General features: G+C 38.8%; 2 protein-coding genes and 1 long non-coding RNA gene across 4 annotated transcripts; 2 read left to right on the forward strand and 1 right to left on the reverse strand.

The window, feature by feature from the left end:
- The first annotated feature begins 1,799 nt into the window (after positions 1 to 1,799).
- On the forward strand, positions 1,800 to 25,917 carry MSH6 (mutS homolog 6). The gene is given in 12 exon segments (XM_044263895.1): positions 1,800 to 1,971; positions 1,974 to 2,028; positions 2,030 to 2,116; positions 13,602 to 13,801; positions 16,745 to 16,914; positions 18,559 to 21,106; positions 22,759 to 23,024; positions 24,058 to 24,175; positions 24,489 to 24,578; positions 25,164 to 25,318; positions 25,424 to 25,623; positions 25,747 to 25,917. Coding segments are annotated over 12 exon segments (4,080 nt in total). The 5' UTR covers positions 1,800 to 1,862; the 3' UTR covers positions 25,829 to 25,917.
- Positions 25,918 to 26,432: 515 nt separating this feature from the next.
- Positions 26,433 to 116,194, reverse strand: FBXO11 (F-box protein 11). 2 transcript variants are annotated; one of them, XM_044263896.1, is made up of 23 exons: positions 116,101 to 116,194; positions 53,116 to 53,243; positions 52,895 to 52,976; positions 52,343 to 52,487; positions 50,901 to 51,030; positions 50,114 to 50,197; positions 49,903 to 50,035; positions 46,830 to 46,936; positions 46,628 to 46,739; positions 46,434 to 46,540; positions 46,207 to 46,344; positions 36,209 to 36,426; positions 35,190 to 35,275; positions 34,153 to 34,247; positions 33,005 to 33,127; positions 32,834 to 32,919; positions 31,989 to 32,065; positions 31,755 to 31,898; positions 29,133 to 29,243; positions 28,396 to 28,503; positions 27,975 to 28,083; positions 27,288 to 27,386; positions 26,433 to 27,201 (listed from the first exon to the last, which is right to left on the reverse strand). In XM_044263896.1, the coding sequence occupies exons 2-23, from the start codon at positions 53,221 to 53,223 to the stop codon at positions 27,072 to 27,074; spliced, it is 2,532 nt and encodes an 843-aa protein (XP_044119831.1). In that variant the 5' UTR covers positions 53,224 to 53,243; positions 116,101 to 116,194; the 3' UTR covers positions 26,433 to 27,071. The 2 variants fall into 2 exon arrangements, with proteins under 2 accessions (XP_044119831.1, XP_044119832.1); XM_044263897.1 differs by having other exon boundaries at positions 52,343 to 52,484; positions 116,101 to 116,175.
- An 865-nt stretch (positions 116,195 to 117,059) lies between these two features.
- On the forward strand, positions 117,060 to 118,149 carry LOC122916463. The gene is made up of 2 exons (XR_006386201.1): positions 117,060 to 117,106; positions 117,944 to 118,149. It is a non-coding gene; the product is annotated as an uncharacterized LOC122916463 (long non-coding RNA).
- The last annotated feature ends 26,030 nt before the right edge of the window (positions 118,150 to 144,179 follow it).

Consider the following 144,179-nt stretch of genomic DNA (forward strand, 5'->3'; position numbering starts at 1 on the left):
TGGTAAAGCAATAATAATGATAAGTTGAACCAAATGAAACAAGATTTTCATACTTCAAAAAAGGGTTCAGTATTAGGGCACCTGGGTGGCTCAATGGGTTAAGCCTCTGCCTTTGACTCAGGCCATGATCTCAGGGTCCTGGGATGGAGCCCCACATCAGGCTCTCTGCTCAGCAGGGAACTTGCTTTCCCCTCTCTCTGCCTGCCTCTCTGCCTACTTGTGATTTCTCTGTCAAATAAATAAATAAAATCATTTTAAAAAGGGTTCAATATTGGCAATTTCATACAGTTCAACCTAATCCAAGGTTGTGAGGATTAAGTGAAATAACATGATGTTAAATTGAAGGCAGTGTAGCATTTCTGTTAATAACACAAGACTGCAGAAACAGCTTCCCAGGATTAAAATCTCTACTCCATCACTTTCTAGCTGTTTGATTTGGGCACATTACTTGACCCACGTGTACCTTAGTTTTTATAGCTATAGAGATATAATACAGGTCAACAATCCCTTACCTGTAACTCTGAAATGCAAAAATCTCTGAAAACCAAAAGTTTTGTCACAAACTCATTTGGTAGCAAGTTTTGACCTGAGTTTACATGAGGCTATTGATAGTCCATATTTATCCCACTTACTGCGAATAAACAGGTTTTGGTACAGAAATATTGATTGCAGGGTGTTGCCCCAGAATCTCTGGGGGTGTCGCATATTGTACCCATAAAGGGAAGAGAGCACCTCTCAAAATATATTTGAAACAATGCATTTTTTTTTCTTGCCTAGCAAAGGAGAACTTGTGGCAGAACACTGCCTCCCTGAACAAAGCAAAGAGCTGATCTTAAATTTAAGTTTTACCAAAGCACAGCTGTTGGTGATTGGGTCTGGTTTCCAGGATTCTAGATTCCAGTTGCCTATTCCAGTTGGGGATCAACGCCAAAGAACTGCCCGTCTTCCTATTTCTTTTTTGAATATGGAGAATAGGGACTTTAGTCACACCCTGTTCTCCTTCCAAATCTGAAAAACCCTGCATCCTGAGATACACCTGGTCCGCAAGGCTCAGATAAGGAATTGTGAACCTTAAGTACTTCCCTCACAGTTCTTGAGCAGATTTAATTAATCTGTAAAATAAATGGAAAGCTCTGTGAGCAGATTTAATTAATCTATTTAAAATAATTGGAAAGCTCTGTGTAGCTGGCAGGTTTTATTATAAACAGGTAAAGGCTTGCCACTTAGCATCCGTTTAGCAAGTGTGTCAAGTGCCTGCTAAGGGCAACGCTCTGAGAATACAAGATGAACAGGGGACTTGATCCACTGCTGAATAAACCTGAATCGCCCCCCCCCAACCCCCCGCAAGTGCTTTAAACCACAGGATTTTTCATGCTGGCGCGGGAAGGCCTTTCTCCGCAGGGGCTTCTTTCCAACCCCTGCAGCCGGGCCACTCCAGCACGCGGCACGTTATCTCCGTACCGCGCGGCCCCTGCTCGCAGTCCCTGCCCCCTTCCCTTTCAGGGAAAGCCGGCGTCCCGAGGCCGAGGCTCCGCGGCCGGTTTCGCCCGGGTGAGCCCCCCGGAGCGCGCGCGCCAGTCCCCCCCCCCCCCCCCCCCCCCCGCGGCCAGAGCCCCGCGCAGCCGGGCGCCCTGTCCCCTCCCCAAGTCGCCCGGAGGCCCGAGAGGGGGCGGGGCCGGGCGCGCACCGCCCGCGACGCCGTCCGCGCACGCCCGGGCGCCTGCCGATTGGCCGCCGGGGCCAGTGTTCCTCCAGCGCAGCGCGCCTCCCCCCAGATTTCCCGCCAGCAGTCGCCGCGCGTTTTATTCCGTGCGTCTAGCCGCTTGGTCCGACAGAGCGGTTGGTCCTCGCCGGCCGTCGCTATGTCGCGACAGAGCACGCTGTACAGCTTCTTCCCCAAGTCGCCAGCGCTGAATAATGCTAATAAGTCCTCGGTCAGGGCTTCAGGTGAAGGCGGCGGTGCCGCCGCCGCCACCGGGGCCTCCCGTTCTCCCGGCGGGGATGCGGCCTGGAGCGAGGCCGGGCCTGGGCCCTTGGCAGGCTCCGCGTCGCCGCCGGAGACGAGGAACGTCAATGGAGGGCTGCGAAGACCTGCCGCCCCTGCGGTCCCCGCCAGGTAGCGGGGGGCGGGGGGGAATTGGGGGTGGGGGCACAGCGGCTGGGCGAAGGGGACCTGGGGAAGGGAGGCTCGCTTTGGAGGGCTTGTGGGGGTTCGCAGCTAGGCCTTAAGCTCGGAGGACGTGGGGCTGCATACTTGGCTTTAAAAGGGTGCAGGGCCCGAGTTTGTAGCCTTGGCGTTAGGGGGCGTAGATTGTAAACAGGGTAGGAGGAAATGGGCTGCGGGAAGAAAGCGGGGGAAGAGACGCGCAGACTTTGGAGGAAGAGGAGGGTACCACCAGGTGGAAGGCCGGATTAGAGAGGGAGTGCAAACTGCTCGGGGTAGCGAGGAGAAAGGGGAGATGGGAGCGTTGGGGGTGGGGCAGGAAGAGAAAGGAGCAGTGCAAGCTCCGTGCGGGATGCGCACCCGGGGGGGGGGGGGGGGAGGGGTGGTGCCTGTCTGCAGCGGGGGAGGGGTGGCGGGAAAGAGGAATGCCTTCGGGGAGGATGAACACTTGTACCGCAGAGGCTGTGGGGGCGCGGCGTGCATTGAGAGGGGTTCGAGGAGGAGGTTCCTTGTTGAGAGCTGGGATAGGGAATTGAGGGTCAGCAGAGGTTCGGGAAGCACTTGAATGTTTGGCTGGGAGCCTCGGGCGCCTCGACCCTGGGAGCGGTGGGCTCTAGGCCAGCCCGTGTGGGCTGTACAGGAGGTGGGAGTGGGGGTGGGCCGCAAGCTGAGTGCACCGGGGGTGTGTCACGCCGCGGACCGAGGAGTCTGATTGGTCCGCGTGAGGGTTGCAGGGGCGGGGCGGGGCAGGTGGGGGGGAGCAGAAAGTGTTGGGGTCCGCCGGCTCATTCCATAGATAGACCGAGCGTGCAACAAAACAAATGAGGAATTTAGAGGCTGTATTAATTTTGATATACGTGGAAGTATTGTGCGGAGTTGAAAAAGATGCTGTTTTATGATATAGTGTCTCTTTTGTTGACAATTGTTTGGGAGGATGAGGCCCCGCAATCTTTTCCGGAGTCGAGAGTTAGACTATCTAAAGGCTGTGGTCTGGCCCTGGGCAGGGATGGACCGACGCGATTGTGGGGAGGCCTGCCGGGAGGTGTCCTCTCTCTCGGAGCCCTTCGGTACTGTTCCACGGCTTGACCGGCCTTTTGTCGGAGCAGCGGGCGACATTTTGAAAAGCTCGCATTTTCTGTATCCCAGGTATTGTATTAGGCACAAAGGATAATGGTAGCCCTTTGAAAGGATGAAGAAACAGGTTTAGAAAAAGTGAACTCCCTTAAAGATCAGTTGGTTAGTGGTTCTGAGCAGGCTCTTTCGAATGTGTTGTTTTATGTGTCCTACAGATTTTCCAAATTCCTAAGTGTCATTACAGTACTACTTTCCTTTAAGTGACCCTTTCAGGCAGTGAGTTTAACTATATAATTATGTGAAGAGTAGTAGGATATGCCTCTGGCTTACAGATTATTTTGAGTTTGTTTTTTTTTTTTTTTTTAAAGATTTTATTTCATGGAGCACAAGCAGGGGAATCGGGAGGCAGAGGGAGAGGGAGAAGCAGGCTCCTTGCTGAGCAGGGAGCCCGATATGGGGATCCAGACCCTGGGATCATGACCCCAGCGAAAGGCACCTGAGCCACCCAGGCACTCCTGAGCTCTCCCCCCTATCTATTTATCTGTCTATCTATCTATTTCTTTCTTTCCTTTCTTTGATAGCGATCACAAGCAGGCAGAGAGGCAGGCAGAGAGAGAGGAGGAAGCAGGCTCCCCAAAGAGCAGGAAGCCCGATGCGGGGCTTGATCCCAGGACCCTGGGCTGAAGGCAGAGGCTTTAACCCACTGAGCCACCCAGGAGCCCCTGAGCTCACTCTTTTTGAGAAACTGTAGATCGGAGAAGTAACAATGTTACTCTCTAAGGGAGATTTTAGTTTATAAAGGAAACCTCCATTTGTAAGGATGTCTCTTGTTCTGATCCAGGATAAGAAGGACGACTAAATCAGGAGAAACTAACGGAGAGTGCTCTGATTTAAATCTATCTAACAGCCATAATTTTTTAAAGATTTTATTCATTTTATTTGACAGAGATCACAAGTAGGCAGAGAGGCAGGCAGAGAGAGAGGAGGAAGCAGGCTCCCCGCTGAGCAGAGAGCCTGATGTGGGGCTCGATCCCAGGACCCTGAGATCATGACCCGAGCCGAAGGCAGCGGCTTAACCCACTGAGCCACCCAGGCGCCCCTAACAGCCATAATTCTTGTTTGCTGTTCTCTCCTTGGTACCTCCCATACCTGTCCACTCCCCATCCCCCCGCATTTTTCTTTTGTCTTCAGCTGCAGATGGTATTTAAGATGATGACTTGGGCTCTCTCTGTGAGTTAATCAGTTTTCCTTAGTATCTCCTATGTATACGGGGGTATACATAAACTTTTTTTTGGTTTTCTCTCATTAACCTTTTACTCCTAAGGGGGTCTCAGCCAAGAACTCAGAAGGCTGGAAAGAAAATATTTTTCCTCCCCTACATTTGCATCCTCCATAATAGTTTTTCTTTCATCATTCTTCATGGGACATGCAAGATATGTTATGATGTTTATTATATTTATTATATATAATTCATAATATATTTATAATATAAATTATTATATAAAATTTATTATATTTAATTTATTATATATAATTATTATTGTATATTACGTGAACTGATTATTCCTGCATCCATGCTAAAAGGCCTTCATTCAGCAAATGCACATCATGTACCTACTACTGTGCCAGGCACAGAATTAGGCATTATGGTTCTTGGATCCACCCTTGTATTCAAGGACAAGCAAAAAGACAATTCTTGGAACAGAAGCAGAGTGTGTAGGTTCTGTGTGCTTTGGTCAGGGGAAGGGGGATATATATGTCAGGGGAGGTTTTTGGCTCTTCAGGATAAGACCCAAGAGGCAGGCAGGAGTCAACTACAGAGGGAGTAAGGGGGTGTTAGGAAGCTGGTTCAGGAAGAAGGTCCTGCAGATTGTGATAGACAGGAAGAGAAGAGAAGGGACCCTTGAAGAGGGTATGTCAGGATCCAGTCGAACAAACTGATGGGCTGCCAAGACATCTGGACTTTTCTAAGCGTCACTTGAAAGCTTTAAGAAGAAGTTGAGCATCTTTTAATGTTGGACATGTACATTTCCTCTTGTACTTAAGTGTTCCAAGTGTTTTGCCTGTTTTGTTTTTTTTCCCGTAGTTCTTTGCCAGTGGTGTGTGATTCAAAGTCTTTTTCTACCTTGGGTCGTCCTTTTGCCAGCTTATGTTATTTTGAACAGAAATTTGTAATGTCAGATTTGTCAGTCTTTTTCTTTATGGCTAATACTTCAATAGATTTTATTTAAGAAATCCATAGGGGAGATTGAGGATTTAGAAAGCTCAGTCTCTGGGTGCCTGGCTGACTCAGTCTGTAGATGCTGTGACTTGATCTCGTGGTGGTGAGTTCGAACCCCACGTTGGGTGTAGAGATTACATAAAAAAATAATAAATCTTAAAAAAAAAAAATCTCATTGACTTAAGTGTGTTTGGTGGGGAGACCTACTGGTAATGGAGAGAGCATGAGGGTAGTGGCAGTGGGGGTAGGATTTAGAAGAGGAGTTGAGAGACCAAAGTGCTAGAGCACACAGCTCTTGGTGATGATGTAGATAATGGGACATAAAAGCAAGGAGAGAGGCCAGATGACATCAGTTTTGAAGTAAATGGCTATAAGAGGAGTAGAAGGAGGGGTGTGTGGGTGGCCCAGTTGGTTAAGCATCCCGCTCTTGATTTGTCTAAGGTCATGATCTTTGGGTGCTGGGGTTGAGCCTCGCATGGGGCTCCACTTTCAGTGTGGAGTCTGAGTCGTCTGTTACTCCCTCTGCCCCTGCCCACCACATGCACGTGCTTGTGCTCTCAAAATAAACAAATCTTTAAAAAAGGAAAAAAAAAAAAAAGTAGCATGACGTATGTGTACCTTAAGCCTGCTTCTCATACTTTATTTTTTCTGTAGGTTTCTTTTTTCCTTTTTTTCTGTAGTTTAAGATAATAATTGTGACAGCTATAAGGCTTCTGACCACTTATGTCTGGCTTTTTATTATTATTACTACAAATCTTGGCTAGTTTATGTTTTACAGTCTTATTTCAGTGATAATTGTCTCTCCTTGAATTGTATGCCCTGTTCCCATTCACAGACAAGGAATGGTCAGACATGGCAAATCTTTTTTCAGCACCTTTATTTAAAGGTAACTGTCTGCACTAGTTGTGGGTGCTTTCCTAAGAACTTTCGTACAGTTTAGCGTATTTATTTATTTTTAAAAAGATTTTATTTATTTGACGGAGATCATAAGTAGGCAGAGAGGCAGGCAGAGAGAGAGGAAGGGAAGCAGGCTCCCTGATGAGCAGGGAGTCCGACGTGGGGCTCATCCCAGGACCCCTAGATCATGACGTGAACCGAAGGCAGAGGCTTTAACCCATTGAGCCACCCAGTCACCCCAGTTCAGCGTATTTATAGCAGTATGTTTTTCCAATTAATATCATACCCAATATAATAATAATTATTTTAAGAGAAGAGAATTAAAAAAATTCAAGCTCTTTAAAAACATTTTCTGGACTCAGTGTCACAGACCTAACTTGTTTTGATTGACAAAATTAAAGATGTTCAAACTTGGGGTGCCTGGGTGGCTCAGTCGGTTACCCAGCTGTCTTAGACTCAGGTCATGATCCCAGGTCCTGGGATGGAGCCCTATATAGTGGCTCCCTGCTCCCCCTTCCCATTTGTGCTTTCTTGTGTGTACGCACTCACTCTCTCTCAAATAAATACATAAAATCTTTAAAAAAAAAAAAAAGATGCTCAACTTGTCATAATTTGGTCTGTGGGAACCTCTTTTCAGCTGCTTTTTAAAAACATTACTATTATTATTTTTAAGACTTTATTTATTTATTTATTTGACAGAGAGAAAGACAGTGAGAGAGGGAACACAAGCAGGGGAATGGAAGAGGGAGAAGCAAACTCCCCAGCTGAGCAGGGAGCCCATGCAGGACCAGATCCCAGGACCCTGGGATCATGATCTGAGCTGAAGGCAAACAGACGCTTAACAACTGAGCCAACCCCGGTGCCCTTATAAAAAGTAATTTTTAAAAGATTTTAATTAATTTATTTATTTGGCAGAGAGAGACAGACAGACATCGAGAGAGGGAACACAAGCAGGGGAGTGGAAGAGGGAGAAAAAGCCTCCCACCTGAGCAGGGAGCTCCATGTGAGGCCCCATCCCAGGACGCTGAGCCAAAGACAGATGCCTAATGACTGAGCAATACCCAGGCGCCCCTTTTGAGCTGCTTTTATGGCTTAACATTGCCTCAGGGCTTTTGAAAACCTTTATTCTGATGATTTTTACATGCTCTAAGGCATGAAATTAAGCTGCTCCACAAAGAACCTGGTTTCTGGGTGCCTGAGTGGCTCAGTAGGTTAATCATTTGCATTTGGTCCAGGTCATGATCTCGGGGTCCTGGGATTGAGTCATGATCTCGGGGTCCTGAGATTGAGTCCCGCACTGGGCTCCCTGGTTAGCTGCCCCTCACTCCACTTGTATTCTTGCTTGTCTCTCAAATAAAATCTTGAAGAAAAAAAAAAGATCTAAAGAACCTGTTTTCTTTTAACTTCTTTGAGGTTTCTTTTCCAATGCTATTTAGAAAATAATATTAGATGCCAGTTTGGATGGTAGTTTCATATGGTCACCCTAGACCCTCGTGCATAAATGATGAGCCATAGTTAATACAAGCTGAAGGAGAAGGAAAAGGTATATGGGCAGAAGTGTATTGGTAGGTGAGTAGGTATTGTGGGGGCATTGGAATTAATTGTTCTGATTACTTCTTTTTTCTCAGTACTGCATTTAGTTGTTTAAGGGTAGGGGAAGTCTCCTCTAATGGTCCACCTTGAGAGTTAGTTACAAACACCAATAACTGATTTCTAAAGTTGGTTTCAGAGTGTGTTCATGTTATGACTCAATGTTTATATGCACAGGTTTTTGTTAGACAAGCCCAGTTTATTTTTTATTGCTTACAGAAGCAAATTCTAGTAGTGCTTTTGTATCCACTGATTTTTTTTTTTTTTTATAAGTAGATGGCCTAAAAAGTTGATTATGAATTTGGGGGTACAACCAGTAATTGACACCAAGATTATGGACTAAAGCGAAAGCAAAATGTGACTTTAAAGCAAAATTTTAAAAAGTCTGTTCAGTGTATGTTTGGCTTTACTGAGTCATTTCTTATTTTTAGTTGTATGAAGGCTTTATTATTATTTTTAAAGTAAGGTCTACCGCCTACATGGGGCTTGAACTTGTGACTCTGAGATCAAGAGTCATAGGCTGTACCCACTGAGCCAGCCTGGTGCCCCAGTTGTATGACAGCTTTTTTTTTTTTTTTTTTTTTTTTTTTTAAAATAATGTATTCTTTGTTTCAGGGGTACAGGTCTGTAATTCATCAGTCTTACACAATTCACAGCACTCACCATAGCACATACTCTCCCCAGTGTCCATCACCCTGTACGATGGCTTTTACATTTGTTTTTCTGAGCTATCAGCTCCCCCCCCTTTTTTTCATTTATTATTTTTTAAATTAACATATAATGTATTATTAGCCCCAGGGGTACAGGTCTGGGAATCGCTAGGTTTACACACTTCGCAGCAGTGCTCCCCCCATTTTAAAACTGCCTTTGGAGGGGGCGCCTGGGTGGCTCAGTGGGTTAAGCCGCTGCCTTCAGCTCAGGTCATGATCTCAGAGTCCTGGGATCGAGCCCCGCATCGGGCTCTCTGCTCAGCAGGGAGCCTGCTTCCTCCTCTCTCTCCGCCTGCCTCTCTGCCTGCTTGTGATCTATGTCTGTCAAGTAAATAAATAAAATCTTTAAAAAAAAAAAAACAACTGCCTTTGGAATCCCAAGAATATCAAGAATTTAAGATTATATTAACATTTTGGGGAGTCCTGGGGGGCTCGCTCAGAAGAGTGGGTGCTACTGATCTCAGGGTGTTTTTTTTTTTTTTTTAAATATTTTATTTATTTATCTGACAGATTACAAGTCTGCAGAGAGGCAGACAGAGACAGAGGGAGAAGCAGGCTCCCTGCTGAGCAGAGAGCCTGATGCGGGGCTCGATCCCAGGACCCCAAGATCATGACCTGAGCTGAAGGCAGAGGCTTTAACCCACTGAGCCACCCAGGCGCCGCATGATTTCAGGGTTTTGAGTTTGAGCTTTCTGTTGGCTGTGGATACCTAAATAAACTTACATAAAGAATTATATATTAACATTTGGGGCGCCTGGGTGGCTCAGTGGGTTAAGCCGCTGCCTTCGGCTCAGGTCATGATCTCAAGAGTCCTGGGATCGAGCCCCGCATCAGGCTCTCTGCTCAGCGGGGAGCCTGCTTCCTCCTCTCTCTCTGTCTGCCTCTGCCTGCTTGTGATCTCTCTCTGTCAAATAAATAAATAAAATCTTTAAAAAAAAAAAAAAAGAATTATATATTAACATTTAAAAAACACACGTAAATTTGTAATTGGATCTTCTTTATAAGAAGATCCAAGGATCTTCAAGGAAGATCTTACAATATTTTGGCATTTTAGCTTGGGCTTTAGGAAGCAGTGTATTTTACATTGTAATAAAATCTTTAGATGTGAGGTGACTTTTCGGCCTATATATTTTCAAATTGGATTTGCATAGGGCTAATGATCCTTGTTAAGACAGTTATATGAAAAGAGAAAGATGTTAAGATTGTCAGAAAATATAGCCAAATATTAAAATACAGTGAAGTTAATATATTGGGTAAGGCCTTAAGTAGAGCCAGTGGAATAGCTGGATGTGATTTTATAGGATTATTAGGCTCTTGATAAGGACCAGTGTATGACAGATTATAGCACATTCCAGCTGAACCGTAGGCTTGCATTGTATTTCCATGCTTTATTAAAAAAAAAAAAAAAAAAGCAGGGGGGGGCCTGGGTGGCTCAGTGGGATAAAGCCTCTGCCTTCGGCTCAGGTCATGATCCCAGGGTCCTGGGATGGAGCCCAGCATCGGGCTCTCTGCTCAGCAGGGAGCCTGCTTCCCTTCCTCTCTCTCTGCCTGCCTCTCTGCCTACGCGTGATCTCTTGTCTGTCAAATAAATAAATAAAATCTTAAAAAAAAAAAAAGTGGTTTTTTTTGAGAGAGAGCGAGAAAATGAGCATGAGCAGGAAGAGAATCTCAAGCAGATTCTGTGCTAAATGCAGAGCCCAACTCTGGCCTCAATCTCATGACGCTTGAGATCATGACCTTAGCCAAAATCGAGAGATGTTTAACCAACTGTACCACCTAGGTATCCCCTGTATATTTTAAAATACAGTATTTAGTGTTGGTAGGAAAACTTGAGTATTTGCATGGATTATATTTCCTTTTATGTTGGCATTCTTTGGAAACTATACAACTACTAGAAATCAAAGTTTTAAAATTACCTATAGAGAGTTGAAGTCTTCCCACAAAATTAAAAATATTTTATCACAAAATAAGTTAAGGTGTAAAGCTAAAAAGAATTCTCCCCATGACTTCTAGGTCTCAGTCAGAAACTTGAGTTACTTTTAGCTAAGGATAGAGGGGACTTTCAGGAGTCAGGCTTGGCCATTTCATTTTTGCTCGAGAATTTTAATCTAGGTAGGTGTTTGGGTGGCTCATTTAGTTAAGCGTCTGCCTTATTCAGCTCAGGTCGTGATCCCAGTTTCCTGGGATCAAGCCCTGTAGCTGGCTCCTTGCTCAGTGGGGAGTCTGCTTCACCCTCTGCCCCTCCCCATTCATGTTTTTGCTTTCTCTCTCGCAAATAAATCTTAAAAATTTTTTTTTCATCTAGTCATGTAGTTTCTCTGGGAGCCCCCAAGACTGCTGAGATTCCTGCAAGTGCTCCGTTGCCTCATACCAGGCAAAATAGAATTCCATCAGATTTTGAGGCATCCTGTTCCTTGAACTTCAAATGTACCACCAAGATGTACATGCTTGTCAGTCTGGTATCCATTAACTCCAGTCTTGAGAATTTGTAACTTTTGTAAGACATGTATGTTATAAAATAGCTGGTGCCCAGTTCAGCAATTAGTCCTTACCCTCCATAACTCTGTTCACACAGGCAAAAAAAAAACGACCTCTTGAATTTTACAGACCAGGAGCTCTTTGTAAACCTCACTCATACTGGTTGGGCTCAGCACTTACCCACCTGTATTTACTAAACTCAGTACATAGGGAAGAGACTGCCTCAGACTAGCCACACGGGGCTTAGGCCTTGCTATGTACACACCAGAATGTTACCTGAATCTCAACTTTTTAAGGGATTTAGTTGCCTTTAAGAAGGGCAGCCAGGGGACACCTGAATGGCTCAGTCAGTTAAGCACCTGCCGTGGGCTCAGGTCATGATCCCCAGGGATCAAGCCCCGAGTTGGGCTCCCTGCTCAGAGGGCAGTGTCCCTCTGCCCTGCTCAGTGCACATTCTCTTTCTCATAAATAATATCTTTAATAAGAAATAAAGGGCAGCCTGGCTTGACAGATAGGTATCCCTGCTGATACCCTTCAGAAAAATTTGCTTCGATAATGCATTTTGAAGCCTAATATCTCAAAACTATACAGCCAGAAATATGCTTCCTGAGGGGGACATGTTCATTGAATTAACACGTACTTACTATGACCAGTCTTCTAAAAATGATGCTTAGGATTTGGACTCAGAATCGATCAAGTGTCTTTAGGGAGACAAGTTACTTCCCTCCTTTAGCAGCAGAAAGAGTACAGTTTTAGGGTAGTCTCAGGTACTTCCAAACAAAGAAAGCTTACAGTTTTCTGATAACTCGGGATAGGCTTTTTGTGGTTAAGTGGCTACCTGGCCGAAGTTAAGAGAAAGACTGCTTGACAGTAGGGAGTCTTGTAGACCATTCTGCACAGCTCTGAGGGTCTTTGTCTCCTGTTCGTGGGCTCATGGTAGAAACTGGAATTGGATAAGAGCTTCCTTCGTGAAGATGAACTATGTGGTGAGCTTGATGGCAATATTTATGGATTTGTGCTTGTGCTGGTTGCTGTAGATTTCTGTAAGAGTGCACATGCTGCAAAGGCCCTTGAGAAAAGCTAGCCATGCTGTTGTTCTTGTCTCTTTTATAACTGTCTAGCCTACGGGGCTTCCATATTCACATTTTTGAAGAAAGGAATACTTTAACTTTATCCTTAGGTCTGAATAAGGTCACCCCAGTGTACTAATGCAAGCTATTCTAAAATGTTATTGTTTGTAGTCTATTTATTTTACTTCTGCAGTTACTCAGTGAAAACCTTTCAGCAAGTTCAGAAAATCTTGGTGGATGTAGTATCGGAGCAGAATTTATTAGCTGTTGTGGAATTTCCATCACTGAGGGACTCTGCTGTAGTTAAATTTTTACTTTTTTGTTTTTATTTATTTAAGAGAGCATGTGTGCATGAGTAGGGACGGGCCGAGGGAGAGGGAGAGAAGAATCTCAAGCAGGCTCCACACCCAGTGCAGCCACCAATAAGGGGCTCAATTGACTGAGCCACCGAGGTGCCCCTGTCAAGTTTTAATTTTAATTCTGGTTAGCTAACATGCAGTGTTTCATTAGTTTCAGGCGTACATCTGCTGTAGTTTTTCAGCTAGATTCTTCTTCCTCTACCTCTCCTTTCCCTTTCTCAAGAAACCTTCAGGACCAAATTAGTTTTCATGTAGATTGAATCTTTGTTTTAGATTCTGCAGGCATATATACTCATTATTTTTTGGCAAGTCAGGCACTTCCAATCCAAATGGAATTTTTTCATAAGATTTTTAGGGCTGGGGGTTGGTAGTGTGCTAGGTAGCTTGTGGAGTGTTAACTGGAAACATTTCAAATAGAGTCAAATGAGGTAGTATTTATTGTCATTATCAAATCACATATCAATGTTTCATATTTTATTAATGCCCTGGGTCAGGTCCTGTTCCTGATACGTACCATATTGTGGTATACTAGAGTCAAATGAGGTAATATATATTGTCATTATCAAATCACGTATCAGTGTTTTTCATATTTTATTAATGCCCTGGGTCAGGTCCTATTCCTGATAACATACCATATTGTGGTATACAGGTGTGATACATTATAATTTGGAGAGCATGTACAATGAGTCTGTGCCTTTTTCTTTGCATCAGTATTCTGTCATAATTTGGCCATTTTTAATAAACTTTGATTATTCTGAGAAGTAGTTTCTCATCTTAATACCAGAATTCATATTTGTATTTGTCTTAATATTTTAAATAAGCATTGTGATATTTGCTTGTGTTTTTAAAAAGGACTTGAACGTCTCATTTTAAAAAATTAATTCTAGAATTTGGGTGCTTGAATATTAATGCCAGAAGACTTCAAAGGCTTCAATATTAATGCCAGATGCCTTCCTTGGAATTGCTTATTTGTAGGTAATTGCCTATAATGCAACTTAACCAGATATTAACCAAGTTATGTATTTCCTTTGGCAACAGTTCTTGTGACTTCTCACCAGGTGATTTGGTTTGGGCCAAGATGGAGGGTTACCCCTGGTGGCCTTGCCTGGTATACAACCACCCTTTTGATGGAACATTCATCCGTGAGAAAGGAAAGTCTGTCCGAGTTCATGTACAGTTTTTTGATGACAGCCCAACAAGGGGCTGGGTTAGCAGAAGGCTATTAAAGCCATATACAGGTAAGAGTCTACTCCTCAGTGTGTGTGAGAGTGAGTAAGAGAGCAAGCACACAGCACATGAGCATTAAGTGTCTTTGACTGCCATACAGTGAGATTAAGTGTGTTTTATGCCAATAAATTTCAGGAGTGGTAGGCTGAATGCTTCCATCATGGGAAAAAGATACAACTGGCCTGGTTGGTTGTGGAGTGGAATTTTTATTTCTTTATTTTCAGTTGACTTATGGCAGAATCATGCCCTTAAGGGGACAGTGTTTTCATGATTAGATCTCCTTTGGACCATACCAAATTCAGGCATGAAAAGGCTAAGTTAACAGTGTCCCGTCTTCAGAGATCTAAGAGAAAGGCAATGCAGTCAGGATATATAGCAAATCGATTAGTGACATTGTCTAGGGCAGATGGAGATGCATATTTACCTGGCCTTTAAAACCCTCACTTACGAGCATATCTACGTTGAGTTTCACATCATAATTTTGGACCCATAATGTTCTTTTTCCAGGCCCACCTTTTTAAAGTCCTAGACTGCAGCAGTCCCGCCTATGTAGTGTCACTTGGGGCAGGTGCACCCTGTCAGTTTGTTGAGTTATACCGTGTGTGCACATTGTGTTTGCAGGGTTCAGTGCTTGTTTACACTTGAGCATGAATGAGTCCTTGCTCATTATCCTCAGGTTCTTCAGGCTAGGGTGCTGCTGGACTCGGTGTTTAGGAATTACAATATGGGTCAATTTGCTAGGAGTCTCTGGGAATTCTGACTTTTGGTCATAGTCAGGAGAAAGTTAAGTCTGCATGGAAGTCTGACCTGCAGGATGGAAAGAGAATCTGGACATTTTGGTTCTGTCTTCAGCACTAATTTGCTATATAATCTTGGCCAACTAAGTAACTCAAATACTGTTTACTTATAAAGTGAGAGAGCTGAACCAGGTAACAGGGTCTTTTTCTAGGACTAATTTTGAGATGATGATATTTTTTTTTAATGAGAGCATGCTAGTGAGTATGGGTCAGGGAGGGGAAGAATCTCAAGCACAGGGCTCTGTCTCTCTCCGCTCCTCTGAGATCTTAACCTTAGCTGAAATCAAGAGTTAGATGCTTAACTGATTGAGCCACCCAGGTACTCCTAATTTCGAGATTCTAAACAAAGCTTTGGCAACATGACTTTAATTTAAAAAGACCCCCCAAATTTTACATATATATTGTCATTATTTTGTAAATGCAACCCTGTTGAATATTGCCTTTGCCATTTAAATTTCCATATTGTTGCAACAGCATGGATGAGGAAAAAGTAGGTTTTTAATTCTTTTTTTGGTGGGGGGGGGTCCTTAAAATTGTAAATGCAGTTTGCATTGGTGTTTTTGGGTAACGATGAGGTAGGCCATTAGATATGTGGGGGTGAGTGCAGCTGCAAACAGGCACTTGAGGAAGTTAGGCCACCCTCCAGTGGATTTTGATTGTTACAGTTTGTAGTACTGGTGCAGCTCTTTAGAAAGATGGGAAATTACACCTTTATTTTAGCCAGTCCATTAAGTTGCTAATGTAATGGCACTTTAGGATATCCTGTTAGTTTCAGCATACAGTAGAAAAAAGGAAATAATATAATGTTTGGATCTGTTAAATTTAGACAAGTTCAGGTTTGTTTTCTAATTTGGTCAGAAGAAAACAAAGACCTTGCTAGTTAGGCCTCTTAGGAAAAAACTAAATAATTTTGTGCCATTAGACTTGTGATTATTTGCATCTAATCTTTTGGTCAGAGGACAGGAGTGTCATTTAAAATTATAATTTTTGGAGCACCTGGATGGCTCAGTCGGTTGAGTGATTCTTGGTTTTGGCTCAGGTCATGATCTTGGGGTCCTGAGATGGAGCCCCACATCCCACTCAGTGGGGAGTCTGAGATTCTCTTTCTCCTCACCCTCTGCCTCTCCCCCGACTCATGGGTGTGCTCTCCCTGAGTGAATTGGACCCTTCACTTAGGTTCCAATTCTTTTTTTTTTTTTTTTAATTTTATTTATTTGACAGAGATACCAAAAGTAGGCAGAGAGAGAGGGGGAAGCAGCCTCCCCACTGAGCAGGGAGCCTGATGTGGGGCTCCATCCCAGGACCCCAGGATCATGACCTGAGCCGAAGGCAGAGGCTTAACCCACTGAGCCCCCCAGGTGCCCCTCAAATAAATAAAATCTTGAAGAAAATTTAAGGGGTGCCTGGGTGACTCAGTCATTAGGCACCTGCCTTTAGCTGGGGTCCTGGGATGGAGCCCCACATTGGGCTCTCTGCTCAGCAGGGAGCCGCCTCCTCCCTCACAACTCCCCCCTGCTTGTGTTTGCTCTCTCCCTGTCCCTGTCTCTCTCTCTCTGTCAAATAAATAGTGTCTTGGGGAAAAAATAAAGGGATAAAGGAAGAGTTTGACCTGAAAACAAACAACTTGATTTAACCTAGACAACAACAACAAATCAGTTTGAACTAGGTTACCTTTCCAGAATGTTAGTATCCTTACCAGTAGGGTTTTGTTTTTAGTATACCCTATTTAATTACCTTGGGAATAAACTTAGTATCATAGCTTCATTTAACTGTCAGTGTAGTTTTTGCCTTCGAAGTAATTTTTTTGTACAAAGGGTCTCAAACCCGTTGAACATCTCGTGCTTCATCTGAAGAGGTGTGCTTTATATTTAGGGCCACAGTCAGGAGAGATGAAATAGCCCTGGGTGACCCAACAGTTAAGGCAACTTCAAGGAGGTCAGATAGGTAATTTAAGTTTCACTAGTAGTTTTTCCCTGGTAATTTCTTCTATGTAGGCTTTATTGATCTATTATCAATCAAAAGTAATGGGGCATTAAAAACTATTCTTGATTCTTGTCCATTACAACAGATATTATACATTGAGCCTATTCCCTAGCTAATGGTTCTTATTTATAAATAAGATTTGCTTAATAAGAAATATAAATCTAAATTTTTTAGGTTCAAAATCGAAGGAAGTGCAAAAAGGAGGTCATTTTTACAGTTCAAAGCCTGAAATACTCAGAGCAATGCAACGTGCAGATGAAGCCTTGAATAAAGACAAGATTGAGAGGCTTGAATTAGCAGTGTGTGATGAACCCTCAGAACCAGAGGAAGAAGAAGAGATGGAGGTAGGCTACTGTTAAACAAGTCAGTTGCTAATTCTTTTGGGAAAGTGATGGAAAAGGGGGGGGTATTAAAGTGATATTCTCTTGTTTTATTTATATGATTTGCATATACACACACACTTTAATACTCATACATACCTTCTTTTGTCTTTTTTTTTTGTGAGAGTGTGTGAGCATGAGGAGGGGCATGGGAAGTGGGGGAGAGAATCTTAAGCAGGCTCCGTGCACAGCGGGGAGCCCAATGAGGGGTTTGATTTCACAAACGAGATCACCTGAGCCAAAATCAGGAGTCTGGATGCTTAACCGACTGTGCACCCATGTACCCCAAATACTTGTACCCATAATTCTGTATTTCTGTAGGACTGTAGGTTATTTTAGATTAGAATCTCAGCAGCCATTTTGCTTGAGTTCTCAAGCTTCAAGCCTGGTGGAAGATAAGAGGTAGTACCATTTTGGTAACAGGTTAACAAGACAGTAAGAATATGGTGATAAAATTGGTTATGATGTCTGGCAGTAAGCCTCTATTTGAGGGTGTGGTTAAGCCCTGGAAATGGATTCCCTAATGCTCTCAATACTTTTTTTTGTATTTCGGATGGGTAAGAGAGGTTAAATAACCTTGAAATACAATCTGGGTTTTAAACTTTAATAATCACTATTTGAGTGAATTGATCATTCTTCTCTAATTTAACAAATTAATGAACTGTGTGCTTAAGAGATTAATTTATGACTGAGCCTGATTTTATATTATTATAGATAGGGAATAACAAACTAATCTAACGAGTATTTTAAGAGAAATGAAAGAAAGTATTTTTTTTTTTTTTTTTTTTTTTAAAGATTTTATTTATTTATTTGAGAGAGAGAGAGAGTGTGAGAGAGAGCATGAGCGAGGAGAAGGTCAGAGAGCAAAGCAGACTCCCCATGGAGCTGGGAGCCTGATGTGGGACTCGATCCCGGGACTCCAGGATCACGCCCTGAGCCAAAGGCAGTCGTCCAACCAACTGAGCCACCCAGGCGTCCCGAAAGAAAGTATTTTTAATCTTACTTTCGAGGCCAGGGGTCTTAACATTAATGAAAGGTTTAGAACTAGATGGTAATAAAAGATCACTGAACCTCATATAACTTCACATGTGTGGGAGATCCATGATAACTGAATTATGCCTTGCCCAAGAAGCTACAGCTGGTTTGTGGAAGAGCAAGGACTAGAAATCCATACAGATTGCACTGCTTTCTTAAACTAAAATTTATAAAATGGCAAAGTTCATAATACATCCCTCTGGAAGAGGAGAGATGACCCTGGAAGAAAGGTAATGGGGATTTAAAGTTATTTCCACAGCTGATTGTTAATGAGGGTATCAACTGTAGGTATTTGGGATATATGGTCATGCTAATGGCTTCATCACTACTGTACAGGATAAAACTCAGGAGAGAATCACTTAACCCTCTAGTATGATGCTACTGAAATTGATAGTTTTGTGTGTGTGTGTGTGTGTGTGTGTTTAATTCTTGGAGAAAGAAAGTAGTTTCTCATTTCTGGAGCTGGGTTCTTCTCTTGATCAGGATACTGCAGCATATTGAGAGATACTCCACAGCAGTACTATAATTTTCCAGATTTTTTTTTATTTAAATAACTCTTTCTTTGCCTGTCAGGTTGGTGCAACTTACTCATCAGATAAGAGTGAAGATGATGATCATGAAATTGAAAGTGAAGAGGAAATACGGCCAAAGGTCCAAGGATCTAGGCGAAGCAGCCGCCAAATAAAGAAAAGAAGGGTCATATCAGACTCGGAGAGTGACATTGGTGGTTCTGACGTGGAATTCAAGCCAGATGGGAAGGAGGAAGGAAGTAGTGATGAAATAAGCAGTGGAGTGGGGGACAGTGATAGTGAAGGCCTGGACAGTCCTGTCAAAGTTGCTTCAAAGCGGAAGAAAATGGTGACTGGAAATGGCTCTCTCAAAAGGAAAAGTTCAAGGAAGGAAATGCCCTTGGCCACCAAACGATCAACTGGCATTTTATCAGAAACCAAGAGTGCTTTGAATGCTTTCTCTGCCCCTCAAAATTCTGAATCTCAAGCCCATGTTAGTGGAGGATGTGATGATAATAGTCGCCCCACTATCTGGTATCATGAAACCCTAGAGTGGCTTAAGGAGGACAAGAGAAGAGATCTACAGAGGAGGCGACCTGATCACCCTGATTTTGATGCATCCACCCTCTATGTTCCTGAGGATTTCCTTAATTCCTGTACTCCTGGGATGAGGAAGTGGTGGCAGATTAAGTCTCAGAACTTTGATCTTGTTATATTTTATAAGGTGGGCAAGTTTTATGAACTATACCACATGGATGCTCTTATTGGAGTCAACGAACTAGGACTAGTGTTCATGAAAGGCAACTGGGCTCATTCTGGTTTCCCTGAAATTGCCTTTGGCCGATATTCTGATTCTCTGGTTCAAAAGGGCTATAAAGTAGCACGAGTGGAACAGACAGAGACCCCGGAGATGATGGAGGCACGATGCCGTAAGATGGCACATATATCTAAGTATGATAGAGTGGTGAGGAGGGAGATCTGTAGAGTCATTACTAAGGGTACACAGACCTACAGTGTATTGGAAGGTGATCCCTCTGAGAACTATAGTAAGTATCTTCTTAGCCTCAAAGAAAAAGAGGAGGATTCTTCTGGCCACACTCGGGTGTATGGAGTATGCTTTGTTGATACCTCACTGGGAAAGTTTTTCATAGGTCAGTTTTCAGATGATCGCCATTGTTCCAGATTTAGGACTCTAGTGGCACACTATCCTCCAGTACAAGTCCTGTTTGAGAAGGGAAATCTCTCAACAGAAACTAAGATGATTCTAAAGGGTTCATTATCCTCCTCACTTCAGGAAGGTCTGATACCAGGCTCCCAATTTTGGGACGCAGCCAAAACATTGAGAACGCTCCTTGAAGAAGGATATTTTAAGGAAAAGTTAAATGAGGACAGTGGGGTAGTATTACCCCAGGTGCTTAAAGGTATGACCTCAGAGTCTGATTCTCTTGGGTTGACACCAGGAGAAAAGAGTGAATTGGCCCTCTCTGCTCTAGGTGGTTGTGTCTTCTACCTCAAAAAATGCCTTATTGATCAAGAGCTTTTATCAATGGCAAATTTTGAAGAATACATTCCCTTGGATTCTGACATGGTCAGTGCTACAAGACCTGGTGCTGTTTTTGCTAAAGGCAACCAGCGAATGGTGCTAGATGCTGTGACATTAAGCAACTTGGAGATTTTCATGAATGGAACAAATGGTTCTACTGAAGGGACCCTTCTAGAAAAGATTGATAGTTGCCATACTCCCTTTGGTAAGCGGCTTCTCAAGCAGTGGCTTTGTGCTCCACTCTGTAGCCCTTACGCTATCAACGATCGTCTAGATGCTATAGAAGACCTCATGGCTGTGCCTGACAAAATCTCTGATGTGGTAGACCTTCTGAAGAAGCTTCCAGACCTTGAAAGGCTGCTGAGTAAAATTCATAATGTTGGGTCTCCCCTGAAGAGCCAGAACCACCCAGATAGCAGGGCTATCATGTATGAAGAAACCACATACAGCAAAAAAAAGATTATTGATTTTCTTTCTGCTCTAGAAGGATTCAAAGTAATATGCAAAATTATAGAGATTATGGAAGAAATCGTCGACAACTTTAAGTCTAAAATCCTTAAGCAGGTCGTTACTCTACAGACAAAAACTCCTCAGGGCCGTTTCCCAGATTTGACTATAGAACTGAACCGATGGGATACAGCCTTTGACCATGAGAAGGCTAGAAAGACGGGACTAATTACTCCCAAAGCAGGATTTGACTCTGATTATGACCAAGCTCTTGCTGACATAAGAGAAAATGAACAGAGCCTCCTGGAATACTTGGAGAAACAGCGCAGTCGAATTGGCTGTAGGACCATTGTCTACTGGGGGATTGGTAGGAACCGTTACCAGTTGGAAATTCCAGAGAATTTCATCACTCGTAATTTGCCAGAAGAGTACGAGTTGAAATCTACCAAGAAGGGCTGTAAGCGATACTGGACCAAAACTATTGAGAAGAAGTTGGCTAATCTGATAAATGCTGAAGAACGGAGAGACATATCATTGAAGGACTGCATGCGGCGACTGTTCTATAACTTTGATAAAAATTATAAGGACTGGCAGTCTGCTGTTGAGTGCATCGCAGTATTGGGTAAGACTTTGAACAAGCTTATTCCTAAGGGTTTGGTTAGTCATGTCTTATGTCCCAGTTATGCATTAAGATTTAAGTCCATTGGACATTTGCCATTGAGGTATATTTCTGAATACAGTTATGTATTTTGATGTGTATATACTTGTGCCCTCACTAGACAAAATGGCTTAGTTTGCCCGTAGCAATTCAAGTTCATTTTTTGGTCTTGTTCAGTCTTGAATAATTGAAAGATTGATAGGTTTTTAGTTTTTTGTTTTTTAAAAAGCAGGGAATTTTGTTTTGTTTTCAGGGCTTGAACTAGGGCCCTGAGATTAGGGACCTAAGCGGAGGCGAGTCCTATGTTCTGGATGCTCCATTGACTGAGCCACCCTGGCACCTCAGATTATAGTACCTTTAGTATCATGATCCTGATTTTTTGGTTTTTTAAAGATTTTATTTATTTGACAGCACTGGGAGAGGGAGAAGCAGGCTCCCTGCCAAGCAGGGAACCGATGTGGGGCTCTAGATCATGACCTGAGCCGAAGGCAGAAGCTTAACTACTGAGCCACCCAGGTGCCCCTGGGGTTTTTTTTAAGCTTCTCATTTTTGTTAGAATAAGTTAAAACTGTATCTTGGCCCATCACCACTTATATTTTCAGTCGATCTCTTTACATGCATATATTTCAAGATTTTATTCTTTTTGCTGTTAGCCCAGATCATCACATTTTCTTTCAGCTGATTTATAAGAGCCCTGATTTATAGATTTATAATTTGGCAACCTTTTCAATTTCATAAATACTTTTTTTTCCCCTTAAATTTCCAACATACTTGGAGCCTTTGGTGTTTCAGTTTAGGTTTTTTTTTTTCCTTGTGTTTTAAGAATACAGTAACCAGGGGCACCTGGGTGGCTCAGTGGGTGAAGCCTCTGCCTTTGGCTCAGGTCATGGTCTCAGGGTCTTGGGATCGAGCCCCCACATCAGGCTCTCTGCTCAGCAGGGAGCCTGCTTCCTTTCCTCTCTGCCTGCTGCTCTGCCTACTTGTGATCTCTCTCTTAAATAAATAAATAAAATCTTTAAAACAAAACAAAACGAAACAGTAACTACCCAAATTTGTAAAAGAACTTTTTTTGATCTGAATATAACTGTCCAGAAGTATCCTTTGGTTTGTACCACATTCATTCCTTAAACCAATACAACTTGGAGCAGTTTGGCGGGTAAAGTGTCCCTCAGGACAGGTGTTCAAAAAGATGCTTTTGTATCAGTGTGCCTGTTGTGTTAATATTTCACTTCTAAGAAGTGTCAGCTCCAGGATTAGGTCAAGTAAAAGCGGTTCAGTCTAGCCTTTCCCAGTATCTCTTAGCTTACCCTTGGCATTCCTCTGGTCCAGATGTTAGGGGGTCTGTTTTGAGGGGAGAGATTTGGGGATGAAAATGAGTTCTCATTTCACTACAAGTGCTCCCATGAAGACACACAGAAACATTTAGGCTGGTGGCTCATTTTCTGTGTTCTAGAGTGCCTGTTAGAAAAAAAATGTATAAAAAGCAACTAGAACATACCATCCTCTGCTGGAAAAGTGTTTTTTTGAATGACTTTTTATATTAATTAGTTGGATCTTTGTGCTTCTTAAGCAGCTTCTAAAATGATGAAGCTTCACTTTTACATTCTCTTTAACAGATGTCTTACTGTGCCTGGCTAACTACAGTCGAGGGGGTGACGGCCCTATGTGTCGTCCAGTAATTCTGTTGCCAGAAGAAGGTACTCCTCCCTTCTTAGACCTTAGAGGATCACGTCATCCCTGCATCACGAAGACTTTTTTTGGAGATGACTTTATACCTAATGACATTCTAATAGGCTGTGAGGAAGAGGAGGAAAATGGCAAAGCTTATTGTGTGCTTGTTACTGGACCTAATATGGGGGGCAAGTCTACGCTCATGAGACAGGTAAACTGAACCTTAAGGTACACAAAGTCATTTGTATACTTTGGGAATATATTACATATTTACGCCACCCTTTTCCAAATAGCACATAAATTATATAGAATTCAGTCACCAGCATACTAGGAAGCAAAGGAAAAATGCTTTGTATTGTAAAATTGAGAATTGTATTTACCTTTATCAAGTATCTGCTCATGTTAATGGGAAGCATACATTAAAAATTTGGGAGATTTCAGCTTATGACTTTACGAACTCTGACTTGATTGGATTCCTCTCCTCTGAAGGTAGATGTATCCATAATGAATGAAAATGTTAGAGGTGTGTTACTCAGACTCATTTGTGGGAATCCTTATAAAAGAACCATGACAGACTTGTTCAAGTAGGTGAGCAAATAGAATTCATGACCTTTAATAACCTTGGGAAACTGCTTTTAGGAAAGACAATAAATATATCTGTCTTTTTATACCAGGGGTTGGCCAGCCACTAAGCTAAAAATGATTTACATTTTTTAAAGGGTTAGAAAAAAAATGTGACAGTGACTGCCCTTGATTAAAAATATTTGCCAACACCCCTGCTCTCCTGTATTTATACTTAGGTTCGCCAAATTTGCTAACTAGCAAGAGGCAGTATATAGTCCAGTGGTCTTCAATCCCATTTTCATTTTTTTGTATCACTTAGGAAAGAACTTGACAAAGAAAGTACAGATAGGGTTCCATTGTCCCAGATTGATAAATTTGGTCTGGAATTGGTTCTAGGCATCAGTAATTTTAAAGAGCTCCCAAGTGATTCTACTGTGTAGTCAGCCAATGGTGAGACCACTAATGCAGTGGGTTAAAATCTCACAGGCTTTGCGGTTTTAAGGCCAGTTAGGTTCTAAGCCTCTTGCTTTTCTAGGCTTCACTTTACCTGCTTTGGATTGTGAACGGTTTTTAAGAGTGCCTGACTACTACATAAATGATGTGTATCTATGTTTTTCTCTTTTTTTCGATGTTTTTCTTTAATACCAATTAGTAAAGACCTTTCCCTCCTTCCTCCAAAGGCTGGCCTGTTAGCTGTAATGGCCCAAATGGGTTGTTACATACCTGCTGAAGTATGTAGGCTCACACCAATTGATAGAGTATTTACTAGACTTGGTGCCTCCGACAGAATAATGTCAGGTGAGTTTTCTTTTTTCACCTAAGGCTTTATTACTGGCCTGTTCATTTCTACATTTTGTACAATAAATACATCTGCCTTGAAATGTGTACCAGCCATTAAACTTGATGTTTGGTTTTTCTTGTTACACAGAGTGGAGTACTTTGAGGCACTTGAAAATATTCTTTCTTCAAGCAAGAATTGCATTATCTCTTAATGAGATGTAACCTTTAGTACTGGGTAGCTCATGATATGAACCAAAAAGATGAACAGACTAATTCAGTATTCTAGTTCTATTTAGTAGTACGTTGTGTGTGTTTGGGTTTTTTTTTTTAGGTGAAAGTACGTTCTTTGTTGAATTGAGTGAAACTGCCAGCATACTTAAACATGCAACGGCACATTCTTTGGTCCTTGTGGATGAATTGGGTAAGACATTCCAATTTCCATTTGAAGGCTATTTATAAAATTAAAAAAAAAATTTTTTAAACTCTAATTTTTCTTGAAGATGATTGGCCCTTTCTTTTTAAAAAGTCTGAAAGCATTTACCTCTAATGCCATAGACCCACCTCTAGTGCCATTCAGACCTATACTGGGAAGATAATAGATAATGTTAAAAATGGTCTTTGATTACAAGGCTCTAAATTTTGTCCTATTAAAATAGTTAACATTTAATGAGAAACTAATAGGACATTTCTGAAGATCAGTGGTACCTGAAGAGTACTTTTTAAAAAAAGAAATGCAGGGGTGTCTGGCTGGCTCAGCTGGTAGAATGTGGGACTCTTCACCTCAGTATTAAGTTGGAGCCCCATGTTGGGTTGTAGAGATTAATTAAAAATGAAATCTTTAAAAATAGAATGTACCCTACTCCCAGGGCTGGTAAGTGGATGTTTAGCTAAATGGGGTCTATTATTTGGATGCAATAATTGATGTTACTATTTTACCCCCCCCCACTTTTTCATTCCTTTGTGGTATAAGGCAGATACATAATTTATGCATATTTTACCTTCATAGGGAGAGGTACTGCAACATTTGATGGAACAGCAATAGCAAATGCAGTTGTTAAAGAACTTGCTGAGAACATAAAGTGTCGTACATTGTTTTCCACCCACTACCATTCATTAGTAGAAGATTATTCTCAAAATGTTGCAGTGCGCCTGGGCCACATGGTATGTATAAACTACTTTCAGAAGTTTAGATTTTTGAGAGAATCAAGGCAGGTATGTCCACTGCTAGCACATGAACACAGCATAATAAAATATTTTCCTTTTTAGGCATGCATGGTAGAAAATGAATGTGAGGATCCCAGCCAGGAGACTATTACCTTTCTCTATAAATTCATTAAGGGAGCTTGTCCTAAAAGCTATGGCTTTAATGCAGCAAGGCTTGCTAATCTTCCAGAGGAGATTATTCAAAAGGGACATAGAAAAGCAAGAGAATTTGAGAAGATGACTCAATCACTGCGATTATTTCGGTAATTATACTTGCATATATAATTTTGCTATGGAGCTGACCTTCACCATCCCCCTTTGCGGTTTATTCATGCACTATGGAAAACATGAACTGATACCTTTTTTTTTTTTTTTTTAATTTTAAGGGAAGTCTGCCTGGCTAGTGAAAGGTCGACTCTAGATGCTGAAGCTGTCCCTAAATTGCTGACTTTGATTAAGGAATTATAGACTACATTGGAAGCTCTGAGTTGGCTTTTGACAAAGGTGGTAAATTCAGACAACATTATGATCTAATAAACTTTATTTTTTAAAAATGACCATTTTTCCATTTTCTTTCTAGGAAATTAAACCCTTTTAATTCTTATCTACCTTCTACATAATGGTTATTGAATACTCCACAATATATTAAGTCTAGATGTTATGGTACATGCATACACTTTCAGGCTGTTTATACCCACTGTCACCAATACACATAAATGGGGGGGGCTATGAAACTGTATAGGGCTGTATATATACTTGTCTCAGCTTAATGCAGGAAATTGTTTTTAATTTCCAGCGGTTTGTCTAAACTGTTCAAAAAAAAACTATGAACAGAGTTCAAATACAGGACTGTTTTGAAGAGACTTTCTAAAGTGTACTTTAAAACATAGTAGTTTTTACCTTTCACAAAACTGAGTTACAAGAATACTTTTTGTTTTACAGTGCATCCCTTCCTAGGAAGTCTCATTAAAACACTCACTTTCTCTAGGGGTGATTTTGAATGCTGCACAGGGAAGGGAAGGAAATAATAGTCTTAACTTTTCTTAAAGGATACCAGAAACATTGCTGGATATAATTTAAGATTAGTGTTTTCTCTTTCATAGAAAGAACGTACATACTGGGACATGAGTACAGTTACAGCAAGTCTAGGTGTGCTAACAAAACAGGGCACATTCAAGTACAAGAAGATTTGCTTGAAATTAAAAACAAACTACATGAGATTAAAGCATTAAAATCATATTTCTCAATCTGAATACATGTTAAAAAAATCAAAAGAAACGCAGAAGTGCTAGCTCACATTTTTACCATATTACAAAAGCAATTGGTACCCATGTCCATAAAGGCAGCAACAAAGCTGCTTGTCTATTGAAGAGTACTACTGCAAATTGGACTGCATTCAATGCTAGTTGTAAAAACACCAGCTTTTTTTCAGAAGTTGGTATCTGTACAAAATTGCAGCTTATTTCTTCACTTCTGTCCCTTCAAAAGTCTTTACACAGTAATGCTAAAACACCCAGCTTTGAGATCCTGAGTCAATATATTGCCACTTTCTTTTTGGTAGCTTGAGCTTCATAGTGTCAACTGACCTCGTGTATCCATTTTTAATACAGTCTCTTCCTGTAGCATGGGCAAATATTTTAAATCTTCTTCCGAAAAAAATGTTTTAAGTTATGATGTTAGAATGGCAGGACTTTTTCTTTAGGGAAGGAATTCAGTTGTGCTGCAATGTATTAGATTCTATAGGTGGAGCAGAGTCATATAGTGTATCTGTATCATGTGTAGGCTCACCAGCTAATGTACAAGGATTAGACAGTGTTCCAGCACCACAGTCACAGAAAAACCTAAAGCAAAATGAAAACCCAAAAATTAGGAAAGTGAGGGGGGGTGGAAATAAGTGGGTAACAGAGCAAGCAAGTGTGCTACATACCTATCATGTCTAATAAATTCTACATCATGTCCCTGATGGCACTTCTTAATGCAGTTCACACATATGGCATTTCGATCTGTGGTGTTACAAGTGTGACATCTAAAAAGCAAAAGCTTACATTATTTTCTTGAAATGTTACTTCCTCAAAATAACTGCGTTTTACCCGACGACCTATGCCTTACAAGAAGAACAAGACCAAAATTTTTGTAGCTCTAGGCCAGGTTAATTTCTGCAAAAGGACTTTAACAAGTCAATCTCCTGGTCTGTGTCTTCTGAGAAAAACACCTGATTTGCAAATTGTAGAAAGGCAGCTGAAACTTTCATTTAAAAAATACTTAATCTGGGGGCAGGGCATCAAGAACCACTCAGTGACTGGGGTACATGGAACAATCAATTAGACCTTTTCTTTGAAACTCCCAAACAAAAGCATTGTGTTCCACCTTTCCAGTGATAGCAACAGTTGCTGTTGCTCTTCCATATTTGTGGTCTCAAGCAGATTCATCCCAGAGAACTTACTATGGACAAATAAAAAATTCTCAATTATAATCTCTTTCCTTGGTAATTTTTCCAATACCCAATTTTCTCTAGCTTACATTTAAGAGAAAAATGTAAAAATATTATGTCTTGCCAGTTTAGAAAATCACTATCTCCCCTTTTTCAAGACTCGCAAGTAATTTAGAAATATACCTGTAGAAATCATGCATGGGATAGCTGGTATAACTTGATATTTTATATAAACATTGGCCTCTACTAACAGCCTTTTCTATGGCGTCTTGATTGTTCATTATTTTGTTATCTGTAATAAAAAAAAATAAGTAAAATTCTAGAGGACAAAGACTTAAGATAAAAATAGAGATAACAGGATTATTCCAATAGTCACTTTTTAAAGACTAGAAGAGGCTAACCAATTAAGTAAAAAACATCAGCTTAAAACAGAAAAATGGATTTTCCTGGTGTAAGATACTTCCAACTGTTTAGAACAAGTCAAAGCTTTCAAAATAGTTCGGAGTTGTAGTTAACTTGGCAGAGGGACAGCAATGGCTTCTGATACCATTATCTTTTAATGGCATATTTTGTATATTTATAGGCAGAGCAGACTCCAACATACCTTTCATTGTCACATTAACACCAGATGCTAAAAATAAGCCTCCAAACCGGTTGTTAAAAATCTGATTGCCTTCTAGTGTTGCAGTTGCATGATTTGTAATTTCAATACCTGAAGTAAAATTTATAAACAGTAGATGCATCATCACATTATAGTTTCTTAACATCTAAAGAATAAGATGCAAATGTTTGAGTCACTGAGAATAACATTTATTTTCCACTGTTAACAGTCCACTATCCTTGCTAAAGAAAGGAATATTACTTACTACAGATGGTTCATAACTTACTACTTATTTTCATGGCAAGCAGATGATGATAATGCCTGCCCAGAAATTTGTTTAGGTAGCCACTAGTTGTACATATGAAGAAAAAAAAAAGTGTCATCTTCCCTGGCAAAAAGTGGAAATACATGCACAATACTTGGAAAGTTTGAGAGGCCAGAGGGCTTGAATTTATTTGTATTCCAAATGGTAGTACAAGCTTGCATTCTATCCGAATTAAGGTTTCATAATTATTACTGAACCCAAGAGAGATTTCTTAAAAGTCTGGCTTAGAACATTACAATCCAGAACTTGGATTATGTGCTCTTATAAGCCATTGTTAACTGCAAGGCATTCAGCCACTTTTGCAACACATTTAGCACACCCCTTCAGTTATCAAGCAAAAGAGAATTAATACTCTAAAGATCGAACATTCTAATGTATAGAAAACAAGCTACAGGTAACAAAAGAAAATACAAACCTGCAGCAAAGCCATCAAATATTCTGTTTTTCCTTAAGACTGGATGACTATTAGTGCTGATGAGAACACCTGCTTGAGCATTCCTGAAAATATCATTTTCTTCAAGGAGACCTATAATAAAATATTTCCTCAGATTAAGGCTTATGCACAAAACAAATTTTAATAGTTTTGGTGGTATTCAGGTTTTTAGTTTCTTACTATGTTGTATAAAAAAAGGACTAATTTCTCAGCTGAAAAGTTTATTAGTAATTCAGAGGGGTTTAAGGTAGGAATAACCAAGAACTGCTTAAAATGGCAGGTAACCATTCTAACAGATAAATGGAAATTCCATGGTACCGGGAACCACGTCTAGTTCACTCACAAATTCCTGGTGGCTTCCTGGCACCTATTTCTCACACTGAATTAAAATGAGGTCCTTTGAAGTATTTTTAGAGTCATTACAGCCTCAATGCTTTCATGCAAACCCTATTTCTGGTCATTATTCTTATAAGATTATAAGAATATAATTTCCCGTAGTCTCTCTTCTGCTATTTTTCCCAGTTTCCTACAACTGTCATGTTCTTTCTCTGCTTAAAAACTTTTCAGAATAAAGTTTTAAAATTAAGTTGCCATTTAAAACCTTTAAAGATATTCCCCTAACCTACTCCATTGTCTTACTACATTATCTATGCTCTGAATATGATACACATTTTTATCTCTAATGCCTTTGGTTTATATTATTTCTTCATCCTGGAATGTCCTGCCTTCTTTCTTCCTAATGTCACTTCCTCTGGAAGATTTCAGTTTCCCTCCATCGAATTTATTACTCTCTCTTCTGAGAGTATAACATGATTTAAAAATGAGCTGAGGAGGGCGCCTGGGTGGCTCAGTGGGTTAAGCCGCTGCCTTCGGCTCAGGTCATGATCTCAGGGTCCTGGGATCGAGTCCCGCATCGGGCTCTCTGCTCTGCAGGGAGCCTGCTTCCTCCTCTCTCTCTCTCTGCCTGCCTCTCTGCCTACTTGTAATCTCTCTCTTCAAATAAATAAATAAAATCTTTAAAAAAAAAAAATGAGCTGAGGAATCAGACTTTTCAGATCTTCAAATACAGATTCCACCACCTCCCTGAGTTCCTTATCTAATCTGGCCATAATGGCACCTACATACAGGGTTTTAATGAGGATTAAATGAATTAATACATGTAAACATACACTGCATTAAAGAACTAGCTAATATTACTCCTATAAACCCTACTTATGTATAGTGAATTATTAGTTGTATATGAGCATCTCTGCTCTGAAAATATGAAACTTTTACTTCTGTAGACATTCAATCCACCTGTGATAGTTCAGTTTTGACCTCTAAACTGCTATTCCCCTGGAAAAGACTACTCCAACTTCCTACCTCTAATCTTTGCTTTTGCTAAGATCCAGTCTGAATTCCGTCTACAAAGTTAGAATCTGGGCACTGCCCCTTCTCTAGCCTCAACTTTCAGTACCTCTTTGCGCCTTACTAATCAGAACCATGTGGTTTCCTTTAGATTTTTGGTTACAATGTGCCATTAGACTCTAAGCTTTCTGGGATGTAGTACTGTTTTATTCACCACTGTATCCTTAGCATCTGTATCAGTTGTTGGTACAAAACAAATGGAAGTGTGAACTGTGCTTTCTACACTGGGAATGGCCTCCCCCACCCCACATTTACCAGTGAATGCTCATTTTTCAAGACAGCTTAAGAGTTACTTTAATCCATGAACCTTTTTTCAACACCTTACAAATAAAACCATTCACTGTATTGTGTTTCCTCATTATATCTTGTAAAGACTCCTATCAGGTATGTCATCTTAATGAATTATTAGATTATGAGCTCTTTCAGAGTCTGTCATTAATGGAATCATTGCTTGGCTGTAGTAGTAAATTTCACTGATTATGATGTAGTAGTAACTGGCTATTCCTTCCATATAAGATGTACAGTGCTGGGTTACTGACCTTTCAGGAACGGTGATAAATTTGCATTTGACATTCTCCCCTAGTCTCTCTGAACAATATGCATTTGCAGATGTGGAATTTTTGCCTCAATGTAAAATGAGCTGACCTTCATGTATACAAAACCAGACACGCCTTGGCTTCATTAATTCCACTCTCCAACAAACAGTTGGAAACAGGTACAAAGCAATACTTATTTACTATAGACATTTTCATATAGTTACAGGCCAATTAATTTCTAACCTAGTTCTGTAACTGGACCTTGATGTTTATTATAGTCATATCACTATTCTAAATAAAAGAAAGTCCAGAGAGAAAATGTAAACAAATTTCACCTTAAAAATGCCTAACAAAATAAAAAAATTTATAATAAATAAATAAATAAAAAGATACAGGCATACAAAAACAAACAAACAAACAAAAAAAGCCTAACAACTAGCACACTCAAGATGGCTACAAAAAGAAAAGAAAAATTGTATAAACACCTGTCTTCTTTACCTCCAGGCACTAATCTAATCTACCTCAAGACCTGATAAGGAAAAAGACTGAGATTCTCTCACTTAAAGCTTATATTAATTGGCAATGTCCCTAATCATTAAAGATATGGAGGAAGAATAATGAAAAATTGTTTTTTTTACTAATGCAAAATTAACAACAATACCTCGACCCCCATTAAATATACAGATGCCACCATCTCTTCCATCATGGATTTTATTTCTTCTTAGTGTAGGATTACTATCTGTCTTAATCCAGACTCCAGCCATTGCATTGTCAAATATTTCATTGTCTTCTATACAGCCTAGACCTAGAAGTACAGAATTTTAGGTTATGTTATTTGGAAAGTATAGCTCTAAAGACAATTAGCAATAAGGAAAAAATGAAAGATTAAACATACCAGAATTATAAACAAGAATTCCACCATTTTGTCCTCCCCAGATTTTGTTGCGCCTAATTTTGGGGTTGCTTCCAGTCCTATGGATACAACAGAAAATAATGCCATCTTAACTGCTTCTACTCCCATATCCCATGTTATGTTAGGTAACAGTGAAAAAATTTATATTAATCACAGTAAGAATAAGTATACAATGGAGTGTCTTTCCAGATGCTCTGAGAAATTTGTCGGTAAAGACACTGGTGTAATTTTGCTTAATTCTATTTCCAACAGAATATACTTAGCTATAGATTATATTATTACTATAGAGCCTCCTAATATATAAACTACACTGAGGAGGTTAGATTAAGTTACTACTATTATTGTATACTCACCTCATATATAAAATGGAAGGGCTGAATTATAAGTACTACTACTGTTTCTAAAACTTAAAATACAGGAAAGAGGGGTGTAAAAAACCAATACTCTTATGGAAATAGTGTAAAAAGAGAAGCTCACATTTACTGAGTGCCTACAACATGCCAGGTATAGCTCACAAGTATTTTTATATAGCTGCCTACTTTCCAAGTATGATAGAGTACACTGGCAACTATGACTGTTACAGTGGATGACAGAATAGTGGAAACGTGCTCCTATGGCAGGCATATGTGCCACTGGCTGCCATCAGCTGGTTCAAGAAAAGCTATATTCTGACAATTTAAGCCAAGCATGTGGTAAGAGCATGAATATATATGCAAAAGGAGGAATAAAAATTGAGCATTAAATAAACAAGGGAAGTTCTTTTACATACCCCACATATTCCCACCGAATTCCCTCCCAAAAGAAAGCCAAATGTGAAAAATGTTTACCTTATCTGAACCCCTGAATACATATGATTATAGATATCATTGTCCTCTAGCACTCCATGTCCATTGTCATAAAAATATACACCAACCTAAAATTTAAAAAAAAAATTGTTTTCAAATGACAAAGTTTATAAAACAATCTATTTCCCATGTAAGAATCCAAAATAATTTTACCTGCTTTCCACTATGTATCCTGTTTCTTCTCAGTACTGGAGTGCTGCCTGTTGTCACCCAGACCCCAGCCAGAGTATTACTATAAACTTCATTCTCTTCTATTACGCCTTGTCCTTTCTCATGCTAAATAAAAATTACATTGATACAATATATATCTTTTAGAAATAAGTAGTTTATAGTATGTTCCCCCCTTTAGAAACAGTTATGATTAAAAAAATTTCAATTTTTATTTTTTCACCTGAATGAGGTAGTAACATTGCTTTTGTATAGCCTCTACCTGAGTTTAAGCTCTGTAAGTTTTTATACTGTTCTTTATGTGATTTTGTACTTTTAAGCTTCTTATTTTATTCTAAAATATAGGTAACAAGCTGAAGGTCTCTCATTTAGTAAGCTAACAGCTATTTCAAATTACTGGTGAAATCATTCAAAATAAGATCTCAGGTTACTAAAATACTTATTTTTATTTAGAGCAGAAGACTTAAGACAGATTTAGAACTGAAAATAAAAATTAGAGTCATACCTGGCATTACACAAGGACCCTTCTGAAATTTCCTACATTTTCTCACTTGAATCTGTTATAACAGTTCCAGATACACCATGGTAACAGAAGGTGTAGGACCAATACGTGGTTTGAAAATCTTGTAAGATGTTCAATTATGTTTTAGGATAAATTCAAGTGAAATACTGACTTTTCAAAAATATTCAGAAATACTCAAGTCTAGTATTATTAGTACTTTCACTGATATTATAAATTTACTTACTACTTTTGGAAAATTTCAGACTCCCAGCATAGTCACACCAACAAAACTCCAGGGTAAAAATAGAACTCAGCCAATTGATGGTTTTGAGAGGTCAGCCCATAATACCAATTATAATTAAAGACTTTAATAAAAAAAGGTATATTCTCTATGCTTAAACTCAGTCAGTTGATTGAATTTTACAGAAGACTACACATACTATGTAAGTCATTCATATACTGGCAGGGAGAACAAGAGTGTTATTTATTGTATAAATATTAAAGACAGTCATAAAGTCATACTCTGTAAGCTAAATATGGCCTACTCAAGGCTAGATATAATTCTGTCCTCTTCCATCCTCTCTCTCTGGTTTTGAGGCATGACATTCTAGAACTATATTAATTGACTTACCACATAAATCCCACCATGTTGACCATCATGAATTTTGTTATGTCGAACAATTGGACAACTGTTTGTCCTAATCTGAATTCCTGCTAATGCATTGCCTATTTAAAAATAAAAGTTACAATGTCAACATATGGAGCCTCAAGGAACACAGTAAGAATTTTACATCATTACATGGTAGTCAAAATTTTTAGAATTTTAGGAAAAGCACGATTTTGTGAAATATGTCATATTCAGAAAGATATTTATGGTTTGAGAGCATTAAAAAACAAAACTAAGGGAACTAGGAGTATAAAAAGAAAAACTGTAGGCAGTATAGGCATAATAGTTTGTGGAGTAGAGACTCTGAAGCCAGGCTGCCAAGTAAGGAATCCCAGGAATTCTACCTTCCTGTGTGACTTTAAGTTATTTAACCTCATTGTATCTTTGTTTCACAATCAGTAAGTGGGGATATTTAACAGTGTCTACTTCATAAGGTTTATGTAAATATTATCCAGGTAAGTAGCAGCAAAAGAGAAAGCCCAGGAACACATCTGTGTCTAGCACACACCATCTAATGGTCTACTGAATTTGTATCTTTTTTTTTTTTTTTTAGATTTTACTTACTTTATTGAGAGTGAGAAGCAGACTCCCCACGGAGCACAGAGCTCACTGTGGGGTTTGATCCCGGGACTCAAGGATCATGACCGGAGCCAAAGGCAGACATTTAATCAACTGAGCCACCCAGGCACCCCCACCCCCACGTTTACAATTAGTACCAACGTGAAAAAAGAGTGAATCTAAGGAAAGTGCATACTCCCGCAGACTGAGGTCTTATTTGTATTTTCATCACTGGTATCTAGTATAGTTCCTGGTAAACACTGGGTACCCAGTAAATGTTAAGTGAATAATGACTAATAAGTAAATAAACATCACAAGTAATCTTTACTGAGATTTTAAAGCAATTAGATCACCACTTCTTGGAGGGTTTCAAAGTGGTCCATTTTGCTAATGTCAGGAAGACAGACCAAGCTCCAAAATTTTATAGAAAAAAACATTCTTACCATAAATGTCATTTCCTTCAATAAGGCCTCGTCCATCACCAAAGATGTAAACTCCCCCTTGATTTCCATTAAATATAGAATTCCCCCTATAATTATGATAAATGATAAAAAATAAACCTCTATTCAGTTAAAGTTTATTTAACACAATCAACTACAGGGCCACTCATACTCATGGTACCTTAAAAAATTATTTACCTTCTAGGGGTCACAGTTTCCTAATCTGTAAAACAAGGGACTCAGACTAGATGATTTCTAAATTCCTTTGTTTTCTTTCTAAAACCGAACGCTTAAAAGAGCCACCTAGTATTTGAGACAAAGTAACATTCTTAAAAATTCCCCTCAAAATAGCTGATATATTTAGAACTCTTTTTTAGCTGATCTAGACACATATGCTGAATATTAACAAGATGGAAATCTCATAATCTACTTTCATAAAGTCAGTGGAAAATAAAACTTGGCAATTAAAAATAATTCATTGTTACTGATTAAATTATAATGGTTCTGGTTCTATAGTCTTAGCCAACAGACTGGATCTGTTTGTTTCCTTACTGCAGCCAGAGGGAATGGTAGGAACTATTAAAGGAAAAGTGATGGCCTGAAGTTCTGACTTTTTGTAATTTTTGATCTGTCCAAGAATCTTTGAGTTAATTACTTTCCTGAGTTATGCTATCTGCAGACTCTCAGACAAAAAAAAGAGAAGACAAGGTCATTCATGTTCCAAGAAAAGAACATGGCCCTATACACTCATTTATAATGCAGTTTGATAAACTTAAAATCATAATAACATTTGCAACTGTTCATAAAAGAATATTCTGCATGACTTAGATTACTAAAAAACAAACAGAACACCCAAAAATAAATGCAACAGCTTTGCTCATTCAGACGCATAGACATTTACTAGGAAGATCTATTTTGCAGTGGTCAGGTGTCTAGGAAAAATAGTTAAGAGTTAAAGCTTGACTTTTCATATAACATAAAAAGTAAAAAAGTAATTTTCATCCATAAATATATATAATTACCTTATTGTTGGGTCACTATTTGAGGTAATCCATACACCTGCAAAGTTGTTTGCATAGATTTTATTCTCTATGAATTGTCCTCTTCCTTTTTCATGCACATATATTCCTCCAGTCTGCCCATGATGAATTTCACATCTAACGACTGTGGGGTTAGCATAGGCTTTTACTTCAAAGCCTGCTATTCTGTTTCTGTGTATGTTGCAACTTTCAAAGTAACCCTGAAAAATGCAGAAATCAAACTGAAGGTAAGGCTACTTCCCAAAAAGAAATGACATTTAAAAAAAATGACCTTTTTACTGTACGCCTCAAAATTAAATATCAGAAATGTTCAAGGTTAAAAATAAAACACAGATACACACTAAATTTCAAATGATAAACGAAGAATAAAAGAGATTTAATTTTGGTGAAACAGAGAATCACAATTCTTCTTGGTCTGAGTATATGCAAAGCCAGGGAAGAAAACAAGGGGAATATTTATCTAATAAATGCAAATAAATACTATCACCCAATAAATATACACATCCTTTGACAAAGATTTATTGAGTCTTAAAAAAAAAAACTCTTAGAGATTTAAAAATGTCCCAAGAAAACAAATTCTAAAAAGGTGACCTAAGGACATAATCAGAGACTACAGAAAAAGACACAGAAAATAATGTTCACCTTAGCCCAATAACAGGGAATGGACTAACTTGTATTCATGCTTTACATGCTATCGTGTTAAATAAAAGAAACAGTATATTCTTAAAGATAGTATATATTAAGTATGGTCTCAATTTTATTTCAAGAAAATACAATGAACAATAAAACAAAAATATGAAGGTGTGATTATCTGAGAAATATGATAGATTGCTTTTGTATCTTTTATACTTCTATGAATTTCTTAAATTTTCTGTAATGGACAGACTTATTTTGTAATGATAATAAGTTACTGTAGTACGGATATCCTAAATTCTCAGATTCAATCAAGACTAAATTTTTTTTTTTTAAAGATTGATTTATTTGACAAATAGAGCAAAAGAGTGAGCGAGAGGGGGCACAACCAGGGTTCAATCCCAGGACTCTGGGATCATGATCAGAGCCAAAGGCAGACACACTCAGCTGACTGAGCCACCCAGGCACCTCCAATCAAGACTAAATATTAAGGAAAAAAAAAAAAAAAAAAAAAAGATATTCCCAAAATGGCACTTGTAAAAGCCACTTCAACTTCTGGTCTATTTCCCTTCAAAAACTGAATATGCTCTCCTTTCTTTAAATTCCCTTTAAGTACTAAGTATTTTCTTATGGTATCTCTATGTAATGCTTTGTACTGTTCCTGTTTATTTGTTATGTCCATTCCTCCCTGATCCTAAGCTTCTGTATAGAAAGGATTATATTAAGTGCTGTTGTATCTATATAAGACTTCACATATAGCAAAAGCAGGAATTCATTACTTTCTGCATAATCTAGTGAAGGTTAAAAACAGGATATAATTGTGATACTCAAGTTTACTACATTATTTAACTCTAAGAAAACAGACCTCTGAGTAATATTCAAAAGTAGTTTCAGGTTTCGTTATCCACAAAGAAAAAATTATCTGCAACTTTTTCATATATGGATTACATTAAAAATAGCTACTCTGGGGTGCCTGGGTGGCTCAGTCACCCAGGTGGTTTTGGCTTGGGTCATGATCTCAGGGTCCAGGGAGCTAGCCCCACAAGGGCTCCCTGTTCTGTGGGGAGCCTGCTTCTCCCTGTCCCTCTGCCTGTTGCTCTCCCTCCTTGTGCTCTACCAAACTTTTTTGTTTGTTTTAAAAAATTGTATTTATTTATTAGACAGAAAGAGACAGAGTAGAGAGGGAACAAGTGGGGTAGTGGGAGAGGAAGAAGTAGGCTTCCCGCCGAGCAGGGAGCCTGATGTGGGGTTCCATCACATTATTTGTTTGTGGAGTAGTAAGTTTATTTAATTTTGGGGTGCAGTGAATCAGACCCATTTGGTTCCTGTTCAAGGCCGTAATCTCCAACTTAATATTTTAAGGGTAATAAAATTATTTCAGTCTTCTCACACTACTTAATGGCTTCATTTCATAATCTGTTCAGAATGTGGCAAGGAGGGACGCCTGGGTGGCTCAGTTGGTTGGACGACTGCCTTCGGCCCAGGTCATGATCCCGGAGTCCCGGGATCGAGTCCCGCATCAGGCTCCCAGCTCCTTGGGGAGTCTGCTTCGCTCTCTGACCTTCTCCTCGCTCATGCTCTCTCTCACTGTCTCTCTCTCAAATAAATAAATAAAATCTTTAAAAAAAAAAAAATTAAAAAAAAAAAAAAAAGAATGTGGCAAGGAAAGGTATGCTGCTTATTGGGTTTCCAAAATTATTTCAGTAACAGGCACTGTCACGTCTTGACTATACTGCAACTATACCTTTACAAGTACACAGTACTGCAAGTATACTTTGCTATGTATTGACTAAAAATGATTCAAATGTAGGGATGCTCTATTTTCTCTAGATTTTGATTTTATATAGTTAAGACAGTCAACTAGATCCACAAATTTACTAAGGCAAACAGCAGCCTCCTCTTCTCATTTTCCCTTATCCAAAGTCCCCCACTTTCAATTCTTCTGGCTGACTCTTTTTATCTACCTCTTTTTTTTTTAATTTTTAAAAAAATATTTTTCATTTGACAGAGATCACAAGTAGACAGAGAGGCAGGCAGAGAGAGAGGAGGAAGCAGCCTCCCCGCTGAGCAGAGAGCCCGATGCGGGGCTCAATCCCAAGACCCTGAGATTGTGACCTGAGCCGAAGGCAGAGGCTTAACCCGCTGAGCCACCCAGGCGCCCCACCTCTATATTTTTAAATAAAGATCTGTATTGCTATATCTTGAGTTTGCAGTTTTAGGTGATGTCTATTTATTTTCTATTATGGAAAGTAAGAATTTAGCTCTTTCTATCTCCTATCACACGCATTCACACTGTATCCTTCCAATGTAGTGACAGCACAATTTTTGTTATATTAGTGTGCTATTCATAGCTGAGTCATAAAGTATAAGAATATAGTCTTTGCTGTACAACTTTTTATTAAAGTTGGTAATTATGTTATTCTCCTCCTTTGCTTAGGCCCCTATTGATAATTCTATTCTAAATTCACTACCAGTTGTAAAACAACTCAACATATTTATGTTCACATCAGGTTTACCAATTTATCTTCCTGAACATAAAGTTTTTTTTTTTTTTTTTAAAGATTTTACTATTTACTAGAGAGAGAGAGAGAGAGAAAGAGAGTGAATGTGAGAGAGAGCATGAGTGGGGAGGAGAGGGAGAAGTGGGCTTCCCACTGAGCACAGAGCCTGATGTGGGGCTCAATCCCAGGACTCTGAAATCATGACCTGAGCTGAAGGCAGATGCTTAACTGAGCCACCCAGGTGCCCCATAAATATAAGGTTTTATAATTTGCTCTAATCTGAATGGTTGGCTTGGTAATAGGCAACTAGCCATTTACCATGTTGTAATTTAAAGGTTAAAAATGTTCCTTAATTCCATCAAAGTTTGGAACCTGTATCTTTTAAGATAACATTCAAGAAAAGAAAGCAGTAAAAACCATTTTTTTTTCTTCATGCTCTTTCTTTAAAAAAGTAAACTCTACTCCCAACGTGGGGCTCAAACTCATGACCCTGAGATCAAGAGTCACACGATCCACCGACTGAGCCAGCCAGGTATCCCACTCTTCATGCTTTTAAAACCAGAAGCCCCTACATTGCCAAACTGTCATTTTACCACATTCAGATAGAACAGTCTTGTAATTTTACAAGGAAACCGATCTCGTAATGGGTTTAAAGAGTTCAGTTAATGCAATTTTAAGATTTTTTAAAAATATACTATTTATTTATTTATTTTTGAGAAAGAGAGAGAGTGCGAGTGCGCGTGCGAATGCTAGAGAGGGAACAAAAGCAGGGGGAGTGGGAGAAGGAGAAGCAGGCTTCCCGAGGAGTAGGAAGCCCAGTGTGGGGCTCGAACCTGGGATCATGACCTGAGCCGAAGGCAGATGCCTAACAACTAACTGAGCCACCCAGGCAACCCAAGGTAAGTTTTAATAAAATGTATTCATTTTAAGAGATGCTTTTAGTGTAAAATGTCATAGTAATTCAGAAATGTAAGCACGATATAGACAGAATTCTACTCTGCCTTGTAAGATGCAAACCATGAAAATTCCAGTGTATATTAACAAAACTCCAAAAGCAGGGATCTTTTTTTTTAAGATTTTATTTACTTGAGAGACAGTAGGGTGTAGGGACAGAGGAAAAGGGAGAGGAGCTCCCTACTGAGCAAGGAGCCCAATGCTGGGCTCAATCCAGGGACCCTAAGATTATGACCTGGGCTGAAGGAAGACACTTAGACTGAGCCAACCAGGAGCCACCTAGGTGTCCCAAGCCCTTATTTTAAATATAGAAGAAGCTCTTAGCAATTTGGTATCTTTTGATGGAGACAGAAATGGTTTCTCTGGGGTCATCCAATAAAATGTTTTCCCCAAGTAACTGAAGGTTCTCATAAGCCCAGCTAATGATCTTCTTTAAGGTGATCAGATCTAGTGGCATGAACAGAACATGGAAAGGAAACACTCCCACAATATTAGTTTCAGAGAAATAACACAGGCACAAGAAGTAAATGTGAGCAAAAATGTACACTAATGTACAATTTTTATCCTCTAAAACTTATGCTTCCTATTTAAGTGAGGCTATTCAAAGCAAAGGAAAATGAAAGGAGAGAGAGGCAGCGACATTTCAATATAGATAATCTGTCATCTGTCAATCTGTCATGTGTTAAATTCATAAATTTAGAATGTCTCCAAAATTTTATAGCAATTTGGCACTGCTATGGCATTCTAATTATATTTTACAAAAATAACACTCTGTAATAGATTCAATATTAAACAAAGATTTCTGGGAACTTGTGAACAATGATAGAAAAATTGTTTTTAGGAATGAGACTGGCATTGTCATTATGTGAAAGAAAGAAAAAAGAAAGAATCCCCATCTTTTCTTTCTTTCTTTTTTTTTAGAATCCCCTTCTTTTAAAGATGCATGCTAAAATATTTACAGAGGAGATGATGATGTCCAGGATTTGCTTCAAAATAATCTAGAGAGTAGAGAAGACAGTAAAGAGTAGTTAAATATAGATGAAATAAAACTGGCCATGAATTGATAGCTGTTGAAGATGGAGACTGGGTACATGGGGATTCATTCACTATACTATTCTCTTTTTTATGTATGTTAGAAAAATTCTGTAAAACAAAATACATTAAAAATTAGGGATTAAAAACCACACTGTGGGGGGGGGGGAAACAAGACAAAACTATGGACACATAGTAAGGGGCACAGATTTGAGGAAATCACATAAAACTTAAAGAACAAAACAATACACAGCCAAGTTTCCAAAGAACATATGGACAAGAAAACCAGCAAAACAACACAAGGTCAACAATAACAAAAACCTACATTATGGATACTGAAGTAGAAAAGCAAATCATCACAAGACAAAAAAAAAAAAAAAAAAACTCAGACAAAAACCAAAATGATCTCCTTGTCAGCCACATTTAATGCTAGAAATATAAACAGGACTACAAAATGTAGAGGGGGAACAAAGTATAATCAAAATTATGTATATTGGGGCTCCTGGGTGGTTTAGTTGGTCAAAGCGACTGCCTTTAGCTCAGGTCACGATCCTCGAGTCCCAGGATCCAGTCCCACATCTGGGCTCCCTGCTCGGCAGGGAGTCTGCTTCTCCTGCTGACTTTTCTCCACTCATGCTCTCTCTCTCATTCTCCCTCTCCCAAATAAATAAATAAAATCTTAAAAAAAAAATATGTATATTGAGCCAAGTTAAAAAGTAATAGATAGCCACTCTCAAATGGCAAGAATTCGAGCTACAATACCTATAAACCATTCTTTTAAAAATAAGCAAATAATGAATGGCTAGATGAGAAAATTCAGCCATACAAAGAATTAATCAAAATAAAAAAATTCACCTGTACCCCTGGGGATAAAAATACATTTTATGTTTATTAAAAAAAAAAATTAAAAAAAATAAAAAAAACTCAGCAATGAAGGAATTATTATAAAAGGACGAAGGGTTAACAAATGTAGAATAAATATTGACCAATAACTATAGGAATGTAAAAGTTATAAACCTTTATGTAAGACAAGTTAAGAACAAAGGGGTGCCTAGGTGGTCCAGTTGTTAAGAGTCTGCCTTCGGCTCAGGTCATGACCCCAGGGTACTGGGATCGAGCCCCAAATCAGGATCCCTGCTCAGCAGGAAGCCTGCTTCTCCCTCTCCCACTCCCACTGCTTATGTTCCGTCTCTTGCTGTGTGTCTCTGTCAAATAAATAAAATCTTAAAAAAAAAAAAAAAGTTAAGAATGTAAGTGATGGGATGGAGACAGGCTGAAATATAAAGTGCTTAATTTCTCATTTTTCACAGGGGAAGTTCATACTTCAAAGTTAAACATGAAGCTAACAATGACAAATGCTAGTCATGCCCTAGTGATGTCCTAGAGGTGTCCTTTATACTTGTGCATGTAGTATTTTTACATAAACAATTCTTAAAAATAAAAGAGTACAAAATCTTTTATGATTCATTCTTATGAATTTAGAAATTTAAATTTTAAGTATCTCAACAGGAGAGAAAAAGGAACAAAAATTCAGAGAATAAATATGTATATTTAAAGAAAGTAGACAGTGCAGAGACTAGTTTTAAATGTTTATTCTGATATTCTTTGAAGTTCTACAGAAAAGAAAGCAGAATTTTAAAAAGATTATCTTCAGTGATGTTATACTACCAATCATGGGCTGTCAACACAAAGAAGACAAGCCAAAAGAATACCTAAAATGGGAAGAACATTCTACCAAAGGATTTTAAAGGGTTGTGTCACAATACTAAAACAGATGATAGGCCCAAGACGTTAGATTTGAATTTTCATCCTTCCCTTACAAATCTGTAATGCTTTGGCTCAGGTCATGATCTCAGGGTCCTGGAATTGAGCCCCACATTGGGCTCTCTGCTCAGTGGGGAGCCTGCTTCTTCCCCCACCACTGCCTGCCTCTCTGCCTACTTTTGATCTCTCTGTCAAATAAATAAATAAAATCTTTAAAAAATATATGATACTCTGGGGCAAAGTCTAAAGGCGACACAGGCAAAGAAATACTAGCATAGTATAGGGCCATTACAAAATAAGAGAGCCAATTAGGAACTATAGCTAATACAGGCCTCTAAGGGAGGGGAGATTTTCAAGATTCTTATGTTTTGACATCCTCCATACCTTTGCCTTCCAGACTATAATACCCATGCTCCCTACTTCTTGGGAAAAAAGAAGTACAATGTGCCATGAAATGTCAATTTCTTTATTTCAGTTGGAGGGGGGGCAAGTGGTCATCTCCACTCTGCCTTCTTTTTATTATATTTATTTATTTCCCCCCCACTCTGCTTTCTTATTGATAGGTCCAAGCTACACCCTACTTTTTTAATTTTTATTTTTTATTTTTAAAGATTTTATTTATTTATTTGACAGAGATCACAAGTAGGTGGAGAGGCAGGCAGGGAGAGAGAGGAGGAAGCAGGCTCCCCACTGAGCAGAGAGCCCAATGTGGGGCTCGATCCCAGGACCCTGGGTCATGACCCGAGCCAAAGGGAGAGGCTTTAAACCCACTGAGCCACCCAGGCACCCCTACTTTTTAAAATTTTTTAAGAGTGAGAGACCACATGAGCGTGCGTAGGGGTGGGGAGTGGCAGAAGGAGAGGGAGAGAGAGAGAGAATCTTTTTTTTTTTTTTAAGGATTTTATTTATTCATGAGAAACAGACAGAGAGAGAGAGAGAAGCAGAGGAAGAGGGAGACGCATAGTAACTGTGCAGCAGGGAGCCTGATGCGAAACTTGATCCCAGGATCCCCAGATCACAACCTGACGACTAAGCCACCAGGCACCCAAGAGGGAGAATCTTAAGCAGACTCTGTGCTAAGTGCAGAGCCTGATGTAGGCTCAATTTCATGACCCTGAGATCATGACCTGAGCAGAAACCAGGAGTTAGACGTTTAACCAAATAAAATGTAGGCATACCCCAAGCCTACATTTTTTTTTTAAAGATTTTATTTATTTATTTGACAGACAGAGATCACAAGTAGGCAGAGAGGCAGACAGAGAGAGAGGGAAGCAGGCTCCCCACTGAGCAGAGAGCCGGATGTGGGGCTCGATCCCAGGACCCTGGGACCATGACCTGAGCTGAAGGCAGAGGCTTTAACCCACTGAGCCACCCAGGCACCCCCCAAGCCTACATTTTAAGTGAACTGTGCTTCTCAGGTTGCAAGTACCCCAGGAATATGATGGCACTAGGTGGCTAAAACTACTTAGATCTAATCAGAACCTCATAGAGGAGTACTCCCTCTTGGTCTAGTTTAGTTTTAAAAAAGGATTCTACATTAAGGTTTTAGGCACAAACAACAAAAATTAAAAAAGTTTCCTTCATTAACTGACAATCTGTATATGTGAATCCAACAATCCCCTATTGCCTGATTCATAGAATAGCAATAAAACTTCACCACAAGGAGGTTTCAGAAAAGTTAAAAAAAAAAATTAAAAAACAAAAACAAAAACGAAAGAAAACAAAACCCCCCAAAAACCCAAAACTTCAGCACAATCCTGTTTGGCCACCATACCATCACCTCCTCACCCATCTCTAACTTCTTAACAAAAATTGTTGCCAAAGTTGTAACAGGACTTGAAAATTGCCTCAATGAAGATTAGCCATTAAATGAAAAGAATACCTGAACAGACACCAAAGAGCATTATTTTGAAATAGTGGCCTAAAAGAGCTAAAAAAGTTGCATCTCTTGAAACTTGTGTAAAATGACACAACAGTACTTAAAATATAGTATCATCCATAAACATGCCTAATTAATCACTGCGTTAAGAGTTTTAGAACTGATATTACCATTATATCTCTTACTAAAATTCTGCCAAAAAAATTTGAAGAGGAATAAAATGAAGTCAAACTTAAAATGAAACCATTAATTCTCCAACTGTAGCCTACAAAACAGCCTGCATTCAACTCACTTATGGTGCTTATTAAAGATGCATATCCTGGTCCCCATTATATTATATTATATTACATTATATTTACTCAATCTGGGTGATTTTTTTATCCCTAAAGATTTCATTCATTTATTTGACAGAGAAAGAAGAGAAAAAGAGAAGCACAAGCAGGGGGAACAGCAGGCACAGGGAGAGGGAGAAGTAGGCTCCCTGCAGAGCAGAGAGCCTGACATTGTGCTCCATCCTAGGACCCCGGGATCACGACCTAAGATGAAGGCAACTGACTGAGCCACTCAGGTACCCCAATCTGGGTGACTTTTATGCACAATGATATTTGAGAACTACTGGATTAGATCTTACTGCCATCAAAGATTAAGAACTACATCTTCTCTACATGCACATATTATTAGATTCATTAATTTACAGAATATTGCATATTGATTTTAAAATGTGCTGAAATTTCTTTTAAAGTTTTTTTTTTTTTTAAAGATTTTATTTATTTGTTTGACAGAGAGAGATCACAAGTAGGCAGAGAGGCAGGCAGAGAGAGAGAGAGGAGGAAGCAGGCGCCCTGCTGAGCAGAGAGCCCGATGCGGGACTCGATCCCAGGACCCTGGGATCATGACCTGAGCCGAAGGCAGCGGCCTAACCCACTGAGCCACCCAGGCGCCCCCTGAACTTTCTTTTAAACCTGTATTCTTTAATTCACCTAGTTTGGTGATGAGAAAATCCAGCAACTTATTTGAAATTTAACTGATAAGGAGCAGTTGGCTGACTTAGGTGGTAGAACATGTGACTCTTGATCTCTGGATTTTGAGTTGGAGCCTCCCAACAGGTATTCAGAGATTACTTAAAAATAATTATCTTTTAATAAAAAAAGGACGAAATAAAAAAGAAATTAAACTGATATTAAGTCAGTTTTTCTACTAAGAATAAATGTTCTTACCATGCCATGATCAAATGTGAACACACCAACATCACGTCCATGATGGATATGATTCCGTCTAATGATTGGGTTTCCATGATTTTTAACCCAAATCCCAGCTAAAGCATTATTGGAAATTTCATTATCCTCATATATTCCCTACAACAATTAATCAGAAGTAGGTATTAGCAGAACTTAAAAAAAAAAAAAACTTTTAGAAAGAAAAAACTTGTAAAAGTTGAAAATACCTGTGCATGATCTGTTATATAAAGTCCAACATTTTCACAGTCGCTGATGTTACAGTGTTTGATAGTGGGACATGCTCCTTGACCACTAACACATACTGCAGAGCCAACTGTAAGAAAAATTATTTATTTAAAAACCTACTGGGCAACAACACAATGACTCATTTTATAATAAAACATAAGGGAAACACACTAACCTGTACATGTACTTCGGATAATACAGTGATCAATAATAGGGCTACAGTTTACCGTAATCTCTAAGCAGTGGTGTGCATTATGGTGTTGAGCAGATTTGTCGTCAGGATTAAACTGAAAAGTAGAAATTTTGTTTGAAATTCTGTATGAACCACTGCCTTAAATGATCTAAACATATATATTCTAACTCTTAAAATTCCTTACCCTTATTGTCATATATCCAACATAAGCATCCTCAGAACCTTCCATAAAGACGAAGGTTGAATCTCTAGTGTTTTCAATAATAACTTTATCTGCTACTTTTCCAGGTGCTGTGGGGAAGATATTTTAAAACATATTATCTTCATTTTTTAAAAGTTTTTTTTTAAAAGATTTTATTTATTTATTTGACAGAGAGAAATCACAAGTACACGGAGAGGCAGACAGAGAGAGAGAGGGAAGCAGGCTCCCTGCTGAGCAGAGAGCCCGATGGGGGACTCGATCCCAGGACCCTGAGATCATGACCTGAGCCGAAGGCAGCAGCTTAACCCACTGAGCCACCCAGGTGCCCCTATCTTCATTTTTTTAAAATCACATTATTTATCAGATGAAATTCAAATAAAATTCAATTTTGGGAGAAAGATTTTATTTATTTATTTGACAGAGAGAGAGTGAGCGAGCACGAGAGAGAGGGAACACGACCAGGAGTGCGGTAGAGAGAAGCAGACTCCTGGCTGAGGAGGGAGCTGGATGTGGGGCTTGATCCCAGAACCCTGGGAGGGATCTGAGCCGAAGGAAGCTGCTTAATGACAGCCACCCAAGCACCCCTAAAATTCAATTTTTTAATTAGTAAAAATACTCTGTCATAAAACTAATAATACATGGGGTGCCTGGATGGCTAAGTGGGTTAAAGCCTCTGCCTTCCGCTCAGGTCATGATCCCAGGGTATGGGATCGAGCCGCACTCAGGTGCTCTGCTCAGCAGGGAGACTGCTTCCTCCTCTATCTCTGTCTGCTTCTCTGCCTACTTGTGATCTGTCAAATAAATAAAATCTTTAAAGAGAAAAAAAACAAAACTAATAATACAGAAACTTTTTTATTGTTTTTTAAGGCTGGGTACTTTTGTGAGGGGGGATTATTTTCATTTTTTAAGAAAAATTTCAACTGAAGTATAGTGACACATTAGCTTTAAGTGTAAAACATAGCAACTTGACAACTGTATATATTAAAAAATGCTCACTATGGTTAAGTCTCTGTCATCATTCAAATTTGTTATTATTTTTTAAAAGATTTATTTACTTAAGAGACAAAGAAAGAGAACATGTCCAAGTGGGGAGGCGGCAGAGAGAAGAAGAGAATCCTCAAGACTCCCCGCTGGGCTCAGAACCCCAAGGATCCTGAGGATCACGGCCTGAGCCAAAATCAAGAGTCAGACACCAACGAAGTGATGCACCCGGGCACCCTGTTATTATAATATTACTGATTATATTCCCCATGCTATACTTTTCATCCTGTGACATTTATCTTATAACTGCAAGTTATAATCCCCTTCACCTTTTTCGCCTATCTGCCCACCCATCTCCTTCCTGCAAACCACCTATATGTTCTGTATGAGTCGGTTTCTTTTTCATCGTTGTTTTTTAGATTCAACATGTAAGTGAAATCACCTGCTATTTCTTTCTCTGCCTTGTTTTATTTAGCATGATTGGAGAGGGAGCTTTTAAAAAAAATACTAGTACTGAGTAGGTAAGAATAATGATCATTTTATGAGGTAACTATGTTTCACTGGCTTCACTACAGGCAGTCATATTTAATGTGGGTATTCTTTGACTACCATTATACTCAAATTCATGTATAACAATATTTATTTTTTAAGATTTTATTTATTTGACAAAGAGACAGAGAATACAAGTAGGCAGAGCAGAAGGCAGAGAGAGAGAGAGAGGGGGAAGCAGGCTCCCCGCTGAGCAGAGAGCCTGATGTGGGGCTCAATGTGGGATCATGACCTGAGCCAAAGGCAGAAGCTTAACCCACTGAGCCACCAGGTGTCCCAACAATACTTCTTATAATGTTTAAACTTCTAATAGTATTTTTTATCAAATACAATGACATACTAAAAAATGGTTTCACTTCCAGCAGCACCAGAAAAAGAGTTCAGGGAAAGGAAAGGAGAAGGGGATGATGAGTGGGTAGAGAAAGAGAGAAAAGTCCTAATTTAAACTTATTTTCAGTACTGGCCCTGATTTGGAAATCTGATAACTGCTTTGGAAATTTGATACTACAAATCACTAAGCAAGATTTTCTATACCCTCTTTCCCTTTCCTCTGTGGTGAAATGCGGGAGGGAAGCAGAAGGGGCAGTAAATGCAAATTTTAACAGCAAGTAATAATTACTAGCTATCTTAAAATGGTCCATGTACTGTGTCCTTAAAAAAATCAATACAAATCTTGAAATGACTGATCAGTCCTCAACAACTATTTCAGTACATTTATTCTTAGAAACTTGACTATAAAAATAGTTTTGAGGGGTGCCTGGGTTGCTCAGTGGGTTGGGCCTCTGCCTTTGGCTCAGGTCATGATCTCAGGGTCCTGGGATCAACCCCCCCATTGGGCTCTCTGCTCGGCGCGGAGCCTGCTTCCCCCTCTCTCTCTGCTTGCCTCTCTGCCTACTTGTGATCTCTGTCAAGTAAATAAATAAAATCTTAAAAAAAAAATAGCTTTGAGCCACTATGAAAAAATTTACCAAGGACATCTGTTTCATTAAAAACAGCAATAGAAACAGTAACCATATTTATTTTCAAATGAAAGATAAAACAAATAACTTTCTTTCCTTACTGAATAACTAAGGCATTGGACAAACTACAGATATCAAGATACACATCTTACAAAAAAAGAAAAAGAAACTGAGGCGTCTGGGTGCTTCAGTCAGGCGTCCAACTCTTGATTTTGGCTCAGGTCATGATCTTAGGGTTGTGAGATTGATCCCCTACTTCAGATTCTCTCTCTCCCTCTACCCCCGCAACCATCTCTCTATCTCTCTCTCAAAACAAAATGAAAAAAAAAAAAAAAAGATACATCTGTAATTTCTGAACCCTCACCTTTTTTTTTGAACCCTCATGTTTTCATTGCAAGAGGTAATATTCCTATTCTTTTTTAACCATAAAGCTATTATAAATGTTCACCTGGATTTTAAGTCCATTTAAAAAAACCATCATTTAAAAAACCATTAAGTCCATTTAAAAAACCCATCATAATGTAAAAAATACATTAAAATTTTAATGACAATGCATTTCAGTATACCTGCACCAATCATGGTGATTGGAGATTCAATATATATCCATTCATCAGTGTATATTCCAGAATGAACAAAGATAAGTCCATCAAAATGAGCTTCTTGTACCCCACCCAGGGCATCTTCAATTGTATCATAATACTAGAAAAAAATAAAAGTGTCAGCACAGAACTGAAAGATTACCATTTTAAGTCTTATAAAAATACAAATCAAACATACCAACATATTTTCTCTTCCTTTATATCTTGCAGGATTACTGTAGAAATGTTCAGCAAATCCTGGCTTTACATGTGCACCTTTATACTAAAATGTTAAAAAAAAAAACAAAAAAACAAAAAAACAACAAAAAACAAAACAAAAAACCAGAAACAAACATTGACTACTAATGTAAACATATTCTAAATTAATACTGTATATTTTTTATTAAATACTGAAAACAATTATCAATTATTCTAACTAATTTTCTGTTGCACAGTGCAATTTAAAATCTGAAATAGCTTATGACTTAATATCCAGTAAGAAAGGACAAAATTTGTTAATCTCAGCACTACTGATATTTTGGGACAGTAATTCTTTGTTGGGGGTTGTTCTGTGCATCACTGTAAGATGTTTAGCAGCATCCCTGGCCTCTATCCACTAGATACCAGTAGAATCCTCTTCTCCAGTGTGACAACCAAAAATGTCTCCAGACATTGCCAAATATCCCCTGTGGAGCAAAATCACCCCCAGTTGAGAACTACTCATAAAAGACCATATAAAAATTAAAACAACTACTCAACACTAATAATTTAAGAAAAGGTTCAAACAGACCCATAAAAAGTGTAACTGCTCTCAGGCTACTGATGCTTATTGCCACTGCTTAAATTATTAATAAATACATTAGTAGTGAAAGAACTGTTGAACATTTTGTTGACTGGTTATTTTCACTGGCCTGAAACCTATTCTTGAGTTTAATTTTTTTTTTGTTTATGAATATAAATCAGTATGTTCTATTTATACTTCATACCAACTGCTGGAAACTCTCTTTCCAGGGATTTGGGTGTTCATATTCTTCTGGATTAATCTGGTAGAATTTGCCAGGTTCAGGATGCATCATAGGGCGAGTATATTCAAAAACTTCCATGTATAATCGTTTCCTGTTGGAGGAAAGGAATGAAAGATTTCTTCATAAAAAGTACTTTAAACAACTAAAAAAATTACCTGATGCTTCAAAAACATGTAAGAATCTAAAAAAACAAAATTTTAACTGTAAAATAGTTTTTTGCTAAAAACAACGTAACTACATATAATAAAAAATAGTCCATTTCCCAAAATAAAGTGTCAATTCTTCAAAATTTATTTAGGGGGGGAAAAAAGGCCACCCATACTGTGAAAGGCTCATACACAGTTATTATTAAAAGAATGGCTTTTGATAGAATACTCTGGGCTCTTCATATATATATATTTTTAAAGATTTTATTTATTTATTTGAAAGAGACAGTGAGAAAGAGCATGAGAGGGTAAAAGGTGAGAGGGAGAAGCAGACTCTCCATGGAGCTAGGAGCCTGATGCATAACTCGATCACTCTGGGATCATGACCTGAGCTGAAGGGAGCTGCTTAACCAACTGAGCCACCCAGGCACCCAACTCTTCATGTATCTTCAGTTCATTTACATCCTGTTATCAAAAACCATTAAATCTCAGAAATGTAGTCATAGGAACTATTATCACTTCCTGTACAAAACAGTGTTTCCTTCCAGTCTTGTTATCTATAGATAGTTTCATTTATTAGAATTGTGCTTATATAACATCTAAAATGTTGTATTCTGCTCTTTTCAAAAACTTTTTTAGAACACAGCATTTTCCCATGTTACTAACAACTCTGTAAAAATTACTGTTAAATGCCTTTATTACCACCCTTCAAGTAGAAATTACATTGTTAGTACATTCCCATATTGCTGGACATTTAGATTATTTCTAATTTCCTCCCACTAATAACCATGCTATTATAAAAAATTTGTACATAAGGCAAAAAAATTTCCAGACGTGGAGTAATGTACGTCAAAGTGCATGCATATTTTAAGGTTCATGAATACAACTGTCAAGCTATTTTCCAGAAGTGATGTATCAAAATCTTCTTTCATAGTAAACTATCAGATTGAATTACCTGTTTTAAATTAGACATAGTTCTGTTTCTAAAAAGCTTAAATTTAAATGAAAAACATTTCCCACAACCACTTAGTTGCTAGTCAACTGATAAGTAGCACAGAAAGTACTTCATTTATTATTTTATAAATGCTGCTTGGACCAACCACCTACATTGTGATAAATAGGTAACTTGGAATTTATAAGCATTCTAATTTTATTCCAACTAGAACTACCAACTCGCATTTCAACTTCCCTACCATCTTTTAGCATTTGGGTTGGCAAATAATATATCTCAAGATAATAAAATAAAATTTCACTTACCACAAAATTGGATCATTAGCGAGCTCACTGAAGCGTTTACACACACAAGCGGCTCTACAAAGATCCTGTTCCAGCAAGTAAGAGAAGATTTTTAGAACCACTTCATCTGGTAGTTTCTCCTGAAGATATTGTTCAGCGGGTGCTGCTATAAAGAGATTAGCGAACAGAATATAACAATTTATTTGTTGTGCTAGCAACAAGTTTCTCACTATTTAAAGAACATAATTTTCATTTTATCTAATTAATAGATTTCTTTGATGACAATCATTTTATAAACATTTTGCTTTGATAAATAACACACACATTAACGTTCTTCTGTCCTAACTTAAGTATTCTTTCTTTTAGCTGTTACGTACCATTTCAGAAACTGGTTAATAAAATGTACTTTTAAGCAATAAAGTCAAAAAAAGAGTGAGAGCTCAGGATTCTCATGCTTATTCTATAATATCATCTTCTCAATTCCAAATGCACCACTAAAATATATTTAATTTTTTGGTATCCAACAAAATTAAAAAGATTTAACACAACCCGTAGTGTTCTCAGAGGAAATACCTGACAGATCTTGTGATTTTCCAGATACTCTTGCGCGTTTTGCACGATGACCAAAGTTTTCTGTAGTTGAAGTTGAGGCACCCTTCAAAAACAAAATGAAAACTAATTAAGCAAATATTTTTACCATATATAAGCACTGTTTTTTTTTTTTAAAAATGGTGACATTTCCCTTTCTAACAATTCTCTCATTACTAAAAGAAAAGCAGTTACTTTTAATTTACCTCCATACTGCTCTTTGTAGGACACGCTGTTCTTTTTGGCAAAAGAGTTTTTCTACGAAGTTGGTATGGACTATTTTGTGCACCAGGACCTGATTCTTCAGCAACCATATCTGCAGGTACATCATCATCTGTTATAAACAAAAGCAACACGAAAAATGACACCCATTTAAACAAAAAACAAAAAACTCTAAGATGCAATATGCTTTTAAGAAACTTCATAAATGTTTTAGGGGGAGAGGAGGTAGATACAACTTTTTTTTTAACCCGAGAGAGGGGGAGAGATAACAAGGGATAATGACACAGGGCGGGGGCGGTGGCAGGCAGAGGGAGAAGCTGGCTCCCTACTCAGCAGGGAGCCCTATGTGGGGCTTGATCTCAGGACTCTGGGATCATGACCTGAGCTGAAGGTAGATGCTTAACCAACTGAAATCACCCAGGTGCCCTTAGATATAACGTTTATATATGATCCCAGCCAACTGGGATCAGTCGGTAAGCGGCTGCCTTCCGCTCAGGTCATGATCCCAGGGTCCTGGGATCAAGACCCACATAGGGCTGGCTCCCTGCTTAGTAGGGAGCCAGATTCTCCCTTTCCTTCTTCCCCTGTCTGTACTCTCTCTCTGTCAAATAAATAAAATTCCAGCCAACTGATAAACATCTCAAAGAAATGCTGGACTTCATTTCTTACTTCAAATAAATTTCAAAGTAGAACATATATATACATATATATTTATTTTTTTTTAAATTTACTGATTTATTTGAGAGTGAATAAGCAGGGGGAGGGGAATCCTGAAGCGGACTCTGAGTACAGAGCCCAAGACAGGGCTGGATCCTAGCACCCCAAGATTATGACCTGAGCTGAAATAAAAAGCCAGCTGCGGAAACCAAAAGTCAGCTGCTGAAATCAAAAGTTAGCTGCCCTGTGCTCGCTTCGGCAGCACATATACTAAAAAAAAAAAAAAGTTAGCTGCCCAAATGACTGAGCCACCCAGGTGCCCAGAACATGTATAAATACAAAAAAGTCAAATCAATAAAAGAAAATGAAAATTATTTTTTATAGTGTTAAAGTGGAGAAGACGTATAACACAAATTTTGGAAGGCATTTAAAAAAAGGTGAGGAGCATGTTCACTTGACGATGGGAATGGAAGACTTCCTACCACAATGGTTACAGTCCAAGTGCGGGTGGAAACGGTAGTCTTGCAAGAGGTGTCAGAATCAAAGCAGGGTGAGGAGAGTGTCCATAGAGAGGGACAGCTCAGTGCAGGGTATCAGACATCAAGTAGCACGAAAAGGTTATTTATGCAGACAGTGCACAGACTCAAACTGTGGCAAAAAGTGCTGGAGCTCAAGAAGAGTAAGAGAAGTTTGTAGGGTGTAGGTAGGTGGGAGAGCGGCCTAAAATGGAGAGTCAGAGCAAGAGTAGGGAGAGAAGAACATCACAAAGAAGAAGGGATGGTGGAACTAGAAGACGGGTTGAATACAATAGGGGGATTTGTCAAAAAAGAGAGTAATGGAAGCCCACATCACTTCTGGCTTATATAACCTAAATGTAAAGATATATAACCTAAATCTAATTTGAAGAAACTTAAATTTTTTCTAATTTGCTTTAATAACCTTCAAAACTGTCAAAGTCTTGAAAGTCAAGCAAAGTCTAAGGAACGGTTCCAGGATGAAGAACATAGAAAAGGTAAAGCAACTAAATGCAACATATGGTTCTGAACCGGAACCTTTTGCTAAAAGGTTGCTCTTAGTACAATCAGTGAAACTTGAATGGGGGTCAAAGGATCAGAAGGCAGTAATGTGCCAATGTTAATTTTCTGATTTTAACAGCTGTAGAACAGTGATTTAGTTTCTTTTTTCTTTTTTTTTTTTTGGTAGAAAATATACACTGCATTAGAAGGCAGGCTGCGACAAGAAACTGCCAATTCTGAAAGGCAATCTAAAGGAAAAGAACCTTCCTTGTACTGTACTTTTACTCTTCTAAGTATAAATAGTAAAAATAAATAAATAAATAAATAAATAACGCTGATAGATTTGAGTAATATAAAAAAGGTTTTAAAATTCTGCTTAGAAACACTGTAAATGTAATTAAAGGAGCAACATAATAAGGAAAAAATATTTGCAATACATATCACAGAAAACTAATTTCCTTATTATATCTGTATGCCTATGAATTGGTGTGGAAAAGATGAATAATCCAATAGAGAATTAGGCCAAGGATAAGAAAAGACAACTCAGAATCAAGTTTAAATGCTAATAAAAACTACAATGAGATTTTTTATGTAGCAGGCTATCAAAGATCAAAAAGTATGATCACTTTCTAGTATCATCAAAGGATAATATGAGGCGAAAAAAGTTTCTAATTGCTTTAAGGACAGCAATTTGGAAGAGCCATTATTACTTAGCGTTTCCATTTCTGGGAATTGATTCTGTAACTATATTCACGCATGTGGGCAAAGTACTACACGCATGTGGGCAAAGTACTACGTACCAGGATATTTACTATAGTACTGTTTATAATATTGCAGGATAACAATCAAAATGTTCATTAGTAACTACTAAATAAATTCAACAGACTATTATGTGGTCTAGACAAATAGACAAAATATAAAGCAGTTCTATACAGACTGATAAGGAACTGCTGCTAATATATAGTAAGTATTAAAACCCAAAATATACAGCACAATGTGTTTAGTGTGTGTGTTTTGAAGCTACATAAATATGCTTATAAATACATATATTTACTAAAATATGTAAATTCCATGATGGCAGGAAGCTAACTTGAAGAGGCTCCTACTGGCCAAAGATGGGATAAAAATTTGAGCATCCATAAGAATAAATGAACTCAGGGGCGCCTGGGTGGCTCAGTGGGTTAAGCCGCTGCCTTCGGCTCAGGTCATGATCTCAGGGTTCTGGGATAGAGTCCCACATCGGGCTCTCTGCTCGGCAGGGAGCCTGCTTCCTCCTTTCTCTCTCTCTGCCTGCCTCTCTGCCTACTTGTGATCTCTCTCTGTCAAATAAATAAATAAAATCTTAAAAAAAAATAAATGAACTCAAAAAAATGTATTTAAATCCATGAGTAATGACACTTTAAAAAATGTAAAAAACAGGAAGTAAACATTTATTCTTCCTCTCTTATATAAATTGAGCCACGAGGTAATCAAGTATTAGCTGAGATGAAGTTTCTCTAGAGAAACATTTCACTAATAAATGAAGAAATAATAAAAATCAGCAATCTTTAAAGTTAATGGATTTAACCGCTGAAAATCAATAGCTCCTAATATCACAAAAAAAAAACCAATCAGACATAACTGATTTCCTGATGAAAGAATACAACAGCACTCACCAAGTTTTGCCAAAATACCTAATCTGAAAATGATCAAACCTGTAAGAAACTCTAAATGGTCAAACTGTTAACAGTTTCAACAAATTAACTGCATGGGGAAAACAGTGAGGAAGAAATAAGCAAACTGCTTGAGAACGTACACTCTGTTATTAAAATTATAACGAAAAAGCCTAAAAGAAATCATAAAACTACTTCTTTGTGAGGGAAAGAAAAGGATTATAATTGGAACGGGCACTCAAAAGGGTACTGCAGTGGCCAGCAAAGTTCTATTCCTTGACCTGTTGGTATTAAAATACCAACTTTAGAAATAATTCAATGCCTTAATAATGATTCAGTAACCTCTTTGTCTGTTTTATTAGGAGTTTCTCTACCTGGCTGTATTTTACAATAACAAAGATGTTTTTTAAAATGTGGGGTTTAAAGCAGTGTAATATTAAAAAAGAGAGGTTTTTACCCAATAGCAGACCTTGGGCTTAATTTGTTTAATTAGGCTTAATTTTTAAGCCTAACTTCTCTCATCTACTAAAGACAACAGTATCTTGTAATTCACAGGGCAGCTGAAGGGATTTAAATAGAGTAACACATGCAAAACACTCAGCAGTGTGCCTGGCTCATTTGAGTGTTCAATAAATGTTTTTGCTATTATTTCATTTAAATATTATTCTACTAACACCACTTTCAAATGAAACTTGGAAAACCAAGCAAGTTTTCTATGAACCATACTGTACCCAATGTGATATGCCTATTTGTGGTATCATCCCTTTGTAGTTTAGTATGTGGTTAATTTCTGTTTCGTGTGTGCTTGAATGGAACATCTATGTTCTATTTTTTAAAGTTTAAACACATCTAAAAGATCAAGTCTGTTAACTGTGTTGTTCACAAAATTCATGTGTTTACTTTTGTTGGGGATGGTGGTAGTGATGATCTGATTTATTAGCTTCTGAATAAAACGTGTGAAAATCTCTCACTATATCTGTAGGCAGTCTTTTATTTGAATTTTGCTTTGTACACTTTATTACTTCCTCCTGGTGAATTATTTCATCATTAAGCAATGGTTCTCTTTATCCTTAATAATGCTTTGCCTTAAAAATCTATTTTTCCCTGGAGACTGCCTGGATGGCTCAGTCAGTTGGTTAAGTGTCCAACTCTTGGTTTCAGCTCAGGTCATGATATAGTGTTGTGAGACTGAGCACCAAGCTGGGCTCCACGCTGTGTTGTGTTTTATGTCAGCCTAGTATTTTTTTTTTTTTTTAAAAGATTTTATTTATTTATTTGTCAGAGAGAGAGGGAGAGAGAGTGAGCACAGGCAGACAGAGTGGCAGGCAGAGTCAGAGGGAGAAGCAGGCTCGATGAGGAGCAAGGAGCCCGAAGTGGGACTCAATCCCATGACGCTGGGATGATGACCTGAGCTGAAGGCAGCTGCTTAACCAACTGAGCCACCCAGGCGTCCCTATGTCAGCCTAGTATTTTTCAATCTTGTATTTTCAACTTTTTACTTTTAGATTACATTTTAGATTTAGTTCTTAACCATTTGTTGCTAGATTTTCTTCCCTTTTTTAAAAAAAAGATTTTGGGGACTCCAAGCATCTGCCTTCAGCTTAGGTCATGCTCCCGGGGTCCTAGGTCCAGGACTCAGTCCTGCACTGCACTCCTTGCTCAATGGGAAGAGCCTGCTTCTCCCTCTGCCTACCATTCCCCCTCTTGTGCTCTGTCAAATAAAAAAATGAAAAATAAATAAATAAATAAATAAATAACTATCGTCATAAAAATCTTTTATTTATTTATTTATTTAAAAGATTTTATTTATTTATTTGACAGAGAGATCACAAGTAGGCAGAGAGGCAGGCAGAGAGAAAGAGAGGAGGAAGCAGGTTCCCCGCTGAGCAGAGAGCCCAATGCGGGGCTCGATCCCAGGACTCTGAGATCATGACCTGAGCCATAGGCAGCGGCTTAACCCACTGAGCCACCCAGGCGCCCCTAAAATCTTTTATTTTTTAAAAGATTTTATTTATTTATTTGACAGAGAGATAGATCACAAATAGGCAGAGAGGCAGCTTCTGAAAGTTGATTTTTCTTTTTTCAAGTCTTACTGTTTCTTTTTAAAATAGGCCTATTACATCATCATGCCTCATCTCCCTTTTTAAAATTCTTTTAAAATTTTACACAAGCTTACTTTATATTCTTTTTTAGATTATCACTGGTCACTTAAATTTTTGCACAATTACAGACTCTGTTTCAGGTTCTAGGCCGTATGCCTGGGTTTTAGTGCTAGCTCTATTTTGGAAAGAACCAAGACCACGTATCTCCTATCCTCATATATGCACTAAAACTCCGCCCTAGATCCCTTAGGAGATATATCCCAGGACCAAAAGATCTCTCTGCTATTTTATACAGTAGAACCAACTCCCACTTACTGCTTTGATTTGACTTCTCTCATTTCTGGTTTCCTTCTCTTCTTTCCTTCTTTAGAGCTTAGCTATGTATTTACAGTTTTGCTCTTGTTTTGTGTTACATTTCCGTATGTTTGTAGTGTGTATGCATGTGGGGATGATTTATCTCTATCAGCTTGGTTTACAATGTTGCAGGCAGTTTCTGTAATACTCAGAAGTATATTCTCAAAACTTTTCATCCTTTACAACGCTCTCTCTCTTACCCCACTCCCATTCCTACTTAAAATCTATAGATCTTATTATTAGAGATACCTACACCTCACTCACCCACCCCAGAATCCTTTCCTTCTCACCATCAACACAACAAATATTAAAGACCGAAAAGGAAGGAATTAAGAGGTACTAATGGAAAGAAAAGGTGTTAGTTAACTCAGCTGCAACATGAAGTTCACACCAAACAAATACACGAAACTACATAATTTGAATTGTATAATGCCACCATAACCTCAACTTCCCATTTGTAAACACTGTCCTGTACTGAAGCACTCAAAGCTCAGTTCTAGAAGAACTGTATTAAATTCTTACTTGCGCTGAGGTAAAGAATCTATGCTAAATTTCTATACAGTTCTCATAATAAGTTACCACTGATTGTTCTGAGAGTAAGTTAAAGTGCTAGAAGGTATTTAAAAATGGGGTTATTCTGAAAAGATCACTTGGCCACTATTATAATAAGAAGCAAAGGAGAAGGATTTTAAAAAAAATCTAGTCATTAGTGTTCTTTTAATTTTCTGAATTCCTGTAGAATTGTGTAATAATTTGTAATATTGTATGTCATAGCTGCCTTATCTTGTTACTTACTTTTTTGGTTTATGCCGTATTTTCCTAACAAAAATACAAGCCCTGAGGGCAAGGCCTCTTTTTAAATTTTTTAAAGATTTATTTATTTGAGAGACAGAGAGCAAAGGAGGGGCCGAGGGAGGAGAGAATCTCAAACAGACTTTCTGCTGGATAGAGTTCTGACATAGGGTTCGACACGGGGATCAATCCCAGGACCCTGGTATCACGACCTGAGCCAAAATCAAGAACACTTAACCGACTGAGCCCTGCTGTAATTATGGAGAAGCATTCCCCAAGATAGATTTGGCACGTATGAAGCAAGCAAACAGAAAACTGTTAAATAAATAAATGAGACAATGAATAAAATGAATGGTTAATGTTAACTGTCAAACTAGCTCTAATCCAAGAATCAAGAAATCATAAAGTATAGTTATGGGTTTGTTCCAACAACAAAGTCTAAAAGTAAGTCCTCAAAATAACATTTTATTAATTTTTTTTTAACTTTTAGTTTCACCTTTACATCTAATATTAGAATGCCAATATTTAGATGCCAAGCTGTAATCTAAGACTAATAAAAAATAATTCTCAATACCAAAAATGCTCAATTTCAACCATAACTTAAGAAAATGTAAGCAGGGACGCCTGGGTGGCTCAGTTGGTTGGACGACTGCCTTCGGCTCAGGGCGTGATCCTGGAGTCCCGGGATCGAGTCCCACATCAGGCTCCCAGCTCCATGGGGAGTCTGCTTCGCTCTCTGACCTTCTCCTCGCTCATGCTCTCTCTCACTGTCTCTCTCTCTCTCAAATAAATAAATAAAATCTTAAAAAAAAAAAGAAAATGTAAGCAGTATCTAAGTAGTAAGAGAATGTGATCCATGTAATTTTTAAGTTATTTATTTTTTTAGTAATCTCTATATCCAGTGTAGGGCCGGAACTCATGACCCAGGGATCAAGTGTTACAGGCTCTCAGGGACACCTGGGTGGCTCAGTCAGTTAAGCATCTGCTTTTGGCTCACATGATCTCAGGGTCCTGGAACGAGGACATCACATCGGGCTCCTTGCTGAGCATGAAGCCTGCTTCTCCCTATGCCCTTACTCCTGCTTATGCTATCTGACAAATAAACAAAATCTTTCAAAAAAAAAAATAAATAAAATGCTCTTTGAAATCTAACTATCTAGTCACATGCTCTTCCAACTGAGCCAGCCAGGCACCTGCACATATGTAATTTTTAATTTATTTCTTAATATTCTCGTAGCTATATTTTAAAAAATCAGGGACAAACATACACTTTTATTAAGACCTTATCAGTGCTCTAGGGTTAGGGTTAGACCACATGACGCTTGATCTCAGGGTTGTGAGTGTGAGCCCCACTATAGGTGTAGAGTTACTCAAAAATAAAATCTTAACAACAAAAAACCCTTTTCAGTGCTCTAAAAGATAGTACCATGCAATTTAAAGGGATGCTATACACATACATACACACGTTTCCATTTTGTAATTTTAGGTTTTACTGTAAACCCTATACAAATACACCAGAGTCTTCACTATTAATAGGAGCTAAAGTTTAAGTAAAGCTGTCTAGAAAATAAACACACTTCTTTAACTAAAAAATAATCTTTGAACTCCAAGACACTAAATATGACCAAAATTTTGTAGTAGGATTCATTTCAACAAAAGAACAGACTTAATATACATTCTGAAGCTAGAAGAACACCTTAATTTTTATATACTTAACTATCTTAAAGGCTTACAAAAAACTACTACTATGTACTACTGCACATACTACTGCTTGGCTGGGGCTCAAAGTCCTTTAGGTTATAAAGTAACCTGAAGTTAAGAGTTTATGGAATTTAATTTATAATAGTTTTTTTCTCCACAAATATTATACATATTCCACATTACTTACCCATAGCCACAGATGAGATTGGAAACTTAAGCAAATCTGTGCTAGTAACTGTGTGTTTAGAAACAGCTCCCAGTCTCACGTTGTAAAGAGCCACACTTGACAACTGTTTCTAACACAGTTGGGAACTACCACAGCTTTTTCCAACTACTAAAAAAGTTCCACTGAATAAACGGAAATGAAGACAAATTTCATTTTAAATGTTTTTTAACTTAAATGTTTTACTTAAATTTTTTTCTTCCATATTTTAAGGTAGGGAATCCAGAAATAAAGTCATAATAAAACACTGCTTTTTAAAAGCATGACTTGCTATAATCAGGTGTTTCTAACTATATACTTAGAAACTTTAAAAACTATAATTATTCAAAATACTATTACATACATTAATGTATTCAGTTATTATTTACACACATACATACATTTCTGCTAAACTTCCACTACAACATCAACTATAGGGATTATCTAAGACTGGTCAAAGAAAATATATTTATACACTGACCACTGAATAATAATCTTTAGAAGTCACTTCCTTGATATTATAAAAACTTACTGAAAACCCAAACAGGACTTCATTTCGAAAGAAGAAATTTAGACCAACTCATTCTAAACTGACTGACAGGGGTGCCTGGGCGGCTCAGTAGGTCCGTGTCCAATTCCTGATTTCGGCTCAGGTCATGATCTCAGGGTGGTAAAATCCAACCCCAAGTGGAGCCCCACTTCAGGCTCTGTGCACTCAGTGGGGAAACCACTTGAGATTCTCTCCCTCTGCCCCTCCCTCTGCTCATGCTCTCTCTCAAATAAAAAATAAATCTTTAAAAAAATTAAAATAAACTGCCTGATATAAAGTATGTTCAACAAATATTTGCTGAATAAATGAAGACTAAATGAATGAATGTGCCACACACGATATGAGTTACTGGTGAAAGAGAAACCATTAATTCTTTGAATGTTTAGGAGAATTCACCAGTGGAGTAGTCTGATCCTAGACTTTTGTTCACTGGGAGTTTTCTGATTAGTGATTCAACCTCCTTACTAGTAATTCATCTGTTCAGATTTTCTACTTCATCATGAGTTAGTATTGATTCAGGCTGCATATTTCTAAGAATTTATCCATTTCTTCTAGGTTGTCCAATTTGTTGGCAAGTAACTATTCTAATCTCTTCCAATCCTAACAACAACAACAACAACAAATCTCTTCTAATCCTTTGTATTTCTGTGCTATCAGTTGTAACATTTCCTGTCTCTGATTTTTTTTTAAAGATTTTATTTATTTATTTGACAGAGAGAAATCACAAGTAGATGGAGAGGTAGGCAGAGAGAGAGAGAGAAGCAGGCTCCCTGCTGAGCAGAGAGCCCGATGGGGGACTCGATCCCAGGACCCTGAGATCATGACCTGAGCCGAAGGCAGCGGCTTAACCCACTGAGCCACCCAGGTGCTCCCCTATCTCTGATTTTATCTGAGCCCTTACTCCTCCTTCTTGGTGATGCTAGCTAAAGGTCTGTCAATTTTTTTTTTTCTTCAAGATTTTATTTATTTATTTGATAGAGAAAGAGAGAACACAAGCAGGGAGGAAGGGCAAAGGGAGAAGCAGGCTCCCTGCTGAGCAGGAAGCCTGATGCAGGAGCCTTAATCCCAGGACTCTGGGATCATGACCTGAGCCGAAGACAGACACCTAACTGACTGAGCCACCCAGGTGTCCCTGTCAATTTTACTTTTTCAAAGAACCAGTTCTTAGTTTTCTTAATCTTTTCTGTTGTCTTTTTTGTCTCTATTTTATTAATTTCTGCTCTAATCTTTGTTATTTCCTTCCTTGTACTAACTTTGGACTTCATTTGTTGCTTTTTCACTTCCTTGAGGTATAAAGTTAGATTGTTTTAGATTTCTCTTGTCTAAAGAGGCAGGCATTTATTGCCACAAACTTCCCTCTTTGAACTGCTCGTGCTGCATCCCATAAATCTGTCATATTTCCATTTTCATTTGTTTCAAGGCATTTTTAAAAATTTCTTTGATCCACTGGTTGTTCAGCAGCATACTGTTTAATATCCACAAATTCATGAATTCTCCAGTCTTTTTGTAAAAACCATTTTCTAGTTTCACACTACTATGGTGGGAAAGGATGCCTGATATGATTTCAATCCTCTATTAAGATTTGTTTTGTGGGGGCACCTGGGTGGCTCAGTGGCTTCAGCTTCTGTCTTCGGCTCAGGTTATCTCAGGGTCCCGGGATTGAGCCCCACATTGGGATCCCTGCTCAGCAGGGAGCCTGCTTCCCCCACCCCCCGTCTGCTGCTCTAGCAACTTGTGATCTCTCTCTCTCTGTGTCAAATAAATAAATAAATAAATAAATAAATCTTTAAAAAAAAAGATTTGTTTTGTGGCCTGACATAACTATTTTGGAAAAGTAGTCTCTTACAAGGCAGCATACTCACAGGTCTTCTTCCTTTTATGATGGGTTCTTATTGTTATATTCTACCAAACATTCAAAGAAGAACTGTCTTTCTCAAGCTCTTTCAAAAACAGAAGAGGAGAAAACTTCCAAACTCATTTTACATTACCCTGATAGCAAACATTACTCTGATAGCAAAAACAGATAAGGATGCCACAAGAAAAGAAAATTATAGGCCAATATCCCTGATGAACTTAAATATCAGGGAACTGAATTCCACAATACATTAAGGGATCATACACCCTGATCAAGTGGGATTTTTCCAGGAATGCAGGATGGCTCAACAGCTGCACATCAGTCAATGAGATATACCACATTAACAAAATAAAGGATAAAAATCAGATGATCAGGGGCGCCTGGGTGGCTCAGTGGGTTAAGCCGCTGCCTTCGGCTCAGGTCATGATCTCAGGGTCCTGGGATCGAGTCCCACATCGGGCTGTCTGCTCAGCAGGGAGCCTGCTTCCCTCTCTCTCTCTCTGCCTGCCTCTCTGTCTACTGTGACCTCTCTCTGTCAAATAAATAAATAAAACCTTTAAAAAAAAATCAGATGATCAACTCAACAGATGAAGAAAGAGCATGCAAAAAATTCAACATCCATGCATGATAAAAACTCTCAAAAGTGTGGGTATAGAGGAAACATACCTCAACAGAGTAAAGGCCATATACAACAAGCCCACAGCTAACATACTCAAGGGTGAAAAGCTAAAAGCTCTTCCTCTAAAACCAGGAAAAAGACCAGTTATCTCACTCTTTCTACTTTTATTCAACATAGTATTGGAAATCCTAGCCATTAGGCAGGACAAATAAAGGCATCCAAATTGGAAAGGAAGAAGTAATGCTGTCACTATTTACAGATGACATTATGTTATATATAGAAGACTCTAAAGCCATAAAACCGTTAGAATAAATTCAGTAAAGTTGCAGGATACAAAATCAATACACAAAAAGATGCTGCATACATGAAGAATGTACTATTACAAAATTAAAACAAGAAAAAAGAAGAAACATCTTGGGGTTGTGGGATCAAGTGCTGTCAGACTCTGTGTTCAGCGTGGAGCCTGCTTGAGACTCTCTCCCTCTTCCTCTCTTCCTCCCACTCGTGCTTTCTCTCTAAAATAAATAAATCTTAAAAAGAGAATTTTTTAAAAAGTCCAATTTACAAAAGCATCAAAAAGAATTAAATACCCAGGAATAAATTTAATGAAGGAGGTAAGAGACCTGCATATTGAAAACTGTAGGACGTTAGTTTAAAACAAAAAAAAAAACTGAAGAAGACACAAATAAATGGAAAGATAGTCTGTGCTCATGGACTGGAAAAATTAACATTGTTAAAAGTGTCCACACTACCCAAAGCAATATACAGATTTAATGCAATCCCTTTCATAATCTCAATGGCATTTTTCACGGAAATAGAACAAACAACTCTAAAATTTTTATGGAGGCATAAAATCCCCTGCTGGATTTTTTTTTTTTAATTAAAGATTTTATTTATTTATTTTACAAAAAGAGAGAGGTCATAAGTAGGCAGAGAAGCAGGCAGAGACGGGGTGGGGGTGGTAGTGGTGGGACGGGGGCGGGGCGGGGGGGAGGGTGGAAATCAGGCTCCCTGCTGAGCAGAGAACCTGATGAGGGCCTGAATCCAGGACCCTGAGATCATGACCTGAGCCAAAGGCAGAAGCTTAATCCACTGAGCCACCCAGGCATCCCACTGCCTGATTCCTGAGAGAGGAGAACAAAGCTGAAGGTATCATACTCCCTGATTTCAAACTTTATTACAAAGATAAAGTAATTAAAAACAGTATTGTATTGGAATAAAAAGACACAAAGATCAACAGAAAGCCCAGAAATAAACCCACACATATAAGGCCAATTAATTTATGACAAAGGAGCTTAGAATATAAAATGGGGAAAGGACAGGCTCTTCAACAAATGATGCTGGAAAAACTAGACAGCTTGTATGCAAAAGAATGAAACTGGACTATGCATAATCTTACACTGGACACAAAAATAAACTCAAATGGATTAAAAACTTGAAACCATTGGAACTCCTAGAAGAAAACATAGGTAGTAAACTCCTTGACAGATGTCCTGGCAATGATTTTTGAATCTGACACCAAAAGCAGAAATAAACAAGTGGGACTACCTCAAACTAAAAAGCTTCTACACAGCAAAGGGAGCTATCAACAAAATGAAAAGGCAACCTACTGAATGGAATAAAATATCTGCAAATCATGTATCTGATAAAGGGCTAATAGTACAAAACATAAAAGAACTCCTACAACTGAAAAGCAAAACAAAAATGAAGCCCAAATAATTCTAATTCAAAAATGGAATTTTTGAATTAAATATTGATTAAAACAGACATTTCCCCAAACACATATTAAGGGCAACAGGTACATGAAAAGATGTTAACATTACTAATAATTAGGAGATGCAAATAAAAACCACATGAGGGGAGCACCTGGGTGGCTCAGTCAGCTAAGTGTTTGACCCTTGATTTCAGCTCAGATCATGATCTCAGGGATATGGGATTGAGCCCCCTGTCAGACTCTGCAGTCAGCAGGGAATCTGCCTGAGATTCTTTCCCTCTACCTCTCTTCTTTCTTCCCTGCTTGCTTGCTCTAAAATAAAGAAATAAATCTTAAAAAAATAAAAACGCACAATGACGTATCACTCATACCTGTTACAATGGCTATTACCAAAAAGACTAGAAATAACAAGTGGTGGTGAGGATGCAGAGAAAAGGGACCCCTCGTGCACTTCTGGTGGGAATGTAAACTGGTACAGCCACTACAGAAAACAGTATAGAGGCTCCTGAAAAAACTAAGAGTAGAACTACCATATGATCCAACAATTCCACTTCTGGGTATTATCTGAAGAAAAGAAGAAACACTAACAAAGAAGATATACATACTCCCCCCACCCAATGTTCATTGCAGCATTATTTACAATAGCCAATATACGGAAACAACCTAAATGTTCACTGATTGAAGAATAAAGAAACTGTGGTATATACACACGATGGAATATTATTCAGTCATAAAAAAGAATGAAGTCATGCCATTTGATAACATGGATAAATCTTGGGGGCATTAATGCTAAGTGAAATAAGTCAGATGAAGAAAGAACCACCACTGTATGATTTCTCTTACATGTGGAATCTAAAACAAAAACAAAAAACTCCAAAACATAAAAACAAAAAAAAACTTCCAAAAGCCAAACTCATAAATACAGAGAACAGATTGATAGTTGCTAGAAGGCATGGCACAGGTGGGAGGTAGGAGAAATGGATAAACTGTTTTTCATTTTTAACGTCTAAATAAGTTAAAAAATAAATACAATTTTAATTGGGGGGGAAAAAGAATGAAGGGGCACCTATGTGGCACAGTCAAGTGTCTGCCTTTGGCTCAGGTCATGATCTCAGAGTCCTGGGACTGAATGCCATGTCGGACTCCCTGCTCAGTGGGGAGTCTGCTTCTCCGTCTGCCTCTGCTGCTCTCCATGCTTGTGCTTGCTCTGTTGCTCTCTCTCAAATAAATATATAAAATATAAAAAAGAAAAAGAAAAAAGAAAGACGGAGAAAGGGGGGAGAGGAAGGAAAGAAGAAAGGAAATGGACCTGAAGAAAGTAGCTCCAAAGTTGTTGACAACTGTAAAGGGGGGGGGTACTGAGCAGCCAATAGAATATTGTATTTGCCCTCCAGAAATTTAGGAGACAGACAACTAAACAGGCAATAACACAGTATGTCACATGCTGTAATAGGGATAAGCAGAAAGTACTATGGAAATATGCAAGAGTATCTAACCAATAAGATGATATTGGGCTATTAATGAAGACTTTTTGAAGAAATCCACGCTGAGATGAGGAACAGAACAGAACAGAAAGAATAATGTCTGTCAAGACCTAAAAATGCCCACCTCCAGTATAGATCTCAAGGAAGTACCTGTCACTCCATATGGCTGTATCATGTAGCAGGGCCAGATTATGAAAGGTGCAATAAACACCTCCAAGAATTTAGATTTTATTTTGAATGACAAGGATAGCCACTGAATGTTTCTCGGCAGAACAGTGGAAGTTCTGATTTTAGAAAAATTACCTGAACAGTGTAAAAATAATTAGAAATGGATGGCACTGATGGTGGGAGACCAGTTTAAGAGGCTATGGTGGTAATACAACTGAGAGAGATAAACATGGCTTGAACTATGGTAATAAACAGGGAAGAAGTGAATAGATTTGAGATATACATATAAGGTAAATTCATAAAACTTGATGACTGAATGGGTATGAGTGAGGCGAGGACAAAGCCAGGAATAATATTGATTTGAGCAATCCAATGGATGTACCAAGGTACCAGTGGTGTCATGTACCAAGGCAGGATCTCTGTGGGCAAGCCACTAATGGGGAGGAGGAGAAAAAAGATCAGTTCAGGTTTGGGTTTTGAGTTTTGAGGTACTGCCCATCACTCAAGTGGAGATTCTCAACAAACTCAAGATCCAGTGAGTAATTCAGAGACAGAGAATTTTATCACTCTGTAAATATACTACAGGAGAGGTGGAGTGTCACTAAATATAGATTACCTATCATTATGAACATACTATGATGTAATAGAGATGCTTCATGGCAATGTGCTATCCAATCCTTGAGGAAAAGCTATACATAATACAGGGTCAGTTATCTACTGATGTCAAAATTATCAACACCATATATAAAAAATATCTGTGGGCCCAGAACTGGCAAGAATTCATAATTCTAGCTTGATGAAAAACAAAAGAAAACCTCCAACTGACAACTACTAAATCAAGGCTTAACATCCTTTGAGAATAGCTTAGCTTTATTTTCATTCTTTCCTGTTGCATATCACATTCCGTTTTCCTAGACATTTTCTCCTACTGCTCTCAGGAAAAGGAGAAGTATGGAATAGCCCCACCCCAAAAATGAAACATTTACATTTTTTCTTCTATTTTTGTATTTTTACCTCCAGTTTTATACTTTCCATATTTCCTAAATTGAAAAAATTCATAAAGTAATGCAATCATTTTTCTGTTTTATCAAACAGGAAAAAATTCCTTATAAAGTTAGTAACTGTCATAAATTTTAAGCAGCTTTAAGTTCATTTGGACACTATTATTCAAAAGTAGCATTACATCTAGAGTAGAAGCTGATAGGACCAGAGAATCAAGGTCATCATTAATTTAAGGTCAGAATGACCATGCCTCAAATCAACATTTAAGGCAAACCTAATTAATTAAAGGCTAATCTAGGATTCATATAAGTCAGCAATTAAAAAAAAGTTTTCTTCTAATGAATCTAAAGATCTGCCAGAGTAACTTGATCCTATAGGAAGCCAGACATACAAATAACTGAAGCAATATAATAAACACCATTTATTTATTTATTTAAAAAATAGATATACATTTATTTATTTATTTGACAGACAGAGATCACAAGTAGGCAGAGAGGCAGGCAGAGAGAGAGAAAGGGAAGCAGGCTCCCCGCTGAGCAGAGAGCCCATGCGGGCCTCTATCCCAGGACCCTGTGATCATGACCTGAGCCGAAGGCAGAGGCTTTAACCCACTGAGCCACCCAGGCGCCCAATAAGCACCATTTAAAGGAACACACAAGGTTTTAGAAAAATATAAAATAGGGCACTGTGATCATATGCATATAACCATATGCACACAGCTTAAAAGAAAACAATTTAGCTTGTCCCTATTTTTATTTTCACATTAAATTTAGAAATGTTCAGAAATGCTTTTATTAATTTAGTTTTACAGAGAAAGAATAGCCAAGACGAGGGGATTAAGTATGAAGTTCAAAATAAGAATAAGACTGGGGCGCCTGGGTGGCTCAGTCATTAAGCGTCTGCCTTCAGCTCAGGTCATGATCCCAGGGTACTGGGACTGAGCTCCACATTGGGCTCCCTCCTCCGTGGGAAGCCTGCTTCTCCCTCTCCTGCTGCTCCTCCTGCTTGTGTTCCCTCTCTTGCTGTGTCTCTCTGTCAAATAAATAAACAAAATCTTAAAAAAAAGATTTTATAAGACTACTATAGTAGTCTTAATGTTTAACCTGTGTTGTTAACTCACAAAAGAAACTATTTTTCTGAAAGAAAGAAAATGGACCTCATGGAGAGGTAGGAAGGCTGAGCATCATCAGTTCTCTTTCTTTCACGGTTCAAAGTTAGACCATAATTTCTGGAACTGTAAGATTTCTAGAAATGTTTTACAGATCAAGAGATTACCTGACAGTAAAGATATAATTATACTATTTTATTGAGAGAACACCCAAGGCCCATTAAGTTCAGTGAACTGCCAAAGGTTAGAAAGTAAGGGGTAGCAAAGTAAGTTTTAGATCAATGGACTCCAAGTACTCCACTGTACTCCAAGTACAATGGACTCCAGAAATAGCTCAAGTAGTTAGTTATGTAATATGGATGTCTCAAAAGTTTATAATACAAATGATGACAATAATAGTAACTGGACTAACAGTGGTAGTAGTAGTAGCAATTCCACTACTGCTACTAGTGTACCTAACACTGAACACTTACATGTGCAAGCACTACTGTTCCAAATGTTTTATATATGCACAGGCACACTTCGGAAATGTACAGGTTTGGCTCCAGACCATTGCAGTTAAGTGAGTATCACAATAAAGCGAGTCAAATGAATTTCTGGTTTCCTAGTGCATGTAAAAGTTATGTTTATACTATATTATATTAAGCATTATGTCTAAAAAAATACATATCTTAATTTAAAAAATCTTTTATTGCTAAAAATTGCTAACAATTATCTGAGCTTTCAGCAAATCCTAATCACTGATCATAGATCATTACTATAAAAATGATAATGATGAAGTCTGACATATATCAAGAGTTACCAAAACATTACACACAGACAGAAATGAGCAAATGCTGTTACAAATATATATATATATATATATATATATATATATAGCCCTGAAAGACTTGGATCAGTGCACGGTGTTGCCACAAACCATCAATTTGCAAAAAGTGCAATATCTGTGATGCACAATAAAGTAAAGGGCAAAAGAACAAGGTATTCCTGTATTAAGTCACTGAATCACTGTATCAACTCTATGAGGAACATATTTGTAGTTTGTAAATAAGGAAACTAGGCAAGGAGAGGTTAAGTATCTTGCCCAAAATCACAATAGTATTAAGTAGTAGAGGCAGAATTCGAACTCAGTCTAGCTCAAGAGCCCCATACTCATAGACACTGTATTATCTAAATATAAATTAGTCTTGCTAAATACTACTGGATACAGAAGTATTTAGCATATAGAACACTATGAAATAAAACATATTCTTTTAAAAATGTTTATAGAATTTTAAAAATTTTTTCACATCTTATTTTATTAAAAGCATTAACAAGTTAATATTTTAACACCAGAACGTATACATTAGACCCTTTATTTTCATAATGGGCATCTCCTTAGATCTTGCTGTATAAAAAGTATCTGTAATATTTGGATATAACATATCCAAATGATTAGGGATACAGGTTGTGAAAAAACTGGCTCTTGGTTAGAATCTTGGCTTAGTAGCTAGCTGTGCAATCTTGGGATGGGTTCCTTAATCTGTCTGATTCTCAGTGCAACCATAAAATAGAAATGAAAGTGCCTACCTTATAAAATGTTGTGAACATCAATACAATACCTTGCAGAGATATTCAATGTTAGTTATTATTATAAATGAGATGGTGCTGAAAGTTAGCAAGGCGCACTCAAAATATTCTAGCTACAGGCCTTTTTTATACTATATGATCTTCAAAAAAAAAAAAACTATGACATAGAAATAATGATTACTAGTACAAAATACTATACTACCTATGACAGGTGTTCAGAGTAGTTCTTTAATAGCAGAAAATACAGTGTGAAGTCAGGGTGCCTGGGTGGCTCACTTAGTTAAATGGCTGACTCTTGATTTCGGCTCAGGTCAGGATTTCAGGGTTGGTCCTGTGATGGAGCCCCAGATCAGGATCCACTCTTAGGGCACCTGGATGGCTCAGTCATTAAGTGTCTGCCTTCCGCTCAGGTCATGATCCTGGGGTCCTGGGATTGAGTCCCACATCAGGCTCACTGCTCAGCAGGAAGTCTACTTCTCCCTCTCCCACTCCCTCTTCCTCTTCTTCTGTTCCCTCTTTCACTGTGTCTCTCCCTCTGTCAAATAAATAAATAAAATCTTAAAAAACAAAAAAGATCCACCCTTAGTGGAGATTCAGCTTGGGATTCTCTGGCTTCCTCTGCTCCTCCCCCCGCTCATGCACATGGGTGCATGCTTTCTCTCTCTCTCTAAAATAAATCAATCTTAAAAAGAGAAAAAAAGAAAATACAGTGTGAAATCGACAAATGCCCTGGGCTGACTACAGAAAAAAATGAATAGTGTCTCCTTTAAGGTAACAACAGTCATTTTGGGAGGCTATAAAAACTATTCCTACAATTCTGCCACAACTGAAGTTATTCTCCACACTGATTTTTTTCTAATTATAAAAATATGTCCTTAGAAAATCTGAAGAAAAACACTAAAGGAAAAAGAGTTACTGAAAATCCCATCACTCAGAGTTTATTCCCATTAAGATTTTAGGACTCTTCTAGTTATTTTTCTCTGTACAAATCATATAATTAAATTGAAATACTGTACATACTGCTTTGTACCTTGTTTTTCATTGCATCATGAATACAAAATATGTTTATGATATAGGTCATGAAATTTCCTGAAACATGATTTTCAATGGTTATAGAACATAAACCTTCCATTACTTATTTAATTAGTCCCTTGTTATATTTAACCAGTTCCCTATTATTAAAGTTCCCACTTTTTTCCCCTGGCCATTTTTGTGAATTGTTTCAAGATAAAAATTTATCCAGTCTTCTGTTCTATACTGCCCCTCCAACAACAACATCAACAATGCAACCAACACCACCAGCCAACAACACTAATAAAGTGTAGCTAACATTTTATCAATGTGGCAGGTAGTGTGATCATTATTTTACATATATTATCTCTATACTCCTATAAAGAATACCTACTGACTATTAGTCCAACTTAGTCTATTCTCTTTATATATGTATTTATATCTATATGTGCCTTTACTCACTGTGGTCTTCCTGCTTACAGTATCTATTTTCTCTCTACTTACATTATAGTTCAGTGTTCTGGCAAGTCCCATGTTTTCTATCTATAAAGCCTTCCCCAACATTCCCACCTCATATTGCTTTAATTGCAACTTATAAAAAGTCAAATCAAGTGTTGAGCATTAGAAAGAAAACTAGTCAGAACCCTTTGGGCAAACGAATTAACTTCTGTATATCTAAATTCTTTGCCTGCAAACTAAGAGGGATGGGCTTAGATCAGCAGTCTTCGAATTTCAGTACAGATCAGAATCATGTGGAGATCTTATTAAAGCACAATTAATTTAACCTTATTAAAGCTGAGGTCCACTCCCAGTGTTTCTGAATCAGAAATGGGAGAAGGGGTATAAGAATCTACATAGCCAACAAGTTTCAAGGGATGTTGCTACTGTTGGGTCAGAAGTCACATTTCTGAGAATCACTGGGGCCACACAAAGACAAGTCCTGAAAGCCAAGAGTAAAGGAAATGCTCTTTATTCTGGTTAAGAAAAAAAAAAAAAAGAAAAAATTTTCAAAAAGGGTTGTAACATTAATAAGCCTTTTGATAAGAGGTGGCTTAGGCAGCATTGTGCATAGGAGAAACCAGGATAAAAAGACTCCTTCAATAATGGCAATAAGCCAGAAAGCCCTGGATTAAGGTGGTAGTAGTAAAGAAGAGGAAAAAACAAAAAAAAAACTCCCCCAAATCACCGCTCAGTTACTCTTCTCTGCTAAAGTTTTTGCCATTATCCAATAGAAAGCTGTATGTATACATACTGCTATTATTTAGAAACACAACATGGAATCAGGAATCATTTTCTGCCACAGTAAAATCACTATATTATCAATAGGGATTTAATGTTCAAGAAACTTTCTTAATATATGTCAACTTTAAACGTTTTTTAAGATTTTTTATTTAACAGAGATCACAAATAGGCAGAGAGGCAGGCAGAGAGAGGAAGCAGGCTCCCTGCTGAGCAGAGAGCCTGATGCCTGTTGATCCTAGGACCCTGGGATCATTGACCTGAGCTGAAGGCAGAGGCTCTAATCCGCTGAGCCACCCAGGCGCTCCAACTTTAAACTTTTTTAAAGAAAGATTTTATGCAACACAGAGAGAGAGAGAGAGGGAAAGAGAGAGGGAGCATGGGTGTGCACAAGTAGAGTGGCAGGGAGAGGGAGAAGCAGGCTCCCCGCTGAGCAGGGAGACTTATGTGAGGCTCCATCCCCTGACCCTGAGATCAGGACCTGAGCTGAAGTAGAGGCTTAACCAACTGAACCACCCAGGAGCTCCAATTTCAAACTTTCAAAAAAAAAAAAAAAGCTTTAATTAATTATTTTAGAGAGAGAGAGGGAGGGAGAGAGAGTGCACGCATGCGTTGGAGTGAGCAGGGGGAGGCAAAGAGGGAAAGGGAGAGGGTCTCAACCGGACTGCGCTCACAGCTCCACACAGGGCTCAATCTCAGTGTGCTGAGATCATGATCTAAACTGAAACGAAAAACGGGACATTCAATTGACTGAGCCACCCAGGTGCCCCATCAACTTTAAACTTTTAAAAATAAAGAACTGGGGGAAAATGGCAGAGTAGGTAGACTCATTTTACCTCCAAAACTCCTCAACATTATTAGTAAGGAAACAAAGATATAAAGCACTACAACAGAGGGAAAAGGATAAAGCCTTCAGTACACAAGAGATTTCAATGGACTTCTAGAAGACACAAAGTACTGACTACAGAAGCAAAGCAGAGGAAGCTACTGCCTACAAAAAGCACGTTAGAGGCTACAACAGAAAGCTGTCAACTTCTCTCAAAACCTTAGAGAAGCTCTAACTCTGAAAAATCCAAGTACAGTAAAGGACAATCATGATGTGTGGATCTGATAGCGATCACATTCATTATAGATCAATAAAAGGGAGTCTTCTCATCAAATCACCAACCAAGGTGTAGAATAAAGAAATTTCCAGACATTCCAAGACTTACAAAGTTAGTCTCCTGTATAACCTTTCTTAGGAAGTTACTTGATAAATTTCAACAAAACTTAAGAGTAGGGGCGCCTGGGTGGCTCAGTGGGTTAAGCCACTGCCTTCGGCTCAGGTCATGATCTCAGGGTCCTGGGATCGAGCCCCACATCGGGCTCTCTGCTCAGCAGGGAGCCTGCTTCCCCCTCTCTCTCTTTGCCTGCCTCTCTGCCTACTTGTGATCTCTGTCAAATGAATAAATAAAATCTTTAAAAAAAAAAAAACTTAAGAGTAAATACAGAAAGAAGATACAGGATCCATAAATTAATGAAGTCATCACAGAAAACCAACAAAGGGAAAAAATTCCAAGATAAAGGATGTGAAGTAGGCCTAAAGAAACTACAGACTGGAGTAAGACTCCAAAAAGCTGCAGAAAATAGAATTTTCTAATTTCATAGGATAAAGTAATAAGTTAGAGAGTAAGAAGCTTAGAACAACTTGAAGACATGATAAAGGCAACAGGTGAAATATAAGGAAGAATCCACTGCAACAGTCAGGAATGGTCTCTTGAGAGGTCTGGGAATAAAAGTATTAAGCAGAGGTAAAAAAGAAACTAGCACCTATTTGGTGGTACAGAGGAAGTATCCCCATATTCATAGGAAAATGAACACTTATTTTTCAACATCTACAATCAACCTATGTACAGATCACTGAAAAATACCTTACTAGCAATATGATAAATATGTTCTCAAGGCAGACTGAGATTGAGAATTACAATGCAGAGCTAAAACAGCTTAGTGGTGAAAGAACCATGAGTAGCCATCCTCATCTTTGAGAAGAGGGAGTCTACAAATATTCTTCTTAGTCGAGGAAATGTAAAATTAAGCTTTAAGTATGTGTTTTAAAGTTATATTGGGTTGAGGTGTGTGGCAGAAATGCTGTTAGTAAACCAACACAGCAGAAATCAACGATGTTTAAATTTGAGGAGAATAGTAGAAAAAGATTTGATCAGCTATGAGCCCCTGGGTGGCTCAGTCAGTTGGGCGTTGGCCTTTGGCTCAGGTCATGATCTCAGGGTCCTGGTATAGAGCCCCAAGTTGGACTTCCTGCTCAGCAGGGAGTCTGCTTTTCCCTCTCCATCTGCCTCTCCCCCAGCTCATGTTCTCCCTCACTCACCCTCAAATAAATAAATAAAATCTTGAAAACAAAAGACCTGATCAGTCAAAATCGATATCATGCTACTTATGCACAGAAACTCGTCAACTTTACTCAGAGTTCACTGTTCAGGACTCATTCATCTTTACTCTGCACATAGTTTTTTAAATTAAGGCATCAGATTTCTACGTCTTCATATCCAGTATTGCATAAAGATTTGTTACCTAAAAACTACATAAACAGTATATAAATTCCCCTAGTCATCAGAGAACATGCCACTTCTTTGGAGAGAAAAGAAATACACAGCAATTAATGAACAAACTCCTTCTCTCCCTCTCAATGTGCCAAGGTACCAGATCATGTCCTGATGATTAGAGACCATGAATATAAAATGCTATTTCTGTAGTGCAAATTATTTATATAGAAGAAACTATAGACAAGCAAATATAAGTAAATGCAACTCAGAATCACAGGGACAGATTTCATGGAATGGACAGAAGTTGGGCTTGAGGATAAAATATGGGCAGAATATTGAAGATGAAAAACTGGGTCTTCAGAAAAGGACACTTAAAAAAAAAAAAAAAGTAAGAAGTCCAGTGTGGCTGTCTTAGACAGTTTTCACAGGAAGACAAAGGAAGCTAGAGGAAAAAGTCTTCAGGAACCCAGACGCATTGAATGAATGAATATGGAAGAGTGGCAGAGGTAAGAGTACATAATTTTTTTTTTAAATTTTCATTTTTATTTAAATTCAGTTAACTAACATGTATTATTAGTTTCAGAGATTGAGGTCAGTGATTCATCAGCCTTATGTAATACCCTGTGCTCATTACATCATATGATCTCCTAAATGTCCATCACTCATTTACCCCATTCCCTCACCACCTGCCCCCTCCAGCAAACCTCAGTTTGTCTCCTATGATTTAGAGTCTCTTATGGTTTATCTCCCCCTCTGACAAATATTTTTCAATAAGCTTATTTCCAAAATTACCAAGGAAATAGCCTCAGCACCAGACATACAGGAATCATCAGGCAACTCAAGCAGATTTAAAAAAAATCTCCATTATTTTTGTGCTTTATATGGGTGAACAGAAAATATGTATATTTAAATCTACCTACCAGTTTTACCAAAATAGATGATATATTAAAGAACAGCAGATGGCGCCAAAATATTATTATTATTATTTTTTACACTACTGCCTTGAGTCACATAAACCATTAACTAGAACCAAAGGGAAAAAACTTCATATTAGAACTGAAGAATATTTTAAAAAATTTACAGACTATCCAGATTTTCATGTGGTCTCCCATGGACTGATGTCAATAACAATGTTCTAGAGTATGACTACTTAATGAAAAACAAGACTGCATCAAACACAAAAACCTGAATTGGAAGTATTTTGGGTTTTACTAAAACTTTAACCATATTTCAGGACACCTGGGTGGCTCAGCTGGTTGAGTGACTGCCTTCAGCTCAGGTTGATCCCAGAGTCCCAGGAGTCCCACATCAAGCTCCCAGCTCTGCAGGGAGTCTGCTTCTCCCTCTGATCTTCTCCCTTCTCATGCTGGTGCGTGTGCTCGCGCTCTCTCTCTCTCTCTCTCCCATAAATAAATAAATAAATAAATAAATAAATAATCTTAAAAAAAAAAAAGTTTAACCATACTTCTTACAAAGGAATTACGGAATAAACAATGGCACTAACAACTAATTAGTAATATGGATAATTTAAAGCTCCTCTTCATGGAAATGTTATTTCCCTTAAAAAAAAAAAAAAGATTTTATTTATTTATTTGACAGAGAAAGGGAGCACAAAATGGGAAGTAGCAGGCAGAGGAGAGGGAGAAGCAGGCTCCCCACAGAGTGGGGGGAGCCCGATGTGGGACCTGATCCCAGGACCCTGGGATCATGACCTGAGCTGAAGGCAGTCACTTAACCAAGTGAGCCATCCAGGTGCCCTGTATTTCCCTTCTTAATTTTAAGATGTGTAAGGGGTGATACCACCATAACAAAATATATCCACTCATCTTAAGATCATCCAGAATTTAAAATATTAAAATATTTTAAAAAATAAATTGGAATGAGAGACTATGGACTCTGAGAACAACCTGAGGGTCTTGAAGAGGCGAGCGGTGGGAGGTTGGGAAAACAAGGTGGTGGGTATTGAGGAGGGCACATATTGCACTGGGAGCACTGGGTGTGGTGCAAAAACAATGAATACTGTTACGGTGAAAAGAAATAAAAATAAATAAATAAGTAAATTGGAGATTTGGAGAATAACTTGTATCAACATCAGTGATGCACTTTCATGATGTCTGGGTTAGGTTAAGATTAATTTGCTCTGATTGGGGCTAGGGGACAGGGAGGGAAATTTGGCAAGATTTAAAAGTAACAGGCTCTGGATAATTTACACAGACGAAAAGCAGCACATTTTCATAAATTTATAAATGGATGAAACCTCAAGAAAAGATTTTGGTCCAATATTTTGTATACAAATAGCTAAAGCTTTACTGTTTTTTTCTTATCTGTAGCCCTCAAAGAAACTATCTTCATAGCTTCTTCAGGATAGCTTAGGGTTATACCTTTTTAAATACGAAAACAGAATTTTAATTTTATGATTTTTTAAAAATCTTTTTTTAAAAAAAGATCTTATCTTTTTTGTTAAAAAGCAGGGGGAGCAGCAGGCAGAGGGCTCTCTGCTGAGCAAGGAGCCCCATGTGGGACTTGATCCGAGGACCCTGGGAACATGACCTGAGCAGACACTTAACCGACTGAGGCACCCAGGCATCCCCAGAATTTTAGTCGTTTTGATTGAAAATACTTCTAAAGTATGTTACCTTATTTTGTTTTTAAAAGAATATCCTTAAAATAACTTTGATAATTATGAAATAATCATTAGGATCATTAAGTAAGTCTACTGTTTTATAATATGATAAGACCCTGAGGACCCAATTAGTACAAAGTGATTTTCTAGAATAAGTTGGCCTAACTGGTGGGTTTCTTATGTTACTCCTGTAGTTTATAGATTCCCCCCCCCCTTCTTGCTGTCTTCTCTTCTGTCACTTCTTCCAAAATATGAGACTAAGCATAGACTTCTATTTTTTCTGATTAAACCAAAATAATAGCTTGCTGGACATACTTATTTTTAAAAATTATTAATTTATTTATTTGACAGAGATAGAGCGCAAGGCAGTGGAGGAGGGAACACAAGCAGGATGTGTGGGAGAGGGAGAAGCAGGCTTCTCACTGAGCAGGGAGCCTGACTTGGGGCTCGATTCCAGGACCCTGGGATCATGACCTGAGCCCAAGGCAGATGCCTAATGACTAGCCACCCAGAAGCCCCTGGACATATTTAACAGTAAGAGCAAACAGGCACTGATCAGGAGTTTAAGGAAACTTTTCTGAGAATAAAGTACATGAGTATTTGAACGATGCTGCTCAAAGTCTTTATTGCTTCTGCCTCTTAGCATTAAGATAAATGAGGATTGTTGGGCAGCTTTATTCCAAAAAGTTAACATACTTATCATTGTGCTCTGAGTGGTTAACTCATTTGTCAGAGAGCACACCGCCAAAGGATCTTTAACAACAGTCCCCACATTAGAATTGTATATTCCAGGCACCTGGGTGACTCAGCTGCTTGAGCGACTGCCTTCAGCATAGGGCTCCCTGCTCAGCTGGGGTCTACTTCTCCCTCTGACCTTCCCGCCTCTCATGCTCGTTCTCTCTCATTCTCTATTAGATAAATTAAAAATCTTTTTTAAATTGTGTATTTCAGTTAATAAATTTAAATGACAATTATGAATATACATTTTCCACTCTAATCCCCAATTAATAATTACTTTACCCTAGAGCCTAAGGCTAACCAAACCCAGACTCTTCAACAGAAACCAAGATAAATTATACCAAACTAGGGCGCCTGGGTGGCTCAGTGGGTTAAGCCACTGCCTTCGGCTCAGGTCATGATCTCAGGGTCCTGGGATCGAGTCCCGCATCGGGTTCTCTGCTCAGCAGGGAGCCTGCTTCCTCCTCTCTCTCTCTCTGCCTGCCTCTCTGCCTACTTGTAATCTCTCTCTGTCAAATAAATAAATAAAATCTTTAAAAAAAAATTATACCAAACTATCCTTCGTTCCACTGGAAAATGGAAAAAATGATTAGGTTTTTTCCCCTCCCTTATTATTTTTTAAACTAGGAAGTGTAGCAGTGCTCAAAATTAGTTAGGTACTAAATCACCTGTAGCAATTGTAAAAATAAATATATCCACAATTCACTCACTGTGGACACTGACTGACTTCATAACATCCCTTCCACCACAAAAGTCTGGTTATTTATGGTAATTCCATACTCCTCAAGGATGAGCAGGCCTAAGCCAATTTGGCCCAGTGAGATACAAGAAGTAGCTTGCTTTTTTGGCTTCTGGATAAGAGAGGTCCTTCTCTTTTCTTATAGTAGATAAATGCTGCATTTTTTATGGCAGACAGCCATCCTAGGTCCTTGAGAACTTTAGACAAAGCCTGTCATGTGAGGTAAATTTTCTCATTGTTTAAGCCAGTTTGAATGAGATTTACATTACATTCAAAAGCATTCTGAATTCTGAAAAAGCCCTACTGTTCATGATATACGACCAAGGCTGAAAGGCACAGGGTTATAGAAGTAACAATCAGAAATTCAAAAGGAATTAAAGTGGAGTCATGTCAAGAACTGAAGAAAAGGCAACCGTAAGAATCCAAACCTACCTATAGTGATTATCACAGCACTAAGTCTACCAATACCATTTAATAACTAACACAAATCTATAGCAGTTAGTCCAAAGACTTACATTAACTTCAAATACAATGTCCCCACCCCCACCCCGCCTTGAAATCTACTTCAATATAGAAAATAAAACCAAACACTCTTGGCAAACGAGCTCAAAATGAAACTGTTTGAAGTTTAAAATGCTACAGATTTGTCAGTACAAGAGGAAAGCTAATGAGCTAATTTTTTTTTAAAGCTTTTATTTATTTATTTGACAGACAGAGATCACAAGTAGGCAGAGAGGCAGGAGGGGTGGGAGGGGGGTGGGGGGGAGCAGGCTTCCTGCTGAGCAGAAAACCCGATGCGGGGCTCTATCCCAGGACCCTGGAATCATGACCTAAGCTGAAGGCAGAGGCTTTAACCCACTGAGCCACCCAGGTGCCCCGCTAATGAGCTAATTATTAAATGAAAATTCTTTTTATACATTTTTTTTTGGTCAAGAATAATCACTAGCTGATTTTATAGGTGTTCTGCTTTAAGGCTAATAAAGAACAGAATTAAATGAGAATATACTTTCATTTCCACAATTTTTTTTTTTAAAGATTTTATCTCTTTATTTGAGAAAGAACAAACAGGCAGAGGGGCAGAGAGGGAGAAGCAGACTCCCTGTTGAGCAGGAAGCCTGATGACAGATCCTAATTTATGTAGTACCCAAGTTTCAATTTTATTTCAAAAGTTTCACAGTTTAGGGGCGCCTGGGTGGCTCAGTGGGTTAAGCCGCTGCCTTCGGCTCGGGTCATGATCTCGGGGTCCTGGGATCGAGTCCCGCTTCGGGCTCTCTGCTCAGCAGGGAGCCTGCTTCCCTCTCTCTCTCTCTCTCTGCCTGCTTGTGATCTCGCTCTCTCAAATAAATAAATAAAATCTTTAAAAAAAAAAAGTTTCACAGTTTACATTAGAGCTAGTATTTTGGGGTTGTGGTACGAAACTTTCAAAGCTATTGGCTGACTCTGAAGAAATATACCATGTTTTATTGGAGCATGAAGATGAACCCAAAGCTGGGTGTATGATGTTTTGTTTTGTTTTGTTTTTTATATATATGTACAACGAAAACATTTGGGTACTCTTTATTGTAACCTTTATTGTAACCTATTTATTGTAACCTATTTTATATTCATTTATGTAAATGAATATCAGAACTAATACAGTTTACTATCATATATATTTATGAATCACAGTGTTTGGTACATAATAAGTACTCAATAAATACCTATGAATAAACAATCTGAAACAAAAACTGATTACATCATTGTGAGAGAAACTGCTAATTACCCCAAATCTAGTCACCTTGTCTATGACACACCCTAGATTTATAGTGGAGTAGATGACCATCTAGAACACAGCCCGTATTTCTCAGCCTCCCTTACTGCAGAGTTGGCCATCTAACTTATTTTAGCCAATGTGACATGAGCAGACGTGTCCTATCCAACTCTTGAGATGTGTTCTAAAAAGAAGGAAGAGGGACCTTCACACTTTCTGTTTCCCGGTAGGTAGAATGTTGGAACATGAGGAGGTATTCTGAAGCATGAACATCATGTGTTTAAGGACAGTGGTATAAATAAAACAGAAGCCTAGGTCCATAATGTCGTAGTGGAGCCTTAAACCCCAGACTTTAATCACGATAGCAAGGAATAAACTTTTAACTTTTTAGACAACTGTTGCCTTGGGTTTCCTGTCACTCTGACAAATTTGATTTTAATTAACAGTCACACAAAGTACAACATTCTGTACATTTGTACAAAAATCTTAAATACAGGGGCGCCTGGGTGGCTCAGTGGGTTAAGCCACTGCCTTCGGCTCAGGTCATGATCTCAGGGTCCTGGGATCGAGTCCTGCATCGGGCTCTCTGCTCAGCAGGGAGCCTGCTTCCCTCTCTCTCTCTCTCTGCCTGCCTCTCCGTCTACTTGTGATTTCTGTCAAATAAATAAATAAAATCTTTAAAAAAAAAAAATCTTAAATACATTTAAGATATTGGTGGAGGCCAACTGAGGGCTCAGTTAGGCATCTGCCCTCAGCTCAGGTCACGATCCCGGGGTCCTGGGATCCAGGCCTGCATTGGGCTCCCTGCTCAGTGGAAAGTCTGCTTCTTCCTCTGCCCTCCCCATTGTCGTGTTCTTGCCCTCTCTCTCAAAAAAATTTTTAATCGAGCCCTGCGTCGGGCTCTCTGCTTGGCAGGGAGCCTGCTTCCTCCTTCTCTCTCTCTGCCTGCCTCTCAGCCTACTTGTAATCTCTGTCTTTCAAATAAATAAATAAAATCTTTAAAAAAATTTTTTTTAAATAAATAAAATCTTAAAAAAAAAAAAAAAGACATTAGTGGAAACAACATAGACTATTAGAGTCAACAGAACTTGTTCAAATCCCAGCTCTGCTACTTAGCCGTATGATCGTGGGCACATTACCTCACTTAAGTCTCAGTCTCCACAACTGTAAAATGGCAAAAAACAATTTACCTCTTAGAATTACCGTGAGGATTAAATATAATGAAGAAAGAAATGAGGAAGCAAAAAGAATACAAATGTCAGCAGAGTGCTAAGAAAAATTTTAGCTGGGAAAGGGATTACCTGGGATTTCTCAAATGGTATTTTAAGAGCTAAAAATAAAGTAAAAGTAGATAATCCAAATATGTTCTTTATGTCAAATACGTTTATAATATATAACCCCATAAACAATGGGTGTTGTATTACATGATATCTAAGGATTCTTCCAGCTCTAAAATTACATCACAAAATTATGTTATATCACAAATATCTATAACCTAATTCTGCAAGTTTGCTTAAAATTTTTCAGCTCCATGCTACTCTGGAGAAAAAAATACACACACACACACCCCTCTTTGATAACAAGCAGGATTAACCATGATAGGCCTTGATTATCTTCAGACCATTTTTATGTACACAACATAGTGCTGAGTATGCAAAATGTTTTGTGATCTCTGGCATCTTTAGTGTGTACTTTCAAAGTTGCAGTTTCTAAGACTTAAGGCCTTTGATGACACAACTGATAAATAAATAAGAGTTACCGTAAAGACTAAAAATTTTCTAATAGCTTGCAGGTTATAGATTTTGTTTAGCATAGCTACATTTAATTACTTTAATAAGTTAATTACATTCTTTCTTCACTTTATTGCTATAATGTAGGTATCAGTCAGAAAGGCTAACTGCAGTAATGAACAACTCCAAAAATCTCTGGCTTAAAGGAACAAATTTAGGGGTGCCAGGGTGGCTTAGCTGGTTAAGTGACCAACTCTTGATTTTTGCTCAGGTCATGATCTCAGGATTGTGAAATCAGAGAGCCCTGAGTCAGGCTCTTTGCTAGGCATGGAGCCTGCTTTAGATTCTCTCTCTCCCTCTGACCCTGCCCTGCTCCCCCATGCCCTGCCTGCCTGCTCATATGCATGTAGCTCTCTCAAAAAAACAAACACAAAAACAAAAACCACAAAAACCAACGATTTATTTCTTCCTCACTGTATGTCTATCACTGGTTGGTTGAGAGCTCTGCTCTCTATAATCCTTCTCTTCTGGATCTCACGCTACGGAGTAGCTATTCTCTGAAACACTGTTAGTGGCAGCAGCAGAAGGAAAGAGATCATACTGGCAATTAAATGACTGGCCTGGAAATGACACACTCATTTCCATTCACAACTCTTTGGCCAGAACTGTTGACATGGCCCAGTGACAGAAGGTTAGGAAATGCCAGATGGAAGAGAGCCAAAAATATTTAGTAACCAGTATAAATAACTACCCCAAGTGCCCAGCCGAATGACACAGAAAGAGGTTAAACAAATGTTTTTTAGTGAAACAGATTTGAAAAATTATTACTTCAAATAGTCCTATCATCACTAAACAAAATTAGGACCATAACAAAACTCACTGAAGTCACAACATCCTTCTTATAGACACTACCAGAGTCTAGGAGAATCCACAGCAAATGCTTTAATAAATAATTTTTTAAAATAAAGAATTGATAACAATGTCTATATATCTGTATCTATACAAACAGATACACACATAAACATATTCTTCTAAAGACACACTACAGTTCAGGGAAAGAGAGATGGCAATGCTAGCCCAAATTCAAAGTTTTTAAGATATTTAATTTATCCTAAACAGTGTTAGCTTCCCATGCCATAATCAGAAGCAACAAAACTTTTAAAAGGGTTCTGTACAGAGATGCCTGGGTGGTTCAGCTGGTCAAGCATCTGCCTTTGGCTCAGGTCATGATCCCAGGGTCCTGGCATGGAGTCCCGCATCAGGATCCTTGCTCAGCAGGGAGCCTGATTCTTCCTCGGCCTACCCCTCTCCCTGCTTGAGCTCTGACAAATAAATAAAATCTTTATAAGAAAAAAAAAAGGTCCTGTACATAGTCAAGTTAGCAAACATCACAAACTTAAATGTTATGTACGTCACAGGTAAAGAAAATGAGTGAAGTTCAATATTAAGAAATGGTGGGGGAATGCAGACAATTGGAGAGTTTATGGTTCCTCATATGGTTCATCTTCACCCAGTGCTAAACCGTGGCCAACTGCTGCCATGTTAGAATTCAACCCAGTGATATCAGATGATACATAATGTTAAAGAAACCTAGGAATCAAGATAATGTGAAATTTCACATTTAAAATGCTGGATAACAATTGAATTTATTTTTTAGGAGCACTGTGCAAAACAAAACATTCTGTTGGTCAGATCAGTTTGCTGGCTACAAATCTGAAACCTCTGGGCTAGGCAAAGTCAAAGCCCTTTTGTGCACACATCTTTTGTGAAGCTGCCCAATTCCTGACTGTTGTCTCGGGCATCTTAGCCAAAAAAATAAGACCTTATTTTATTGGAAGGATCTTGAAGTAAACTAGCAGTCTGTCGAAAGAGACCTAAAATATCTTATACAATTCTGTTTTTGAACTTTTATAAAATACATAAATATAAAAATTACTACAAGCATTTTTAGCAGAAGCTCCTAGTTAAAGTAGTATTTTAATGAAATCAAGGCATGAGAATTTAGTTCTTTTGCAGGGATTAAACAAAGAGAACCAGAAGATTTATACCCAAAGATCATCTTCCAAATCCAACTAAAGAGTTTTAAGTTTTTCTGAAGTACTGTCCTTCATATATACAGTGCTATACTATGGAGCACCAACAGACATGACTTTGGTTGTTTCGGGAATAAAAATTTGTTGTAAAGCCATAGACATTCCACAGTGCATCCTAATAATGACTGATAGAGAAGCATTTATGAAATTGCTTATCTGGATCTATATGACTTTTGCTTCATTTAGCACTGTTCAAATTAAACTTAACTCCCAGCTCATTACAACTTCAGTGTTATGCTGAAGATACTGTGCTATAATAATTAATAAGCCTATGGAAACAGCTTTTCTCCCTTTAGTCCTTTTATGAGAGATAAAAGTTCTATGTAGAAAAAAATTATGTATATGGGCATTCTCTGAATTTCAAGTTTTTACTAAGAAACACCTTCCATATATTTATATTTACTCCATACATTTTATTATAAATTATATAATTGTATTAGATTATAAATATGCTATATACTGTAAATGTTTATATTCTGCTGTTATCACTCAGACAGATTTCAAATTTTTAAACTTCAACTGATAAAGACTGAGTTATCACAAGCCAGATCTTGCTAGCCAATCACTCAATTTTAGCAGGTGTCATCTTATTTTCCATAAGGAATATTTGATTATTTTACAGCGTTCAGAGAAATGTAAATGGCAAACAAAGAACAAAGATGCAAAAAAGAGAAGACCAAGGGTGGGGGTCGCCTAAGTGGCTCAGCTGGTTAAGCAGTTAAGTGTCTGCCTTCCCCTAAGGTCATGATCCCAGGGTCTTAGGATCCAGCCTGCATTAGGTTCCCTGCTCAGGGGGAAGTCTGCTTCTTCCTCCCCCAAGACCCTCTCCTCCTGCCCTCACTTGCTCTAATGAATAAATTAAAACACTTCCAAAAGAAAAAGAAAAAAAAAAAAAAAAGAGGGTTTATATTTAATTTGGGAAAGGTTATCAGTAATTATCACTGTTCCTTTTATTTGATTTATATGTCTTCATAGCATTTATCATATCACCTAATATTACTTACCATTTGTCTTAGACTGTAAACTCCATCCAAACAGGACTCTGGTTTGTACATGGCTAAACCGTGTACCATTAATGCCTAGTTCTCGGTAATACGTATGGCAGATGCTCGATATCTGCTCAAAGAATATACTGACTACTTTTTCCTTCTTTAACATACTGAAAGTGACAAGTTATACATTAAGAGGTTTTCCAAGGGCACCTGGGTGGCTCAGTGGGTTAAATGGCTGCCTTTAGCTCAGGTTATGATCCCAGGGTCCTGGAATCCAGCCCTGTGTCAGAGCCTGCTTCTCCCTCTCCCTCTGCCTGCTGCTCTGCCTATTTGTACTCTGTCAAAGAGATAAAAAAATATTTAAAAAACAAAAAAGGAGGTTTAGTATTAAATCAATTTTGCATTTCTGGGATTAACCCCACTTGATTATGATATTTTCCTTCATTAACATAAGCTGGGTTTAATTTGCTAATGTTTTAAGTTTTTGCATCCTTATTCATAAAATTATTAAGTTACATCCTTTCTTGTACTGTCATTGGCTACTTTAGGTATCAAATATTTTTATATTATTTCACTACTGTATTATACTAGTATAAATGCTCTACAAATACTTGCTGAATGATTAGTCTTATAAAATGGAGAACTTTTTTTTCTCTGTAACTAAAATTTTGAGGTTTGGTTTACCTTTAGTGAGGAAGCTGGTACATATAAATTTGTTCTTTGTTTTCTACTGAGTGTTATTGGTGATTAACTTATTAGTGTTATGTATTTCTAAGGTTAATTTTGGCAAATTACATTCTTCTAAAAAACTATGCCATCTAAGATTCAAATTTATTGACAAAGTATTCATGGAGTTACCTTAGGATTCATAAAATTCTTTTTCTAACATCTACTGTTTTTTTTTTTTTTTAAAGATTTTATTTATTTATTTGACAGAGAGAAATCACAAGTAGGCAGAGAGGCAGGCAGAGAGAGAGAGGGAAGCAGGCGCCCCGCTGAGCAGAGAGCTCGATGCGGGACTCGATCCCAGGACTCTGAGATCATGACCTGAGCCAAAGGCAGCGGCTTAACCCACTGAGCCACCCAGGCGCCCCCTTTTTTTTTTTTTTTTAAGATTTTATTTATTTATTTGAGCGAGTGGGAGGAGGGTGAGGGGAAGGGCAGGAGAGGGAAAAGCAGACTCTCTGATGAATAGGGAGCTCAATGCAGGGCCCAACCCTAGGACCCTGAGATTATCACCTGAGGTGAAGGCAGACATTTAACCAACTGAGCCACCCAGGTACCCCTATGGTCTACAGGTCTTTATACTGATCCCATTATTTGTCTTTCATTTCATTAATTTCTACTTTATATTTATTTTTATTGTGTTTGGCTTTATTCTTTTGTTATTTTACTATTCCAAGGGTTGAAGACTTAATTAGACTTAATTATTTTATATCCAATCTTTTAAAATATCACTCTCTTAAGCCAACAAATGTCTCTTCATGTTAGTTACAATCTGTAAGTTCTGACATGTAGTGTTTCTGTGTCAGAGTTCTAGTACTCTATAATGTCTAATGTATTTTCTCTTACCTCATTAAGTACTACAGTTAGTTCTCAGAAGTTGTTTAAATGTAATTTTTAACCTCATCATTGTTGCTGATTTCTCATTTAATTACAATAAGGTCCAAGAACAAGCTCTAAATGACACTGATTCTATGAAAACTGATAAAATTTCCACTATGACTTAATACAGATTGAACTTCTGTAACTTAAATTTTATATACCTGAAAATAAGGTATATGTTCTACTCATGAGCATGAGCTTGCGTGTATACAGGGTTCCATCTCTATTCAATAAAGCTAGTCAGTTTTGTTTAATTTTCTGTATCCTAAGTCTGTGAGCTATGTCTATGTAGACTTGTCTACTTTTCTGTATTTTTGGCTTTTTAAGTTCTTCATGTATATCAAAACTATTACACTTTATTCTATATTTCACACTTAAAAAAAAAAGATTTTATTTATTTATTTGATAGACAGAGATCACAGGTAGGCTGAGAGAGGAAGGGAAGCAGGCTCCCCACTGGAGCAGAGAGCCCAACGCAGGGACCCTGGGATCATGACCTGAGCCGAAGGCAGAGACTTTAGCCCACTGAGCCACCCAGGCAGGCCCCCCTATATTTCACACTTTTTGACAGTGTGCCTAAATAATGAATTCTAAGGCAGAAATAATTTTTTTCTTCATAAATGTGAAGACATATGCTCAAGTGTCTTTCAGTTTTGTTTTTGAGAAGTCCGATGATATTCTCCTATGTGATATTCACCGGTATGGGACTCCTCTTTCCCAGAAGCTTTTAAGTTTTTCTCTTTATTCCTGGATGTCCTGAAATTTCATTATGATATACTACAATACAGGCCTTTTATCATTCCCTCTCATGAATGTGTGGTGGACCCTTCTAATTTGCAAATTCCAGTCCTTTATTTTTGAGAAATTTTCTTGAAATACATGTTTGAATTTCTTCCTCTCAATTTTCTTTTTCTTCCTAATATTTTAGAGGTGGGTGTCCCAGACTAACAATTCTACTTTACTCTTCTACTATTTCTCTTTTTCTTGACCATATTCCGTATTTTTGGTCTTTTGATCCTAGTTTCTGGGAGACTTAATTTGCATATTTAAAATTCTTGTATTGGTTTTACTTATTTTCATTCTCCTGCTTATACAAAGACAACTATTCTGAAATGTTTAATCTTTATCACAAAACAAGCATTAGTTTGTATATATTGTGTGATGAGCATTCTTGATCACCTTTCCCTTTCACAAGATACCACACTGATACCACATTGATCACACTTTACAGAGCAAGAAGTGGCAACTACCAGACTTAATTCTAAGACATTTACACACCTGGAGATGGGAAATAAATCTGGTAGAAGTTCAGGGGCCTTTAACTTCTATGAAATTTCTATGGGTCTAGTGATGTGAGGCATTTTGAGATATCCTGTCTAAGGTGAGTAATAAGCTGTTGCATCTGACCTCCTACAATTAAAAGGCAAACAACCGGGCCTAGTGGGCCTCTTCTGATTTTGGAGGCAACACATTCCTTTCTCATTTGGGTGTGTTACTCTGGCCTGTTTACTCAGTGATCCGAAAAGGTGCTAGTTTTGAGTGGGGCTTAGAGCAGAAGGTGGCTCTACAATAGGTCCAAAATGCTCTGGCGGCTCTACAATAGGTCCAAAATGCTCTGACTTGCACTATGTGATCCAGGAGATGTAGCAGTACAGGAAGTGTCAATGGCAGACAAGGATGATGTATGGGACCTTTTCCAAGTTCCTGTAGGAGGAAAATGGCAGCGCAGGACTTCAGGTATTTGGAGTGAAGCCCTGCCATCCCGTGCAGATAACTCCTCTCTCTCTCTCTTTTTTTTTTTTTTTTTTTTAAAGATTTTACTTATTTATCAGAGAGAGAGAGGGAGCGAGTGAGCACAGGCAGACAGAATGGCAGGCAGAGGCAGAAGGAGAAGCAGGCTCCCTGTCGAGCAAGGAGCCCGATGTGGGACTCGATCCCAGGACACTGGGATCATGACCTGAGCCGAAGGCAGCTGCTTAACCAACTGAGCTATCCAGGCGTCCCAACTCCTCTCTTTTTAAGAAACAGCTTTTGGAAAAAAAAAAAAAAAAAGAAACAGCTTTTGGCCTGCTACTGGGCCTTAGCCGAGACAAAACACTTAATCATGGGTTACATCAAGTTCCCACGTGACCTGAGCTGCTTATCACCACCTGGGTGTTATCTGACCCACAGCGCCATCAAATTGAGCCTGCACTGCAGCACTCCATCATCAAATGGAGTTCGCAAACACATCCTCATGGTTCAAGAAGTTCCATGAAGATGTAGCCCAAGAGCCCAAGTTCCTACCCCTGCCACACTACCTGCTCTCTCCCAGGCTGCACCTAGAGCTTCTGGGGAGTTCCCTCCCATCAGCTGACAGAGAAAGAACTCAAGCTTAGTTTACAGATGGTTCTGCATGATATGGTGCCTGAAGGCAGAGAGCTGCAACACTACAGCTTCTTTCTGGGGTATCCCTGAAAAACAGTGGTAAAGGGAAATCTTCCTCGGGGGCAGAACTTAGCACAGGGCACCAGGTTGTTCATTTTGCTTGAAAGGAAAAATGGCCAGACATGTGATTAAATACCAATTCATGGGCTGTTGTCCATGGTTTGGCTAGATGGTTAGTGACTTGGAAGGAACACAATTGGAAAACCGGTGACCAGTGAGTCTGGAAAAGAGGTATGTGCATAGACCTCACTGAATGGATGAAAACATTAAGATCTTTGCGTCTCAAGTCAAAGTCCACCAAAGGGCAACCTCAGCAGAAAAACAGCTGAATAATCAAGTGGCCAACATGACTTGTTCTGTGGGTAACAGTCAGTCTCTTTTCTCACCCATCTCTTTTCCCATGGTCCCCAGTGGGCTCATGAACAAAGTGGCTGGGGTAATAAGGATGGGAGGTTATACATGGACTCAAGACCTGGGATTTCGACCCACCAAGGCAGGCCTGGTTACAGCCATTGCTACGTTCGCAATCTGCCAGCAGCAGAGACCAACACTGAATCTCTTATATGGCACCATTCCCTGGGGTATCAGCTTGGTAGCAGACGGATTATATTGGGACCTGCTTTCATCATGTAAGGCGCAGCATTTGTTCTTAATTGGAATAGATTCTTATTCTGGATGTGGATTTGCCTTCCCTGAATGCAAAGTTTCTATCTAAACTGCTATCTGTGGACTTACAGAATGCTTTATCCATGCTCATGGTTATAGCACTGCTTCTGATCAAGGGAATTAACTCCATCCAAAGTACAGCAATGGGCCCATGCTGGTAGAATCCACTGGTCTCATCATGTGCCCTAGCATTCCGAAGCAAATGGCTTGACAGAATGATGAAATGGCCTTTTGAAGACTCAGTTACAGTATCACCAGCCTGATGGCAATTATCTTGCACGACTGGGGCCAGATTCTCCAGGAATACCACTATCTGATACACGGTGACATTTGTCTCATAGACAGGATGCACATTCCAGGAATCAAGGGGTAGAAATGGAAGTGGCACCACTATTACTCCTAGTGACCCACCTACAAAATTTTTGCTTTCTGTCTCCAAGACGTTATGCTCTACTAGTGGTCTAGAGGTCTTAGCTCCAAATGAAGGAATGCTTCCATTCCATATCCACAAGACCCAACAATGATCCCACTGAACTAAATGGAAGTTAAACTGCCACCTGGACATTCTGGACACTTCATGCTCCTGAATAAACCAATCAAAGAGGGGGGTACTATGTTTGGATGGATGGACCAAGGGAAATCTGGACTGCCACTCCACAATGAAGAGTATGTCTGCAGAATAGGAGGCCCTCAAGGGCATCTCTCCATGTTACCATGCCCTGTAATTAAAATCAATGGACAACTACAACCCAGTTAAGGCAAGACTACTAATGGCTCAGACCTTTCAAGAATGAAGGTTTGGGTCACTGTACCAAGAACGATGACCAGCTGAGTTTCTTGCTAAAGGAAAAAGTAATATAAAATGGGTACTGGACAATAGTAGTCATAAATGCAAGCTGTAACTGCGGAACCAGTTTCAGAAATGAGGACTGTAACTGTCATAAGTATTTCTTCCTTATATATTTCTGTGCCTGTGTACGTTTGTATATATAAAGTATCTTTTTCTTCTTTTATTTCCTTACCATTCAATATAAGATACATATCCTAATACTTTACATTATATTTATCATAATTTATAAAGTACATATAAAAATAACATCACAATATTTAAGTTATGGGATATCAAAGAGAAGAGTTAAATAAACATCAAGGACTCTGCATCCTCTCTGGTGAAAGATTTGGGATGTTTTGGGTTGTACACAGGATACTTGTATGTTAGGTAGAAGTATGGCCTTGTTATTATCTATGTGGACTCTATGTTTAAGGAGAGGTCTCTGGGTGTCAGTTTGACAAGGGGTGGGCTCGTGATGTTTAATTTTATGTGTCAACTTGGAGGATGCTTTGGACAAGTTTAATACTAAACTGGTGAACTCTGAGTAAGGAGATTGCCCTCCATAATGTGGGTTGACCTCAATCAGCTGAAGGTTTGATAAGAACAAAAAGAGCTTCGCCAAGCAAGAGGAAATCCTCTAGCAGACTGTCTTTGGACTCATCTGCACCATCAGCTATCCTAGGTCTCCACTCTGCCGGCCCACACTGCAGATTTTGACTTGCCAGCCTCTATAATCATGTGAACCAGTTCCTCATAATATCTCTCAATCTCTCAGTATCGCTCTCCCAACCTATTTATATATATATTATCTCCATCCTATTGGTTTGTTTCTCTGAAAAACTCTAACACACTGATTTTTCATTTATATAAATGTTACTGTTACTACCACATCATTCTCTTTCTTGCATTTCCTGCTATATACTATGTGCATGTGTACATTTAATTTGTTGCTTCTAACTGTTGCATATTAGTTCATGTGTGTATGAATTGTATCCCTCAAGGATATGCTGAAGTCCTAACCACTGGTAGGCAGTGACCCAGTAAGTGCGACCTTATTTGGAAATAGTCTGTAGATATAATCAGGTTAAAATGAGGTCATTAGGGTGGGCTCTAATCCATTATAACTGATGTCCTTGTAAGAGCAAAACACAATGTGAAGAGCCATAGGGAGAATGCCATATGACAACTGAGGCAAAGACTGGATCGATACAGGGGTAATCCAAGGGTTAAGAGCCACCACCATGATCTAGGAACAGGCAAGGAAGGATTCTACCCAGAGTCTCAGAGGGAACATGGCCCTGCTCACGCCCTGATTTTGGACTTCTAGCCTTCAGAACTATGAGAGAATAAATTTCTGTTGTTTTAAGCCATCCAGTTTGTGATACTTGGTTAGGGCAGCTCTAGGACACTAATACAATGTGCAATCACAAATTTTACCCATCTACACTCAGACTAGTATGAGACAACCAGACTGCCTCCAACTTCTGCTGCTACAAACAATACTGCAGTAAACATCCATGTACATATCCCCTATGAAATTCTTACAAAGACCTTGAGAGACAAATCTAGAAATGAAATTACTAGACTATAGGGTGTTTATATTCTTAAGCACTACTAGACTGAGATCTGGAAAGGTTACAGTGTCTATACTACTATTAACGTTTAGCATATCCAGTGTAGTAGTTTTTAGAAAGTCCACAAACTCTTTGATACTTCTGTCTTCATGAGTAAAGCCTTATTCTCTTCCCCTAAATACTGGCCAGACTTAGTAGGGACTTGCCTCTAATGACTAGAAATTTCTCTCAAAGAGGTCGTAAAAAGCATAGTGGCTTTCTAGTTTGGTCCCTTTTAGATCACTTGCTCTGAGGGAAGTGAGATGCCATGCGTCTTAGTCAATTTAAGCTGCTATAACAAAACAAACTGAGTGACTTATCAACTACAGAATTTATTTTGCACAGTTCTGTAAGCTGGAAGTCCAAGATCATAACATGAGCATGGGTAGGTTCTGGTGAAGGCCCTTTTCCAGGCTACAAATGACTGATCTCTTCTAGTATTCTAACATGGTGGGAAAAGGCTAGCTATTCAAGAGGGCTCTACTCTTATGACCTAATCAGCTTCCAAAGGCCCCACCTCCAATACAATCACACTGGGGATTAGATTCTAATATATGAACTTTCAACAAACTTTGGGGGAGACATAAGATTTACAAAAATATAAAAGTGCTACCCTATTACTTGTTTTGAAAATGTTATTTTTCGGGTGCCTGGGTGGCTCAGCTGGTTAAGTGCCTGCCTTTGTCTCAGGTCAAGAACCCAGGGTTCTGGGATCAAGTCCCAATGGGGGGCCTTGCTCAGCAGGGATTTTCTCAATGAATTTTTCCTCTTAAGAATTTTCTGCAGTGATGAAAATGTTCTATGCTTTGTAGCCCAATATGGTAGTCACAGTGAAATGCTACATTCCCTCTATATAACCACTTCATGGTTAATGTGACTGAGGAACTGAATTTTAAATTCTAAGAATTTTAATTAATTTAAATACAGTCACATGTGACAAGTGGCTACCATACTGAACAGCCCAGGTCTACAGTGCTACTCCTCACCTTGTACTTATCTTCCTATCTGTATGTTTTTCAACCTCTTTTATGCCTTTTTTGAAGGATGCAATAGGTACAATAAAAAAAGAAAACCTGAAAAATTACTATTTCACTATTATATCTTCCTTTTAGTGGATTCCATGATTCTTGCTTTTTATTTATTTATTTTTTACACAGCAGGAAATAATTGGTGGTAATGATAAAACTCTTGGAAATAGCAAAGTAGGGGTGCCTGGGTGGCTCAGTGGGTTAGGCCTCTGCCTTCGGCTCAGGATCGAGCCCTGCATTGGGCTCTCTGCTCAGTGGGGAGCCTGCTTCCTCCTCTCTCTCTCTGCCTGCCTCTCTGCCTACTTGTGATCTGTCAAATAAATAAATAAGATCTTAAAATAATTAAAAAAAAGAAATAGCAAAGTATTTCAAGATACACAAAAAGATCACTGAGATTCCGTAATGTACCCCAGATTTACAAAAAGTGCCTGATGGATTCATACAACATAGAATGATTTTTTTTTAAAAGATTTTATTTATTTGACAGAGAGAGAGCACAAGTAAGGGGAACATCAGACATAGGGAGAGGAAGAAGCAGGCTCCCCACTGAGTAGGGAGCCAGATGCGATGCTTGATTCCAGGAACCCTGAGACCATGACCTCAGCTGAAGGCAGACATTTAACCAACTGAGCCACTCAGGGTCCCCCATAGAATAATTTTTTAAAAACTAAAGTCTTTCTGCTCTTTGGAAGATCTCTAAGATAAAAGTAATATAATACCAATGCTTTTAAGTGGTTGGAAGTGCTCAAAAAAATATAAAAAGTTAGTATTAGTCCAATTGATCTTGATAACATACTAAGGGGTAAGCTTTCTTCACTCTTTTGAGTTCTGCTGTTCTATAGTCATAGATTTTATTTCTATTCTTTTCATGATTACCCTTAAGGTAAAAGAAATAAAAGCAGCAGCAGCAAACATGTACTGAGTGCTTTCCTGTACTGAGTACTGTTCTAATGGCTTTATGTGCATTGCATTTAATCCTCCCCATAACACTATGAGGATTATTGTCATCCAATTTATAGATAAGAAAATTTAGGCACAGTAAGTTGTAGTAACCTTAATGTCACACAGCTAGTAAGGGATAAGCTAGGATTTCATCCAGATAGTCTGGCTGCAGTGACACAAAAATAGCTATTTTTATAATATGCCTTAGAATTTCCAGTATTTCTGTACTTATGAAAAAATAATTCTAGCACTTTTTTTAAGATTTTATTTTTAAATAATCTCTATATCCAACCTGGGGCTTGAACTCAACCCCAAAATCAAGAGTTGTATCCTTTATCAACTCAGCCAGCCAGGTGCCCTGAATTGTAGCACTCTTGACTCAATGTAATCCCCTTTCTTCCAACTTTCTTATAATTGTCTAGTATTTTGGTTCTATCTTTAAAAATATTATACATATTTACAATCAATAGTCTTGATTTATTAACATATTTTGCCAATTCTTTACTCATGATGTGTTTATCCAATTCCTCCCTCTCTCTAGTTTACTATTCTTCCTGCTCAAGTATATCCTTTGGTTCTTGCACCAAGTTTTTACAGGTGATGAACTCTTAATTTTTTTTTTTTTAAGATTTATTTATTTGACAGAGATCACAAGTAGGCAGAGAGGCAGGCAGAGAGAGAGAGAGGAGGAAGCAGGCTACCCGCTGAGCAGAGAGCCCGATGCGGGACTCGATCCCAGGACCCTGAGATCATGACCTGAGCCGAAGGCAGCGGCTTAACCCACTGAGCCACCCAGGCGCCCATGAACTCTTCATTTTTGTGTATATACGCATTCTGGGCCTCATTCTTGCTGAACTGATAGTTTAAATGGGTATAAAAATCAAGTTACACAGCTGTACTGCCTCTACATTTTGAGGAAAGAGCATTTTACTAAAATACACCATCTGTATAACTGATACTTTGGTGTAGGCACTCTGGTTTTTTTCATCATTTTAAAGAACTTTATTATATTCTAAAATTTCACTATGGAGCATTGAGAAGTTGACTCTTTTATATTTATCCTGCTAAATAATTGTTTGGTAATGTGCAATATCAATATGGAAACTGCTGTTTTACTTGAATTTAAGTCCTCATATGTAAAAAAGGTACATTATCTACATGATGGGGGTTGCTGTAAAAATAAAGCATGAACCCGGCTTCTCCCACCCTGGCCGGGCCGGCCCTGCATGGGCCCAGGGGCTGCGGCGTTCTTAGGCAGTTTGGGGGCGCCCCCTTCCTCTCCTTTCCTCCCTCAGAAGGGAGTTTTAGGGGTCTGGGCTGGGGCGGGGCACATCGTGACTGTGTTTTTCATAACTTATGTTTTTATATGGTTGCATTTACGCCAATAAATCCTCAGCTGGGAAAAAAAAAAATAAAGCATGAATTTACTGTCTACCTAGAATAATCAATAAATGATTGCTATTAATATCACAACCACTAAATAGTAGTTATTATTACCAAAATTCCTTGTCTTCCCATGGATATAAAGCTGCCTAATTGCTACGTAAGTGCTTTCAAAAATATTTTGTCATGCTTAATATATAAATTACATATCACTTATGTATCAGAAGTCCATACACTGATATCAGATATTTATTAATATGGAAAAGAGGTTCTGGTGAGTTTTCAGAAACCTCACTGCCAACTATATTATTATTATTTTATTAAAAGGTTTTATTTAGTTATTTGACACACAGAGATCACAAGTAGGCAGAGAGGCAGGCAGAGAGAGAGAGGAGGAAGCAGGCTCCCTGCTGAGCAGAGAGCCAGATTCGGGGCTCGATCCCAGGACCCTGAGATCATGACCTGAGCCAAAGGCAGAGGCTTTAACCCACTGAGCCACCCAGGTGCCTCTGCCAACTGTATTATTAAAAAAAAAAAACATTCAGGACATTGAAGATTACTGATAATCCTCCATACAGTAAGCATAAATGGATCTTTATGCTTATGTAAATTTATTTATTACATAAATGTAAATGACAGTAAGCACCTGAGCCTGACTTATGTGTAGCTACCACAAAAGCATGGGAACTCAAAAACAGGTGATTAAATACTGAATGAACCACAGAGTTTAAAAATTTGGAACAGGGCCGGGGCGCCTGGGTGGCTCAGTGAGTTAAGCCGCTGCCTTCAGCTCAGGTCATGATCTCAGGGTCCTGGGATCGAGCTCCGCATCGGGCTCTCCGCTTAGCGGGGAGCCTGCTTCCTCCTCTCTCTCTGCCTGCCTCTCTGCCTGCTTGTCACCTCTCTCTGTCAAATAAATAAATAAAATCTTAAAAAAAAAAAAAAATTTGGAACAGGGCCAAAAAAAAAGAGAGAGAGAGAGAGAGAGCACTGCAAAATATGGTTCATTCAAGAACAATCTGTGATTAGCCTGTCAAAAGAAGACTCATACAAAAAAAAAAAAAATGGCAGGGGAAGTATAGACTTTGAATCTGTACTAAAGAATTTAGATTATTCTACAAGTGGTAAAGCCTTGAAATAGGAGAGTGCCTAACTCAACTTTAACTTCTTTCTGGAAAAGAAACACCAAGACAAAGGGAACTGTGACATGAACAGCGTACGATGACGGAGTTAAAATTCTGTCCTGGTATCTCTTCCATGTTCTCTGTCTGGCCCATTTCCTCTTACTAAGAATATCCTTTTTCCCCTTTTCTTTATCTGTGACATACTCATTCTCCAAGATCTAGTTTAAGCATTCACTTTCTCTGGCAAGTCTTCAAACCATTTCAGCTCTCAGACTAGTTTCCCCTCCACTCTTAAGTATTTCGTGTATACATTTATTCAGTAACATTTAACCTCATACATTAATAGTGGGATTATTTTAAAAAAAAAATCTGGCAACATTTTTCAGACTTTAAAATGCAACTATTCCTTTAACACAATAACTCACATCTATGAAACCGAAATTGTGACATAAATGTTAAGATATCTGTACAAAGATGTTTACTTCAATACTATAGTAGCAAAAATTAAGAACCTGAAAATTAATCAATAGATATACATTTAACATAAATCATGGTCCATTCAGGTAATGAACTATTCTGCAACTATAAAAAATAAATAAGGTAATTTTAGATTTATACTGACACAGAAAAATGCCCAGGATATTATCTATGCAAAACCCAAAACTTAATTTACAAACTAATACATATACTGTGGTTTCTTTTTAATAAAGTATGTGTATTTATATACACATACATTAAGAAAAACTCAACAGTAAACACATACACAGTTAAGAGTTACCTCTGGAGAGTGGTAGGTCAGGGGAAGAGAACAGAACAGACTTTTCCTTTAAATTTTATATACTTCTATATTTAATTAATTCACTCAACAATCACTTAAAGATTTCTAGAGTGCCAGGCACTCATGATTTATACCATTCACTTGGCACTTACACATTAAACATTTAGAGAAAATATTTTATGTTTCTGTTTACTGCACTGAAACACCCTGAAGGCAAGCTTTTACTTTCCCATAGTAACAACCATAATAACTTACAATTAACTATTTACAGATTTACAGATTCACACAAATATGTAAAAGTATTTAAAAACGGAATGAATAGGGATGCCTGGGTGGCTCAGTTGATTAAGCAACTGCCTTTGGCTCAGGTCGTGATCTCAGGGTTGTGGGATGGGGCCCTGCATCAGGCTCCCTGCTATGTGGGGAGTCTGCTTCTCTCTCTTCTTCTGGCCCTCCCCCAACTTGTGCATGCACACGCTCTCTCTCAAATGAAATATTTTTTTAAAAAAGATAAAAATAGAATGAATAAATTCATATCTAATTCATGACAGTTGCTGCTTCTGAGAGGATAGAAGTGAGAATGGAATGGAATGAACCGTACTTTTTAAGAAAGAAGATTCAGCTCAATAATATTTTATGTATAATTTTTCATAGAAACTCATGATACTAAATTTGTAGGTTAAGAAAGTGCAAATTTTTTTCCAGTCGATTATTACTTGCCTTAACCTTCACTAGCACCCTTCACCGCACAGAACTTTTCACTTATGCGGCCTATTTATTTATTTATTTATTTATTATATGAGAGAGAGAGAGAGAGAGAATGAAAGGGCGAGCATGAGAGGGGAAGGTCAGAGAAGCAGTCCCCTGTTGAGCAGGAGGGCGATGTGGATGCGGGACTTGATCCTGCAACTCCAGGATCATGACCTGAGCTGAGCTCAACCAACTGAGTCACCCAGGCACCCCATGTAGTCAATTTCTTGATGTTTCCTTAATGACTAATTTTTGGGGGGCAATGCTGAGGAAAAAGTACTTTCTTCTAATTTCTTCTATGATTTTCTAAAAATATTGAGCTCTTACTTGGAGGACATTATCCTAAGTGAAATAAGTCACTTAGAGTTGACCAAATACTGTCTGATTTCACTTACATGAGATCTCTAAAATACCAAACTCATAAAAGTAGAGTCAGGATAGTGGTTTCTAAGGGCTAGGGAGGAAAAGAAAATAAAGAGTTGCTATTCAATGGGTATAATGTTTCAGTTATGCAAGATGCGTTAAGTTCTTCAGATCTGATAACAACATCTTGCTGACAGTTAACAATATTATACTGTATACTTGAAACTGTGTTAAAAGGGTTTTTTACTCTAATAACAAAATTTTTTAATTGAAAAAAAGCTCTTTAATCATTTTAAATGCATTTTTGGTATTGTAAAAAGTAGGAAATTAACTGAATGCTTCTCCAAATGAATAATCAATAATCTCAATATCATTTATTGATCAATAAATAATTTCCTTATTGATCTGAAACACCACCATTATCATAAATGGGCACTAAGATTCAACAGTGGAAAAGAACTTTGCCCTGGGAATCTTTACATGACTCTATCATCAATATGGTTCACCTTATACTGAATAATATAATCGCCTTTTTCTCTTTTTTTACCAGTACAGACTTAAAATACTAAGTCAATCTGTAACAAGCTATTGAAATTTACTTGTATATCTTTTTTAAGTTACTGAGTACAAGTATCCTAAAAACTTAATTTTTGTTTAGTTCAACTAAGGAGTTACAGAAAACTAGTAAGCCTCAATAGACTTAACAAACCACTAAACTGAAAAATAAACAGAATGAAAGTAAAATTCTGAACCAAGAACAGGTAACCCCACCATCATTAACTGGAAGTCAGGAGACTAGGACTCTAATTCCAACCACCACCCTGAACAATAAACCTAAAGAATTGCAACTACAGTTCTATATCCAATATTGTATAATTACTAATTTAACATCTCTAAGATAATTAAAATATCTAATCCTCATAGCTGACACCAAAAAAAGCAAGGTATATAGTCTTCTTTAGCGGCCTACTTAAATATTATTTATTTATTTATTTGACACAGAGATAGAGAGCACAAGTAGACAGAGCAGCAGGCAGAGAGAGAGAGAAGAAGCAGGCTCTCTGCAGAGCAGGGAGCCAGATGTGGGCCTCCATTCCAGGACCCTTGGGATCACGACCTGAGCCTAAGGCAGCCGCCTAACTGACTGAGCCACCCAGGTGCCCCTAGTGACCTACTTTAGATGTTTATCAAATGTTCTTTACACTAGTGTAAAACATCAATCTAATAATTTAAATTTGTTTTCCTTAGCTATCTCCTGAGCATACAGAAAAATAAAACTGAGCAACATCCTTTAGAATTACCTTCACCCAGAGCACCTGGGTGGCTCAGTTGGTTAAGTTTCTGCCTTCTGAACTCTATGACATGGAGTCCTGGGATCAAGCCCCATATCAGGCTCCCTGCTCAGTGGGGAGCCTGCTTCTCCCTCACCCTCTCCCCCTGCCTGCTGCTCCCCCTCGCCTGTGCTGTGTGTGTGTGTGTGTGTGAAATAAATAAATAAAATCTTTGAGAAAAATTACTTCGAACTATGTGAAATGTTTAGCCATCCTTTAGCTTATCCCTCTTTAGAGTAACACTTAAATTTTTCTAAAAAAGACATATTTTTCAACCACTTCAACATTTTATAAGTCTTATAATTATAAAATGGTATCATGTGTTTACACACACATAAACATACTTTAGGATGATTCATTCAATTGTAGTCCATATTGTTTTCTGTTTTACTTAGTTCTGGTTCAACATTTCTAAGTGACTACTCACTTTTTTGTTGTTTCTATAAAGATGAAGGTACTTTTTTCCCTTAGACCATTCTGAGTAATTTGATTTCTATTCTTGGTTTTTCAGGTACTTAACCCCAGCCCATTTAAAAAATTATCTATGAACTTAATATGCTTAATAACTTAAATTAGTAATTATATCTACAAATCTTGGTCCAGAAAAGGAAGTTAAAGAAACAGAACTATTTACTAAATGCCTGTCTGCAAAATGGTTAGCAGTATTTTTGTAACCAGTAGCTTCCACATTATACAACTTTTAAAAATTTCCCAACTATCACAATACCAATATGACTACTTCATAAAATAAAAGCTGTATTTAAATCCACCTATGCTTCTCTTGTTCCTTCTTCAGCTACCAAAGTCACTGTTTCAGGAGAATAATCTTAGTTCACTTGTAATCAGCTCTTCATAAAACTATGTTGATTACTATCTAGAACCTACACTTAATGACCAATTTGCCCTAAACCGTGTATCAGTAGCCCCCCCTTTTTAAAAAGATTTGTTTATTTTAGAAAGAAAGCATGTGGGGTGTGGGAGAGAAAAGCAGACTACCCACTGACTGCAGAGCCTGACGCCAGGCTTGATTTCGTGACTCTGAGATCACGACCCGAGCCAAAATCAAAAGTTAGATACTTACCTGAGACTATGCCACCCAGGTGTCCCTAGTGGCCCCGACTTTTACTTTTTTTTTTTTAAGATTTTATTTATGTATTTGAGAGAGATTGAGCATGCAAGAGAGCACAAGCTGGGGGGCGGGGCGGCAGCGGAGAGACAGGGGAGAAGCAGACTCGCAGCAGACTCTCAGGCTCAAGCAGGGAGTCTGAGACACAGCTTGACCCCAGGACCCTGGGACTATGACCTGAGCCAAAGAATGCTTAACTGAATGAGCCATCCAGGCATTCTACAGCCCCTTTAAAAACAAAACAAAACAGAACAGTTCACCTATTTCAATGAAGGTTTTTAGTATATTTTCTAATAAGAAAAAGTCTTCTTTTAATGCTTACAAGTAGTCTATAAGATGATCAGAAGACTGGTCAAATGTGAGGTAAGTTAATTCCAAATCTAGTAACTAATTTTAGACTGCAAAGATCCATATTTTTTGAAAGCCAATGCCTGTTCTTATTTATTCTCAAACACATCAGGTCCCACAATCCAAAACTTCTAAGAATATAGTATCTTAGAAAGGGAAGGTTGGTTTGTTGTTTTTTTAACTGATAATGGTGAAACAATTTCCCTTAGCAATCTGTTTCAACTTAATAAACTGACAGTCATTAATTCTTTCAGGGCTAACTCCAGTTTTGTGAGAAGAAATTATCTTCCACATAAAATCATCAAACAGTCAGGAGTCCATACCACCAGGGTACAAAAGAAATAGTCACCTTTTATGACCAGTATTAAGTTTTGCTTTTCTTTTTAATATCCAGTTTGTGTGCACACTAAATTTCCATCATTCAGCCACAAAAGTAATTAAAATACTGTTTCTATGTATTTGTATTTACATAACCTATGGTCACAAACTTATCCTAGAAAGACAGAAGCACTGGCTCAAAGTCTCAAGTAACAAATTTGTTTTTAATTCTGAATCCTGACTTTATCATCAGTTATCTTCATCTCCAATAAATGACATAAATACACAATTATTATCCTAAAGTTGCTGTGGATATAAAAGCTAAAAATGTCCATAAATTAATAAGCACTTAAAATACAAAGCATGGAGAATTAAGCTCTTATTCAAGTTTAAAATGACCTGTGAGGACTTTATCATCAGACCAACTACTAAGTTCACATCACAATCACAACTATTAAAATCTTTTTTTTTTAATATTTCATTCATTTATCTGACAGACAGAGATCACAAGTAGGCAGAGAGGCAGGCAGAGAGAGAGAGGAAGAAGCAGGCTCCCTGCTGAGCAGAGAGCCCGACGCGGGGCTCGATCCCAGGACCCTGAGATCATGACCTGAGCTGAAGGCAGAGGCTTTAACCCACTGAGCCACCCAGGAGCCCCACAACTATTAAAATCTTTTTAAAAACACAAACCTCTTTCCTTCCAGAGTCCATATATAGTATTTAAAAACCACAGAAATGTAGAAAAAGTAACAAAAATCACCTTACCTCCATCACTCCAAGACACTACTGCTAACATTTTACCAAAAATTTTCTGACACTTCAAAAAAATCAAAAGTGCATATTCCAAGTTTCAGAGCATGTACTGTATGTGTTCTCAATGCATGTCTATGATTGGTTTGTAACATTTTTCTAGCCATCTAAAATGAGAATTAACTTTACAAACCCTAGACAAGCTCATTACACCGGACTCTCTCAGCTTAAGTTTTTCAGCTTTAAAGATTTCAGCTAAGAGGTTCTCAAATCAAATGACTCGAAAGAGGAGACAGGCTTCCTGTGAGACCCTGCAGTAGAGACTATGACAGCATCAGAAAAAAAAATCCGTAAAGGCACCCTGAGAGTTGCAATCAGTTGTATGTGGGGTTACAGATGATATAAAAAAACTTAAAGTGTTTTATCTCTGCAACTTAAGATCTTAGATTCTGGCAACATACAGTCTAATTTAGACCTGTCTGTCTGCTTTCAGTTTCTGGATATAAGGGCAAAACAATGAATGAAATGAAGAAGGAAGACACCATGAAAACAAAGTGAATAACCCCAAATCTGCAGGTAATTTCTTTCAGCAGGCTCATGTTTCTTTCTTAATCATTTACATAAGCATGCTATAACTTAGCTTAAACTCTGGGCTGCAACTTTTTTTTTAAAGTAAGCTCCATGCACAGTGTGGGGCTTGAACCCACAACCCTGATATCAGGAGTTGGATGTTCTACCAACTAAGCCAGCCGGTCTTCCCCTGCAACAATTTTCTAATTGTGGCACAAAGGTAATTCGATAAATGATTAAAGGGTAGAACAGGCGTCAGACTGCAAGGGGTCATAACAAACCTAACAACGTTTCATAAAAGACTCCCCAACAGACTTGGGTCTTGGAAAATGTGGACAGGTAAAGTTACTAACAAAACTCTGGTGTGGTGTACGTACATATAAGAGTATACATATGTGGGGCGCCTGGGTGGCTCAGTGGGTTAAGGCCTCTGCCTTCGGCTCAGGTCATGGTCCCAAGGTCCTGGGATCAAGCCCCGCATCAGGCTCTCTGCTCAGCAGGGAGCCTGCTTCCTCCTCTCTCTCTCTGCCTGCCTCTCTGCCTACCTCTCTGCCTACTTGTGATCACTGTCTGTCAAATAAATAAAATCTTAAAAAAAAAAAAAAGAGTATACATATGTATATGTGTGTGTGTGCCTGCATCCTTAAAAATATTTATCAGAGGACAAAATGATATCAACATGTTTATTTTCAATTTATTTTGATTTTGAATGTTATTTAAATCTAGTATCTAATTCAACTATAAGTTTCATAAAAGAACCATGTCTGTATAATAATACCTAACAAATTCAGACCTCAATGATTTATACTGTTAATTTAAATGATACAGAAAGTTTTAGAGCATCTCAGAAGTCACCTCATCCAAAATACCCTACTTCAGAAATGGGATTAAGAAACCATTCTAGAAAAAAAAGCCACTTTTTTTGTTGTTTTGGCTTTTTAAAAAAAATCTCTGGTTTTATTAAATTCAGGTTAGTTAACATATAGTGTATTATTAATTTGAGGGTAGAATTTAGTGATTCATCAGTTGCGTATAACACCCAGTGCTCATTACATCAAACACTCTCCTTAATGCCCACTACCCCATCACCCCATTCCCCAGCAACCCTGAGTGTGTTCTCTATAATTAAGAGTTTCTTTAAAAACAAGCCGCTTGGATGAAAAAGCTCAGGCTCATTCTCCCCAAACTTAACAGCAACATTTATTCAATGTCGCTACGTTATGTAAAAAAGGAAAGAAGGGACGGGAGGAAGAAAGGAGTCTCCTCCACACTGCTTGCTGTGGACAAGAAAGAAAACTATTAGCACTAACACTGAACTGCCAGACACAAAATAATCTCTTACTCTTTTTAGTACCTAAGGCTACCATACCATCAGTTTCAAGCAAGTGATTCCTTAAAAACAGACCCCATCTCAGCCACTGATGGCCTGTCATTCTAGGGATATTTGTATGGTGGGGAATATGAGCTTATGAGTCAGTAACTAGCATTTCCGCACAGTTGAGGGAGCCCTTTTACACCTTCTTCTTATACATCAGGAACTGACAGATCTGCCCATGGACTAGAAAAACAACTTGAAAGCAAAATATGCCCCCAAATTATAAATGTTTTACTATTTTGTATTTATAATCTTATGTTTATAATCAAGATAAGCAGAAAAAATAAAAAATGAAACAACCAAATAAAAGCAAAATATTTTCACTGGAGTTAAAAGGATAAGCTTAAAAGTAGTAAGAAAGAAGATTCCAAACTGAAATGGAGAAAAACAGTATTTACGACAGTAGCAAAAAAAATAATGTTTGGAATGAAGGCTTAGTAAATCACAAATTAAAGTCCACAGTATTTTTGAAAATTCCTATATTTAAAAAGACTTCCTTCCTCCTCAACTTGGGGAAAATTATAGTATATTATTATAGCATATTATATTAGTATATTAGTATAGTATATTAAATTGATGAGTAAACTTCCTAACGCTGGACTTACAGCATACATACTCAAAGACTTAAGAAAAACACTAATATCTGAAATAAAATCTACTGAATCTACTGTTTCAGCAACATTAATTATGAGATGCCATATTCATATCTGTCTTAAAGGTATTTTACCTCCCATGTAAATGGAAGTTCTGCCTCTGGGAAAAGGTAACTAATGGTATAATGTTGAGGTATAAAACTTAGCAGGAATATGTACCTGTGTTCACCAAAAGATATACACAAAATGCTCATAGCAGCACTATTTCTGAGAGCCAAAGATGAAAACTCTTATGTCTACTAATCGTACACTGAATAAATTGCAGTGTACTCATACAATGTAGTATTATACAGCAACACAAATGAACAAACTATTGATACAAGCAACAACATGGATGAAACAAATACTGAGTGAAAAAGCCAGACACACAGGAATACATACTGGGTGATTTTATATACATTTATATAAAATTCAACAGACAAAACTAATCCAAGTAGTTAGAAAGACAGGGTTGGGAATAATGAGTGGGAAGACCCAGAGGGGGGGAATGCTGGGATGGGATGAATACCACTTCTGGGATTCTGGGAGCCTTTATTTCTTGATCTATGTATTGTTGGCTGCACAGAGGTGTTTACTTTGTGTAAAGTCATCAAGCTATACACCAATGATTCGAGCACTTGTATACTTTCATTAAAACCTTAGTTTTAAAAAATCAAATAAAATTATTTTAACAATTTAAATAATTATATATAGTATATGGGTATATGTAATTATATGTAGAATGACCACTGCTAATTTATTTATTTATTTATTTATTTATTTAAGAATTTATTTATTTATTTGACAGAGAGAGATCACAAGTAGGCAGAGAGGCAGGCAGAGAGAGAGAGGAGGAAGCAGGCTCCCTGCTGAGCAGAGAACCCGATGCGGACCCTGGGATCATGAGCTGAGCCGAAGGCAGTGGCTTAACCCACTGAGCCACCCAGGCGCCCTGACCACTGCTAATTTAAATGACACATACATATTGCCACTCCTACCTGCTCTAATTCTTTTTCTTCTCTCCATCCCCATACCAACCCCAAATTAAGTCTTTTGAGAAAATACAAAGTGAAACTTTTAAGAAAAATTTTAGGGTCAGAAGTAGATGAGGAAAAACAACAAATGTGTAAGGTAAGTGATTTTTCCAAGACTCTTCCATCCCTCTTCCTCCCCTACATGCTTATTTTGTCTGTGAGGAAGCAAGCACTCTTACCCAAAAGGTCTTTGTCCAAATCACTTATTTCTATCTCTTTTACTGGGTCTAAAATACCAAAATTTGACTAAGTAATCAGTTTCTTAAAAATGCAAATGCATTTCAAAGGATTATGAAGTTATCAGTCATTTACACACGACTGTTCATTAGATCTGTGGCTACTTTTAACAGAAAAATGAGTGGTTTCACAATTTCTTTCACCATTCACTTTGCCAATAACATTCAATTTGAAAACACAGTGTACTCAGCCACCCCCATTTCTTTCAAACACCTCTTCTCTATCCTTTCTCTCTACCATGATACAAACCTGGAATGATTTCTCCTTTCCATTTGCTAAATTCTACACCACTTCTAATTTTCCTTAAAGCCTTTCCCCCCCGCCAAAGATGTATGATTATGTGGGAAGAGACAATTACTAATGACATATATATACCAACCCTGTGCAACTCAAAATAGAACAGGTGAATAAAAAAGTTATATATTCTTCCTCTTCCCTACCTGCTTCCTCCTGAGTGTCAGATTCTCATAAAGCCATGTGGTCTCATACATAGTATGTTATACACTGTAGATGTAAGATACAAAATCAATACTTGAGTGTAAAAAAGAATTCTCATATCTAAACTCAAGCCAGCAAACCAGCAAAGGCTAAACTGATTTAAGTCCATTATCAATACATGGTACTAAAGAAATCAATGCTAAGATTGAACCCCTACAATAGCCAGTTAATTCCATTCTGAGGAAAAACTTGCAAAAATCAAAAGATTTTGACACAACCTAACTTGACCATGTGGTACATGAGTGTTGATGCACACTAGAAGAAAACAGTGAAGCTAAGACCTTTACTGTTAGCAGAAAAAATAATTTTAAAGCACAGGATACTACCCATTTCTATCACTCAATTTCAAAGCTTTGAGAAAAAAGTAGGCTCTCTTCACAAAAAAGATGAATGTATCTCTTCTCTCAAAATATGTGCAAGTAATACATAATGTTTTTAAAGGTTTAGCCACCAGTTGAGATAACAGCATTTAAGCGTTTTTTCTTCTTTTTCTTCTGAACATAGTTACACAATTTTCCATTCATTTAAAGGGCTAAACATTTGACAACTGGACCTTTAGAAATTGGGGAGAGTAAGCAAGTAACATACAGAACTTAAATTTGCTTTACTATACTATTATATTTGGGTTTTTTAAAAAACAAAAAAAAAACACACAATTAATGTACTCATTTTTAAGTATTTTTGATATTTCCTTAAACTAAAATAAATTATTTAAGAGAAGTTAGTTGGTTTCATTTCTCTATTTTCTAAAGATTAAGTTTACACACATTTCTTGTGTTAACCTAACATATATAAAAGGCCCAGGCTATGTATCTGAAGAAAGCAAACTTTGGTGACAAGAGAATCTTCAGTCCACCAACCTGTCAAAATGCTACCACTGAAGTAGCATTTAACTCATATTTTGTTCCTTCCTGAAATAGTCTAGGCTATTACCATGAGCTAAAATGACTTAACACCTTTTATTCATAACTATGAGTTATTCAAGGGAAATCTACCTCTTTTTGAACGCTTAATGATCTCAGTAAGCTGGAAAAACATGCTGGCCAATCAGGGCAACCTCTTCTGGGGACAGAGCTACATTAGATGTAAAATTATGATTAGAAGGTTACCTAGAAAATGTGAAAGCAGATATTTAACAATCGATGGCATCAGACTATGGTACCAGCCTTCAATAAGACTAGAGGGGATAAGATAGGGAACAGATGTACTTCAAAGGCTAGGTTATTCCCTCCCCTAAGTGTGAACACATTCTGCCAAATGCAGAATTATCTCCTCATTTATGGGAAGACTCAGTGATATATTTCGATTTTGAAATTTTTCTCTGCTATTTACTATGAATATCCAGCACTGATTTATGTCTATCTTACAGAACTGCTAAAAGGGTTAAATGATACAGTGTATAAGAAAGTATCTGACAGACTCTACTACATAACCAGAAAGAGACCTATGTTTGTTATTATTATTCTCAATGCCCATTTCTTCTGTTTCCTTAGTCTTTGCTTAAAGAATATTTCAATTCATTAGGTATAAAATTAGTGACTTATAATTATAAGCCAGTTTCCTTAAGGTTATCCAAAGTCACCTAGATTGCATTTTGGGGTATACCAGAAATTAAAGACTCATGCACATTGTATCACTTGGATTTAGTTTAATATAAAACTGATTTCAGGGGCGCCTGGGTGGCTCAGTGGGTTAAAGCCTCTGCCTTCGGCTCAGGTCATGATCCCAGGGTTCTGGGATCGAGCCCGCGTCGGGCTCTCTGCTCCGCAGGGAACCTGCTTTCTCCCCTCTCTCTCTCTGCCTGCCTCTCTGCCTACTTGTGATTTCTCTCTGTCAAATAAATAAAATCTTTAAAAAAAAAACAAAACAAAAAAATGATTTCATTCCTTACTACTATTTTTAATATTTTTAAAAGCTGCAATTCATTGAACATCTATGAAGTGCTAGATACTTAAATCTCTCAGCAATAATTATTCTATAAGGCAAGTATTATCATCCCCACCTTAAAGGTAATGAAGTAAGGCGCCAAGAGTTTATACTGCTTGCCCTGTGTCAAATAGCCTCTTGATGGTACAGCCAGGATTAGAACCCCCATTTAGCTAGCTGTAACTCTGAAGTTTATCACACTGTCCAACTGTCTCAACTCTTCTATTTTGCTTCTTTATCATTTTATTTTCAAAGGTTAACAACTACAATTTGGAATTGTAACCTCTCATAAACTGGCATTCTCTGGAAGCGAAGAATGCAATTCAAAGGGCTGATAAAATTAGTCTAAAATAAAATAATCTTTCAGAGACTAGTGGGAAAAGATAGACACAAAATAAGAGTAATGTGTTAGTTAGGAATATGGGGCAGCTGGGTGGGTTAGTTGGTTGAGAATCTTTCCGCTCAGGTTGTGACCCAGATGTCCTGGAATCAAGCCCTGCATCAGGCTCCCTGCTCAGTGGGGAGTCTGTTTCTCCTTCTGCCATGCCCCTCCACCCAACTTGTGCTCTCTAATAAATAAATAGATCTTAAAAAAAAAAAAAAAAGGAATAAATTGGAGGGCAATAAAAAACCTCAAGTTAAAATATTTCATTATTATAGACCGTTTAGCTTCAAAATTAAGATAAAGCTGGGGGGGACCCTGAGAAAATACTCACTAGCCTTGAATTCTGCCAAATTTAAGTTCAGGGGTCCTAACAGGTCATTATCTACTGGTAGTTCTTGCCTTACCTGGTAGGTCTCCAAACTGGCTGACCTGTCCATGGGTTTGCCAGAACTTCCAGTAAAGAAAGAGAAAAGCAGTATACTAACAACCCATAGGCCTCATCAGCAGAACTTTAACATTGGCATTGTCACCACTTCATTCCTACCCCTCAATTTGTAAGCTTTGAAAAAAAAGGCTCTCCTCTACCCTACCCCAAACATTAAAAAACAAAAGTTAGTTGGTTTCATTTCAAAACCAAACCCTGGGTGACATCTTCCTTTCATGGATGTAAATATTTTGAAGCTTTAGCCACAAGAAGGGAGAGCAGTGCCCCACAGTACTTAATCCCTAAAAAAGGAAAAATCATGTCCCTTATCCAGAACTCTTCTATCAAAAAAGGTTATGGAAGTTCCTTATTCTTGTATTCTTTAAGTTCCTTATTCTGAAGAACCTGAAGGTAAAATATCATGAGACAGAATAAGCCCACAGAAAGTATGATTAGCATGCAAGACTAGAATGCTAAGGAGTATTCTGGATGCTGCATATTATAAATACGTAGCTCCATCAGGAATATTTCATGTAATACTATATGTATTCAATTACTTCAGTAAGTTTAGTTAAAACAAAACTCTGTAATTCTAGGGTCATAGGTGAGACTTTTATTCCACAAATATGAAATTAAAAAGATGTGATTACTATTTTACTCTTTATGATTATTTCAGACTAGAAATTAATAGCAATATTCATTAATATACTGTATTCATTAAATTTCTTTTTTTTTTTTAAAGATTTTATTTATTTATTTGAGAGAGAGAGACAGTGAGAGAGAGCATGAGAGGGGAGAAGGTCAGAGAGCGAAGCAGACTCCCCATGGAGCTGGGAGCCCGATGTGGGACTCGATCCCGGGACTCCAGGATCGCGCCCTGAGCCGAAGGCAGTCGTCCAACCAACTGCGCCACCCAGGCGTCCCGTATTCATTAAATTTCTTTAACTATAAATGATTACATAAAATTTCAGAACTTAAAAGAATCTTATGAATTTTCCGGCCAGAAAAAAACTACACCTATTTTCAAAAACTTCCATATCAAGATTTTCAGTTGTCAAATTTCTACTTTTATTAGAACATAATAAATGAGAAACTAATAACAATGACTGATTCCAGGTAGGAGAATTTGGTATGGGAGGCAGGTGTAGGCAAAAAACTCTGCAATTTTAAATTATGTGCATTTATTACCTATTCAAACCAATCAATTTTAACTATGAGCTAAAGTGCTCAGAATACACAGCACTTCTGCAGGCTTGTAAGCTTTCCTCATCCTCCTCCTAGAAAAAGACTACCAATGAGAAATCAAAATAAATTCATCAGAGCAAGTTGCAAAAGCTAAATCCTTTTAGAACTTTTAGAAGAAAATAAATATAAAAAAACTAACCCCACACTACTTCCAGATTCACCAAGTCTGAAATGTATTTTCAAAGCGTGCAAAACAAATTATTTTCTACCAAAGTGGTATGTGAAATCCTAAACTCCAAAATATAATCCATCTTAAGACAGTGGGCCATTTCAGATAATGTGAATGAAGACAGCATTACATTAAACACCCAGATCAATTATTTCCCAACATATAAGTAGTTCTCCCCCATGAACGGCTTTGGAAAGTCCTCATAAGAATTCACTCTATTAGACTGTTCCTTTCTACTTCAAACATTGGCCATTAGATATACAAGAAAGCGTGTGTGTGTGTAAGGACATTATCAGGGAAGTTTTTAGACCAATTAACTTGTGGGTGAATAAGCAACTAAAAACCAGCCCTGACAAAACTTTTGCTTGGGGGGGGGCTATCTTATAACTACTCTATTACCATTAAAAAGCCAAAAATCTATTCTTTATATTAAATATACAGACTGAGTTAACTTGTCTTAAAAACAGTGAGTGCTGACTTCAATTCCCAAAGAGGAAAGCTTTCTGATCCACCATTATGTAACTCTATCCAAACTTTAATATAAAAGTTACGTATCTACTAAGAGTTAGTTAAAAAAAAAAAAAAAAAAAAGTAAAACACACATGCACGTGTTAGCTATAGTTCCTTAATTACCTTGTCAAAATTATGAAACCCAGCATATTCTTAAACAACAGAACCTCTCCTATCCAAACCAGAAACAGAGACACTCCACATGCTCCATAAAAACTTTTTAAAATAAAGAGTATTCCTTTGGCTAAATTCTGATCGTTATGTGAACTATACATTTTTTAAAAATAATCAAACCACCAATTTTTGAAGAATTACATATTTCACATAAATCTGGCAAAAACTTTATTAGTCTTTTAATTTGGCTTAATGTTTTGTTTATTTTAAAGCCATTTATTTGCCCTCTAAAAGACCCACAGCATTTTTCCCTGAAGGCTAATCAGCAAGTTCTTGTCCCCTCTGTGCCAACAGAGAATCTCCAGAACAGTTTCTACTAGCTGCAGCAAAGCAACAATTCTACAGTGCATCTGATTTACTATTTCATTAGGTACATACTGAAATCCTGATTTCATGAACATCTTTGTCAGTCAGCTTCCGTACATGAATGAGAAGAAAACTGACACTCTGGCATGCCAATACCAACAACCAAGCCACTTTACTTCAAAAGGAAACAGACTTTAGCAGCTAATAATTCACACAAATGAAGAAAAGTATCCAAGATAAAAGTACCTCAACTAAGTTTGAAATTGCACACATCGTGAAAAGGAGATTCAGAATAAATAATTTAAAATATGTAATGAGACTAAATTAAGTTTGGTCAAAGAGATTTGATTCAGCCCTAATGGTATGAATAAATCAGTACATCTTGAAAACACTTACTTACTTCTAGAAATTAAATCCTGACTATGCTAGGATTTCAATCTAGTGTCACTTGTTTTCTCAAAAAATTTTGTGAGACAACATATAGTGGAAGGAGACTTGAGCATTATTTGAATGGAACACAGGAAAACCCTGATATGCAAATATGAAAGGAGATGATGAAACTATAAATATTTTTAATTTACAAAAAAATGGTTAATGTATCAAAGAATCATTAAAACATATCTGCCAATAATGTTACACAAGACCTCTAACTGGCTTGAAACATCACATTCTTTCAAGCAACATATAACAAACTGCTTTCTCAAGGAGTATCTGTAACAGTGACTAGTGAAAACCCTTTGAACTATTTCTCAGATTATCATCTCCCATTTAAGTATTTTCAAGTACAACACTGAAACAGTTTTTAAGCAAAGAATGTGTAATTTTTAAAAAGGCATTTAATCTCAATTCCCTGAATCAAAGGAGGTGTGACAACCAATGCATGTAAAATTAACCTTAATCCGCCAACGAAAACACGCAAAATGTCTCCTAACAATTCCCCTCCTCCTTAAAACAACAACCGTACACATAAATATGGTACTGACCTCCACCCCCACCGAGAGCTGCTAATTAATTGAGAATAGTTACATTTGGAGACCAAGGTGCAACACCCTACCCCATAAACCTCCCAAAATAACCACATCATCAAAGTAGAACTGAACATTATTTTTGCTAAACCAAGAATCCAACCCCCGGGAGCCTCAGCCCTTAGACAATGGTGGTTACCAGACAGAGCTGCACAGTTGGGTCCAAATGACACATTTCACTAGGCCTTGGACACAGCACACACTCACACTCTCCCAAGGGGCCAGTTCGAAGGAAGGGGCGTTCAAACCCCACTAGGAGACGGAGGGTAGCACAGTGGCGTAGGGGGTTCGCTAAGGGAGGACAGGCGAGAGGGGTGTCGATAGAGCGGCAGGGTAACTGCACTGCACGCGAGGGAGGGGGCTGGAAATGGCCGATGGATTCTATATTTATTTATTTAAAGGTCTTGATTTAACGGGTCCTTCCCATGGGTTCTGTAACTAAAGCCAAACTGCGCAGCAAACATTGTGGGGTTGGGAGAGAAGTCGCTGCTGCCCCTACCCCGTGACTAGGAAGGGGGGTGGGGGAAACAAGTTCCCCGGCCAACACCACAGACCACTCGGATTCTCCCCCTCCCCCTCCTCCACAGGAAGGGGGAGGCTAACAGAGAAAAGGGGGAAAACAAGTTCCCCAGCCAGCCCCACCGCCCGATCACTCCCAGTTGTTCCCCACCGCCTTCTGTTAGGAAGAAGGAGGCTAAACGTGGAAGGCAGTAGAAAAGGGGGAAATCCCACCCTTTGCCTCCCCCCACCCTAGCCACCAACAGACTCCTGCGGGGTCCGTGAACCAGGCGAGAAGCCAAAGGATGGGTGGGGGTTGAGGGTGCCGAGCCCCCGCAACCAAACAAAGCGCGGCCTGAGCTAGAGCCCAGGCGAGTGGGGAAGCCGCGGCTTTTCCTGCCGGCCCGGGCCCGGGCCGGGCTGACACTGCGGCAGCCGCGGACCCGCCTCCGCTCAGCCTCCGTCTCCCAGCCCGGGGGCGCACAGGCCTCCCCCGCCCGCCCCGGCCTCCCTCCCCGCGGGTCCCGGCCGGCCGGCGCCCGAGCCGGCGGGCGGCGGGGAGGGAGCGCGGCCTTACCCCGCTCGCCGGCGTTGTTCCGCTCCTGGGGCAGCGGCGGAGGCGGCGGTGGCGGTGGCGGAGGCTGCTGCTGCTGCGGCGGCGGCGGAGGCTGCTGCTGCGGCTGCTGCTGGGGCGGCTGCGGCGGCGGCTGCTGCGGGGGCTGCTGCTGCTGTTGCTGCACCGGGCGCGGCCGCGACACTCGCCTGGGTCTCCGGTTGGCGGCTCGGACGGAGTTCATTTGCCGGGCTGAGGTGGCGGCGTTGGCGGAGGGACACACACACACACACACACGCACAGCGAGCTCCGGGGCAGGAGTAGGGGTTGGGGAGGGGGAGGAAGGAAAGGGGGCGAGGGGAAGGGGAGATGGGAAGGGCGGAGGGGGCGAGCGAGACCCCGAGTCAAGAGAAAGGCCCGCGGAGACGGACAGAGACCGAGCGAGGCCGGGCGGGCGGGCCTGACGCACGGGGAAGGCCGAGGCCGCCGGGCGGGGCGGCCGCGAGGGACGGAGACAGAAAGACGGGCAGAGCGAGAGAAAGAAAGAAAGGGCGTCCGCCCGCCTGGGGATCCCGGGGCGAAGCGCGGCGTCGGCGGGTGAGGAGACAGACTCCGGTCCCGCCGACTCCCGAGCGGCGTCTCCGGCGGCGGGGGGAGTGGGCGGGCGGGCGAGGAAGGGAGAAGGAGGAGAAGAGAGGGAGAGAAGGGAGGGAGGGAGCAGGGGGCGCCCGGCTCTTTTTTTTTTTTTTTTTTTCCTCTTCCTACCCCCACACCCCCTGAAAGAGATTTCTGTGAGGAATTTTTTCTCTCTTTCTTCGGCCTCTTCTCTCTCCTCCCCCCCTTCTCTCCTAGGCGAAGGGGAAATGAGTGTGAAGGGAGGAGATAGAGGGAAAAAGAGGCGTCGTCGTTCCTCCTCCTTAAAGGAACCTTTCCTCCTCCTCCTCTTCCTCCTCAACCCCGTCGCCGCTGCTTCTGCTGCTGCTCCGTGGCAGGAGGAGCCATTGACATCGCCGGAGCCTCCACTCGCCCAGTGGGTCCCTCCCCGCCGCGGGGCTGGCCAGGGGCGCGGGGGAGGGCCGCGGAGCGGCGGGGGGAGGGGTGAATGGGCGGGGACGCAGAGGGGCGGGGATTCTAGCCAAGCAGCCAATGGAGAGCTCCCATACAACCTTCAGGCCAATAGGGCCTCCGCTCTTATGGCGAAGACCCTTCCTTCAACGCCCTGTTTCCTCTCTCGGGTTTCCTCCCTCCCTCGCCAAGGAGGGGGAAGGAGGGAAGGGGGAGTGTGGTGGGGCGGGTGATAATGGGGAGGTATCAGGGCATATAATAGAGCGGGGGGTGGGCGAAGATAGCGCTAGTGCGTAGCGACGATTCTAGGAGAGGAGGTTCTCGGAGGAAAGGGCGGGGGCTGCTGATGTAATGGGGAGAAGTGATTAATCCTTTGGTTCGCCTTTTCGCCCCCCCCCACCACCTTCACCCGATTTTTAACCAGAGAAAAAAGTGGAGCCAGGGAACCGATCCTTGGTAACTCGCGTTTTCTGTGGTAGGTAGGTTCAAAATGTGAGCTGTAGGGAGCGCTAGAGATTCTGTGCCCTTTAGCCCAGCTGAGGGTATTTGCAAACCTTGGAGATCCAATTCACTGAGCTTTCAGCTTGTAACCGAAGTTTGGAGTACTTTGCTAATCGCAGCCTAAGGGGAGTCACCTAAGTCTTGAAAACATTTTGAATAGACCTTTGGTCAATTTCTCTTTTGGAAACGTGGTCTAGATAATGTTCAGGAAAATAATACGTGAGAAAAGGAGGGAAGTAAATGTGCTGAGATTATGATTGCTTATGTGATTTAAAAAAAAAATTTTTTTTTTTTTTTTTAGGTCCCGCAAACTCAAAGGGAAAGGAAAAACCCCAAGAGGAATTATCTTTTGTATCTGGTCCCCTCAGCATAATCTGTCCCCAAGGAAAACGCGTTTTTATTCCCTAGCTTTTGTTGTGAAGACGGAAAAAGTACCCTTTCTCAATTCGCTCGGCTCTCCTTTTGTTTACCATTTTATGTATATGGTAAAACTGGCAATTTACCTGGTTCTCTAGTTTTCGGAACTTTGGATGATTTCTCTCTTATTTGGGTTCGACCAGTTGCTCTCTAGGTTTGACATAGATAATTAAGCGGTTTACAAAGTATGATGAAGTAAAGCTGAGAGGCAGAGAAGTATGTACTCGGGGGAAGGAGGGGAGTGAGGGGCCAGGAGGAGCCTTTATTGTGCAGGGTGTTTGAATCCCTGATTTGATTATGTGACTCTAGGCAGGCTACCTTTCTAGATGAGGCCTCCTCACCTTTTAATAAGAACTTATTTTGGATGACAGTCCTGTTTTCGATTTTTAAAAATTCTGTGGTTTTGAGATGATCTCTCTTTGGTCCTGAAAATGTTGAAACTTAGATCTAAGTTTCCTTCAAAAAATATCTGAGAAAGAGGTTTTAGAAAACAACTGAAGAACTCCATATTTTTATGGTTGTTAGCTAGATGCCAATGGGTAAAATTTTAGATTTGGTTAGATACGGGGTGGGAAGGAAAATTACTTGCTATTATACATACAGATGGATCCATAATTCTGATTTTTCAACAAATTTACTTTTTTATTCAACAAACACTTACTGGTTCCTTCTTTCCATCTGCATGACTATGTAAGGTGCTACGGGAGATACCAAAAATAAATATAAAAGGCAAAAATCTTGGGCATAAAGCATTTGTAATTTGGCATGGCAGAGGTGAAGATTTACTTATATTAATTCAGATGTACAAAGAAGATGTAACTTGTTTATTTTCTGTAATGTTTAACTTCTCAAGTCCCCACATTATCCTCTTTTTTAAACATAGATATTGAATCTTTGAGATTTACCCACCTCCCTCTCATTTCAAGATACATATGGAAGTTGAGGGTTGCTGTTTAAGGTGAATAGATTTTATATCTTCGGCATCCTAGATTTTTAAGTTTATTACGACAGTTCTGTGGCATGTAGCAATAAGATGCCTTGTTCTAACAAAACCAGTATATTATGACAATTCTCTGATAGGTGAAGTAAAGTGTCTTGAGAAAGGAGTGTCTTTTTCTAATTTACGCAGTGACTAGTTGGTTGGTAGCAGCCCTGAGGGATGGGAAGGCTTACATGGCATCAGGGAAGCCATGCTTGCCACTCCTTGTGTTATCCACAGAATGTATGGAGTGTCTGCTATGGTTTGAAAGGAGAACTGATAGCCTCAGAGGTAAAATTGGCCATTTCTGGTTTTTGTTTTTGTTTTTGTTTTTTTAAATATCATATTAGTTCCTTTACTGAGGTACTTACACGAGCCATTTGCTGTATGTACCGCAGCCTCAGTATTGACTGACCCCGGGTCTCTGCAGGCCCACTGATTCTCACAGTGCCACTCTGTCTTCTCATGAAGATATATGGGAACTTCCGGATTCCCTAAATACCACATGTAGGCCTTGATGAGCCAGGAGCCTTGCTTTGGGCTTATCTATGCGGCCATCTCCCTCCACCAATGTTACATGATTCACCCTATGTCATACTGAACAAGCCATCAAGCTGAAAGCTGAGTTTCTAGAGGACTCAGACTCTCACAGGCATGCTCAGAGAACCAAACCACTATCCCTGGTTTTCTTGCATTTCCCCAAATCTATGTGAACTATACACCTCCAACTGTAGTTTCCACCCTAAGAAGGGGTGGAAGGTAAGCATACTGGGTCTGATTACCAATTCCTTGTACCCCTTGCTTCCTTCCATCATCCCTCAGGGCTACAAGAGATGAATTTTTCTCCTTCTTGTATGTCAGGGGCTTTCCTTATGTACCATATCCTGTTCATTCTTGTAATGGCATCTGCTCTGCTTACCCTTCCTTGGAGCCATGATAGACTGCAGGAGAGGAACTAGTTTTACAATAATGGAACACCTTTTGGGAGATAACAAAAAATATTATCCTATCCCCATATCTTGTCATTCCTACATATTTTTAGTTTATTTTATGGTATTAAATGTTCAAATCTTTGTTCAAAGTGTTCAAAGCCATCTTAAAATTGTGGAACTTGGGAGTTGTTAGAATGGGCATTGGAGATCATTGAATTCTCATTCCTGTATTGGACAGATTGGGAAACTAAAGTTCAAAGAGGTAAGGTGACAAAACCAAATCCCATAACTACTTAGTGGCAAAGTTACCATCTGCCAGTTCAGTACCCATTCCATTCTCAGGTGTTTATAGGCTCAATTCTTCCATGAAAACCCCAAGTATTCCAGATAGTGTTATCCATTGCCTGGTCCACCTGTGTTAGTAAATAATCCTGTCAATCAGCTGTTATAGAAATTATGTGTGACAGAAAACAGGAGAAAAACGTAAAGGGGTTTTTATTTGGGATGGGTGTCTCCCAAAATGAGTGCAGTAGACACTTAGCATAATTTCAGAGGACTAAATTCCCTCAGGGTTTGCTCTCTCTTCAATAACATTTGTGTTTGTTTTTCTCAACTAATTACTGGTGCTTAACAGGTTAGTGTACTTAAAATTATTTGTTTATAAAACCTATCACAATAGAAGTATGGGGAAAAAAAGCCCTTTAATCATTTTAATACCCAGCAGGTGATATTTACTGTGATTTTTAAATGGCAATTTTTACCATGTCAAAGATTCAGCCTTCCTTTCCTCTGTCATTCCATCATCTAGTCCCAAGCCATCAGCACTTAGTGAGTTACATAAGACACTCAGAGCTCTCACTCCTTTTATGTCATTTAGGAAATTAGCTTGATCTGAATATGGTTTTCCTGAAGGAATAACCAGCTGTTTAAAATATCCTTGTTAGAGTATGAATGACTTATCTCACTAAGCTGCAGAAATTCATTCTTTAGTACATGCTCAGATATTATTTTATCAGGCGGTAAAAATTAACTTGGAACTAAGGATTTAAATTTAATGTATATGGGGGAAAACCTGGTAAGCAGGCAGTCCAATGATACTTGTAATAGAGGTTATCTATAAAGAGTTACAGATTTGAACTTTAATGCCCTTCCCTGTGGAATAATAGAGACCTAGCACTCTTAAAAAATTAATTATGTGCAAGATTTAGGATGGGCTGAGACAGGCAGTTGTAAATCCTTATTTTTGCTTTTTAAAAGTAGAACCCAATTTCCAAGCATTGAGAGAAGATGAGGCTAAATGATAGAAGTGAGTTATATTATGGAAGAATTGGTAGGTGACCAATGTGTGGGCGGATATCAGAGCAGAAGACTAACAGGGACTCTGCCACTCACTAGTTGTCTAGCTTTGGGAAAATTACGTATCCTCTCTGTGCTTTAGTTTCTGCATCTGTAAAATGAGGGTAATAATAGTCATTCATGGGATTCTTGGGAGGACTGAGTAAATCAATACCTGCAGTATGCTGAGAATCATGCTTGGTGCATAGTGGGGACTCAGTAAACTGTCAGCCACTGTTGCTATTGCCACTGGTGTTGGTGTTATTTGAGGCCTTACTTGATGACTTTCAAAACTACACAGACACAGGTCACCTGCGTGGCACAGTCGGTTAAGCGTCCGACTTTTGGTTTCTGCACAGGTCGTGATCTTGGCATTGTGAGATGGAGCCCCACATGGGGCTCTGTGCTTAGCAGGGAGTCTGCTTGAGATTCTCTCTCTCCCTCTCCCCATGCCCCTCCACTCTTCCACCCTCTCGAAAATAAACAAATAAATAAAATCTTAAAAAAAAAAAACTGCACGGACATAATATGTAGGGAAGCAGGTAAGGCTGTTGTGAGGAAATGTTCCTAGAAAATGAATACTACTAGATACTTTTTTACAAGGTACACTGAAGACAACAACAACACCGATGGGCAGAATGACAGCAGCTGAAGATCAGGCACACGTTGGTGGGAGACCTCCCTTGCAGGATTTCTCCACTCAGGCAGTATTTGAACTGAGCATATTATGGCAGATGCAGAATGCTCTAGCGTTTTTTCACTATGGGAGCCTCTCACGTGAAAGTCTAAGGACTAGGTCAGGAAATGAATGCATATGCCTAGCAAGAAAAAGAAAGGAGACAGCATTTGGGGGGTTATCTGTGTTAGTAGAAAAGTTGGCTGTGTTTAAGTAACTACATTTAACTTAACTTTAAGTAACTACATTTAACTTAACTTTAACTTAACCTTAACTACTTAAGGTTAAAATTTAAATATTCACTTGGGCCTCCTTGAAAGGGATCAGAATGATAGACATGGGACAGGAACAGAGAAATAAGTGGAAGAAATTAATACACGAAGTAGTGAGAGTTACTTAAGGACTAGAGAATCTGAAAGCTGGAGGAAGTGGGGTTTAGGGGAGGAACAGATGTCAGAGGACATATTAGACCCCTCTGTGATCCTGAGATGATCGCTTTTGGAAGCATCAATAGAAGCTTCAGATTCAGGAATCTGTGGAGAGTGATAATCCAGCTAAGATACATTTCAGGAGAGCAGATTTTGCTAGCAAGATTAATAGACCTAAAGAATTCTAAAGCAGGAAAACAGTGGGCAGCAACTGGATCATAAAGTTTAAAAAGTCTTGGGCCTGGAGCAGACAAATGCAAAGATCAGCTGCAGGGCTCTAAGTATGCACTACAGAATCACCTATTATAAACGTGGGGTGCTATGTTCACACACGGAGAAAGAAGCTGTGTCACTTGACGGAGACCAGACTCCTCCATTTGACATGTCTTTCAGGCTAGGAACACCAGACTGAAAAAGGAAATGGAAATAGAAGTGTTCAAAACATTAGAAGAGAAGGAAGGAAGAGTTGAGTGTGATCTAGACATTAGAGATGCTGCCACTGAAAACCTCCTCATGTCTCTTTGTACCTACTTGGGCTCTATGTCCCTTCTCAAACGAATCTTTGGCAAGGATGAGGATTACTTATAGGCTAATCAAGTTTGGCCTGATAGCCTCCGATGTGGTCAGTCGGAGGGAGGGAATGGGAGTCTGTAGAAAAAATGTAGGTTTTTGAGGAAAAGGAGGAAGAAGTTGTATGGGAAGTCAACTATGTCATTAAAAGACACAAAGAACTATGTTCTTTGTCAGAGTTAACCTCTTGTTTGGAAGTTTATCACAACTGAATTTAAATTCACATGTAGCAGTTGGAAAACTGACGTTTTAATTGGCATCCCTGCAAGGTGGAAACCAAAAGCTGTTCTCTTTTCATCCTTAGTTTCCCATGCATTATGCCCCTTCCCCCAGGTAACACTAAGTTTGCTGCAGGTTCTGATAGGCAGCAATGAGGGGCTATCTGTTCACAGGGTCCTAGGAACATCATCTTTTTCTTTTTTTTTAATTTTTATTTTTTTAATTTCAGTATTCCAGAATTCATTGTTTATGCAGCACACACAGTGCTCCATGCAATACATGCCCTCCACAATACCCACCACCAGGCTTACCCAACCTCCCACCCCCCGCCCCTCCAAAACCCTCAGATTGTTTTTCAGAGTCCACAGTCTCCATTGGTTCGTCTCCCACTCCGATTTCCCAACTCCCTTCTCCTCTCCATCTCCCCATGTTTAGGAACATCATCTTGTTTGCAAACTGCTATCGCTGCAAAATTTGCATTTGCTTCTACATTTGTGGGACTTGAGAGGTTTGGGTGGGTTACTGCATTTTTTTTTTTTAATTATTTATTTAACAGACAGAGATCACAAGCAGGCAGAGAGGCAGACAGAGAGAGAGGAAAGGAAGCAGGCTCCTTGCCGAGCAGAGAGCCCGATGCGGGGCTCGATCCCAGGACTCTGGGATCATGACCTGAGCTGAAAGCAGAGGCTTCAACCCACTAAGCCACCCAGGCGCCCCTATGGGGTGGGTTACTGCATTTTGAGAGTGCTGAAGGTACTACACTTTCAGGAAGAAGGCTCAGGGTACAGTGGCTGCTGAAGGAACCCAAACTCCAAGGCACTTAAAGGAGAAACTTCTGACAGGAAATGAAAGGCTCAGGAAACTAGGGAGAAGAGTACTTGGACTTTTAAAGTCTTTGGAGTTCAGTTTAGGGTAGAAAGAAGAATTCATTTTGTACTTGAATTTCTCTGTTATTGTTATTGTCATTGCTCTGTTTTCAATCATTCTTTGTTGTTTTATTTGGACTTTTGAAAGCAATCTTCTCTGTTGACCAGTTTTGGACAGTATGACTAGGTATGATTTCAGATGGGAAATACACTAGGGAGTGAATATTTGGCCAAGGATGCAGTGCGGCCTTGAAGTTAAATTGATTAATGATCTGTTATGACCCATTACAGAAACTCTTGGGGGACCAGCTTAACTGGGCATCTCAGTGGTCTCAGGAAGTTATAGCGAGGAACAGTGGTAATGACCGAGGGAGCTGGTGATCTTTCTTAGTTGGACAATCTTGGCTGAGCAAACGTTTGCTTATTAAGTGCAGTTGTTAAAGAGAAAATAAACAATGGGATATGTGGGGGGTTGTTTAGCTTTTCTGCCAGAGCTCACAAAAGAGGAAACTTCAGTCCAACTTTTGCCTCTATTTACCCTCTTGTTAGAGCCTCCACATAGAAGAAGTGATTCATCTGGTCAGAGACTCTGGGGACACTTCACTAGAGGGAAGGATCATGACACTGAAAGACACTTTCCTTTCGTACGAGCCCTAGTGCCTTATTTCTTACCCAGAGGAGCAGCAGGCTGCTTTGTACCTATTGTCTCCAGGGAAGTGAGGCTAGGATGGTAGACTCTCTCTGGTAAGGAGGCCTCATTGCTCCCCTCTCTCCTTCCTGTTCTCAGCTCCATAGGTCTGGCAGGCCAACATCATCCTGGCATCTGGTCAGGTAGGGGGACTTGTACTCATCTACTTCTACCTCTTTCTATAAGTCTTACTCTTTTTTTAAAAATTTTATTTATTTATTTGACAGAGATCACAAGCAGGCAGAGAGGTAGGCAGAGAGAGAGGAGGAAGCAGGCTCCCCGCTGAGCAAAGAGCCGGACAATGGGCTTGATCCCAGAACCCTGGGATCATGACCTGAGCCGAAGGCAGAGGCTTTAACCCACTGAGCCACCCAGGTGCCCCATAAGTCTTATTCTTTTTTTTTTTTTTTTTTAAGATTTTATCTATTTATTTGACAGAGAGAGATCACAAGTAGGCAGAGGGAGAGAGGAGGAAGCAGGCTCCCTGCTGAGCAGAGAGCCCGATGCGGGAGTCGATACCAGGACCTTGAGATCATGACCTGAGCCAAACGCAGTGGCTTAACCCACTGAGCCACCCAGGTGCCCTATAAGTCTTATTCTTAACCCTCATTCCTACTCTTCTTTCTTCTGGCATATTTGAGGGGGTTACAGGAGTTAGATTTGGGGTTGGAAAAGCAAGACGCCTCACTTAGTCCTCCTGGCCTCTGCCAGCCTTGATCTAAGTTTTAAGTTTGGGCATTGGCTTGCTTACTCATAAGATGGTCCTGGAGTTCTAAGCGGGGCATAGACACAGGTGTGCATGTTCCCTCAGGTAAGTTGATTAGTAAAAGAGGTGGAGGTAGCATTTGAATTTGGAATTCTACTCCCAATTTTTAACATTGTTTTGGGGGACAGATGGTTATTTTCTACATCTTAAAGCCATGACTGTGTCTTACAAGATGTTGCCTAGCTCAGAAATTCCCAAAAGAAAAATGAAAAAAAAAAAGAACTTCAGAAAAGTTAGAACTTTTTTTGTGACATATAAAATGGAAAAAAACACAAGACCATGTAAATATATTTTGAGCAAGATTTTGTAGTTATTATTTACCCCTATGCTTGGTAGTAACTATTGCTGTTCAAGTTATAAATGAATGAAAAATGTGAAATGAAAGACAATTCCAAATAAGTGGAAATATTGCTATATTCAATGCATGTAATAAATTCTTTATTTTAACCATAAAGAACTATACATTTTATATTAATAGAAAATGAATTTCTCTCTGCCCTCAGCTATTTAAAGAATATTGGTTTGAAAGTGTGCCAGATGACTCCTTTCCCCAGGGCTCCCATATGACTCGAGCCAGTCCTTTCTCAGCCTTTCGCTCTATCATTTATCTAATGTTGCTTTGTTTGTGCCACCTACTACACAGCCCTCAGATTCCATGGGTCCTTTTGAAAAGACAGGCTATTGCAAGGAGTGGTGGGGGTGGAGAGGACAAGGGTAAAGACAAGGAGACTCACTCCACACCTATTAGAATGGCCAAAATCCCCTGACGCTGACCACACCAAATGCTGGTGAGGTGAGGAGCAACAGAAACTCTTGTATAGGGACACCTCAGTGACTCAGTCAGTTAAGTGTCTGCCTTCGACTCAGATCATGACCCTGGGGTCTGGGGATTGAATCCCATATGGGGCTCCCTGCTCAGTGGGAAGTCTGCTTCTCCCTCTGCCTATCTCTCCTCCTGCTTGTGTGCTCGGGCTCCCTCTCTCTTTACCTCTCTGACAAATAAAGTCTTAAAAAAAAAAAAAGAAAGAAACTCTTTTATATTGCTGGTGGGAGTGCAAATGGTACAGTAACTTCAGAAAACAGTTTGGTGGTTTCTCACATAATGAAACTCTTGGGATGCCCGGGTGGCTCAGTCAGTTAAGCATCTGCCTTTGGCTCACGTTGTGATCTCAGGGTCCTGGTGTCTAGTCCTGCATCAGGCTCCTTGCTTCTTCCACTGCCTGCCCCTCTGCCTGCTTGTGCTTGTGCGCTCTCTGTCTCTCTCTCTCTAGGACAAATAACTAATATCTTAAAACAACGACAACAAAAAAAACCCACAAAACATACTATTACCATAAGGTGCAGTAATCACACCCATTGGTATTTACCCAAAGGAGTTGAAAACTTATGTCACAAATACACAAGGTTTTGTGGGACACAAAAACCTGCACACAGATGTTTATAGTAGCTTTTTTCATAATTGCCAAAACTTGGAAGCAACCAAATGTCTTTCTGTAGGTGAATGGATAAATGAAATGTGGTACATCAAGACAATGGAATATTATTCAACACTAAAGAGAAATGAGCTATCAAGCCATGAAAAGACATAAGGGAACCTTAACTACATATTACTAAGTGAAAGAAGACAATCTGGAAAGGCTATGTACTGTAAGAGTCCAAATGGCATTCAGGAAATGGCAAAACTATGGAGACAATACTGGGGTTAGGGAGGAGGATGGGTATGATAGGCAGAGCACAGAATATTTTTTGGACAATAAAACTACTCTATGTGGTCCTATAATGATGGATTCATATCATTATCAATTTTGTCTAAATCTATAGGATGTACAACACCAAGAGTGAACCCTAATGTAAACTATGGACTTTGGGTGATTATAACATGTCATTCACCATAGGTTCATCAATTGTAACAAATGTACCACTACTCTGGTTGGGGAGGCTATGCATGTGTATGGCAGGGATTATATGAGTATATGGTATATATATCCTATTTTCTGCACAATTTTCCTGTGAACCTAAAACTTCTCTAAAAAAGTCCCTTATAAGCACACACAAACTTTTAAAGAAAAAAATCGGTTTTCCGTTTTATTTTCCAAAACACTGTATTGTCATACAGACTGCCCACACATATGATGGACATTCACTCCCTAAATACTGATTTTGAGGTAAAAGAGTGATAAACCTCATACATGTGTCAACCATGTCAAATGACCTTGGCTTTATGAAGATCCTGCCCCTGTCCTATTTCTATTCAGTATGCAGTGAATCATTAAGGTCAGCACTTAAACTTATATATAAAATAATTGTTAAGAAAATGTTAGTATTTTGTTTAATACACAACTGGAGAAGAGGCCTTGGTGTGGAGGCCCAGGTTTTGGGGCAGTGGGGAGTCTTACCCAATCCATTCTCATAATTTCCCCTCCCCCACTTCAAGAAAGCCTCTGACACTGCAAAAATTTACACTTACGGAAATTGAAAATTAAGGAACTGATCTTTTTGAATAAGTAAAACCCTCCAAGCTACTACTTACCTAGGATCACGAATGAAAGGAGTCAGACTTTTGAAAGCAAACAGATCAACAGATTAAACACCCTTGAGTTCTAATGACCCTAGCTTAAAACCCTTAGTTAAAAAGTAAACAATTAAGAGATACTCATCAAAGGTGGATAGCTTTTAGCATAGAAGCTTGTAATTTTTTTTTTTTTTTAAAGGAAATACTACTTGGAATCCATCTTGTCCTAACAAGAAGGTAATAGAGCTCTCCAGTCATTATAGACCTCATTCAAGGGACCAGGCCCCACCACAGGATGTGTCTCCCTTTTGATATAAATCAGCTTCATTATGTGACTTATTTTAATGAATGCTTAACATAGAATTGAGGGTATTTTTTATTCTAGAATATAGTTTGTTATTAGTCTTCAGATCAAAATCCTTTGAGAAATATGTGGGAAGGGCAAGAATTTTTCACCTACAAACTAGGGTTGGGTGAGCAAATACAACCAGATATTCTTGAAGTGTTCACTTATGAGACAGACTCCTTTCAACCTTACTTCTTAAGCCTAAATGCTTGTCCCTATTCCCTTGATTTCCACCTCTAATGTTCAACCTTTGACCATTTGGTTTCTGATCACCTTACCGTATATCCTGTTTGTTGAATCTGAACCTCCCAAGATTCTAATCTGGAACCTGGGCTGATAATTTGACCAAGACTTCCTGTTCCTTTGCTTGATAATTTAATTTGGCACTATAATGAAGTAGGAAAAAACCTGGGCTTTATAGTCACACAGCCCTGGGTTTACATCCTGACTATACCACTAACTGTGGTCTGATTTGGGAAATGCACCTCTCTGGAGGATCAATTTCCTTTTTGGTAAAATGAGGATATTAATACCCATCTCAAAATATGTTTCTGGGGCGCCTGGGTGGCTCAGTGGGTTAAGCCGCTGCCTTCGGCTCAGGTCATGATCTCAGGGTCCTGGATTGAGTCCCACATCGGGCTCTCTGCTCAGCAGGGGGCCTGCTTCCCTTCCTCTCTCTCTGCCTGCCTCTCTGCCTACTTGTGATCTCTCTCTGTCAAATAAAATAAAATAAAATCTTAAAAAAAATATGATTCTGATTGAAAGTAGAGAGTGGTAATGGTTACATTTTGTGTCACTGAATTCTACACTTAAAAAAGGTTAAAATGGGAAATTTTATTATGTGTTCTTTACAATTGTAAAAAAAAAAAAAGAAAGAAAGAAAAAATACAGTTGTAAAGATTAGCCTATAGAACACACATTGCAATAATTGGCACCTAGTAGGCTCACAACAAATAGTAACTGTATGGCCTAGACTATTTTATGTTGCAAGTGCCAAAAAAGCACAAATCAAACTGGTTTAAACAAGGGAATGTTGATGAAACCAGAAAGTCCTGAGGTAGGGTAGGCTTTTTTGGATCAGTTTATTTCTTTAAGGATTGTTTAAGTCTTTAGTCACTAAGGGTTCAGTTTCTTTCCATCTTTCCACTCTGCCTTCTGCATCACCAGCTTTATCCTAAAAACCAACAACTCTCACGATCATAAGATGACTGGCTACCCACAGCTCCAAAGAGTACATGTTCCTCAACCACATCTAGAGAGAATGACTTGGTCCTAGCAGCCTAGCAAGTATCCTGACACTCACTTGCTTAAGTCACATCTCTGCCCTGGAAGCAAAAGTTGTGCATGGGATGATGGAATGTAATGGCTATTTTACACTAACCAGGCAGTGGGTCAGCTTCCCCAGAAGCACATGGGCTTTGTGGGATGAGGGGGCATTTCTCAGATGGCAATCAAGGGACTGTGGGGGACAGAAGACAGAGCTGAGACACTAAGGAGTCAATCAACAAAAGCCCATTTTTGTAGCTTTTATCATTATTATTGGCTTTCTTGGCCCTTAGCCCTTGGCTCTTGGCTATTTCTTTGAAAATCATTAAAAACAAAACAAAACAAAACCCAAACATCTAAGATCTTATTTTGAGTAAGTGTGTTCTTTCTAGTGAAGAAAGATCAAAAAGTATAAAGGTAAGTTTAATGTAACTGGCTATTAGGCATCTGGAACACCAGCCAAACAAGCAGCAAAATGTATTGAATAAAGAGGTTTATCAGGAATGAATGTCAGAGATGGAGAACAAGGTGGAAGCTAGAAAGATGGTAACTTGCCAAAGTGCCAATCCCAGAGGGTGAGATTAGTTACTGGCCAGGTTAGAAGCCACGACTTGGGTCAGGACAAAAGGGGTGTTCCCCAAAGCAGAGTTGACAGAAGAAACATCTAATTAAAACCTGATTTTTACTGTTCTGCCTGTGCCTTTGCAGCCACCACCTGCCTATCTCTAAGATTTCTCTCTTTTTGAACCAGCCCCCATCTAATGACTCACTGATCTCTGCCAATTTTATTTCTGTCCCTTCTGCCAAGAAGGCTCTTCCGCATTCCTTTGCTGCATTTCGTCTGGCTAGTTTCTACTCATTAGTTAAGACTTTAAACTGTGTCTTTTCTTCCCAGAAAGACCTTCCAGAGTACCACTGCTGCCTCACCTCCCACCCCCAAGACACACACCACAGGCTGATTAGGTAATCCTGTTTGGTACTCCCTACTTGTAACCAATACCCAGTGGCTTAATGATTTGTTTACTGGTCTGGTCCCAACCCCTGAGAACTCTCCCCACACCACATTAAAGCTTCTGAAGAGTAGGGACTTTATCTTAGTCATCTTGGGTTCCATGATGTCCAGCACAATGGCAGGCACATAGTAGGAGTTTAATGAATGAAAGAGGCAATACATTCAGTTGCTGTCTGACATCTTCTTACCAGGACTTAAAAAATAGAAGGACACATTAAAAACCAAAGTGTTCTCTCTACCTAGATAGGAGTTGGGGATGAGGAAGATGGAACCACAGAGATGTTTTGTAGCAGTTTGTACCCACTTGGACTTTGAAAGTGGTGAAGGCAGAATCAAAATTTTCAAGAAAATCCATAATACCTCTTTTCTTTTTCTATTCTCTGTCTTCAAACACTGTTCCCATTCCCAAACTATTAAAAGATATTTATTTTTCCAATTTAGTCACATAGTGTTCACAATTTTTATGTTTTTTTCCCCAGAGAATAAGCATGCGATTATTCCATGAAAGTGACCATTATAATAGTTCAGACTCCTAAACACTAGTTATTGGCATTTACAGAGTGAAGCAAGCCACCTGAACAAAATACCAGGTACTCAGTAATCTTACTGAAATACCTCACTCTGGTTACAAAGAGCTCATATGACCTTTATGGAAGGAATTTGTTTACTATTTAATTTACTATTCCATTTTGAAACAGAGATTCATCCATTATAGGAAAGGAGCCAATTATTGGGTAAACACAGTAACACCTAATGACTATACCCTCTGGTATTTAGTCTCAAAACATTCTGCATTTCTTAGCATACTGAATTTAAAATATTTTAACATTACACTAAAATGAGATTAAAAATAATTTTTTATGTTCCAGGAGATAGAACTCTCAGCTCCGTTTCTCAAGCATGCTAGCCGAAAGGTCCTGTGCTTTGCCTGGTGGTTAGGTTTTGATAAGAACCTAAGGGAAGAAGTTACAGAACTGAGGGCTCACCTTGATAACTCCTTGTTGGCCTCTGGTTATTTAGGATTATCTGGAGGCAGAATCAGCCACAGGCAAGTTTCCTAATGTATATAATGTAACATAGTGTGTCTTTATGCACAATTCCTGCATGACCCATAACTGCTTTCAAGCCTCTTCTCCCTACTCTTCCTTCCTGCCAGGGTTCTCACGCTATCATGCCTTTTTGACAAGAGCAGGGGGCCACCGTGCTGTTCCAACATAATGACCCATCTGTACACCTTTCTCTGACTCCCTTCATTGCCCAAGGCCTCCCATTAGAGTTATAATAGCTTTCTTATTCTAAAGTACACTTCAAAAAAAATAATTTTAGTGCTTTCTCAATTTTAAGACAGACTCTTCCATCCACCCCCCAACATACACATTTTGGTGTTTTTAAGATTAGAATCAGTTTTACAGTCTTTTTCTTTTATCTCTTAAAAAAGTAGTTACTACATTTTTGGTCAATCCTATAATCAAAAGTGTCTTAGAATTGGAATTAACATACTTCACTGGAGATAAGTTTTTTTTTGTTTTGTTTTGTTTTTTGTTTTTTTTTTTAGACCAATACTGCAGTATGTGGAGACTGGAGCTGTCACACAGCTAATTCAAGCAGAAAGGGGACTTTTGAGCAGTAATATATGAATAATTTAGACAAAACAAACTAATCGTTAGTTGGTCATCTGGATTAATTGTTGTCCGGATAATTATTCCCTTCTCCCCTTTACATTGCCTCATTTGGGAATTAGAAGCTAAGAAAATATGAAGCTAAATGTCTCTATCATATAAAAGATAGGGATCATAAATTTTCCCTCTGCACAAATCCTCCTAAAGCCATTTGTACTGAATAAGAGGCTAAGGTTATGAACAGAACTCTCCAGAACTTTTCCATATGGATGACCAGTTATCTCAAACTACCCCTAAGATCTTCCCTGAAATGACTGTAACTTGATCTCATCTATTCTTACTAAGGAAGCAAGACTGTTGTGGAGGGGGCAGACTGTCAACATATCATGAACATACATGGTTCCTGCCTTGGGTGGAACATTCAGAGATATCTGAGCCCCATTGATAATATCGAGCAAAAATACACAGTATTTTCCTAAAATATATAGAGAAAGAAAATTATAAGTTGAGAAAAGAAAGCATTTTCTAGGTATTCCCTGCTAAACCATCTTAGTTGCTAAAATAAAGAATAAAATTGAAATTCTGAGAGCATGCTTCTCCCTAACATTTGCAGTACCCAGGACAAGAGTACAAGTAGAGGGCTATATACAATAGGTCCAGATCATTAAGTTGTATATCAAGGTTTAAAAAAAAAATTAAATAAATGTGTTCTATACACCTTTCTTGACAAATATACCTTTATTATGACAAAAAAAATTTTTTTAATGTATAAAGCAGTGGTTTTTATATGAGTGGTTTAATAATTGAGCTAAACAGCAAAAATCACTGGACTTAATTATTATTACACATTTGGGTGTTTTGTTGATGGGCTTGTAATGCTTGGATGAGTAATAAGATAAAGATGTATATAAGTCATGATCTCAGGGTCCTGGGATCGAGTCCCGCATAGGGCTCTCTGCTCAGCAGGGAGCCTGCTTCCCTCTCTCTCTGCCTGCCTCTCTGCCTACTTGTGATCTCTCTCTGTCAAATAAATAAATAAAATCTTTAAGAAAAAAAAAAAAGATGTATATAAGTCATAAATTACCACATATTTATTTTGTGCTTTTTTCCCAGGAAAACCCTAATTATAATGCTATAATCCACATAATTTGAGTTCATTGACACCAATAACAAAACATTTTCTAAATCAATGTACTTTTTAGCTTTTTATTATGGAAATTTAAAAGCATTTCCATATAAACATTTACAAATGTAAATATATTGTACCTGTCATCCGGCCTCAATAATTATTCACTTTGTCAGTCTTGCCTCATCTATACTCCCCAACTCTTTAGATCCAATTATTTTGAAGCAAATCCCAGATATCCTACCATTTTAAACATGAATAAATCAATATGCATCTCTAGAAGAAAGGACCTCTTAAAAAATTCACCTTAAGGGGCGCCTAGGTGGCTCAGTGGATTAAGCGTCTGCCTTCAGCTCAGGACATGATCTCGGGGTCCTGGGATTGAGCCCCGTATTGGGCTCTCTGCTCAGTGGGGAGCCTGCTTCCCACCCGCCCCCTCCCCACTACTGCCCCTGCCTGACTCTGCCTACTTGTGCTCTCTCTCTGTGTCAAATAAATAAAATCTTTTTAAAAAATTCACCTTAAGGGACGCCTGGGTGGCGCAGTTGTTTGGACGACTGCCTTCGGCTCAGGGCGTGATCCTGGAGTCCCGGGATCGAGTCCCACATCGTGCTCCCAGCTCCATGGGGAGTCTGCTTCGCTCTCTGACCTTCTCCTCGCTCATGCTCTCTCTCACTGTCTCTCTCTCTCAAATAAATAAATAAAATCTTTAAAAAAAAAAAATTCACCTTAATACTATTTTCATATGAAGAAAGTAATTCTTTAATATTAGATGTTTTAAAAATTTGCTTTGAGGGGTGCCTGGGTGGGTGGTTCGGTCAGCACCTGCCTCCAGCATGGGTCATGATCCCAGGTTCCTGGGATTGAGCCCCACATTGGGCTCCCTGCTCCAGAGGGAGCCTGCCTCTCCCTCTGCCTCCGTCTGTCACTCCCCCTGCTTGTGCTCTCTTTCTCTCTGTCAAATAAATAGATAAATAAAATTTTTTTAAAAATTTGCTTTGATAGACTTGTACAAGTTTAGTTTTGCTGAGTCAGTAGCAACTAGAATTGTCAATTGATTTCTAAATCAATACTCATATTTGAAAATGAACTACAAATTTTACATATCATGTTCAAACATTTTAATGGGGTTGCTCTAATGATCATTATCACAGAAAACACAATAAAATTTTAATTTGTTCATAAAAATTCTATCACCTCTACTTTTTTCCACCAGCACTATCTATATCCATACAGTGTTAAATCTTCTTTCAACTTTTTCCATGCTGAGATATAAAGAAAAACAAAAAGAAAAATATGTGGTTCAATTTGTTCAAATCTCTCTTCATAGGGGACCATACCTTTGCCGATAATATAACATATATATGACATATAAATATTATATATACCTATAAAAGAAAATAGCGCAGATCTCTCCAGATGTAGGTATGTAATATATAGATACATAGTTGTATACAAATAATTCAATAATTATACAAACCTGTTTATTACCTTCTTCCAATTTTCCGTCATTTTATTGGAATGTCATTTTTGTTGTGCTAGCATATTTATATTTAGAAAAATCATTTTCTCTAAAAATTTAAAAAGTATTTTAAATTATTTAAAAAGTGAAAAAGGCAAACTTAGATCTATGTCTTATATGTTTCTGCTAACATCATTAATAGCAAGCAATAGCCTATACCAAATAACCGTCGTTAGCACAAAATAAAAAATATTTTCCACCACAGACCACAATTCCTTATTTATTTGAGAATCTTCTATTGTTTTAGTTAACTATACTAGTGCAGCTCACCATCTTGTCTAAATTAAATCTTACTTCTCTAAGAGCATTTAAATGGCATCTCCATTGTGAACCAGAATGTCTGTGAGGTCAGATTTGATATGTGTTTGATCAAGATGATCCGATCCCATTTAGGGCAGATCCAGAGAGTACTGTATGTAATCTCTGAATCACTCCAAAGAACATTGTTGCTATTGTCAGAGTTGAGGGCATACTAGGAGCATGCTGAGAGATATTTGATAGAGTTGAATATGTTTGTGTTTGTTTGTATTTGTATTTGTGTTTGTGAAGTACAGGGCTCAGGACAAGGGCTCCTCTTGCCTGAGCCTCAGAGTGGCATTGCAGACCAATAATATATGTGTATATTAATGATATCTTATAATATGCACGTACTACATTATTTGAAGTGCTTCCACATTTACGGTTTCTTTTGATCTTCACAATAACCTATGAACTAGATAGAGCAATTAGGGATGAGAAACAGAGGTCTAGGGAGGTTAAGTGATTTATCTAAAATTACACATCTAATTAGTGGTAGAGCTAAGAGTAGAACCTCAGTCTCCATCTACAAGTTTTCCTCTTATACTACGTTACATCATGCTGTTTCCTTAATGTTTCTAAAACAAAGAGACCTGACAGTTGGATAGGTTGCATCTCCACATTTTTCATTCCTTAAAACCCTTCGGATTTTAGAAAGGAAAATAAATACGGGACAAGGCATGAAAAAAAAGTCACCTGCTTCTTCATATCCATCCATGTGGGACCAATAAATACTTATTGACCAATGTTTCAGAAACTGGAGATTTATCTCCTACCAGGCAAAGGTTCACTTGAGTAATACAAAATAAATCTTCTGAATGGTGATGATCATATTCCTTAACCTATTCATAAGGTCCTAAATACAGCTCTGGAAACATAAACATTGGGAGCATCTTCTAAGAGCCAGGGATTGGGGGGAATGCAATACACATTTTTAGACTAATATACAGCATCTGGAAGTATAAAACATTAGTATATAAATGCATATAATCCTCTTTCAATCATGCAAGCCAGATTTCTTGCAAATTCTCCCATACGGTTTGTTCAGGATTGCCTTGGTGCCTCTGCCTTCTGCTCACATAGACCTAAAACTTCAAGTACTTACTAAAATCCTTTTGTTCTCTCCACTTTTTAGCACCTTTGAATTTAGGATGCTATTTTAGATGAACTAGAACATAGTGAACTGTTAAAGACAGTTAACTCTGGTGAGTTCTGTATTGCTTGCACTCTCTATAAGAAGAATGCATTGTTTTGATGGTGAAAACAATATTTAAAAATTTTTTAGATGCAAAATGCTCTGTGGTTTATATACCCTACCTATTAGTAATAAAAGAATACCAAGAATGTAATAGCAGTAATTAACATTTCATAAGGTTTTATATTTATAATGGCTTTCATAAGCCCCTATGTGTTGGCAATAGACTTGATACTTCTGAGATACTCCTCACAGATGTCAGCTGTGAATTATCCACAATGGAAACACTCCTCAGAGCTCTGTGGTACTCACCATATTGTACTGTAATTAACTGTTTACTTGGTCATCCCCCACACATCTGGAGTGAGAGTTTCTTGAAGGCAGGAACTGTGTCCATTCATTTCTGTGCTCCAGTGCCTAACAGAGAACCAAATAAAAAGTTCATAAAATAAATGATTGAATGAAAGACTGGCAGGTTCTCAGTATTTTTTTTTTAATGTTATTTCCACCTATGCAATTTAACGGTTTGCCTGTGAAGAGGATGGTTATTCTCTACTAGGATATGTCTTGTTAATTTTTCCTTTGTGGATGGTGAATGGCAAGGCACAAACAGGAAATGTTATTTTTTAAAAAGTATCTCTATTTTCTCCCCTCAGGCATATATAGCTTTAGCTTTTTGTTGTCAAATCTTTTAATCTACCTAATTATTATATAAATAGGTAAAGAAAGACACTTTCCAACTTACTGCTATATTAAATATCTTACTGAGATAGGTTGTGTGTAGGGGAAATTTGAAGTTTTTTTTTTTGTTTTTTTGTTTTTTTGTTTTTTTTAAGATTTTATTTATTTATTTGAGAGAGAGAGACAGTGAGAGAGAGCACGAGCGAGGAGAAGGTCAGAGAGCGAAGCAGACTCCCCATGGAGCTGGGAGCCTGATGCGGGACTCGATCCCGGGACTCCAGGATCACGCCCTGAGCCGAAGGCAGTCGTCCAACCAACTGAGCCACTCAGGCGCCCCGCGAAGTTTTTTTTAAATCAAAAGAAAAAACTTTGCCACTGAAAATTTCTTTTAAAAAAAAAAAGATTTTTATTTACTTATTTGGGGGGGGGGAGGCGAGCACAGAGGGAGAAGCAGACTCCCACAGAACAGAGAGCCTGATGCTGGACTAGATCCCAGGACCCTGAGATCATGACCTGAGCTGAAGGCAGACATCCAACTGACAGAGTCACCCAGGTGCCCCACCCCCATACCATGAAAATTTATCATCTCGTCTTTAAACTATGGTATCATGTTTATATTGAGAAATTTTGTTTGGGAGAGAGTTCCTAAAGTTCCATGGTGAAGGATTGAGCATATTTTTTATAGGTTCTGGTACATAAATTTGGCAATTCATGAAATGGGAGAAAATATTTGCAAACCATATATCTGACAAGGGCTTAACATCCAGAATATATAAAGAATGCTTACAACTCAATAACAACAAAACCAAACAACCCAATTAAAAATGGGCAAAGGACATGAATAGATACTTCTCCAAAAAAGATAAACAAATGGCCAATAGCTTATGAAAAGATGTTCAGCATCATGAATTATTGGGGAAATGCAAATCATAACCATAGTGAGATACTACTTCATAACCATTATGATGACCTATATATGTATGTATATATATGTGTGTGTGTGTATACATAATATTATATATATAAAACAAGTGTTATGAGGATGTGGGAGAAATTGGAACCCTTGTGTACTTTGGGCAGGAAAGTAAAATGGCACAGCCTTTTAGAAAACAGTAAGGAAGTTCCTCAAAAAATTAAACATGGAATTACCATATGAACCAGGAATTCCACAACGTGGTGTCTACCCAAAAGAACTGAAAGTGGGGACTCAAACAGGTACTTTTACACTAATGTTCATAGCAGCATTATTCACAGTAGCCAAAGTGGGTAAACAATCCAACTGTCTAGTAATGAACAGACAGATGAAATAGGACTTCTATATACAATGGAATATTATCCAGTTTTACACAGAAAGGAAATTCTGATGTATGTTACAACTTGGATGAACCTTGAAAATATTATACTAAGTAAAATAAGCCAGTCACAAACAGGACAAATATTGTGTGATCCACTCATGTCAGGTACTGAGAGTAGTCAGATTTGTAGAGGCAGAAAGTTAGAATGGTGGTTGCCAAGGACTGGGGAGAAGGAGGAATAGGGACAGTGTTGACTGGGTAGTGTTTCAGTTGGGGAGGATGGTAAAGTTCTGGAAATGGATGGCGGTGATGATTGTACAACAATGTGAATGTACTTAATCGCCACTGAACTGGACACCTAAATTGGTTAAAGTGGCAAAATTTATATGTATATTTTACCACAATTAAAAAAAGACTTGACATTTACTTCCCACTTGTTTAAAAGCACTTCTACATGCAGTATTTTATTTGTTCTTCACAACAACTCTAAGAAATAGGCAGGGCAGTTTTTATTATTCTCATTTTACAGATAATGAAACAAAAGCTCATTTGGTCAAGGGACACAATACTAGTAAGTGACAGTGCCAGAATTAGGACCCACAACTCTAATCCTTTCACAGAAGGGTTCCTGGACCCAGAGAGTTGACACTGACATTGAATTCAATGGCAAATGCCCAACTTTCACTTAGAGTGTGCATGCAAAGCCTGATTCAAAAGAATGGTCTTGAAAGAACTTTCTGGAGAATGTGGGCAAAACAACAGGTGCAAAAATCATTAACAACAGGCACTTTTCCTATATCACAACAATGATATTGTGAAGAGCAGACAGAAATATGAGAACTGAAGCCACAGGCAGGAAATGTTCCACTACCATGTGTTAATTTATCATAGCTCTTGCTCCTTGCTAAGCAATTTTTAAGGGACAATCCCTTGTTAGACTGGAATTTTTATTTTGTCAAATATTCCTGAAACTTCATTTGTAGGGCATTAGATGATCCTTGAGAATGTTTTTATTGTGGTTAAAGGAGCTTTACCGTTGCCATGTAATATAATTTGATCTGTATCTGATAGCCTCTTTGAGAAACAGTGATGGTTTTTCAAAATACAGAGACATGAAGAATAACAACACCGACTTTTATTGTACAACTGCATGTTTGCATTGTTAATACAGTCCTGTAAAAATCTTTCCAGTAAATTAATTACAGCTAAGAATCAGAAGGGACCATAAAGCAAAAACGGCCGAGGAGTCACAGCCAGCTGTTCTTTAAAAATGGAACACTGATTTTTATTTTTAAGTATTCAACAAACAGTTCCTGAAGCACATCCTCAAGAATCGCAATCACATATTGTTGGTTGACTGTGAAGATTTGTTTTGTTTACCGAAGAAGAAGAATGTCTGTTCCATAATAGTAATACATTTCTGGATGTTCAGGTTATTTTTATTTATTTATTTTTTAAAGATTTATTTATGGGCTGGGCGCCTGGGTGGCTCAGTGGGTTAGGATGCTGCCTCCAGCTCAGGTCATGATCTCAGGGTCCTGGGATCGAGTCCCACATCAGGCTCTCTGCTCGGCAGGGAGCCTGCTTCCTCCTCTCTCTCTGCCTGCCTCTCTGCCTACTTGTAATCTCTCTCTGTCAAATAAATAAATAAAATCTTTAAAAAAAAAAAGATTTATTTATGGGCAACTGGGTGGCTCAGTCAGTTAAAGGACTGCCTTTGGCTCAGGTCATGATCCCAAAGTCCCAGGATTGAGTCCCCACATTAGGCTTCCTGTTCAGTGGGGAGTCTGCTTCTCCCTCTGACCCTCCACCCTCTTGTGCGCTCTCTCTCTCTCTCTCTCTCAAATAAATAAATAAATAAATCTTTTAAAAAAGATTTATTTATTTGTTTCATGGGGAGAGGGGCAAATGGAGAAGGAGAGAGGAGGCAGATGCCCTCTGTGTGTGGAGCTGGATGTAGGGCTCCATGTCCTAACCCAGACATCACTACTGGGACATCAGGACCCTGGATATCACGACCACAGCCAAAAGCAAGAGTCAGACGCTTAACCGACTGAGCCACCCAGGCACCCCCGTTCAGGTTATTTTTATGGCAAGCTGACAGCTGAAATTTTGTGGCAGGCAAAAAGTTATAATTCTAGAAAGACAAAAAAATGCTTCAAAATTTTAATAGTGATTCAGATTAACTGAAAAAATCCAAAAGGTGATAAATTTGTTCTCCAGCTTTCAAATGAGTAAATATATTATTAGTTTCATTTTTTACAGAAGAGAAGAATGAGGCCCAGTAAAGTTGGGGGTTTGGGCTAAATTCACCCAATTAGGAAGCAGCAGAACAAAAAAACTTCTGCTAGTAGGGATGCAGTTTAGAGGGGCGGACTGGTAGTCCACTTTACTACTCAGCCTACATTCTCTCTGGTGATTCTGAGCAGAATGGGACCACTTTAAACACAAACACTGGTACACCATGTTTATCTCTGCTTTGATAAGCTTGCATAGAATTAAAGAAGCTCCTCTATCACAAAAATATGGTTCATTTGCCCTGAAGCATCTTTTTTTTTTTTTTTAAAGATTTTATTTATTTATTTGACAGACAGAGATCACAAGTAGGCAGAGAGGCAGGCAGAGAGAGAGGAGGAAGCAGGCTCCCTGTAAAGCAGAGAGCCCCATGCCAGGCTCAATCCCATGTGGGGCTCAATCCCAGGATCCTGGAAACATGACCCGAGCTGAAGGCAGAGGCTTTAACCCACTGAGCCACCCAGGCACCCCTCTGAAGCATCTTTTGTATTAACGATTTAAGATCTTGATTCATGGACTGCAAATGAGTCATGCCTGCAACCACAATGAATTTCCACATCTGTTTTGTAAAATTAAGGCACCATTACATCTTGTCATCCATGTGTGCATTTCTAGTAACGACTCCAAGGATGTCTTGCTGATGCCTTTGGGGCTCCCTCTGGTCACCCCCAATCTTATTTCAGCAAAGGCCTCATTCATACTCTTCTTTCTCTTGGTTTAGCTATTGCTAAATCTTGTGATTGTAGGTCTCCGTTTTGACTACAAATCTCACTTCCGTAAGGTTGCCTCCTAGTTCCCTTTCTATGACACATCAAATCAATAATGATATCTATTTATTGAGTGCATACCATGTACCAGTCACTTTATACCAATATTTCTAATCCATGACGTAAACTCGGACTACTTCTGCAATTTTATTTTCCACTGCTCCCTGATTGCGTGCTATATACTTCTAGCTTAGAAATTGGCAAACTATAGCTTGTGGACTAAATCTGGCCTGCTGCCTGTTTTTGCATGACTTGTGAGCTAAGGATGGTTTTTACATATTTAAGTGAGTGAAAAGAATCAAAAGATGACTAATACTTTGTGACATGTGAAAATTATGTTAAATTCAACTTCCACTGTCCATAAATAAATTTTCATTTAAACACAGCCACTCTCAATTCAATTTGGTATTGTCTATAGCTGCTCTCATGCTGTGACAGCAGAATGGAGTTGTTACAAGAGACAGTATGATCCACAGAGTGCAAAACATTTATCCAGCTCTTTACAGAAAGGTTTGTCAACCCCTGTTCTAGCTCATCCAAATTCATTTCTGTCCTTACCTTCTTGCCCTCACATGTCTTTCTCTCTGTCTGGGATGCCTTTCTTTTCTTTCTTTTTCCTCTTTGTTTTCTTCATATCCTCATTCTCTAAAGGTGATTTTATCCAAGTTCATGGCCTATGTGCCTGTGGTGTGCAAGTTTTCGTCTCCCTGTCCAAATTCTGCCTTGAACTCCAGACCTAAAGATACAACTGGCTATTTGATCTCTCTGATTGATATCATAAACATCTCAACCGAACATGTTCAAAGTTGAATTCTAGCTCTGTCCCCCTAAACCAGCTGCTCTCAGTCTTCCCCAGTTCAGTTGATGGCAATGCCACATTTGCAGTTGGTCGTGCCAAAAACTTTGGTGCTTTTTTGATTCCTTTGTCTCACATTCAATCTATCAGCAAATTGTATGGGCTCTTCCTACAAAATGTACCCAGAACTGCCTGTGTCTCACCATTCCCATTGCCATCACCCTGGTCCAAACCAGAATCTTTCACCTGGACCACTGCAATGACCTCCCAGATCTTCTTGCTGCTTTTGCCCCCAAGAACATTTCATGCAGGGTCAGTTTCTCAGATCAGTCACTCCCTTGCTCTCAGATCCTTCCCATGACTTCCTGTCCAAAGTCTGCCCCCCCCGCCCCCTTCTCATCTGTTGCCTCTCAATCTCATTTCCCACTACGCTTTGCCTCACTTGCTCTACCTTAGTAGGGGCACTGACCTTGCTCTTCCTCAAGTTCCTTTAGGCTCTTTTGTACTTCAGGGCCTGTATGCTTGCTCTTCCCTCTGCCATACTGTCCTGTGGAATCTCCATAGCCATTAAGACTTAGATATCTCACTCTTTAGATATTAAGCATCACCTTCTCAGTGGGACCTTCCATGGCCTTCTCATCTACAATTTCAAATCTGCGTTTATGGTTTAATTTTTCTTCCTTAGCTCCTTTCATTAGTTAGATAAAAACATCACATATTTACTTACTTTCATTATTGTCTACACAATAATGTCAGTTCATGGGGATAGGGATTTTCATCTCTTTCGCTCACTACTGTATTCCTATTACCCAATGCCTGAAACAAAGAGAGCATAGTAAGTATTTTTGACATGAGTGCATGAATGAAAACATCCAGCTCAAGGGCTGGTTTCAAGAACCTAACCTTGGGTGCTGGGTCCTTTTTCCTCTGGGCCAGTGAAGATCTTTGATTGTACTTACTACACTGTAGAGCAATTACTTGTTTGACAAATCTGTTTCCGCTACTAAACTGAGCTTGATTCATTTTTGCATCCCAGTGCCTAGCACACCCCCTGGCATACATCAAATTTAATGTTTCCTAAATAAATAAATAATTCTTTACTTTTCAAGAAGGTAGTTCTCAGAGATTTATTTATTTATGTTTGTTTATTTATTTTGAGGGGGTAGAGTGCGGGACAGAAGGAGAGGGACAGAGAATCTTAAGCAGCCTCCATGCCCAGGGCAGAGCCTGACGCAGGGCTCAATCTCATGACCCTGAGACCATGACCTTAGCCAAAATCAAGAGTTGGATGCTTAACCCACTGAGCTACTCAGGCACCCCAGAGATTTATTTAAATAGTGAATGATACTTAAATTGGAATAGGATTTAAAAAAAAACAACCCACAGTATTATTTAGGATCATGCTTGCTTTTGACTCTGAAACCACTGGAGACAAGCTGTGGGTTTTAATGAGATGCAGAGCCATATTCTGTCACAGAGCATGATACCAGAGACTTCCAGGTTAAAAAATCAAGGTGCAGTTCCTTGCCTGGTGATGTCCTGGCTTACATCACTGCTTATGCCTTAAGTCCAGACTTAAGACTTATTGGTACGTGGAGGAAATACCTTTATTTGTTTGTTTTCAGTCAAGACCTGTAAGACCTGCTAATTGGTGACGTGGAAAGGATTAACGATCCCTAATCACTGTTAGAATGAAACATGCCCTTATTGTTTTCCTGTCTCTAAATACTCTTTTTCCATGTGTGTTCAGGAAACAGTCACAAGTCAGCTAAGTAAAAAATCTTTCAGTTGTTCTTTAAAAATAAGCATTTACTGGGAGATCATTGACTCCAGTTTGGCCGCCACAGTCAGAGAGAGCTGACTGTGGGGGTGGGGGTGGTCTAGCCATGGATTTGTAGGAATGTTGGGCAAGCAGGGCAGCCCCGGGGGAGA

Source organism: Neovison vison, chromosome 8 (assembly GCF_020171115.1).
Source record: "Neovison vison isolate M4711 chromosome 8, ASM_NN_V1, whole genome shotgun sequence".
Classification (NCBI taxonomy): Eukaryota; Metazoa; Chordata; class Mammalia; order Carnivora; family Mustelidae; genus Neogale; species Neogale vison.

Excerpts from the sequence above, each read along its gene's own strand:
- FBXO11 (XM_044263896.1), bottom strand. The coding sequence starts at position 53,223 with ATGGTTGCTGAAGAATCAGGTCCTGGTGCACAAAATAGTCCATACCAA. Across the intron at positions 35,276-36,208 it reads AATAGTGACCCAACAATAAG|GGGGAATTCTATATTTAATG; the intron begins GTAATTATATAT and ends TCATAATTATAG. Across the intron at positions 34,248-35,189 it reads TGAAGGAAATGACATTTATG|GCAATGCATTAGCAGGAATT; the intron begins GTAAGAATGTTT and ends ATTTTTAAATAG.